The sequence below is a fragment of the Apodemus sylvaticus genome, chromosome 14, assembly GCF_947179515.1.
Source record: "Apodemus sylvaticus chromosome 14, mApoSyl1.1, whole genome shotgun sequence".
Lineage (NCBI taxonomy): Eukaryota > Metazoa > Chordata > Mammalia > Rodentia > Muridae > Apodemus > Apodemus sylvaticus.
Genome location: NC_067485.1, coordinates 78,844,586 through 78,982,345, shown reverse-complemented (window position 1 = coordinate 78,982,345; position 137,760 = coordinate 78,844,586). Strand labels below are relative to the sequence as shown.

Genomic DNA, 137,760 nt, shown 5'->3' with positions numbered 1-137,760 from the left:
TAATTTAATTTATTTACATGTTCATTTTAGATAGGGACTCAGGTATTTCTGGCTGGCCTTTAACTTACTATATTAGCTGATGATGATCTGAAACTTCTGACTCCAGTTCCCAGATATTAAATCAGATAAACTTAGATAAGTCAGAGATAAAGTCGAGGATAGCCTGGTTTATGTAGCAAATTCCAGGTCAGGAAGACTGTTACCTTCATACTAAAATCTGTAATTCAGAGTCTAAAGGCAAAATTCATTACGTTTAGAGAGCAGAAATAATTAATAAGAAAGCAGGCTTCTCAAGCTTTCTCTCAATGAGTGCCCCCGCCCCCGCCTCTTTCTCCAACAGTATAGAACTTAACTTGCTATATAAATCAGCCAGGTTTTAGAACTCTTGGCCACCTCAGCCTCTTGTGTGCTGGGATTAAAGGTATGGTTAGATAAGCAACGTGCTCAGAAATAATGGCTGCAGACCAGTGAATTTTATAAGAAACCTGCATTGCCAAAAAATTCCTACTTTGGCCCAAAACACACACACACACACACACCAGACCTGAATGTGCATATATGGAATAGGGGATAGAGTTCATAAAATGCTAGATTGAGGCACAGCCACCCTGTCAAGGAAGACTGCACTCTTGCCAGATAATGATGCTAACTCAGATTCGGAAGCAACAAGGAAGGAAAAAAGTGTATATGGAAGAAAAGAAAATTTTAAAGAAAGTCAGGGTTGATTTTGGTAGCCATGGCTACCAGTTTCCTCCTTCCTTTCAGATAATAGGTAATTCTTAGCCGATGCATGGCCACACAATTAAAACACTGTCCTCCCAGTCTCCACTACAGATAGAGATGTGTGGCTATTGACCAAGCTCCGCCCACCGCGTGATGTGAATACAAGTCACGCATGCGTCTCTCTTCTCCCCTTTCTCCCTTGCATCCCAACAGACAGATCCACAAACAGTTCTGATAAAGTAACTTCCTAAAGCAGAAGAAAAGAAAACGATCACAGATATCCGTGCAACGGTATTCGGAAAAGTGATCCCATTCGCCTTTAAGATTTGGTCCAAGTATTTTTTTTTTAAATAAAGTAAAAACATCTTTTACCCTTGAATATCATTTGAAATGTAAATGAATAAAATGATTAATTAAAAAAAATCCTTGAGCCAGATGCTATGACAATGACACAAATGTTGCCAGCATTGGTTCTGTTCTTCCCTCATAGTGGTCCTAACGCATACAAGATCATACCCATGACCTGAAGCTGTCATTTGGTTCTGAACTTTCAGATGGGACCAAGTACTTCATAATAAAGCGAGCTCTCAGTCAGAGAAGAGTGGAAAGTCATTTGGTGGCCAAGGAAAAGAGAAAGACTTATCAACTCCATAGATAACCCTACCAGCCTGCAGCTCCCAAAACGATTCTCAGATAGTCTTCCGAATAACAGCTATTAGCCTAGGTTTGTCCTTGACAAGCTTAACTCAGTAGGTCAATAGGATGGGAAAGGAAAGCACAAAAGCAACCACAGTAGCTTCATATTGAATGCCCACTAGCATAACTTTAAATAAAGGCATTGCCTGTCCATGTACAGCACACGTCCCTTATGACTAGCCAAAGGTGGACACACAGAGCACACACAGAAATTGCAGGATTTCTGGGCTGAGGGTCTATGTAGCTCAGTGGTACAGCCCTTGCCTAGCATTGGCAAACCCTTCTTCTGATCTCTCCAACACTGTAGAAAAGGGGGGTGGGGAGATCATGTTTCTGAGCTTCATCTAAGGTCACTTGATCAGAACCTGGATAACAGGAAAAAAAAATGAAGAACTGGGAACTGACATTTTAAACACAAAACTAACTCACTGGTAATACACACATAAGTTTAAGAATAGTATATATAAATTATAGGGAGCCGAGGAGTAGCTCAGTGGAAGGGCTTTAAAACCAAAAAACACAGAAAAAAAATTACACTGAATTTGTAATGTGAAAGAAAACATAGCTTGCAAAACCAGAATTCACAATCTAGTTGATCAAAATGCTTTCCCTAAAAATATTCCACTATAGCTGGTCCACTATAGCAGGGTGTGGTGGCATACATTGTTAGACCCACACTCAGGAGGTGGAGGCAGGCAGATCTCTTGAGTTTGAGGCCACCTGGTCTACACAGCTAGCTTCAGGATAGCCAGGGCTCCACAGAGAAACACAGTCTCAAAGAATCAAGAAAAAAAAATTGACTGCATACAAATAAGAGAGATGAGGATTAGCCGGGTGGTGGTGGCGCACGCCTTTAATCCCAGCACTTGGAAGGCAGAGGCAGGTGGATTTCTAAGTTCGAGGCCAGCCTGGTCTACAGAGTGAGTTCCAGGACAGCCAGGGCCACACAGAGAAACCCTGTCTGGACAAAACCAAAAAAAAAAAAAAAAAAAAACAAACAGAGAGAGAGAGAGAGAGAGAGAATTTTCAGTGGTCCCAAGGTAAAAAGCAAAATACTAAGATTCCAAAGTGTGAAGAAAGGGTCAAAGGTCTGGTCAGGCACTTCAAAGTTAAAGAGGATTTGTTTGTCTGTGGCGACAGCTGGCCTGGAATAGCACTTGCTATGTAGGACAGGATGACATTGGACTCACAGAAACCAGCCTGCCTTGGCCTTTCCAGAGCTAGGGTTAATGCCTCACAGCAAGCCTATTAGAGGGGACTGTCAACATCAATACTTGAATCAAAGATGCCGGCTTGGGGGTGGGGGTGGGGATGGGGGTGGGGGTGGGGGTGGGGGTGATGGTGGCACACATCTTTAATTCCAGGACTTAGGAGGCAGAGAAGCAGTAGGTCTCTGAGTTACACAGTGACCTGAGTTGCATAGTGAGAACCTATTTCAAACAAACAAACAAGAAACTAACTAGGAGCTGGGCAGTGGTGGCGCACACCTTTAATCCCTGCACTTGGAAGGAAGTAGCAGGCAGATTTCTGAGTTCGAGGCCAGCCTGGTCTACAAAGTGAGTTCCAGGACAGCCAGGGCTACACAGAGAAACCCTGTCTGGGGGGGGGGGGTGAAGAAAAGAAAAGAAAAAGACAAAGAAAAGAAACTAACTGGGAGCCAGAAAAATGTCTGAGTTAAAAGCGTAGTTGCTCTTGCAAAGGCCCGGGATTAGAGTTCCAGCACCCACATGCTGGCTCACAGCCATCAGCACGTCCAGATCCAGGAGGCCCAGAGCCTTCTGTGGACACCAGATGTGCACCTGGTATACATACATAATGCAGGTAAAACACTTAAAAAATAACTTGCCGGGTGGTGGTGGCGCACGCCTGTAATCCCAGCACTCTGGGAGGCAAAGGCAGGCGGATTTCTGAGTTCGAGGCCAGCCTGGTCTACTGAGTGAGCTCCAGGACAGCCAGGAGTATACAGAGAAACCCTGTCTCGAGAAAAATAAATAAATAAATAACTTAAACAAATAAGTAAATGTAACTTGGGGGGAGGGGGCGTGACAGGGTTTTTTTGTATAGTTCTGACTGTCCTGAAACTCAAATCTGTAGACCAGGCTGGCCTCGAACTCACAGAGATCTACCTGTCTCTGCCTCCCGAGTTACAGGATTAAAGGTGTATGACACTACTACCAGACCATGAAATTTTGTTTTTAAAGATGTCAACAGTTTTCTCTAATAATCTGCATTTTCTACTGCATTAGGACAAATAATGGTAGAATAACTTTATAGCATAAACCAAATACTTAAAAGTATTCTTTGAACACAAGGTTACAACACAATTCCAAAAGTGATATTCCCGTTGGCCTCTAATACGTCAAAACCTACCAACAACATGTTTGCAAGTTCAGCAGTTTTAAACAGCAATTAAAAGGAAAGGCTAGCTAGATCCAAGGGACAAGTAGCACCGCTGTAGTATATGATCATGTACCATACGCCGTCTTACAAGTGGCACAGAGATGTCATCTGTACACAAGTTGGCCCTGGAAATGTATCAACCACTCAAGAAATGAAGCTCTTAGAACGCGTCTCCTCCCACAGACCCGTCTCTGCCAAGAGCCAAATTCCCACTTCTTAATGGGAAGGGAAATAAAAGGAGAAGCTGTCCCCGAGCCAGGACCCAACAAGAAAGATGGGGAGATTGCGTGGAAATAAAGCCAGGGATGCCCAATTGTGGAGGCTAGACCCTGGTGTGACCTCGGCACCGACAATTCCCAAGCTTTCTTCCTTCTCTCTCCTCTGCTCTCCTAGGCTGCTATCCGTCTCAGGCCAAAAGCTCCCTGGAACCCAGCACCCACTTTCAAGAGCACCCCACCATAAGCCTCACAAGGAGGCTCCTCTGATCCTAGCTCTCTACCCACAGTGTCCCGCCGCATCCCCAACCTGAGGGGCGTGCACGGTCGCCTCGGGGCTCTCCCCTCACGGCTTTCCTAGGCCAGTATCCATAGACGCCCCTCTCCGTCTGGTAACTGCGCCGGAGAAGCAGAACAGCCGGGCGTAGAGCTCTCCCTGCAGCTGCCACAGTGGCCGATGCCATGGCCAATCTGGGGTCGAAGACGCAGTGGAAGAATGGAAAAACAGGAGCTGCAACCAAGCGGAGGGCGAGGGTCTGGTGCGGGAGTGGAGGGAGACCCTGGACGCACCACGTGAGTCTGAGGACCCGCCCCTGGACAACGCCCCCAGGCCTCATTGGTAGAGAGACCCGCCTCTCAGGGCCAATCAAATGCTGGAATGTGAGGCATAGCCACGCCATGTATCCAGGCTGGGTGGTTTGAGGGGCGATCCCGATCCCGGGACCAAAGGTCTCCTGGATTTGGACCCTGTGCAAGGCTGGCAACCCGAAAAATACCAGCCTACTGGTACCAAAGTAGAGCTATATGTATATCCTGAAGTCTCCCGCCTTAATATTCACCCTCTGTTGGAAGTTCCAGAGTACAACCCTGTAGTTTTCATTCCAGAAACAAGGGATGCAGAAAGAAAGAATTTGGGGGAGAGAAGAAAACTCAATTTTACCATTTTTTTAAGTTAGCCTGAAAATTGATGGGTTTCTTTACTGCACTGCATTTTCATTCACCCTTTGTTCTCTATGGTCCTCCCTCCTTACTGTCCCTCCCCTTTATCTTTCTACTATCCTCTCCTTCCCCTCCCCCATGCCCCGCCCCCGAGACAGAGTGTCTCTGTAGCCCTGGCCATCCTGGAACGTGCTCTGTAGTTCAGGATGGCCTTGAACTCAGAGGATCAAAGGCATGGGCAGTCGTCACCACCCGGCTAATCTTATATTGGCGCTGTGACTAGCCCCCACTAGCTCTTCCTTCCTCCCAAATGTGACCGCTTCCATTTTCATGGTCCTTATAATGCTCTATGTCTATGGGAGTTTTGCCTGCATGTATGTCTGTGCGCCAGATGCAAACAGTGCCTGTGGAACCACAAAGAGGGCATAAGCACCCAGGAACTCGAGTAACAGACGGTTGTTGTCACGATGTGGGCACTGGGAATCCTCAAGCCAGATCCTCTGGAAGAGCAGCCAGTACTACCCCTCCAGCCCTTGTAAGTTTATATGTATGTCTGTGTGTAATATATATGTAAATATATGTATGTAAATATATATATATATATGTATGCAAATATATGTGTATATAAAAAAACCATGAAGTGTTTTTCTTTCTGAGCCTGCCTTACTTTGCTTAACTTGATGTGGTGGTCTCCATAGGCTCATATATTTAAATGCTTGGCCAGTAGGCAGGGAAGCTACTTGACAGGGATTAGAAGATGTGGCCTTGCTGGAGGAAGTGTGTCCCTGGGGATGGACTTTAGTTCAAGTCAGGCCCAGTGTCTCTCTCCCCCTGCTGCCCGCAAATCCAGATGTGGAACTTTCAACTTCCATCTCTGCCCGCCTGCCACCATGCTCCCTACCATGATGACCATGGACTAAACTTGAGAACCTGTAAGCCAGCCCCAGTTACATGCTTTCCTTTGTAAGAATTGCGATAGTAGTGATGTCTCTTCACGGCAATAAAACACTGAGTAAGAGAAATGATGGTTTCTGTTTTCCTGCAAATGACTTGATTTCATTCTTTATGGCTGAATACTTTGTATGTGTGTGTGTGGTGTATGTGGTGTGTGTGTGTGTGTGTATGTGTGTCTGCTGTCACAGTGAACACAGGCATGCAGATATCTCTGCTATATGGTGACTTGGATATTTAAAAGCTTATACCTAGGAATGGTCTAAGTGGATCATGCAGTAGTTTAGGGTTTACTTTTGTTTTTGTTTTTTTCTTGCTTGTTTGTTTGTATAAGAATCCTTAATTACCATTGTATTGATGTGAAGAGACCGCGGACCAAGGCAATGTATAAACAAAAGCAGTTAATGTGGGGCTTGCTGGAGATTTCTGAGGTTAGCAGGTGAGTCCTACAGCAAAGGCATGGCAGCAGGCAGGCTGGCAAGATGCTAGAGTGGTAGGTAGCTGAGAGCTTATTTCCTGAGCCACAAGCATAAGGCCCAAAGAGAGACTGTGCCTGGCATGGGCTTTTGAAACCTCAGAACCCACCCTGTGGCATAACTCCTTTAAACAACGCCAAACTTCCTAAACCTACTAACACAGCCACCAGCTGGGGACAAAACATTCAACTAGATGAGGCCGTTTCCATCCAAACCATCAGAAAGCTCCGTACCCAGGAACTCATTTCCATAGCAGCTACCGTGATTCACATGCCCTCTAGCACTGTATAACGGTCCCTGTCTTTTCCATCCTAGCCAAGGCTCCTTTTCTCCTTTTCTTCTTCTTTTTTGTTCTTAGCTTTTTGAAACAGGGTCTTCCTCTGCAGCTCAAGCGTGTGTACACCTTACCCAGTCCTGAGATTACAGGTGTGCACTACCATACCTGCCTTTTTGGTATCATCTGTTTTCTTGATGATAATAGGCTAGCTATTCTGACCCAGGTCTAGCTAAAGATCTTGAGCATTTTTAAGTGTATTTATTAGCCAGCTATACCTCTTCTTTGGACATATTTAATTTAAATGCAATTTGTTGATTGGATAATGTATTGGTTTTGTGCTGTTGCAGATCACCCAGTACCTGGAAGAGGGCCAGTTGGAGTTCTTAGACAAATGGTAAACAGCCCCTTTCAATAGAAGCGGTGGGAAAGCAGGGACCCTTGCCTACGAGCTACAAGAGATGCCTCCAAGTTGTCATCCCCGGCTACCAGCTGGTTCCATTCTGGTGGCGTCTACAAGAGATGGCCATACCAAGGGTGAATGAGAGCTGCTTCTGCTATAAGTAAGTTAAAGCCAGGAGGCCAAGGCTATATAAAAGTGTACGCACTCCCTTCAGAAATACGGCATACCTACAAAATACATGGACATAAATATACGGATATGAAATGTTGGGGTTTTGTCTAAGCTCCACCCCACACCTACCTGGCACTAGCCAGGTATGCCCCGCCCCAGAGATCTGGCCCACTATAAGAGGGGCTACTGGCCCCTCCTCGCTCTCTTTGCTCTCCGCTCTCCCACATTCTCACCTCTGCCCCTGGGGCTCTTCCCCCCTCCACGTGGTCATGGCCGGCCTCCACTCTCTCTCTATTCTCTCTCTCTCTCTCTCTCTCTCTCTCTCTCTCTCTCTCTCTCTCTCTCTACCTCTCTCTACCACTAACTCCCATCCCCTACTCTGAATAAACTCTATTCTATACTATGTGTGTGTGTGTGTGGTCCCTCAGGAGCAGAGGTGCCCAGGCAAGGGCCCGCCTGGACACCTTCCTCCACGCCACCTAGCCACACTCCCTTAACCCCCTATACTCTCCCCCCTTTTAAGCCCTTTCATGAAATAGTAAAATAAGAATGACTGTTGTCTTGCTTATCTGTTAACCCGCGATTTAGAGCCTTGGAAAAAACAGGTAACTTACCTCAGAGTTTTATAAGGTAGCACATCAGACGGTTTACCTCCGGGTGTTTTGCTCAAGATCTCTCAGGGGTACACAGCAGTTGAGTAGACTCACCATTCATCTAAAGGTTAAACTAGAAGAGATCAATTTCCACATTTGTTCACATGGACACTGGGCGGACTGAGTTCTTTTTGGCTGCTGGACAGAAGACTCCCTCAGTTCCTTCATGAGCCTCTTCAAAACACATTCAAAAGCAGCATGTTCCTTTTCAGCTTTAAAAAAAAAAATGTGTTGGGTGTGGTGGTACACACCTTTAGTTCTAGCACTTGGGAAACAGATACAGGCAGATCTCTGAGTTTGGGACCATGATGGTGCCCGTGCCGCCACAGTAGGCCTGGGGGATTGACAGAAAACACAGACACAGGTCATTCAGTAAGGACAATGCCAAAGCTTTACTGAGAGACCAGCAATATATATACTAGAGGCCAGGGGAGGGAACAGGAAAAAAAAAACAATTAAGCCTTAGGTCAGGCACCTGGGAAGTCCCGACCACACCGGGCAGGAGGGAAGGCAGGAATCAAGCTAAGCCTGGTGATGTTTTGCTCTCAAGAAACCTGTGCAAACAACTCAGCTGGGGGTGTTGAGCTCTGCTCATCAGTTCCCAACAGGGCCAGCCTGGTCTACAGAGCCAGTTCCAGGATAGCCAGGGCTACACCGTGAAACACTGTCTTATAAAACCAAATATGTGTGTCTATTTTTTTTTTTAAATTCTTTGTATGTTTGTATCATGCACATGCAAGGGCAGGATCCCCAGCAGGGCAAAGGATCCACTCGGGCCGGAGTTACTGCTGGTCAGAGGTGCCAGTGTGGGTGCTGGGAACCTAATTCAAGTCTTGGGGAAAGGCAGGAAGAAGTACTCAGAACAGCTGAGCCGTCTCTCTAGCCCTCCAGCCTTTTGTTTTGAAGCCACAATCTGTATATTAGTCCTAAGATCCCACTGACACTGTGGCATCACTGAGCCATAACCACAAAAATCCAGCCTTCATTCAAGATGGAGGGCTGCAGAAGAGTTAGTAGACCAGGCCGGGACTGGCCCATTGAGGGTCACCTCAGAGGCAACCATCCCCACGTGCTATTTTTGTGAAATGTGTGAACGGTGGGCCTGCTGTGCTTCCGTGTTCTCTCTCTTCACTCCCTTGCCTTTCTCCTATTCCTGTCACTTCCGGTATGACTCTTGTAACTCCTGGTCGCTGGGTCAGAGCTCACTCCATCTGTTAGAGTGGATACTCCCACGTCTGGCCCTTTCAGTTGTGTTCTGTAAACTCATTAACCAACACAATCAAACATCACTGTCTTGGCGGGACGAGACATCACAACCACAGCCAACTCTAATACAGGAAAGCATTTAATTGGGGCTGCCTTCTAGAGTTTCAGAAGGCGGGATGGAGAGATGGCTCAGAGGGTAACAGCACTGACTGCTCTCCCAAAGGTCCTGAGTTCAAATCCCAGCAACCACATGGTGGCTCACAACCATCCATAATGAGATCTGATGTCCTCTTCTGGTGTGTCTGAAGATAGCCATAGTGTACTTACATATAATAATAAATAAATAAATCTTTGGGCCGGAGAGAGCAGGGACTGAGCGAGTAAGGTTAACCGGAGCAAGCGGACCGAGCAGGACTGACCTGAGCGAGCAGAGGTCCTAAATTCAATTCCCAGCAACCACATGAAGGCTCACAACCACCCATCCGTACAGCTACAGTATACTCATACACAAAACAATAAATGAAAATAAGTAAATCTTTTAAGACAAAAGAGTTTCAGAAGGCATATTCCATTGCTATCATAGAGGGGGTGGTTGTAGCGTGCAGGCAGACATGGTGCTAGAGAAGTAGCTGAGAGTTCTACAATCGGGTTTTTCAGCAGCAGGAAGAGAGAGACACTGGGCCTAACTTGAGCTTTTGAAACCCCAAAGCCCACCTCCAAAGATGTATTTCCTGCAACAAGACCACACCTACTCTAGGCAGGCTACACCTATTCCAGCAAGGCCATGCCTCCTAATCCCTGTCAAGTAACACCTATTTAACAAGCCCTCAAACACATAAGCCTGTAGGGGCTGTTCCCATTCAAACCGCCACAGTCGCAGTCAAAACAGTGTGAATTCCTATTGTACAAAGAAGCAAGTCCTTCTGTCCCACATTTTAGCTAGGGTTTTGTTGCTGTGAAGAGACACCATGACCTCAGCAACTCTGATAAAGGGAAGACCTACAGATTCAGAGGTTCAGTCCATTATCGTCATGGTGGGAAGCACAGCATCTTGCAGGCAGACGTGGTCCTGGAGGAACGGAGAATTCTACATCTTGATCCACAGGCAGCCAACAGACACTGTCACTGGACATAGCTTGAGCACAAGAGATCCCAAAGCCTACCCTCACAGTGACACTCTTCCTTCCAAATGACCGCACTTACCCCAACAGGCCACACCTCCTAATAATGCCACTCCCTATATGGACTTAGCATTCAAACACCTAAGTCCGTGCGAGCCATGCCTATTCAACCCCCGAATCCCCACCTCACACCAGGTCTACATCTCTTATTCCCCCCAAACACAAAATCTGAGAGGGAGGATCGTGAGTTTAATTTTCCTCCTGTACCTTTATCTAACTCATGTGCTCTAGAAAAGTCCTTCTCGTTGTAATTTCCATCACTTGGTGATTTATATCACCCACTAAACCTAGATCACAGAGCAGAACTACATTTTGAAGTTATTAAAAATCAACCCATTATATTTTCATCCAATGTGAACTGGTAGACACTATTTGATAGACCCAGTACCTACCATATGCCAACCCCGTGCTAGGAATTCCAGGATGCAGAAGGGTAAGAGCCACCCAAGGTCCCTCCTGTCAGGAGCTTCCAGTCCCGGGCAGATAGTTAAGTAATCATACAATGAATTGCTATTGTAACAGTGCCCTGAGGGACAAATGCAGGGTGAAACCAGAGGAAAGAGAGAATCTTACCTGGCATGAACTCACACCTTGAAAATAAAGAAGGGGTTAGGCAAGCAAAAACTGTAAGAATGGGGACTTTTCATCCCATCCTCAGGCTCCCGGAATAATGACTGTAAAACTCAAATATATTTACCAATACCAACAGCCGGGCTGTTTCCTAACTAGCTTCTATATTAATCATCCTGTTATTCTATTCTAAGTTCTGTCACATGGAAGATCACCTCTGTTCAGCTCCCATGCTTCTGTTCTCTTCCATGTTTGTGTATGTGTAGGCTCAGAGGCTACATGTCAATCTCTTCTAGTACTTCTCAAGAACCACTGTTTGGGAGCTAAAGAGATGGCTCAGCAGTTAAGAGCACTGACTACTCTTCTGAAGGTCCTGAGTTCAAATGCCAGCAACCACATGGTGGCTCCCAACCATCCGTAATAAGATCGGATGCCCTCTTCTGGTGTCTGAAAACGGCCACAGTGAACTTACATATAATAAATAAATAAATAAACCTTTAGTAGTAGAAGAAAAAGAAGAAGAAGAACAACAACAACAACAACCGCGGTTTGTGTTTACACAGGGTTTCCCATTAGCCTGGGTGTGCCTGCCCAGCCCTTGGATTAGAAGTGAGTGCCACAATGCCAGGCGTTTCCACATCAGTCACACGGGACCAGCCACCAGTCCTCATGCTTGCACAGGGAGCACTTTGCTGGCTGACCAGTCCTTTAACCCATCCATTCCACCTGCTTCTTCATCTTGGGTCTGCCATTTTCTAGCTGGGACCTTGGGCTGATCGATTTCTAATTTCTTTACCTTTTATGTTGCACATCAGCAGAATGGACGTAATAACAGTATCTACCAACCACAAAAGCTTAATAATTAATGCATATAAAATATAGTTCAGTAGCTGGAGTTGTAGCTCAGTGGAAGAGTACTTGCCTACCACACATGAAGCCTGGGGTTTGATCCCAGGGAACATGGCAGGGGGGGAGGGGCGCAAGGACAGGTTGAGGGAGTGGGGGGAGGAGGGGAAGGGGCGGGGCAGGAATGGGAAAATACCTGTTTGTAGAAAGTACATTCTAAATGCTGTTATTATTATATTGAGCTGTTTTAAAATAGAGAACAGATGTACAGTAATTGCCCCAAAATAAGTTCCCAAAGGGTGGTTGTGATTGTTATTAGCTTGTTATTATTGATGTTTATCTTTCAATGTGAAAACATTTATACAAAGTAACATCTATATTTAGGTGAGTCTTTCATTAAACAGGAAACAATGGATTGGCTCTTCTTACAGCCTTCGTGGGGAAATAGATTATTGTATCTACAGTGTAGTACTTTCCAGAAGAAACACATGCTAGAAATGATAACTCTGTCTTTATCTCCAGCAACTGACACAGAAAGTGAGAACATGAAATAGTCTCTTGGAAAGAACTTTTTTTCCCCAGTGATATTTCTCAATAAAACATTATCACCGATTTATGAACACAACCATTTTGCACTGCTGTTTTAAACTACTTATAGAAGCAGTGGTAGTAACGTGCTGCTAGAATCAAATTAAAGTAATACAGTTTAAAATTGTAAGTTAATTCTAAAATAAGGCACCTGAATCCTAAAGTAACAACGACTTGGCCTCTCTTTTGAGCCACCAAGTCTCTGCTCCCCGAATGGAAGATCAGAAGTTCAAGCACCACGCCAGCTAAGATGACCATTGTTGTGAAAAAAAAAATCTCATTTATACTACACTTTGGAAAGAGATATTCTTTTCAAGACTGCGAAGAGAGTGTTTAGCTCTCAGAAGGCTGCCTGCCGGAGATGGTATTGGCAAGCTGGTAATGAGCAGGATGTGGTTGCTGGGATTTGAACTCAGGACCTTCGGAAGAGCAGGCGGTGCTCTTAACCACTGAGCCACCTCTCCAGCCCCCTTGGTTACATACTTAGCCTTAGTTCAGACAGACACTGATATCGGAGCTGGACAGTCACATAGTTCCATCCCTGATTCCCAGTCACTTCTCTTGCACTCACCTTCCCTGGAGTTTGGAGTCGTTTCTTGTCTTCTTTGCGCTCTCCTCCCATCAGGCTGTGAAGCCCACACACCCCTCATCCGTTCTGCGTTTGTTTGTCCTTCCTCTTCAGCCACGTCCATGCCATGACCATCATTTTAACCCGCTCTTGCATCCCTCATGTCCTCTTCCTCTGGCATCTCTCTCCTCTACCTACCTGTCCGTCTCTTCCATAGAGATGGGCATACAAGGTCTTGCTGGTTTTCCTTCAAGCTCACGATCATAAACTTCAAGTAGCCTGGCCTGCCAGTTCTTCAAAGTGTTTCCTGTGTTCTCTCATTTCAAATTTCCCCCACTCTCGTCCCTCACTCTCCTCACAGCTGACGACGTTGCTTTAATTTTATCTCTAAAACAGAATCTCTGGCATACCTGAGGCTATGGCTTTGACCCTGAGCTACTGTGAAAAGAAAGTGGGGGTTGGGGGGAGGAGGAAAAGTTTGAGTGAATTGGGGAATCTCAGTGAGGAGCTTGCTAGGATCACAGCACCTGTGTAAAAACCTGGGGGTACCTGTAACCCCAGACCTGGGAAGCAGAGACCAAAGGGTTCCTGGGCTGGTTGTCTAGTCATTGTAGCCAAGTTGACAAGTTAGTTTTAGTGAGAGCTGTCTTTCAAAAGAAAAAAAAAGGTGAAGAGTGTTCAAAGAAGACATTTGACATCAACCTTGGGCCTGCGAGTGAGCGTTCACACACACACATTCAAATAAGAGAGGGGGAATGCCCCTCTAATTCCCTCCTAGTCTAGGAGCTTTTTACCTGTGCCTATTGTCATCTAACGTCCAAATGCCTCTGCTTCAGCTCAAGGCACTGTTTCCTCCCACACTTGTGAGTCTGTTCCTTCATGCCACCACAAGGAGTTTGCCCCTTATGGTAGCCTTTCTCACTCTTCTATACCATCAAATATTTCCCTCCCCCATTGACCGTTTCTTTTCTTCTTTTTTTTTTTCTTTTTGGTTTTTTTCGAGACAGGGTTTCTCTGTGTAGCCCTGGCTGTCCTGGAACTCACTCTGTAGACCAGGTTGGCCCGGAACTCAGAAATCCACTTACCTCTGCTTCCCAAGTGCTGGGATTAAAGGCATGTGCCACCACCACCCAGCATTGGACCGTTTTTCATTAGAAAACATATTCTACATTTCTCCCCTTTAAAAATACATCCAGGGGCTGGAGAGATAGCTCAGCGGTTAAGAGCACTGACTGCTCTTCCAGAGGTCCTGAGTTCAATTCCCAGCAACCACATGGTGGCACACAGCCATCTGTAATGGGATCCAATGCCCTCTTCTGGCATATCTAAAGAAAGTGACAGTGTACTCATATAAATACAATAAAGGAATCTTAAAAAAAAAATCCAGGAAAAGGAAAACCACAGCAGAGATACAGGGCAGCTTGTGGTAGAGCACTTCTCCAGCATGTGTGTGAGACACTGGGCCTCACCCCAACCCGGGGAGCAAGAGCAAACACATCCCAAGCTCTCTCTCTCTCTCATGGCTACATTTTCTTCCTGCTGCTCTTCATCATGAAAATCTCCCAAATATCTGTCTTGGTTTTATTCCTCCAGCTCCAACTTAATCTTCGACTCCCCTAAGAGAGACTTATCTTTTAAAATATTAAATTGCCACCTGCAAGGCCAAGATGGCCGCTGAAAGCTCGTGCAGTGGTGAGCACCTCTCATCTTTGTAGTCTTCATTCTCCCCCCTTCCCTCCCTGGAACACCCCCTCCTTTGCCTTCCGTGACAGCAGCACTCTGACTGGCTTTCCTTCTCTCACTTATATCCCATCTACAGACCTAACTTTTATATGCTAGAAGGTTCTCTGGGACTAGTCCTGAGCCTTCTGCTGCTTCATATTTTCTTTGGCCATCTTACCCATTCTTATGGTTGTTAAGAATGGTCCCCTAGGGCTGGAGAGATGGCTCAGCGGTTAAGAGCACTGACTGCTGGTCTAGAGGTCCTGAGTTCAATTCCCAGCAACCTCATGGCGGCTTACAACTATCTGTAACAGGATCCGATGCCTTCTCTGGGTGTGTCTGAAGAGAGCTACAGTGTACATAAAATAAATAAATCTTAAAAAAAAAAAAAGGTCCCCTATGTAACTACAGTTTAACTTAAGATTTTTGACTTCATGATGGTACAAAAATAAACTTAAATTTAGTAAAAACTCACATTTTGATAATTTTTTTTTTTTTTTTGCCTTAGATAGCAAACTTTGGCCTGGATGCTAGGCAGCTGCAGTTCCCAGTTAACTACATTAAGTGCTCATGAGAAATAACAGCTAACACTCTAAGCATACAGAGCTTAGGAGCTAAGATGTTTAGTAGGTTAGGTGGCTGAACTATTTTCAATTTGGGCTGAATTTAAAACAGGTGTAAAGCCGGGCACACGCCTTTAATCCCAGTACTTGGGAGGCCTAGGCAGGCGGATTTCTGAGTTCAAGGCCAACCTGGTCTTATGCCAGTGAGGTCCACCAAAAACAAACAAAAACCAACCAAACAAAACAGTTGTAAAGACAATGCAAGCCTGTTGTAAATGGAGCAGCACCTTAATGTTTAGGTAGATGGTTCATCTTTCATCTCTTGGGCAGTCTTCCCATGTTTCAACTGTTCACTTAATTGTATCTAGCTGGATAACACAGGCTTTAGAGCACTAAACATATTATGATTTCGTACTGGGGAGCACACCCAGTGTTGTTTGCATGCTAAGCAAATGCTCTATCATTGAGCAGATCCTTTTGTTTTTTTTGATCCCTGTGATTACAAGATTTCCTAATAACACCTTGTTAACAAGACAGGGGTTGACTTGTTTAGGATGAGAACTCGTTCATCAGCACAGGGGTACATCTCTTGTTTTATTCTTACTTTTTTAAAAGTTAAAACTCTGTGTGTGTGTGGATGTGCACATGTGCACTACAGATCCCAGTAGAGGGTACCAGAGCCCTTGAGTCTGGAGTTACACGGCTGGTTACCATATGGATGCTGGGAACTGAACCCAGCTATCTGCAAGAGCAGCAAGTGATTTTTAACTCCTGAGCTATATTTTAAGTTTTTAAATGGGGTCCTGAGATAGAGCCCAGGGCTTCATGCAAGATGCTGTAAGCTATAATCCCCTGGCCCAGGAAATAAATACTTTTTTTTTTTTTTTTGCTTTGAGATAGAATTTTGCTATGTGTGCCAGGCTGGCCTCTAACTTGTCACAATCCTCCTGCTCTAGCCTCCCGGTGCTGAATTACAGATGTGAACCACAACACCAGATCTGGAGCTGGGTAAGACAGACAAAATAAGAAAATGAAACCGGCGACTCGCAAGTGGTCCTCAGTTGTGTGCTATCATAGGAAAAAACTTCTCAAAATCACCTATCAGTGGTATAGAACTGCAACATTGTCTTCCCTCTCCTTTGGTACCCTTTACGTCCTATTGGTTGTTTTGAACAAGAAAAAATTTAACACAGGAAGTGCACAATTTGAAAGAGAATTTACTTGCTAATTGAAGTGGACAGGAGAAAGCACACGGGCAAAAGCTGAAAATAAAGGGGGCAGCGACATCGCAAGCATTAAGGTTGGTAGCGGAGCACTGTACGGGCTCGAACACTGATGTGTCAAGCAAGAATCCAGACTTGTTTTGCAAATTTGTTCCTTTGGCTACAGGCCAGCCAGAGCGGAACCATATGCACATCCCAACAGACCACAAAGTGAACTCGAATCGGAGGTCAGACGCACATTATATCCACTTGGGAGAACAGGTTGAGCAGCTGAGCTGATAATGCACTTCAAAGTCAATTTGGTTCAAGTTCGTAACTCTGTCCCTTTAAAAACTGGGCCATTTAATTCCACTGTGAAAGTTAAATACTTACAATAGAGGACTTTCTATAATTTCCATATGGGAAATGCCTTGCTTGCTCTCTACTCTAGCTGTTTTTCAGCTCCAACACCTTAAGCCGGTTCTGGAAACTCCCCCACCAGTCATAGTCCTACTCCGAAACTACCTCTACCTTCCTCAACAGCCATATTCTTTAGCTTCTCCAGTTTATTAGTCCAATCAACCTTTGTTTTCTTGAACCCCTTCCTCCCGTTCGCATCAGGCCACTCTTCTGAGAACTAAGTGACCAAACTTGACCTCGATAGCGCCCCGTAATTCTACTATCCCACCACTCTTCTACGCCTCCTTAGAGTTCCGCCTCGCCTCACTCCCGCTCCCCCCCCCCCCGCCGTGAATTGCCTGCGCATGCGCATCTCCAATTCAGGCGCTTTCCCTTTCCTGACGACCAATCCACTTCCCGCCTCCGGTCCTTGGAACACTCCTCCCCTCTGCTGGGGCCCTGAATGGAGGCGCTGGAAGCAGTTATTCTATTTATTGCCTGTATAAAAAAATTTACACATAGGAGGATTTCAACGAATCGCAGAAGCAGAAGCACATCCTTAAGATTAGGTATAATATTTATCACTTCAGAACCAAAATGAGGGACTGAACGCGCCGCGGGCCCCGGCGACGGGGGTCAATTTGGATTAGGCAGTAGTGCGGGCAGCCTTTTCCTTTTCCCCCTTCCTCCGCCCCGCCCCCAGCAGCCCGGCCGCGTTGGTGAGTGGCGGGCGGGAGGGCCGACGGGAGGAGGGAGGAGGGCGAGCTGAGGGAAGGCGGGCCCTCGGCTGCGAGATAGGTGGGGGGAGGGGAGGGGAGAGCCCGAGCGCTGGAGTTGGTGCTGGGAAACCCGGGGCTAATGTTGACAACAGGCACTAGGTGAGTCCCAGGGATCCTCCTTCCCCTCCGCTCCGACGGTAGGGACGAGCTGGCGCGGAGGGGGACCGGCCCGGACTCCTACTCCCCGAGGGACCCGAGAGGCGACTCCGCACTCCAGCTCTCCGGGGGCGGCGAGCAGTGGAGGGACGAGCGGGTCGGACGTCGTCCTCGTCAGACCCCTCTCCCGGAGGGTCTGCTCGGTGTGGGGGACTCTGCCGGCCCGGCCGAGGCTGGCGTGAGGGGCGACAGAAGAGGTGTCTGCCCCACATGCCTGGGCCCGGCCTCGGGGCTGGAGGCGGGGGAGCCTGCAGTGGAGGGGGAAGGTGCTCGGGGGCGTGGAAGAGTGCGAGGAGAGGCTGGGGCGAGCTCGGGAGTCCGGAGGGAAGCGTGGACGAGGGAGCGGGGAAGATGGAGAGTGACCCGACAAGCTCGAGAGGCTTCGGCGCGGAGGGAGTGTGGGTTGAGAAGTTAGGCTTGGGGCTTAGCTGTCCCCACGGAATAGGAGTTGTGGACGGGAAGTGTGTCCATGGTGGGACCCCGAGGCACAGCGGGGGTTTGTGGGAGATTTGTGGGTGATGCGTGTGCAGGGGGCGAGGCTCGGAGTGGACCTGCGGATGGTGGGGATGGGGCTGTTCGGGTCTACTTCCTTTTGATCAGGTAGGCTGGCTGATTCTTCGACTCTTCCTCAAGGCTTTCATGACTTCCCCTACAAAGTACTGTTGAACTAAAGAAGTGATCACACGGGGTTTGATCTGGTGAGCCAAGCAGAGGCTGCTTACAGGTTTGAGGGCACGCATGGTATATGTGTATGTATGTGTATGTATGTATGTATGTATGTATGTATATACATATATATATATATGGACCTTGTAAAAGAATAAACCCAGAAACCGGAAGATATCTCTGTGCTGTTCTACCTTTAGAACATTTTGAGTTCAAAACACAGACTTGAGAGGTAAACCAGCATTCTCTTACTCTGTAGCATTTTCAGAGCAGTCTGATTGTGATTTCATACATAGACCATATGGTACTTAGCAAACTTAAAGCTGTATTAGGGAAACACCTCCGTTCTCTGTCCTCTCTCCAGGACACTGCATTAGAATCTGTCTTACTAGTTAAATAGTTTTTACTTTCTTTTGGAAGTTTAGAAAGGCAAATAAAATAATACAGACCAAGTGCCCAGGGCGGTATTTTGGGAGCTAGAAAGGTGGTTTTCAATCATACTTTCCTTTTAAGGGCTGTCTGAATATACTTGTATTTAGCAGAGTAGTTTGTAAAAGTTAATCCTATTTCAATTTCAAGACCACTGACTTTTATATTCGTCATTTTAATATAATATTTCATGGGAGTTTTGGAAACACTTTAGGTGAATTATTTAGCTGTTATTAAATAAGAATCTAGTGCTTTTATTAGATTTAATTTATTAAATTTAAATTGACAGGATACAAATGCATATCATTGGATTCCTGTTTGTCTTCTAGTTTACTTGGTTTTCGAAATCCTGTGAATGTGAACATAGTGGAGGCACGCCCTGGCAGCACTGAAGCGCTTGGGTAGTCCTGGGCAGCTGGCACTGCCTTCCACACTCGGTGGAAACCTGAATTGAAGCTCAGAGTGGGTAGAGCCCCATAGTCTTAGTGCTAAAGCTCTGTCATCCTGTAATGGCCTTTTCAGTGTCAGGTCTGATAGAGAACTGACATTTAATGTCTTTCTTTATGGTGGCTACTGTTCTATAGGTTAGTAACACATTAAGATGGGTAGCAACAGCTCCAATTATTTGGCAAATAACTGGACTAAGCAGACGTTAAGTTGCCTGATTTCCGTAGCTAGTAAGTAAGGTATGGAGCTGGCATGCATGCGGAAGGCTGACTTGAACACCTGTTCTGTTTGCTGAGTGGCACTGCTGCCTATACTCTTTGTTACAAGTTTGTTAGCTAGAATTCGGTTCTGACACCAAGACTTAACAGATCTTTTTGGGAATCTGTTTTATCATCTTCAGACGCTGGACTTGTCTTAACTTGTCATTGTTACTGTTTATCAGTGTGGTAGTTATTTACACTTACTAAATAAATGAATATTGGTGAGTTGTGAGAAGTTGGGGAACCTTTTGAGCTTATAAATGATGATCTTTCATGGATTTGTCAGATAAAGAGTAAGTTTGTTGATTCTATGGAAAAATTTTAAATTTAATTTGTAGGGAACACTTTAGTTATAAATTCTGATGTTGTCTTTGTTGTCTGAGAATTATATATTCCTGTAATCTTGAAATATCTTGTTGATACTTCAAATCACAAAATTCAAATTCCATAAAATTTTGTTGCATATAATGATTAATACCCTTAAATAAGATTGCGTTGTTACCTTAAATGTTACGTTGTCTTCGTACCTTCAGCCAGAGGGTGCCAGTAAGTTAACATTATGTAGTAAGTGCTTAGCCATTATCAGAGCCTCCTGCTGAGATTCATAATTCTATGATTTGTCATAGTCGGGTGTCTGTGATCAAGTCTTCCATCTCACAGTTTGGTGCTCTCAGGGTTCTTAACTTTGGTTAAGACTGTGAATTCACATTCCAGTTCTATCACCAGCTGTGGAGACCTTGGTCAAGTTACTTGGTTAAGTCTCAGTTTACTCATTTATAAATAGGGAAAACAATACCCACCTCATAAAAATTTTAGTATTAAATGAGATAATGTACATAAAATGTTTAGTATGGTTCCTGTGACTAGATACTGGTATTATACTATTTGAAAGTTTGTTTTAGAGTGAGGTGTTTTCATATTAAAGGTGGTATATACTGGAGAAAAAGAAGGTAAGTGAGAAAAGAGGGGAGGCTGAAGGAAGTGAAGGCTGACTCCTCGGCTCTCTGTGTACCTTCAGAATTCTCCTGGTCTAGGTTGTCTTTCTGATAACAGTTAACTCTAAAGTAATACATTCCTTATTTATTTATGCTTACAAAGGTTTTAGCTATTAACCTGGGATTTCTTGCTATAATTTAAATGCTGTACTTGAAAATATTTAAGAATACTTGTATATCCTTAACTTTTTTACTAAGATATCAAGAAGTTTAAATACTTTTTTATACTATGTAAATAATACTGTGAATCTTTTTGTATATAACTTGCAGATAATTTAGAAGTTAAAACATAAAAGTAGTGTCTGCAAAATTATGTAAGATAACTAGCTCTAGGTAGAGAAATGTTTTTTAAGAAGTCCTACATTTTGGTGTGATATACAGTTTTTTTTTTCTTTCAGTATTTGTAGTTTCCAGTTAAGGATGTGAGCTTGCTTAGTGCTGTCCAAACAGCACTTTCCATGATGGTGGAAATGTTTGGTGCCTTGCTTGGAAGCCAGTAGTTGTGGGGAATTGAACACTTGAAGTATGGTGGTCCTGAGCAACTGAATTGCAGGTTTTATTTAAGTTGAATTCATGTTTTTTTTTAGTGTAGTAGTTTTTCAGCCAGTGATACTCCTTTGGCTCAGAAGCATTTACTACTATCTGGAGTAACTTGTCATTTACTACACGGGATGCACAGAGGTGCTTAGCTGCTTCAGGTATCTAGGATAACCTTTTGTTTCCACAAAGAATGAATTATCTTACAGGCTAAGGATATAGCTCAGGGGTAGAGTGCTTACTTTATTCTAAAGAGGTGTAGAGTGGGCAAAAAGCCTGAGTTTTATTTCTAGCAATGCTAAACAAACAAAAGAATAATAATAATTAAAAAAAAAACCCAAAAAACACCAGACTTGCTCAAAATGATAATAGTGCTGAGGTTTAGAAACTCCTAGACTACTGGCTACCTTACTGACAGATACAGAACAGAATCTAGAGTTCTTATTAATCATTATATTTATAAATATTGTCTAATGAGATTGAAAGCTTGCTCTAATTTGAGTAAGTTCTTTTTTCATTTTAAAACTTTGATAAGATTATACTAATGGGGTAAAATTTGTGACTATTCTCTGTTCATTGGTTAGTAGGAAGCAAGAGTCTTTGCTTTGTAACTATTCTCTTGTGTAAATATGTTTCATGAATGTTGCATACAACAGTAAACCAGGATCTCTGTCTCTTCCCTCATTTTTGGAGTTGCTGAGAATTGGGCTTCCCTCATTTTAGATAGCACTCTCTCACTGAACTCTGATCAGAACAAAAGAGTCAAGCCTGTTTGCTTCAGTCACAGTGCTGAGGATCGAATTCAGGGCCTAAGACATGCTAAGCACTTGGCCACTGAGCTGCATCTTGAATGTTTAGTTTCTTGTTCCTTTAAAAAGGTTTTTTGTTTGTTTGTTTTGTTTTGTTTTTTGTTTTTCTGAGACAGGGTTTCACTGTATAGCCCTGGCTGTCCTGGAACTCACTCTGTAGACCAGGCTGGCCTCCAACTCAGAAATCCACCTGCCTCTGTCTCCAAGTGCTGGGATTAAAGGCATGCGCCACCACCAGCTAATAAAGTTTTTTTTAAAACATTTACTTATTTAGTGCATTTGGAGGTCAGATGACAACTTGTAGGTGTTGGTTCTCATTCCATCCACCATGGAGTATTGGCGCAAGCGTCTTTACCTACTGAGCCACCTTGCCTTTCTTAAGTTAGGATTTAAGTGTGTAGCTAAAGCTGGCATGCAATTCACTGTGTAACACAGGCTGACCTTAACTCACAGCACCTCCTAATTTGGCCTGCTGAGCATTGCTCTTAACACATAAAAATCTTGGGTTGAAACTCATGATGTTTCCAGTTATAGTGATGAATTGATTTTAAGTTAGTCATGATTGGAGTGGATAATATGTGTCTAGAAGTTCTAAATGCTATACTACCACTTTTTTGAGACAGGGTTTCTCAAGCCCTGGCTGTCCTAGAACTCATAGAGGTCCACTCGCCTCTGTCTCCTAAGCGCCAGGATAAAGGCATGAACCATGATGGCCAATCCACTTTTATGCTTAAATGTTTCCTTAAAAAGTAAAAACAAAACAACACAAAAAACCCTTAGATATAGAAGTAACTCGTAGTAATAAAACATGGAATGTGACCCGTTTTTGTAATGGTGCTGGGGATAGAGGACCATGTGTGCTCCGCAAGCACTTTACCACCCATGCATCCCAGCTTCTACGGCGGCATTCTCATCACAGCATACTGCTTCATAGCATTTTAATATTTCATGGTTGCCAAGCTTCATTAATACGTTGTGTTTTAGAAATAATGCTGTTATTAAATATAAGCCCCTTTCCCCACAGCACTGACATTCTTTTACTCTTACAGGTTGTCCTGGGTCACATAATGCCAGCTGAGCGTAAAAAGTCAGCAAGTATGGAAGACAAAGAATCTTTACTAAACAACAAGGAAAAAGAGTGCAGTGAGAGGCGGCCAGTGAGCAGCAAGGAGAAACCCAAGGATGATCTCAAGGTCACTGCCAAGAAGGAGGCCAGTAAGGTCCCAGAAGACAAAAAGAAGAGACTGGAAGAGGACAAGAGAAAAAAGGAAGACAAGGAACGCAAGAAGAAAGAGGAAGAGAAGGTGAAGGCAGAGGAAGAGTTAAAGAAGAAGGAAGAGGAAGAAAAGAAGAAACAGGAAGAGGAAGAGAGGAAAAAGCAGGAGGAGCAGGCCAAGCGGCAGCAGGAGGAAGCAGCTGCTCAGCTGAAGTAAGAAACCAGGTTGGGGGTGAAGGAGCGAGTGGACTCCTGAGGACCTCCTCAGTGGGGACGGGCTGTGTCAGAGGACAGGCTGCCTGCCGCCTGAGGTCTGGGAGGGTGGCTTCCCCGACCAGGGGCGTGCATGCACAAGGTGCTTAGGGACTGCGGGCTTCAGTGTTGGATGAGGTCTAGCGTGACCTGGGCTTTGTCAAAGTGTTTTCATGGATCGTCCCTTTGGCCCTCAGTGGTAGGGAGCAAACCTAGAACCTTCTGCATCTAGGCCGGTACTCTTCAACTAAACCTTAAAACTACGCTTTACAGACCCTCCATCTATCCTTTAAAAAACCAAAAGGGTGTGTGTGTCTGTCTGTCTGTCTGTCTGTCTGTCTGTCATGTGCGCAGGTGACCCAGGAAGCCTGAGGAGAGAGAGCCTCAGATTCTCTGGAGCTGTAGTTATAGGGTGCTGTGAGTCAACTGATGTGGGTGCTAGGAACCACATGAGTCCTCTGGAAGAGCAAGTTGTCTTAACCACTGAGACATTCTCCAGTCCCAGCGCTCCCTTTAATAAGGAAGAGAGGGCTGCAAGGCAGTAGTAGTGGCCAATTTTAGAATAATCACAACCATGATTCTTCAGAATTTCTTGCTTATTTTCTCCTCCAAAATTTAAAAACATTTTTTTTTAATTGTGTGTGCGCATGTGCACTTTCATGCCTATTTGCACAGAGGCCAGAGGACTGTTGAGGAGTTGGTTTTCTCCTTCCACTTTGGGCTTTAGGGGTCAGACCCAGCTGTTAGGCTTGTGTAGTATATGTGGATCCTTCTACTAAAATTTTAATTCATAAACATACTTGGTTTCACAGCACTTTCTTTGCCCCTTCTAAGTTGTTTGTTGTTTTTCTTGAGACAAGGTCTCACTGTGTTTGTAGCTCTGGCTGTCCTGGAATTCACTGTGTAGGCCAGACTGGCCTCTAACTTGTACGAACTTGCTTGCCTCTGTCTCCCAAGTGCTTGGTTTAAAGGCATGCACTGTACAGACCCGGCTTCAGAGTGCTTTTAAAACAATTGAAAACAACCAATTTCTTTTGTTATTTTTGGCGATTTTTATTAATTTTATTATTTTGTGAATACAAATGTTCTGCCTGCATGTATGTCTGTGCAGCACATGCATGCAGTGCTGGCTGAGGCCAGAAGATGGTGTTGGAGTCTCTGGAACCAATTATGGATGGTTGTGTGCCACCAAGAGGTGCTGGAAACTGACCCCAGGTCCTCTGGAAGGGCAGCCCATGCTCTGAACTGCTGAGTCATCTCTAGCCCCACTTCCTAACCTTTTACAGGAAAAATTTCAAATATTTATGAAGATAAAATGTAATAATAAACCAGTCTTACCCCACATTCCTTTTCTGCCCTAGCCAATAATTACCTACTTTTCTAAAAATAAATTACACACACACACACACACACACACACACACACACATATTAGTGGAGTTAGCCATTGGACTTGAACCCAAAGCCTTAGAGCTTGAAAGGCAAGTATCAGCTGGACAATGGTGGCACACACCTTTGATCCCAAATCCCAGCACTTGGGAGGCAGAGACAGGCAGATTTCTGAGTTTGAGGCCAGCCTGGTCTACAGAGTTCCAGGACAGCCAGGGGTACACAGAAACCCTGTCTTGAAAAAATCAAAAAGAAAAAAAAAAGAAAAAAGAAAGAAAGAAAGGCAAGATTGTGCTGGGGACTTCTGTCCCCAAGTCCTTACCTAGAATATTTTAAAGTGCATAGGATTTTATATTTTATTTGCCCATAAAGTTTTTATACTTTAAAATGTTTTCAGTACAGGGAAAAACTGATTTGCTTAATTCAAATGCATGATGAGTTATGCTTTTGTTCTTTTCATTACAAGTCCTGTAGTTTGTGTGCCACTGAAAGATTTGTATATCCAAATGCAGCCCCTGTGTTAATACATTGTAGCTCTCAGCAAGGGGTGGGCATGGGGCCTGGAGTTAGAGTAAGGTATTTAAGAAATGATTTTTTTCTGGGAAGAGGAAAATTACTTCTTTGCAGATATATATTTTAAAACATATATTCTAATATTTTAAAATCAAATTCTCTCTTGTTTCCACCTCTGTCCCAAGTCATTACTTTTTTTTTAATGTCTAGGTGAAAAAAGTTATGTCAGCTTTTAACTGTTCTTTTAGGTTAAATTGAGTTTATTACACTCATTAAAGGATTTTAAACTCTGGTAGTTCTCCCAGAGTTCCTTCCCAGACTTCCTAAGTCATGAGTATTTCTTGTTACTGATGCTCATGGAAAAAAATTTGGATTTTTTTTTTTTATATATATGATGAGTATTTGCCAACATCCTTGTCTGGCAGAGACTTGAAGAGGGCAGCAGATCCTCTGAACCTGGACTTCAAGATCGTTGTGAGATGCCGCCTGGGTGCTGAGGCTTGAACCTGGGTTCTTTGGAAGAACAGCCTGTGTTCCTAAGTTTGAGCCATGTCTTTAGTTCAGGATCTTCTTTTGGTGTGTGTGTGTGTAGTGGGGGTGTGTGGTGAGGGGAGGTTTCTCATATAACCCAGGCTGGCCTTTGCTAATTGTTTGGTAAATGTTGAGTATGGAGAAAGTTCTTGACAGTTCAGTACATTTTATAATGGTGGTTCTTTAACCGAAGTGTTTCTTGTCTTAAGTGTTTTTCTGTTTACCCAATGCTTTTGTTTAACATTTTATATTATCCCCAGTCGTATCAATTTATATTTTACATATTGAACATTGTGTCTTAGATCAGTTGAACTTACAAATTGACAGAATGATTCACAGTTTAGATTATTGGAAATCATTCTACCCCAGTAGGTGTTATAATTTACTGTGCTGTCAGTATCTTAGGTAACTAATACAGTGCCTTTGAAAGTAATGAGAGAGGTGGTGAGTGCAGATCAGAGGCCCAGCACTCGCTCAGCGTGTACAGGTTCTGCAGGACCCCAGGCAGGCGACAAAAACACCGGAGGCTCTTCTGCTCCTTTTGTTCCTCTTGGACTCTTATACTTAGATTTTAGATTTTCATTGACTTTCAAAATGTATGTTTATTTGTGTTTTGTCTTACATAGAGAGAAAGAAGAATCTCTTCAGCTTCATCAGGAGGCTTGGGAACGCCATCAATTACGAAAGGAACTCCGTAGCAAAAACCAAAATGCTCCCGACAACCGACCAGAGGAAAATTTCTTTAGCCGCCTAGATTCAAGCTTAAAGAAAAATACTGCTTTTGTCAAGAAACTAAAAACAATTACAGAACAACAGAGAGACTCCTTGTCTCATGATTTTAATGGCCTGAATTTAAGCAAATATATTGCAGAAGCCGTAGCTTCCATTGTGGAAGCAAAATTAAAAATCTCTGACGTGAACTGTGCCGTGCACCTCTGCTCTCTCTTTCACCAGCGGTACGCTGACTTTGCACCCTCGCTGCTTCAGGTGTGGAAAAAACATTTTGAAGCAAGGAAAGAGGAGAAAACGCCTAACATTACCAAGCTAAGAACTGACTTGCGTTTCATTGCAGAATTGACAATAGTGGGAATTTTCACTGACAAGGAAGGTCTTTCCTTAATCTATGAACAGCTAAAAAGTATTATTAATGCTGATCGAGAATCCCACACTCATGTATCTGTGGTGATTAGTTTCTGTCGCCATTGTGGAGATGACATTGCTGGACTTGTACCGAGGAAAGTAAAAAGTGCTGCAGAGAAGTTTAATTTGAACTTTCCTCCTAGTGAGATAATTAGTCCAGAGAAGCAGCAGCCTTTCCAGAATCTTTTAAAAGAGTACTTTACGTCTTTGACCAAACACCTGAAGAGGGACCACAGGGAGCTTCAGAATACTGAGAGGCAAAACAGGTGATTTTCAAATGTTTCTCAGAATTGAGAATTTATTGTGGAGCTCGTACTTAAAATGTGTAACGTCTTCATGCCACTGAGAGAACTTATGGAAAAGGGCTCCTTACAGGTGATTTCTTAGCATTCCAGGAAAATTTCAATAGTATAATAGTCTTAAGTACTCATGTTTAAATGTGACTCTATAATAGATTTTATTTCTGATTTTAAAGAACCCTAGTAAGAAGGTGTTAATTTTTGCTTTGTTGATATATTTTCTTCCTGTGGTGTAAAAAAAAAAAAAAAAAAAAAAAAAAAAAAACCTCATTAATGTTGAGAAATAGATTTTCTGTTTCTGTCACTTTACCTGACCTGCTACTATTTTTCTGTGTTTCAGCTTCCTCCTAACAGGTTTGCTTTCATGGTTTTGTATTTTAAGTTGTTAATGCCACTGCTGTTACTTGCTCTTGTAAAGAAAATGAGTCATATGTTAGCTGTGGTGTTTCAGATCAGAATTCTGAGACATAGCACAAAGTTATGTCCTTGGATAGGTTTTTTTGGTTTGTTTTTTTCCCCCTTGGATAAGTTTTAAAGTGCATTGACAGGAGTGTTCTTCCTGAGGGCTCCTGGTCCCGGTTTTAAAGGAGTCGTGTATTGTTGCTCTGGTCATTGGTGAGAAGTCCCTGTTAGAAACAGATTCAGTTGTCAGAAGATACTGTAGTTCCTGCACTGAGAAGATACCAATTGGCTAGACAGTTTGTGGGCATTGAGCTAACTTTAATGAGACTGTTGATTTGTTGGAGGTCCGGGGTATACAGAAGGGAGTAATAGCAGTTCTATTCAGCTGAGTACTTTACCACTAGTTAAATTGTAGGCTTAGGAGTCTAGAACTTTGCTTGATTGGCAATTAATGAGGGAGGCAAACCTTTTTCTGTCCTCATGAGCGTGTAGTGGAGGAGGACTGGCGTAAGCAGTTATCCCTGGATGGTGATTGATTTAACCAGAAAAATAGTGAATGTGTCACTGTAGCAGCATATTGGATAGGGTCATGTTGATGCTCAGTCCTGATGACCAAAGGTCACTCAGGTTAGAATTATACTCTCTGGGCATTATAATGAAATCCAATTTCAAAGAAAAAAATTAAAATAGAAACAGAATTGCCACTCTTGTCTATGGTTCTGAATACTAATTTTCATGTATTTGAATTTTTTAAATTGTGATTTGCATAATGCCTTGTCAGTTTCATCCTCCTGTTCCTTTACAGTCTGCCAAATACATTACAACTAACCTTGTAAACAGAACACTTACTTGATGGGCTTTAAAGCCAGCCTGGTCTACAGAGAAGCCAAGGCTACCTTAGTGACACCCTGTCTCAAACAAACAAAACAAAGAGTGGTCCATTTGAGAATTAGGCTTCAGTGTAAAAAGTCCTAACAAAAAGACAGACAGCTATAGCAATTTTGGTCACAGAAGAACAAATCAGAACCAAATGTCCTAAGGATAGTGAGTGTCTGAAAAGGACTGGAAGAGTGCAGAATTGAAGAGTTATCCTGAAAAAGAAAGCATCTTGGCAGTCAGCAAATATGCAAGAGAAGTCACAGGGATCAGACAGACATGTCTCACAGCGATAATAAGTCACTGTAGCTTTTCTCTACTATGATACTATACGGCTAGAAGTAAACACATAAACTCTAAAGTAGATGATAAAGCAAACATTCCCCTTTCTCTACTGTTAATAAAATCCAAGAAGTACTATTAGTTTGACTAATGTTGAAACTTAAATATACCGATTTAAAAATAACTCAATTTTAAATTGCTTTTACCTTAATTTCCTTCAAGTGGCCTTTATCTGTTTTTTTTTTTAAAGATTTATTCATAGCTGGGCAATGGTGGCGCACGCCTTTAATCCCAGCACTTGGGAGGCAGAGACAGGTAGATTTCTGAGTTGGAGGCCAGCCTGGTCTACAGAGTGAGTTCCAGGACAGCCAGGGCTACACAGAGAAACCCTGTCTCAAAAAAACCAAAAAAAAAAACCCAAAAAAAGATTTCTTTATTTATTATGTGTAAGTACACTGTAGCTGTTTTCAGATACACCGGAAGAGGGCTTCAGATCTCATTATGTATGGTTGTGAGCCACCATGTGGTTGCTGGGATTTGAACTCAGGACTTTCAGAAGAGTGGTCAGTGCTCTTAGCTGCTGAGCCATCTCTCCAGGCTGGCTTTACCTATTCTTACAGTTTGATCAGTTGGTAATATTTACACACTATTAAGATACTGCCTCACGCCTCATGACCATGTATTCTAGGTTATATGTGCCTTGGCATTGGTGGTCAATGCCTTTAATCCCAGAATTTAGGAGGCAGAGGCAAGTGTGTCTCTGTGAGTTCCAGAGTAGCCTACAGAGCTCGTTCCAGGTGAGCCGGGGATACACAGAGAAACCCTATCATGAAAAACATAAAAAAAAAAAAAAAAAAGATATTGCCTGACTAGATTTTCTCCTTAAGCAAGCTCTCTCTAACAGTGTTACAAGAGCCAGTTCCTCTTAGTTTACCAACTCTGTTTAAAGGATTTTAACATAGTAAATGAATAAATATTTGAATAAATAGTTACATTGTACACACTGATTTCTTTTCCTAAAATAATCATAACCAAATTTAAATGAGATTGTAAGAAAATTTAATATAATTTTCTGGCTTATTTTTGTGATGATTTGACAAGGTGGGAGCAAATGGTAGGTAAAACAGTATATTTTTTTTCTTGGATATAGTCATGACCATATTTTCAAGATTTTATGTGTCTTATTTTTTGTGATGCATAAGATAAAAATTTAAAAGGATGTTTGTATATTTGCTGAGATTTTAAAAATTGAATTAATTTACTTTACATCCTGACTGCATTTTCATAGATCAAGCTTTTTATTGAAGCTTTTTATTGTTTTTTACAGTGGTTTTAGTACTTTTTTCTCATGTAAATAGCATTTTCTATCAATATAATGAATTACATGCATAATCTTACTGATGTCTTCACCATATCCCTAAAGGAAATACCTGTATTTTTAAGGTGACTAATGAAGGAATTTGAGGACTTGCCTGAGGTAATGGGAAGAGCCAGTGACAAAATCAAGGTCCTTTTCTCAGAGCTGTATTTCTCATCGCTGTGCAGTGTCCACTGCCGTCACACTCAATACAATTGCTTGCTGGAAATCTTCTGACTGGCTATCCAGTCCTTACCAACTCTAATGCAAGCTAGAGGAATCTGGGTTATATTTTGGTTAAAAAGAGAATTAAAACAATAGCACCTTGACTTTGATGGTTTGCTTTTAGTATTACATTTAAGAGTTTGTAATTCCAGTAGAATGTACAAAACAGAATTACTGAATTTTTAGAGTCAGTTATAGTCTACTTTTTAATAATGCAGACTTCAGAAGCAGGGTATTCAAGGGTTCAAACTCTAGACCTGTCATTTACTCTGTATCCTTGGGAAGCACTGGTGTGTGAGACAACTTGGGAAGTTGTCTCACACACCAGTGCTTCAGTGTTCCTAGCCTTCCAGTGGAGACAATAGTAGTGTTCTGCTTCTGATGTAAATGTGGCTCTGTCGTGATCGGATGTGTACATGCACTTTAATGGCATCTGGCACTCACTACTTTAGTGCTTTTTAAAATGCTTGTTACTTAATATAGTGCCTGTTTGATCTTTCGGAAAACCTGAGTGAGTCTTTTTTTTTTTCTTCCAGACAGGGTTTCTCATGTAGCCCTGGCTGTCCTGGAACTCACTTTGTAGACCAGGCTGGCCTTGAACTCCCGAAACCCGCCTGCCTCTGCCTCCCAAGTGCCGGGATTAAAGGCGCCCATGCCTGTCACTGCCTGGCAAGTCATTGTTTTGAAAATAGCTATGTTAAATGTTGTAAACACCAGCAGCCAGCCTTGAACTCTGATCTTCCCAGCTTTGCTTGCTTTAAAAGTTTATTTGTACGGAAATATAGAGCAAATAAGTAATCTGTATAAAATAAAAGGGAGTAACAAAAGCCAAACCATAGAAGTGAAAGACTGGGAAAGAAAAAGTATGCCTTTTGATATGCGGCACAGAGGGTGAGTGCTTGATTCAGGAATGAATACTCAGTGCCTTCTGTCAGTGTTGTAATAGTAACTTAAACCCTTCAGTGAGTGTGGTGGCCCATGCCTATAGTCCCAGCGCTCTGGAGGCTGTAGCAGTCAGCTTTGTGACTTTGAGAACGTTTAGGGTGTTTCTAGATGGTAATATCTCATATTTTTTTTTTTGAGACAAGATTTTGAAATAGTCTCATTTAATGTAACCCTGGCTGTCCCTAAACTTGTGGTGGTCTGCCCTTCTCTGCCTCCCCAGTGTTGGAATTATTGATTGGCGTGAGCAGCAAGAAATCTCTTTTACACATTTTTGTTATAGTAAGACTTGGGATTGGGTTTATTTCATTACTTTTTACATCTGTGAGAGGGTACCACTACTTTACCATTTAACAAACATTTAACAGTGATGATGAATTGTTTTGACTACTTCCAATCCTAACAAAAGATTGGCACAGTGTGGCCTACTGGCCTTTAGTGCCTAGTGTAAAAAAATGTAAAAGGCGAGGAGTGCTTTGTGGAATGCACATTGACAGCTCACTGTTCTTAGTTTTATCTTAGCATAGTAAACTCATTTCCATACTGCCTCTCCATTACTGTTTGCTACAGTTATGTTGAACAGTTTCAGAGAAGAGCCTGTGGTCTGGAAACTTAGAATATTGATTTCCTGGTTCTTTCCAGAAAAAGTTTACTGACCTCTGAAATTTCAAAAGAATCCTTTCAGTTCAGCTTTGCAAATAGATGTGTTTCTAAAAAGATTGGAGTCCTATATAATGATCATTAGTGAGTTTTGCTTATGTTTTCATTTAACATTCTCATGTACTTTATATAAGAGATTTTAGTGAGGAGTAGCGCTCAAGGTGCATTGCTTGCCTACCATGAAGCCCTGAGCTCTGTTCTCTGCAAGTGTACAAAAAAAAATGAGGTTTTCATTTTTGTCTTGTTTTGTTTTTAATTTAATCTTTAATGGAGACTGAACCCAAGGCCTTGACAAAGCTAGAGTCATAACTCCATTTCTACCCACTGCTTTTTTTTGATGACTGATTTCTGTTGCTAAAATCATAATAGTCTTAGAGTGTGCTGTAGATTCCGTGAGCTGTTTAGTAAGCATGTGTTAGATAAGTGATCAGATTAGATACCACTTTGGATTCTATTTGTAACTTGAAATTCCACTGTTGGTATCCTCTCCTATTTACTAAGTTAAGTTCTCCGTGTATGATATAGGTAGAAAACAACCCAAAATTTCAGTTTCTATTTTTTTAAGAGGTCTTTTCATGAATAGCTAGCCTAAATACATAATTTATTTAACAATTAGATAAATTAATGTTGTTAAAGAATTTTGATCATGGTCTTGGGATTGGTGGTGTATGCCTGTAATCTATAGTATTCAGGATCCAGAGGCAGGGGGATTGCTAATTATACACCATCTGGGTAGTACATTGAGTTGAAGGCCAGCCTGCACTACAAGACCCACTGGCCTCTCCTTCCCTCCATCCTCCTCTCCTTCCTTCTCCCCTTCTCCCTCCCTTCCTTCCTTCTAGACTAGGAGTTGAACTTCGGACCTCACAAGGGCTAGACAAGTGATCTATCACTGAGCCCCATCACTGAAACCCCATTTTTTTTTTAAAAAGCAAAACAGGAACAAAAAGAAATTAGATTTGAGGGAGGCCCAAGGGGTATCCTTGAAAGTTTAAAGCTTATTATTTTAAAGATATTTTTATTTTATGTGTATTATGCCTCCATATTTGTCTGTTTACCATATATATTCATGGTGCCCATAGAGGTGTTAGAGCCTCTTGCATTGTACTTACATGTTGTAAGTACTTGCTAACCACCATGTGGGTGCTGGGTCTAACTCAGCGCCTCCAGAAGAGCAGCGAGTGCCCTTAACTCTCAAGCCATCTCTCCAGTTCAGTTGTTGTTTTATTTTGTATGGATGGATGTTATGCTCCTCTGTGTGTTTTCACCACATCTGTACTTGGTTATCCCAGTTTTAAAGTTTTAATTTGGTCGAAGAGGAACTGCAGAGGAACTAGAATCTAGGTGCATTGAATTAAATTTAATTTGAATCTAGTCCTGTTTTCAGTCATCTTAAAATAGTTTTAGTGTTGTATATTTCAGTGGACTGAATTTATGCTCTTTAGATGACCAAGAAGTTAGAACTTGTAAGAGAAATACATTTTAAACTGTGTTCTAGGCTTACCCTACCTTGATTCTGTTTTGTTGTTGTCAAACACTGTAATCATGTTACATTTTAATTTTTTTAAAAGATTTATTTCATGTATGTGCATACACTGTCACTGTCTTCAGACACACCAGAAGAGGGCATCGGGTATGTGAGCCACCATGTGGTTGCTGTGATTTAAACTCAGGACCTTTGGAAGAGCAGTCAGTGCTCTTAACCGCTGAGCCATCTCTCCAGCAGCCCTCATGTTAAAGTTTTCTTTCTTAAAAGTGTATGTGTGTGCACAGGTGTTCTATGGTGTGTGTGTGTGCGCGCACGTATAGGTGGGTGGTCAGAAGACAACTTTTGGAAGTTGATTGTCTTCTTTCTCTGTGGGATTCCTAGGAACAGAACTTAGGTCATCAGGCTTTGTGGCAAGTACCTTGCGCTTTGAACCATCTTGCTGACCCCAGTGGTGTATGGTAATATTCATTAACTATACTGAAATTATTATCTCTCCTAACAGAATTGTCTATCTGTTAAGTATACAGCATTCTGCCTGCATGTATGCCTGCAGGCCAAAAGAGGGGACATCAAATCTTATTGTAGATAGTTGTGAGCCACCACGGGGTTGCTGGGAATTGAACTCAGCAAGATCTCTGGAAGAGCAGACAGTGCTCTTAACCTCTGAGCCATCTTTCTCCAGCTCCTCCCCTTCATTGTTTTGTTTCTCAAGACCGGGTTATTGTGTGTTATAACTCGCTCTGTAGACCAGACTGGTCTTGAACTCAAGGGCTCTGCTTGCCCCTTCTCTCGCGGGCTGGGATTAAAGGCGTGTACTACCGCTGTCCAGCTCAGAATTTTCTTGAGAATAAACTCTTAGTTCTTACCATCTTTGACAGTAATTTGCATGTTATTCTTATTATTTAAAATGTAAAATTTACATTTATGTATGCATTGAATGTATGTGTATATAGGTGTGTATCTATAACAGTGTATCCACTTCTCTTTAACATTGTGGGTCCCACAGATGGAAGTTGGGTTGTCAGGCATTGATGGCAACTGTATTGGCTGATCTGTTTTGATGACCCACTGAATATTTTAAAACTGGAATCATTTGGGGGACAGTATTTCTTTGAATCACTTAATGGTTTTGATGAATTTTTTTCTGATTTTTCTTAGGACTGATTAAATATCCTGATAAGTTCATAGTAATGTTAGTTTCTTTCATGAATATACACATTTTTGTTTTAAGTTTTAAAATCTATAAACTTGCTGAAAAAACCTTTGTTTGTTTATATATTTTATGCATATGGGTGTTATGTCTGCATATACATAAAAGGAAACTTTTATTTTTGCTTACACATTACTTTGAAATAAATAACAGGGAAAACTTAAGACAATAAATAGTTTTTGTCTTTATAGAGAAATACTTTTAGCCTAGGTAAACATGGCTGTACTGTTATATCAGAAGTTGCTAATATATTTTTAAGTTGTAAAATGAGTGAAAATTTTAAAAATGTTAAGCATTAGTGAATGATAGTGAATCATTTTCTTTCCTTCTCTCGATCCTCCCTCCCTCCCTTTCTTCTTTGGTGTTTCTACGATTGGAATGCAGGAGGCGCTCTTGCACTCACACCCCTGCTCACACAGTTTCCCTTTGTAAGGAGGCTACACCTCAGAGAACAAGACCGTATTTAGTTTATAAGAATGTTCAAGTGCCAAGCAATAAACTTCTGAATATTACTTTTGGAAATGTTTTAACTTAAAATTCATAGTTGTATTTTGAAAACTTATATTGAAAGTTGGGGTGGACACAGGAGGATTACTGAGTTGAAGCCTAGCCTTGGCAACAGAATGAGCTTGAGAACAGCCTGGGCTATAGGAGACCCAGTTTGAACATCTTTTACATGTATAGCATTGTTTATAAGTATCAGTTATACTACCACATAAATGTTCAGTGTTGAACGAATTGCATCCTTTTGTGTAAGTCTTAGCTGTTTATACCAGTACAGTGGGAATTTTGACTTTATACATTTTGGTTATTTTCCAGTAGTTTAACATTAGTAATCAAGAGTAACGTACAGTACTTTTTTGTGAAGTGGAAAGAATTCTATCCTTGGGTTCCCCATGAAGCTCTGCGTAAACTGTTCTCTGATCATTTCTGTTCATCCGTTGAATAACTAATACTGTAAGTTGAAAACTGACTGTATGGAGAAATGGATTTTTACAAAAGTAATCTTGATTTAAATCATAGAAGTTCATGGATGATAATTCTGGCTTTGAACCTCTTAAAACCTGTTAATATTTAGAAATTGACTTTTGTGGATTTGAGTATTTTTGGCTAATAGTAAGTCTTAGGAAAACATAGTTTAGCAAAATTATTTTACAGTAAATTGTTAAATATATTTTCTTATTAAGTCATTGTTGAGGTTTAAGGATAATTGATTCTTCTTATAACTTGTTGCTTTTGAAAACCAGTTAGTGATTTGGAGTAAATATTTTTCATTAGCTGTATGTCAAAGGGTTCTATTCTTGTAACAGAGTACTAAATCATCTTTAGTTATTTAGCAAAATTAAATATTATGGTGATTTCGAATGTATATTTTGTCATCTTTGAGTAAGCTTAATTGGGTGATTTATTGTTGTATGTATTTTAATTTTAAGGTAGATCCTGAGAACATGAGATTAAAAAAAATAAAGAGCATTATGTTAAATATCTGTGGTAAGATAAAATTTTATGGACTGCTCCCCATGGTCATGTCTGCTTTGACAATCTTATCAGATTATTTCCTCATTTATTTATAGGCGTATTCTGCATTCTAAAGGCGAGCTAAGTGAGGACAGGCACAAGCAGTATGAGGAGTTTGCAATGTCTTACCAGAAGCTGCTGGCAAACTCTCAGTCCTTAGCAGACCTTTTGGATGAAAATATGCCAGATCTTCCTCAGGACAAACCGACGCCAGAAGGTAAGGTCTAACCCAGTCCGCGTGTACGTGTGTCTGTACATCTTTGTGGAGTCAGTTCAGCTGTTCCGGTTCTTGAGATTGAATTCAGGTAATCAAACTTGGCAGCGCATCTCTGCCCACTCGGTCATCTCACCAGTGCATGATGTACTTAATCATCTTTTTTTTAAAGTCAATGTTTTGTATGAGTGAGGGTGTATTTTTGTGGTGTATGTGTACACATGTACATAAGGAATATACATGGAATATGTGCATACATATGTATGGAGTTCAGAGATAAATGTCAAGTGACTTCCTCATTTTCTACCTGTTTGTGTGTGTGTTGATTGAGGCCAGAGGCTGATGTCAGGTGTCTTCTATTTTTTTTCCTTCCTTCCTTCCTTCCTTCCTTCCTTCCTTCCTTCCTTCCTTCCTTCCTTCCTTCCCTCCCTCCCTCCCTCCCTCCCTCCCTCCCTCCCTCCCTTCTTTCCTTTCCTTCCTCTCCATGTTGTCTCTCTTTTTCTCACTGTCTTGGTTTCTCTCTCTGTCTCTTTGTCACATTCTGACAAGGCCTCTGTCAGTCTGTCTCCCTGGCTGAGGGGTCAAAGAGACGGTTCAGCAGTTAAGAACACTTGTTACTCTTGAAGAAGACCAGGATTTGGTTCCTTGCACCCACATGGTGGCTCACAACCATCCTTAACTTCAGTTCCACAGGATCCAAAGGCCTCTTCTCACCTACTTAGGCACCACACATGCACATGTTACACATACATACATGCAGGCAAAACATATACCTAAATTAAATACATATTAAAACATAGCCCTAGGAGGGCTTAGAATCATAGAAACCCACCTACTCTGCATCCCAAGCATTTAGGTTAAAAATGTGTACTGCCACATCCAGGTACCTCAAGTTTTAAAGATTGTTTCTTGCTGGATCTAGAGATTTTCTCAGACACTGGCCGGCAGGTCTCTGGGACCCAACTGTCTTTATCCCCCAAGTTTGAGGATTGTAGATGTGTACCATCATAGACTGTGGCAAGTGCTAATTGTCTTTCCAGCCCGCTCATGATTGAAAGAGAAAAGAAAGAAAAGCACTTACTTTAAAGCCTGTTAAGTTCATATTAATACAAATTTAAGCTTTATAAGTAACTTCAAATTTTTTAAAGTTAGATATTACAATCTAACAACCTTCCATCACTACCTGAAATGCACCCTTGAATAAACAAGGCTGTGTACTTAGAGAACTGCTCCTTTCTCCCTAGGAGTACCTTCAGATTCTTTTGTTAGTTTTCCTCAGACCATGTCCAATAAGGACCTGTATAAACATTTCTGAGATTAGAGAAAGATGTATTTTGTCAGATGTGTAATAAGAGAGTGAATCCAATATTGCAGTTCTGATATTTCTGTACTTTTTTGCATTTATTTACTTTGTGTGTGTGTGTGTGTGTGTGTGTGTGTGTGTAGGTTGGGGCATAGCTTCTATAATTCATTTCTCTCCTTCCCACCATATGGCTTCCAAATCCAAACTCAGATCTCCATTCTTTTTTTTTCTTTTAAATATTTTTTAATTTAATTTATTTATGTGAATAAATAAATTTATGTGATGTTTCTGTCTTCAGAAACATCAGAAGATCCCATTACAGATGGTTGTGAGCCACCATGTGGTTCCAGAGGACCTGTGGAAGAGCAGTCAATGCTCTTAACCGCTGAGCCATCTCTCCAGCTCCCAGACCACCAGTCTTGATGACAGCCACTTCTACTTACTTCTTGCTAGTCTATGTATTCTTATTTATTATTCTAAACGTTTTATTTTTAATAATGTGTGTATGGTTTTGTGCACATGCTTGCAATTCCCACAGAGGCCAGAAGTGGGTGTCAGATCTCCTGGAGCTGAAATTTCAGGCAGTTGTGAGCCACCCATGTGAGTGCTAGGACCCAAACTCTCATCACCTACAACAGCCCTACATACTCATCCGCAGCTTAATTATCTCTCCAGCCCCCAAAATGTATCTACTTTTATATAATTATTCATTTGGTGCCTTCAAAGGCTAGAGGAAGATGTTGAAGCCCTCGGAACTGGAATTATAGACAGCTGTAAACTGCTATATGGGTGCTAGGAATTGAACCAGAATCCTAGAAGAGGATTAAAGAGGATTTAAAGAGCCAGTGCTCTTTAAATTGCTGAGCCATCTATCCAGGCAAGAAGTTAAATTTTTTAAAAAATGATTTCTTTCTAGTCTAGTATTTTTATATGTGTGAAATACCTGCTCATATTTTAGGATAAAAAAAATAGGCTGGGCAGTGGTGGTGCTTCCCTTTAATCCCAGGAAGGCAGAGGCAGGTGGATCTCAAGAGTTCAAGACCAGCCAGCCTGGTCTACAGAGTGAGTTCCAGAACAACCAGAGCTACACAGAGAAACCCTGTCTCACCCACCCCACCACCAAAGGAGTTTTTGTTTTTGTTGTTGATCTTTTCTATTTATCTGCTTGGGCACTATCAGTTTTTGTTTTATATTAGTGTATAGAACTTTTTTGAAACACACACATACACTTTTGTGCATTCTCCTACAAAACATTACTGTTGCTAGATATGTGCTATTTTTCTCATACTGGCCATTTCTCTGATACAGTTTGTATATCCCCCTATCCCTCCTAGCCCCCCGCCCCCCGCCCCCCAAAGAGCCACCACCGCCGTGGCTACGATTTGTATATCTTAAAAACTTCATTTCTGATACTTCCTAGAATTAGGGTTAACTCTCACAAATGAAGAACTAGATTCTAGATGGGTTTGGTGGTGCTTGCCTTTAATCCCAGATCTTGGGGGAGAGAGGCATACAAATCTCTGTTGGTTCAAGGCCAGCCTGGTTTACATAGTGAGTTCCAGGACAGTTCCAGGGCTATGTAGAAAAACCTTGTCTCAAAATGCCCCTCCCACTAAAGGATTAGATGCCCTTTAATTTATTATTTGCAATAATTGTTCAGTAGTCCCTACCTAAGATGGCACTGCAGGTGTGGCCTCTTGTTCTATCTGTTGAGCCATAGAAAGCAGGGTTTCTGTAGGACCCTCCTGTGATTAGATCATTTACTAACATGACTAGTAGAGCTCAGGGAAATACTGTAAACTTTTCAGATTATAGTGGAAAACTCTAAAGGATACAGGTAGACAGGCAAGGACACTGTCCCTGTATAGTGGGTGAGTAATGCCCCTTCCTGTGTTGTGTGTATACAGAGAAATGCACTTTCTCCAGCCTGGAAACTCACCAGCTCTCCTACGCTGGAGAGTTTGTTTTGAAGGTAGGGTTTCGCTAGATAGGATTTCCTTGTACTTTTTGACTTTCCTATTACAGAATTTTTTAAAGCTAATCTCTGACCTGTCTATCTTAAGGAGTACTATGAGTAGTAATTTGTTTTTCCTGGTCATTGAACTTATCATAAAGCTAAGTGCTCCACTCTAACTTATCCTATTAGCAAACCTTTAAATAAGAGAAATTTTAAATAAAAAAAGCCATGTAACTCAGGAAATTGCAAGAGTTTTAGGGAGCATTGTTTAAGGAAACAGGAACAAAACCCATGTTTTACTATGTAAATACATATTACTATATGTGTGTGTGTGTGTGTATATATATATATATACACACACTGTATATATAAAATAGCATAGATTTTTTTATAAAATATATGTAAAATTACATATAATTTTATAATATAAATAGCTTTTTCTTGGTGTTATAGGTATTATCTAGTTTGTTTAAATTTCTGTTTTTGCTTATATTTTTTGCTCACTAGAACTTGTGAATCTGAGTTTTCCTTTTTGTTGTTTGGGTTATGCCCTAGTAAGGTTCTGTTAGAATGCATTATTTACAAGGAGTGCAGAGTAATTAAGGAGCCAATGTTTTGTTGTTTAGCTGTTCTTTTTTTAAAAATGACTTTTAGTGATGAACCTCTGTGGGGTTAATTTTAATTCACATGATTAATTATAGTATTTCTTACCTGTGTGCACATGTGAAGAGCTTGTCAGTGCAGTGGTGCACATGTGGAGCTCAGAGACAGCTCTGTGGAGTTGGTTTTCCCTTTGCACCTCTCCATGTGCTCTGAGGACTAGACCCACCCAGCAGCCCTTTCTTTTCCCCTGGGGTTGAGAGGTACTGAGGAGAGATCGCAAGGCCTGTGACATGCGAGGTCAGCATGCCGCCCATAAGCTCAGCCCTCCCAGGATCAGCTCTTAGAGAATGGAGACCTATGCCAGTACTTATTCTCACCTCGCCTCCTCGCTCTCCCCTGACATATAACCACAGAGTAATCTGCTCAGAATATAAAAATAAATAAATTAGCAAATTAATACAATTCCTACTCCTTAACCATGAGCCCATCCACAGGCTTTATTCTTATTGTACTTCTCTGCAAACTAAAATCATAAATGATGGGCATGTGCAGTGGGTAAAAGGACTTGTCTCACAAGCCTCGGACTGGAATTTGATCCCCACACCCACTTGGAGTGTGGAGGAGAGAACTGAATCGTGAAAAATTGTCACCTGACCTCCAACACAAAAGTTTGTAGCGTGCACACGCATACACACACACACACACACACACACACGTAATAATTATAATAATTAAAAATATGATTACTGGGTGGAGAGATGGTGTAGCAGTTAAGAGTACCACTACTCTTCCAAAGGATCCAAGTTTGGTCTAGTTAGCCACATTAGGCATCTCTAACTCCAGTTCCAGAGAATCCAATAAACTCATGCAGGCGCGCACACACACACACAAATAAATAAGAATTAGTAAAATATATCTTTAAAAAAATAGTCCAATCATGGTGACTCTAACCTTTAATTTAGCACTCAGGACACAGAGGCAGGTGGATCTCTTAAGTTCAAGACTAACTTGGTCTACAGAATCAGTTCCAGGAAAGTCAGGGCTACATAGAGAAATCTTGTCTCAAAACAAAACAAAACAAAACAGACTAAAACAAGATAGTCTCATAGTGTTAAGTGCTTGTTGATTGAGGAAAATCTAGTCACTTGAAATACGGAGATTTAATAGCCACAAGATGTGAAAATGGAAAATGTAGTGCTGTGCTTCCATTCCCTTTCTGACGTGTCCTCTGCTCATGGTTGATTGTAGAGCATGGACCTGGAATTGACATATTTACACCTGGCAAACCTGGAGAATATGACTTAGAAGGTGGCATTTGGGAAGACGAAGATGCTCGGAATTTTTATGAAAACCTCATCGATTTGAAAGCATTTGTTCCAGCCATCTTGTTTAAAGACAATGAAAAGACTCAGAACAAAGATTCTAACAAAGATGATTCCAAAGGTAAATCATTTTTCAAAAGGACGATTTGTTTGTTTGTTTGTTTATTTATTATGTGCACATTTATTGTGTGTACATTTATTGTGTGCCAGGGGTGATGGTAGTGCATGCAAGTCAGAGGCCAATTTGACAGTCAGTTTTCTTTTTCTACCTTTATTTGGGTTACAGGGATCAAATTTGGTTGTCAGGCTTGCAGGGCAAATGCTTTACCAGCTAGGCCATCTTACCTTCCAAAGATAAATTCTCAAGGAAACAGCTGACAATCGTGGGGTAGGAATGAGCTTCAGAATGGTATGTGTTTAAAACAACTGGTGTGATGAGCATTAGATTAAATGACTGAAATAATAGTGAGGATGAGAGTGTTAAAGGGCGGTGGTTGCCGTGGTGGTTGGTGTGCACGCATATGTAGCTGTACAGGCCCACCCCACATATGAAAGTCAGAGGAGGACTTTTCCTGTCCTCCTTACATTCCATGTTATTCTCTTGAGGGTCTCCCACTGAGGCTGGAGCTGAGCTGGCAGTTTGTACGACCTCCTGTCTTTGCTCCCTGTCATCATTTTGTGTCTCCTCCACACTCCCGTAGTGATGGGGCTACAGGTTTCAGTGGCCATATCTGTGCTTTCTACATGGATGCAGGGGATTAGAACTTATTCTTCTACACATGCTCCTACACACCCAGCTGTTAGCGTACATTTTGGGCTACTTCTCTCTTGCAACCCATATTCTACCCCAATCCGTTCCAACCTCCCTACAGTAGGTAGGAGAGACTGAAGGTTAGAGGGGAAAGGGGACATAGACCTCGTTTGACTGCTTCCTGCTGAGCTGCCATGTGGGTTCTGGGAACCGAACCTGTGGCCTCTGTAAGAATGGCAGGTGCCCTTAACTGCTTAGTGGTCTACAGCCTCATTACTTATTGATAGTCCTTTTTTTTTTTTCCTTTTCTGTTGTCATTCTTGTTTTGTTATTAGATTTTTTGTTTGTTTTGGACAGGGTCTTACTTTGTATTCTTGGCTTTCTTTGAACTCTCTGTATATCTGGCTGACCTTATTAAACTTGAAGAAAACTGCTTGCATCTGCCTCTGGAATGCTAGGGTTAAAGGGAGCACTGCAGTGCCCAATGACAATCTTATTTTCCTGTAAATTAAACATTTCTTAAATACAGGAGACATTTTAAGGTGTTTCTTGTTTCCCAGCATTAAGTAGCTTAGTGTAATTGTCAATGTATTTGGATTTTTGGTTAAGTACATTTGTGTCCTCTAACTAGTTTCCCGATTGGTCTCTTTTGCATTTAGTCTTTTCTTATTTATTTAGTATATTACTACTCAATTGGTTTTTATATCAAATCATATTTCAGTGTTACTGCCTGCATAATCCAGGAAAGATCATACTGAATATAAAAATAAAAGAAAGGGAACTAGAGACATACCTCAGTGGTTAAGAGCACTGACTGTTTTTCTAGAACTGTTTTCCCAGCACATAACCATTTGAAATTCCAGTTTCATGGGATCATGCCCTTTTCGGGTATCTGTAAATTCTAGGCACACAAGTGTGCATAGACATATGTTCAGGCAACACATTCATACACATAAAGTAAGGCTGAGTAGGTAGAGAAAATAAGAATGAACTTAGAGCTTCCTTATGTGAGACCACTATAATGAACTTTATTCCTTTAGCATAGACCTGATAACATGTAAGCTAGCCTGTATAGGGGTGAATTAGTTAAACAGCTTTGGGTTCTGGCAGGTTGTACCCACATTGCACCACCCAAGAGCTCTCAGGATTCATGAATGACACACACGCGCACGCGCACGCACACGCACACACACACACACACGTGCCAGCTATTAGCTGCTGGGCATTTCTAATCCTCCTTATTCCCTTCCAACTTTTCTGAGTCAACTTGTTAAGTTAACATTTCATCTCTGCTACCCCAGACCAAATCAGGGGAGTGGCCCCTAGAGCTACTGTCCCAAATGCTTACATGGCTGGGGGCTTTCTTTCTTGCAGCTCTAATGTCTAATCCCTCTGCTTTCGAGTCATGGCCAGTCTCCTCTTCTCCCTTGGTTCCTTGCCCATGCAATCTAAGAGCCCCGCCTCTTTCACCCTGCCCAGTCATTGGACATTGGCAGCTTTATTTCCCAATCAGAGCTGACTGAGGACAGGCTTCCTTTAGTGTTTGAATGTACATTTCCCATGTGATTCTGAGAGCTGAATTAAGACAAAGCATTAGAACTAATTCTCAACACGCCTGCTTCCACCCCTCCCTTGTTACCTTCTTTCATTTTTCTTCTCTCCTCTCTCCAGTGAACATATGTAGAACTCTAGAAGTTGGTTCTCAAAAAGCTCAATTTGTTTTATAAAAGTCTCAAAATTTTTAAAATTTTCATTCAGATTTTCCAGATATATATACCTAGGTATGTATGTATGTAAGTGTATGTGTGTGTGTGTGTGTGTGTGTGTGTGTGTATGTATATATATAATCCAAGTTATATAGACTTAACAATCTTTCTCTAATTTTACTTTTTGTATCAGGATTAAAAAAATTAGAGAAGTTATATAGATTTTTTTGAATCTTTAATGTTTCTGTAGGAGGATTTGCAAAGTGTTGCTTTTTTAAAATCTGTCAGTGTTTCGCCTAAATGTATGTCTGAACAACTAATGCTCTTGGAGGCCAGAAGCAATGTCAGATCGCCTGGGACTGTGTTACGGATAGTTGAGAACCACAGTGTGGGAGCTGGGGAGCAAGCTTAGGGCCTCCGGAAGGCCAGGCAGCGCCCCCAGCTGCTGAGCTGTCTTCCCAGCCCTGTAGCAGGATTTTGAACTGATCTTGAATTAAAAAATATTTTTTTGTTTTTACGTATTCTGATTATTTTTGCTACTTTGAACCCAAGGTCCCCGTATGCTAGGCAAATATTCTGCCATTATACTTTTCTTATTTTGTTTTTAAACAGAGGTAAAAGAACCAAAGGATAATAAGGAGGCATCAAGTCCTGATGATTTGGAACTTGAGTTGGAGAATTTAGAAATTAATGATGATACATTGGAGTTAGAAGGCGGAGATGAAGCCGAAGACCTTACAAAGAAACTCCTGGATGAGCAAGGTAAAGGGCTGTCCTGTCAGCTTTTATTTGTAATTTTTTTTTTATACAAACCTCTTGCCTTAAAATATGGATCTTTTTAATTCCCTGTTTTCTTAATGTTTCTATTTTATGTGTATGAGTGTTTCACTTGTATATATTATATATGTGTGTGTGAATCACTTGTGTTCCTCAGAAGAGGGTGTCAGATTCCCTGGAGTTGGAGTTAGTGATGGTTCTAAGCCATGTGGATGTGGGAGTCAAACCCTGGTCCTCTGCAAGAGTGACAAGTGTTCCTAACAACTGAGCCATCTCTCCAGTCCCAATGGGGAATCTTAAATATCTATTTTTCTGTTGTCCTTATTCAGTCACTATGTAGAATTTGATTTAGAATAGGATGTTACTTAGTATTATGTGACTTTTAGCTTTACTAATTGTAGCTGGACTTGGCTACTTTGTGGGTTCCTTTTTCCCATCCCTTAATCCCCCTCCCTCCCCTATTTTCACTCCCTCTCACTGGATTGGAGAGAAAGGAGGAGAGGGAAGGTGTGGGGGGAGACTGAGAGATCCCTAAATCTAATTTCTTTCCTTTTTGAGCATGACTACTAACAAACAGAAACCAAATCCCCTAAATGACCAATAGCCACCAACCTGCCTACTGGGCTCTAGCATTTTATCCCCTCTGAAGTTCCCAGAATTTCAAATGTCGCACAGTTGCAGAAACTATCTGCAGCTGACTAAACCATGCTTTTGCTGGCATGAGGCAAATCATAGTCAGCTACTATGGGCAGTCCAAAGCATCCCCATATCCCCACACCTGGGTTTAAAACAAAAACACATAATATTTCTGTGTTTTTTAAAAGAAACCAAAATTCCAGAATTCTTAATTCCATCACTCATATGTATTACAAATATTTTAATTATAAATATGTTAACTGTTTGAATAATTTTAATATTTTCTCAACAAATTGCTTACATTATCCTGAAATTTTTGTGTGTGTGTGTGTGTGTGTGTGTGTGTGTTGGCATGTATATGGAACTCAGGTGACAGCTGGGACTCTCAGTGCCTGCTGTTCACCTTCATTGTGACCGAGCCTTTTTTGTTCTTTGCCTCCTAGGCCAGGCTGCCTGGCCTGTGATTGTGGAGATTCTCCTGTCTTGTCCCGTAGGAACAGTGAGATGACAGATGTGTGCTACAGTCAGTGCCGGGCCTCACATAGGTTTCTGAGGAGTTAAACTCAGGCCCTCATGCTTGAATCACAAGGACTTAACCTACATTGAGTTGTCTCCCCAGCCTTGAATATTTTAAACCTCTTACTATCATTGTTATGTCACTTGCCATAAATGTGTTTGACAGCTACTTTAAAATTGTTGAGTTAGAAATGACTAGAATTAAATTGTCAGTGTTAATATTATCTGTCTTTTAAACTGAGTTATTTTCTATATAGTAATAAGAAATACATTTATTGATTCTAAATATTTTCTTTTTAGTTTATTTTTAAGATCTTATTTTTGCAGTATGAGGGAATCAAATTCAAGGCCAGGCAAGTGCTATACCAATGAGGTTACAACTCTGTAACTATTGAGTTTGTTAGGATTTTTTTTTCTTTTAAAGAATTTATTTATTTGTACATGCATATATCCATGTGGATGCATGCTATGCATATGTGCAGGTGCCTACAGGGGCCAGAAGATGGTGTTGGGTTCTCTAGGGCTGGAGTTCCAGGTAGTTGTGGGCTGTTTAGTGTGCTTCTGGAAACTGAGTCCTGCCCTCTGGAAGAGCAGCGAGTGCTAACTGCTGAGCCATCTCTCCATTCCTCGTTAGGAGTTTTAATTAGAAGGATACTTCTATTAGTATTTATTTTCTCTGTTTACTTCATTTTTTTATATAGAAAAATTTCTCTGTATCAGTAAGGAAAGGATTGGACATGGCTAGTGAATCCTCTAGACCTAAATCATTCCAGTTAATGATATTAAAAGAACAGTTTCTTTCACTGCCTGTGTATAAATGTCATAGAAGGAAGGACTTCAGTTCTATGTTCTGCTTATATAATTGGTCCAACAGATGATAGTGTGCTGTGCTTTGGTAGTGACCACCCTCAAAATTAGACAGAATGGGGAGGCTTAGTTCTTCTTTAAAGGAAAGAGTTGGTAGCGCTCTTTTTTTTTTTTTTAAATTATTATTACCAAACCCAACATTTAGGTAGTGCTCTTAATTGCAGAACATGAGGATATAAATGTCAGGCAGATAAAAACACTAGATTTTCTGTATATATTTTACGAGTAGATTTTCTTTACTTTTTATTTATTCTGTGTAGATGTTTAAGGGTAAAAGTTGTTTTTGCACGCCTTTAATCCCAGCACTTGGGAGGCAGAGGCAGGTAGATTTCTGAGTTCAAGGACAGCCAGGGCTACACAGGGAAACCCTGTCTCAAAAAAAAAAAAAGTTGCTTATAGCTAGTATCTGAAATATTATAATGATTTGGTATTACGATATTAGGCATGTCCCCAATATCCCAGGCTTTTAGAAATATCTGAGTTAGTTTGGGTTCTCTAGAGTCACAGAATATATGGGCAGTCTCTATATAGTTAGGGAATTTGTCGATGGCTTACAGTCTATAGTCCAACTCCCCAAAAATGGGCAGCATCAGCTGTGGATGGAAGTCCAAGGATCTAGCAGTTGCTCAGTCCCACGAGGCAAGCAGGCAAGGAAGAGTGAGTAAATCTTCCTTCTTCCAATGTCCTTATATATATATTTTCTGGCCTGGAGATGTGGCTCAGTGGTAAAGAGCATTTGCTGCAGAACTGTAAGGACCAGAGTTTTGATCCCAGGACTTATATAACAAGGTGAACATTGTCTTCATCAGAGATAGAAGGATCATTGGCACTAGCTGCTGTCAGCCTAGCCAAAAGACATGAGTTCCAGGTTCAGGAAGAAACTGGACACTGACTCCCCTCCACCCGCTCTGGCCTCCATGTGCATATACCACACACATATCCTCTAGGTGGTTCATTCCACAGCTCACTTCATAGTTGGATGCTTGTTCTTACAGTCTTTATTTTTTTTGTTTAACCTATCCCCTAACTGATTTCATATTAGAACAAGAAGACGAAGAAGCCAGCACTGGATCTCATCTCAAACTCATAGTAGATGCTTTCCTCCAGCAGTTGCCCAACTGTGTCAACCGAGACCTCATCGACAAGGTATTCTTTTTTCTTTTTAGTTAATTTTTTGTTAAATTTGATTTTTTTTATTAAAATTACATAATTTTCCTCCCTTTCTCCAACTCCTCTTATGTTGTCATCTCTTATGCTCTCAAGTTCCTGGCCTTCTCTTTAGTTGTTACTATTAAATATATATGTATGCATACAGAAAGTTAGGGGGCTTCTTCCTAGAGGAGGATTGCTTCTGCTCTTGGAATCCCTGAGCTGCCTAGAGCTCTTTGACAAGGTATTCTTATCCTTATATATTTTACAGAAGCACATGGACCTTGACAAGTCTTAAAGTATTGAGTATCAGGGTTTTTTTTCCAGACTGTTGCAAACCATACAGTGAACCTTTTTTTCAGAAGGAGTCTTTTGTGAGAATCCAGAGTAAATACAAATAAATTAGAGCTATTTGTACATTCTTTGTTTGGTTGGTCTTTATTCAGTGGCCTTCATGTGGTTTAGATGAGAGTTTCTTTTAGATGAGCAATATGTAGATGTCCAGTGGCACCTAAGGCAGCCTCTCTCTTTATAATATTCAAAGTGCCTGCTCTTTACTGTTTTGGTGTTTGCAAAGATGGTAGTGAGGAATGTTGCTAGCATTGTACATGAATGAGAGCATTAGCACCATTTTATGCTTTCTGTCTATGAATTATAATTTAAAAAAATGTTAACTTTCATGTAATATCCCTGTAAATTCTGAAATAATAAGTGATTTTATTGTATTTCAACTTATACATTCATATATGTATTTTTTTAAGGTTTGTTTATTTATTATATGTAAGTACACTGTAGCTATCTTCAGACACACCAGAAGAGGGCGTGAGATCTCATTACGGATGGTTGTGAGCCACCATGTGGTTGCTGGGATTTGAACTCAGGACCTTCGGAAGAGCAGCCAGTGCCCTTAACTGCTGAGCCATCTCTCCAGCCCCCGAATTTCTTTTTTTATCATTAGATTTTTATTTTGCTTTGTAAGATAGGGTCTTGGTATTTATTTAACCCAGCCTACCATGGAACTTGCTGTGTAGGCTGTGTTGTCTGGAATTTGCAGCCCATTGTATGTGGACATGTATTATTCTAATTTGCTTCTCTGTTGCTGTGATTAACACTGACCAGAAGTTACTTGGGAGGAAAAAATTCTTCTTCATCCTGAAAGCTATTAGTCATCCTTGAGGGAAGTTAAGGCAGGTACTGAAATACTGCAGGAACTTGAAGCAGAAGCCATTATTGTCTGGCTCCTGAGCTCATGCCCACCTGCCTAAGGATGATGGTGGGATCAAGAGGATGCCTCACCGTTGTGCCATAGGCCAGTCTAATGGAGGCCATGCCTCATTTGAGGCTTCTTCCGAGGTGTATCATGTGATATCTAAGAGAATCGGTCAATGTGTATATATCCTTTTAATCTGACAGAGTTGGGATTTATGTAAAGCACTCTGTCTCAAAATTGTCTCAAGGAAATTACTGGTTTGACACACTTGCAGGCTCACAAGTTGCTTTCATCGTAGACTGCCATTCTATTAGTATATCCACTTACTTAGCAGAAAGCTTTTGGAAGTTCAGAAATTACATTTGTTACTTCAAGTAAAACAGCTAAAAATATTTATTGCCAGTGATCTAAGTAGTGTTTCTAAAACTTGACAGTTCCCTAGTTCTTTTTTGAAGAACTTTTATCAGTGGTATGATTTCATGGAAGACTTCTATGATGTTAAATGGTGTAATGTAAGAATATCATGTATATATTTATAAGTTATGCGTAGCTATAAACTGTTGTTACCTGTGTACATTGCTGAGAATCATGTAAATGGCCAAGCAGTGCTGAGTGATGTAATAGCTTCCCCATGTGCTGCAGCAGCTCCATCACTCAAGATGGAGGTGGGACTGCGAGTAAAGATGGTCTGGTGCTATGTGTGTTATAATCTAGTAAAACCCTCGCTCAAAAGCAAAAAAAGGGAATTGTGATCACAGAATAATTTATTTTCCTGGTCTTAGGGTTTGAGCTCAGAGCTTTGTACATGCTAGGCAAGTACTCTACCGTGGAGCCACCTCCCTGATTGAATAGTTCTTATCTCAATCAGAAATGCTGTGTGTGTGTGTGTGTGTGTGTGTGTGTGTGTGTGTGTGATTATATGTGACTGTGTTGGTGTCCATGGAAACCAGAAGAGGGAGTCAGAGTCCCTGCATGAGGAGTTACAGGCAGTTGTTAATGGTGCAAAATGGGCCCTGGGAATGGAACATGGGTACCTGGGGTTCTCTTCCCTCTCCTCCCCTCCTCTCCCCTCCCCATCTCCTCCCCCTCCCCTTCTCTTCTTTCCCCCTGGAAGACAGGGTTCCTGTGGAGCCCTGGCTGTCTGCAACTCACTTTGTCATTTGGCTGGCCTCAAACTCACTTGTTTTGTTTTAGACATTTACTTACTGTGTATGTGTGAATGAACACCTCTGTTTCACATCTTGTTTAGGGATAAACAAGATGCTTTTCTCTTGTAGTGAGGATTCTGGGCGTTGGTGGTGAGGCTAGGTGGCAAGTGCCTTTACCCTCAGATCCACTGACCACTACATGTTATAATGAAAAAAATAAGTTTGCTCAATTGTGCCAACCATTCTAATCTTTTGCTTTAAATTTGTCTTTCTTTAAAAAATATTTACTTTTATTTTATGTGTATGGTGTTTTGTCCACATGTATATCTGTGCACCATGTGCACACCCTGGTGTCCACAGAGGCCCGAAGAGGGTGTCAAATGCCCAGAACTCTCTAACAGATACTTGTAAGTCTCCTTATGGGAATTGAACCTGGGTCTTCTGAAAGAGCAGCTAATGCACTTAATTGCTGAGCCATCTCTGTGACTTCTGTAATCTTTAAGTAATTACACATATTTGTGTTCTCTAGTTATTATTATTGTGTTACTGTCCTGAAATCTGCTGGTGGAAAAATATGCAGTCACTAGACGTGGGTTACTCATTGTCCAGTCAAATGCATCATAAGTGTCCTTGGTTCATACGTTGTCTCCTTCACAGGAGGTGATTTACTTTTGTTTATATTCACTCAGAAGCAATCCACTTTGATGCTTTAGTTTTTCTCATAGCTTATAATTATATATATAAATTTTATAATTATATAAACATATATGTAAAGTTTATCCCAAAGTACTCTCTTACGTGAGTTCTATAAGTAATGCCACTCATTTTCACCCATGAATTTGATGATCAGAAAAGTTTATCTTTGTTCAAAGTAAAACATGGTTATTGAGCTTTATTTTATTTACTCGAGCATTTGAAACAAGTTTTTAAAAAGCTGCTTAATGTGTTGTCAGGCAGCAGACACGTATGAGCAACCTTATCCTTACATGGCAGACACTGACTGGCGTGGAATTTACTCTGCTCTGTGTCTTGAGTGCACAGGTGTGTGCCACCATGCCCAGATGCTTGTTTTTTAAAAAATATTCTCAAATATATTTGTTCTGGTAGTTTTTCTACACAAGTGTTTTTATTCATTTTACCTAAACCCTGTGTGTACTATATTGATATTTTGTATTTAGCTTCAGGTATGTGGAACATTATAAAAATTTTTGTTACATTTATTAGTTGTGTGGAGGGACACACTAGAGCACTGTTGGAGGGAGTTCCGAGGATAACTCTGAGGGAGTTGGTTGTCCCAGTGTGCATTAAGTCAAGGGAATTAACTCAGGTTGTCAAGCTTACTACAAAGTGCCTTACCCTTCTGGCACATCTTGCCTGCCCCCGTGTAGAACACGTTAACACAGCCTTCTGTGTATGTCGGCTAGCCTTTGATAGTATGGTAAGTAAGAACAGTTTTATCTAGACCTTTAATCACCGTGCCTCAGGAGGCAGAGGCAGGCAGCATGCGATGCCAGCCCAGTAATAGTAAATAATTTTTGGAAAGAAACTGTCCTGAACATATATATACTTCTTGTTTAGACTATCATTATTATTTATACCTATTTATAAAGCATGCATAAATTATAAACTATTGTGTTATTGTCAGGAATCTAGAGATGACTTAAAATATATGGGAAGATATGACTAAGTTACATGAAAAAACTATGCTATTTTACATAAACAATTTGAGCACCTGTTAATTTGCATATTATGGGAGATTTCTGGAACCAGTCTCCTTGTGGATATGCAGGAACAATTGCACCAGCCAACTAATGTTTCTCTTTTCCAGGAAAAGAAGTGTAAATCTTTTCTTGTTTTTCTTGTTACGATTTTATTAGATCTAAGACTTTGATGAAATACTAGTGACATTTTTGTTCCTAAATCTGTGTTTTGGCTGTCCTTATTAGAACTAGTAGCTTTCTTTACTTAGGCTAAGGATTCCTGATGTGACCCAGGGCCTCACATGCTAAGCAAGCATTCTGCCACTGGATTGTAGCACAGATTCCTTATCCTAGCACTTACTTGTTTTAGATGTAAATTGGAGTTAAACTTGCCAAATATTCATGACAGGTTTGGAAGTTCTCTTTCTAAATTATATTATTATCTCACTGTATTAATATTCCTTCTCTCTCCACCTATTAAAATGAAAAAAATGTTTATATTAACACTGCTGACAAAGATTTTAAAGAGTGGCTGGGGGCTGGAGAGATGGCTCAGTGGGTAAGAGCACCGACTGCTCTTCCAAAGGTTATGAGTTCAAATCCCAGCACCCACATGGTGGCTCACAACCATCCTTAAAGAGATCTGATGCCCTCTTCTGGTATGTCTGAAGACAGCTACAGTGTACTTACATATAATAAATAAATCTTTAAAAAAAAAAAAAAGAGTGGCTGGAGAGAGAGCTCAGAGGTTAATAGCACTTAATTTCTTTAAGTTCTGTTCTAAACACTAGAGTTGCGTTTTTTTAAAAGTCAGAAATGTATATTTTGACTTGTAGGCTTAATGTTGTGGTTTGGGATGTGCTTATTGTTTATAATACTAGTGTCTTAAAACTGTTTTGAAGTGTTTAAGAAGAGTTAAAACATTAGCTACTTTTAGTAGCTAAGTTGAGGATTTTTTTCTTTTTTAAGAAAAAATGTTTTCTTCCCTTTAGGCAGCCATGGATTTTTGCATGAACATGAACACAAAGGCAAATAGGAAGAAGTTGGTTCGGGCACTCTTCATAGTTCCTAGGCAAAGGTCAGTATTTGGAATACTAATCTATTTGTAGTAATTAAGATTAGTATTCTTACTGAGTTGTTTCTTTAAAATGATCACTTGACTTAGTTTTATTAACTCAACGGCATTATTATTAGCATATTTTCTAGGACCTTATTGATTTTTATCTTGTTTTGTTCTGATGGAAATTTTCTTCTAGTATTTACATGCTATTTTAGGTTAAAATATTTAATAATAAAAATAACTTGTTATGTGGTGCTCCATGCTGTAATCCCCACACTCAGAGGAGGCTGATGCGGGTAGGGTAAGCAGTGAAGTCAGCCTAGGCTAACTGTGCAGTAGACTCTCACCTCAGGAAACCAAGCAGCCTGGGCTCAGTGGCGTACGCCTGTATACAGTCCGAGTATACACACTCAGGCCGAGGCACACTGACAGTTCACTCAGTCTCTATGAGCTTAAGACTAGCCTGGTCTATATAGCGAGCTCCAGACCAATCAGGGCTACACAGTGAGATCCTTTCTCAAAAAAGTGAAAATAAATGAAACAAAACAAAGCAAAGCAGGAAAGCAAGGAAAGAAAGAAAGAAAGGAAGGAAGGAAAAGAAAAGGAAAGAAAGGAAGGAAGGAAGGAAGGAAGGAAGGTAGGTAGGTAGGTAGGTAGGAAGGAAGGAAAAGAAAAGGAAAAGGCCGGGTGTGGTGAGACACATCTTTAATCTCACCCAGAGGCTGAGTCAGGCTGTGGGTCTGTGAGGAGGCAGAATCCTGGAGTTCAGTTGAAGGCCAGCTTGGTCTATGTAGTAATATCCAGGACAGCCAGGGCTATGTAGAGAGAGCCTAGCTCAACAACCAAACGAATAAAAAAATAAAGCAACAACAGAAACCCTGAAATGATAAACTTATTAATGGCTAGAAGCAATTGGTTAATTGGCTTATATTTTTCCCCTCTGAGAGAAAAATAAATTTTGTAGAGTTTTTTGGAAGAGTTTATATTTTTATATAGATATGATAGTAATTTAGTGTATGTAACTCTTAAGTTTAAATGAAATTTTTCAAATTGTTTGAGCTACAATGATAGAGAAGAGATATCCTGAATAATAGACATTTCACTCAGTAAAACTGAAAACTACATTAATGATGGTGCTGTTAGTAACTCGAGATACTCAGTTACATAACATAGAGAGAATTTTGATGTTCTGTTATTCTAATTGAAAATCTCTGCCTGTACCTTGTAGAACTATTCAGACTTTTACTTAGATCTGAAGGAAGTCCCTTTCTGTTATTGGGTTATTATTTTCTTCTTTTATGAAACAAGATCTTAAATATTGAGGCTGACCTTGGAACTCTTCATATGACCCAGTCTGCCCCAAAGTTGGGGATTTTCTGCTTTAAACTTCTCAACAGTAAGATTATGGGTGTGGCCACTGTGCCTGCTAATTCTTGTGGAATAAAAAAATTACCCAGTTTGTTGGGACTTGAGATGATTCAGGGTTATAAGGACATGTTCTCCAGAGGGGGCCCAGGTTTGATTCCTAGCACTTATATAGTAGCTTATAAATATCTGTAACTCCAGTTTCAGTGGATTTGACCTAATGCTCTGTTGTGCCATGGCATTGGTGGGCACTAGGTATACATGTGGTATGTATACATACCTGTACTCAGAATGCTCATATGTTAAATAGAATAAAATAAATGAATCTGAAAGGAAGGGAAATATGCTAACTACTATGATAGTTTACAGTATGGTTAAGATTGGTTCTTGCCACCAAAGATAAGGATTTTGAGTGATTTTTATTGAAGATTTTCTAGTCCATTGATACATAGAGTAGAGCTACTTTAGTACTGCTAAAAAATTTCTCAGTGAAACCAAATCTTTACTTAACTTTTTATCTTTAAAAAAATATTTTCTCATGCTTGTTCCAGTGTTGTAGGGGAATACCAGGACAGAGAAGTAGGAGGGGGTTGATAGGAGAATGGGTGGAGAGAAGAGGGCTTAGGGAACATATGGGGAGAGGGGAACCTGGAAAGGGAAAATCATTTTGAATATAAACAAAGAATGAAAATAAAAAAATTATTAAAAAAATATTTTCTCTTTTTTGTGGGTTCTGGGTGTTTTGATGGCATGTATATATGTACTATATGTGCATCTGCTGTCCATCTGGGCCAGAAGATGGTGTTGGATCTCCTGGAACTAGAGTTAGGTAGGCATAGTGCTGAGCTGCCTTAGATGAGTGGAGGAATTGAACCCAGGTCCTTAACCATTGCTATTAACCTCTGAGCTATCTCTCCAGCTACTCTTTAAAATCTTTCTCAGCAGTGTTAATATGAACATTTTTTTCCATTTTAATAGGTGGAAAGAGAAGGAATATTAATACAGTGAGATAATAATATAATTTAGAAACATGACTATGTTGTCTATGGCTATAACATTTGAAATCATATACTTTATCAAATCTAAGGTGTTACTGATTTATGTATACCATTATCTTATGTATAATTAAAAGAAAAATGTCAAATATTAAGGCTTTACTTGAAGTTCTGTTTTCATACAAATGAAAATAGAGATAATATATACAGCTTGAATTGATGAAAATTCAAGTTTTCCCCCAGTGTCTTGGATTGCTTTAAATATCAATACACATATATAATTTCATTTTACTGATCTATTTTGTGTTTGGGTGTACATGTATATATTCACATACTTGGTACAGTGTCCATGTATGTGGTGATCAGAAGACAACCAGAGTTGGTTTTCTCCTTCTATGTAGATCCTGGGGACTGTCACCAAGCTTGTCAGTCTTGGTGACAAATACCTTTTCCATTAAAGTAGTCATGCCAACCCACTTGAACTAATTTTTTTCAGGTAATTTTACCTTATAGAAAGGAATGCTTGTTTTTATGCTTTTTCATGTGTTTTCGTTTGAATGAAGACATGTATCAGTAGTTATGTAGACTTATTTTTATTATATAACAATAAGTCCGTATGCATGATAAAAATGTTATTTAACAGAAGAAACCATGCTGTAATGTGGCTCACCTACAAAAGACCAACTTCTTTCTCTGCACACTGGTGCCTCCACCCAAGTCTGAGAAAGAGAAAGCTTTGTATTCATGTGAGTGCTGAGGGCGAAGCTGCTGCTTGTGCAGCAGGCACGCTACCAAGTGAGGCAGCTCCCAAGTCCTTTAGAGCGAAATTTATCTGTAGAGCTCCGGGGTAGATTGTTACTGTAGTTCAGTTCTGCTAGAAACATAGACTTGAAAATAGAAAGAGTTTTTGAGTTTAGAGTAACAATCTTAACCTGTGGGTGGAAATCCCTTTAAGGGTCTGATAACCTTTTCACAGGGGTCGCCTAAGACTATCCAAAAACAGATGTTTACATTATGATTCATAGCAGTAGCAAAATTACAGTTATGAACTTGCAGTGAAAATAGTTTTATGGTTGGGGATCATCACAGCGTGAGGAACTGTATTAAAAAGTCACAGTCTGCCGGGCAGTGGTGGCGCTTGCCTTTAATCCCAGCACTTGGGAGGTAGAGGCAGGTGGATTTTTGAGTTCGAAGCCAGCCTGGTCTACAGAGTGAGTTCCAGGACAGCTAGGGCTATACAGAGAAACCCTGTCTCGAAAAAAACAAATAAAAAAAAAAACAAAAAAAAACCAAAAAAACAAATCAAAAAAAAAAAAAAAACAATCAAAAAAAAAAAGTCACAGCCTTAGGAAGGTTTAGAACCACTGGTTTAGAGGAAAGATAAAAATGTGAAAGAAAGTAAAAGGATGCACCTAAACTAGGCGTGCTGGTACAAACCTGTAATCCCAGCACCTGAGAGAAGCAAAGCCGGGAGGAACAGAGTTCAGGATCGTCCTCAGATGCTTCGAACGTTCCAGGCCTGAGATATATAAACTACTGCCTCAAAAAGTTGTTTAAAAAATTGTGTCACATCTTAAAACTCTGAGAAATGGACTTCGTAGTCTAATATTACCTTAAGTATTTAATATAATAATTTAAGTTGGTTACTTAAACATCGAAAGATGAAAGTATATTCTAAAATCTAATCATTAACTAATGGTCAACTATATGTTGTGACTATTACAGAAGGTACAATATAATAGTGAACAGATTTCATTTTTGTGTTTGTATAGAGCTCAAAATGTGTAGGGAAGATGGATGAATAATTCTTAGTTTCATTATGGAGGAGAGAAAAGCCTTTGAAATAGAGTGGAAGTGGGATTTGAAGATTTAGTCTCGGGCAACTAATAGAGAAGGCTCTACGAAACAAGAGTTGTGGAATAGGAATACCAAGGATTAGCTTCTAGCATGGGCAAGGAAGGCAAGGCTAGGGACACAGACAGCAGTCTGTGTACAGACTGGGAAGGGCGTGGCCTCAAGCCATCCATCACATAGCACAGTCCCTCTCTTGGATTCCTGCCCATGTATGGAGGATACTGTGTTGTATACTGTAAGCTGCAGGAAGGAGGCCATATTTACTATGTTATCTCTAGCACTTAACACAATCTCTGACATCAGAAGTTGATTAAATTGTGTGACATGTTTAGTTTTAATGCCCCTTTTTATGTAGTTTGTGTTTGTTTTCAGATTCAATCTTTTTGTTGTTGTCGTTTTGTTTGTTTTGTTTCTTTTCGAGACAAGGTTTCTCTGCGTAGCCCTGGCTGTCCTAGAACTCACTTTGTAGACCAGGCTGGCCTAGAACTCAGAAATCCACCTGCCTCTGCCTCCCAAGTGCTGGGATTAAAGGTATGCGCCACCATTCCCGGCTTTCAGATTCAATCTTAATTCTTAATTCCTCTTGTACAATCCTGGTATGTGTAAAGTGACTTCTGTAGAGTGATCTACTGAATGATCTGATTCCTCCACCCCTGGGAGTGGAGTTCTTTACCAGATGGGAGTCCATGGTTTTTATTGGGAACCTTGTAAGCCTTAGTACAGTAGCTGTCTTGCTGAACTGCTATTCTTACTTCCCTTTTGTAAATGTAGTACTCTGTAGAGTTCTGGCATGTCTCATGGAAGACATCAGGCTCATTGTGTTCCAGTCGTTGACTTGCTGTCTGTATTGTTATCAGACTGTAAAAACAATCAGCTTTTCAGGAGACAGGACAAGAGCTTTGAGTTTTCCACATACCTAATATTACAAAGTGGTTTTGAACTGTTCATAGCTGGGTTTTGTAGTGTATAAGCCTGGAATTTAAGAGGCTGAGACAGAAGGTTTGCTCCAAGTTTAAAGCTAACCTCAGCTATACTGTAAGTTCAAGACCACCTTGGTCACAGAGCATGATCCTGTCTCAGAATGAAAAATAAAACAAAACAAAACGCTTTTTTTTTTAAAAAAAATTTGAATTAGTTTTATATGCTATTAAAAAATAAGTTACATTCTCAAAACACGAAGTGTCAGACGTCTTTTAGTAAAAAAGTATCTCTCGTCTTCCATCTACCCACTTTCCATGTCTACTGGTGGAAAAAGCACTGTCTTGATTCTTACCTGTATCCTCAGGTTTCTTTTGCATATACAAGAAAACAAGATGTAGGTTCTTCCAACCTCTTATGTCTATCTTTCTTCTCGGTATGAAAAGCTTGCCCCTGTTCATCCTTAGAAGGCTGCAGTGTTTCTCTTTAAGAATATGCAGTATTTAACCATTTTGGGCTTTCTGTGATTACAAAGCTATATTTGTACTTCGTTTTTGTCTTCTTGATTATATTAGCTAGTAGTTTGTTTTAGTCTTTTCCTACCAAAACTCCCCTTAGCTTTTAGATCTGTCATTAATTCTATTGTCTTACTATTATAATTTTTGGCTTCTTAAACATTGCATTTCTGCCGGGGTGGAGGTGGCGCACGTCTTTAATCCCAGCACTTGGGAGGCAGAGGCAGGCGGATATCCGAGTTCGAGGCCAGCCTGGTCTACAGAGTGAGTTCCAGGACAACCAGGACTACACAAAGAAACCCTGTCTCAAAAAACCTAAATAAATAAATAAATAAATAAATAAATCATTTCTGTCTTTGAGGTTATTTCATTCTGTTATTTATGTGTTTTGGCTTTTGAGTGTAGATCTAGATATTTTGTAGTTTTGACATCTGGTGACTTAATGTTTTCTAGAAAATTTCTAGAAAGATGTACTATGATAGTTGGACAGTTTGGCTTGCCTCTGAAGAAGATGGTTTGGTTCCTGGCAATGCTAGAATTGAAAGCGATCATCTTTCTCCTGTCACTCATGGCTTGGCTTCCTAATTGCTGTTCATTTGGAAACTTTTATTATTTCTTGAATAGGAGAGGTAACTGGTACCCTTTAAAAGATGTGTGTGTGTAAGAAAGAAGAGAAGCAGAAAGGGAGAGGGAAGGAACCCAAGTGAGTAGAGTTTCGTATAGATGATTAGACGATTCTGGGCCGAGACCATATAATGTTGGCTTCAACTTAAAAGAAAAAAGCAAGAAAATTGTTTTTTATCATCTGTTTAGAATCCTAGCTTCCTTAGCCATCCATATATTTCTTTTTCTTCACTTCCTGTTCTGAAAGGCTCCTCCTTTCTGTGATATTTTGTAGAATATGATTCCAAAATGACAAAATATAATAAAGACTGGGATCATTTTCTCTGGAAACCACAACCAAGTAAGTCACTTGGTCATTCCTTATGTGGCTTGGATTCCTTTCATCTAATATAACCAGGCTAAAGGTATGGTAGTGAAACTAGAAACAAATAGGTCAGTTACTAGTTAGTTACTACTTATGAGTATATACGTCCATAGATTATATGCAGATATTGGTAGTGAGCTTTGCTGTTTTCCAGTGTGTATATACTTTGTTGAGGAAAATGTTGAACTCTTAATGACTTTCATCCTTCCTTTTCCTTTTAAATAAGAACTTTCGGGGCTGGAGAGATGGCTCAGCACTTAAGAACATTGTCTGTTCTGGAGGACCCAGATTAAATTCCCAGCACCAACATGGCAGCTCACAACTGTCTGTAATTCCAGTTCCAGAGGACCTGACACCCTCACACAGATATAGAGCAAACATCAATGCTCATGAAATAAAAGTAAATACATCATTAAAAAAATGTAAAGATATGGCTGACAAATGCCAAAACAAACAAACAAAATGTTGGTATTGGATAATTTTTAAGTAGAGTCACACAGTGCATGACCCCTTATACCTGACTTCTTGCCTGTACCATTATGTTTTCAAGATTCACCCATTTCTTAGCAGAGACCTACACTTGAATCCTTTCTGTAAAAATTTGCACATTTGCAAATATGGAGTGTTGTTGTTGAGTATTTGTAATAGCCACATACCACATTCAAGAGAAAGTAGAAATTTTTACATGAATAATCTTTAAATATGTACATGTGTCTGACACACATGTACATATTTAGCACTACATCATCCTGAAGGTCATTTACCTAAGCTAGATTTTGAGTTTAAAGTGAGAATCAGGGAAAGTATGTTAAAAATCTGTCTTCCCTTATTTTAATCACTGTTGTCTTGTGTGTTCTTTTATTGCCTTTGAATCCACATAGAGTTAGCTAGGTATTGGGAGGTAAATGTTCAGGATCTCCTTAGGGTGATGTAAACACAGCTCTCTTCACATGCATTGCACTTGGCATGGTTCCATACAGGGTCTTTCTGTAACCTTGGCTGTCCTGAAACTCGCTGTGGAGACCAGGTCCACCTACCTCTGCCTATGAGTGTTAGGGTTAAAGGCCCATCTGGCTTTTGATATTTTTGAGACTTTCAAATTGGGTTTCTATCCTTACTAAATTTAAAATGGAAAGAATCAGTTTTGTTTCTGTTTTTGATTTCTTCCGCCTTTACCTCTATTAGTAAACTGTACCACATGGTGGCGCTGTTTTATTTAGAATGCCAGCCCTATAGAACGAAAATGACCAGGTGACTTGGTTGTGGTTTCCAGAGAAAATGATCCCAGTCTTTATTATATTTTGTCACTTTGGAATCATATTCTACTTTAGTATTATTTTCTAATTGTGATTGTATACTGTGTGTATGTGTGTGTGTGTGTGTGTGTGTGTGTGTGTGTTCAGGTATAGCCCAGGTGGGCCATGCAAAGGTACAGGACAGCTTGTAAGAGCTGTTCCTCCTACCACCTGCTGGGATCAGACTTCAGTTGTCAGACATGGTGGCAACTGCTGTTTCCCACTAGGCCTTCCTGTTGCCCCTGCCGTAGTGTTTTCTGTGGTAAAATTGCTGTTGTTCTGCAGTGCTGAGAATCAGATCTGGGGCCCTATATATGCTAAGGAAATTCTCTGCAACTTGGAGCTCCTCCACCTTTCCAATGGAGCTATAACAGTATTCTTTCATATTCAGTGTTTTCCAAAGCAGTTTTGAGAAGAGATAAAATTAATAGTATTCAACAGTAAAATATTTTTTCAATTTTTTTTTTAAGATTAAAAAAAGGTAGGCTGAAACAGGTTTGTGAGTTTAACCTAGCTCCACCTACAGAATTTACAGCCAGCTCTACAGAAGGGCTCTGCCTTGGGGGAGGGGAGAAGGGGGCAGTTGGTTTAGAAGGCTAGCTCAGGAGTAGGTTAAAATGCAGGAAGGCTTTCTCCTCAGGAGCAAGCACATGTGAGTTCTTGGTCTTTGTATTTCTTAAGTTTAGTGACTGAATCTGATCATTGACTACAAGTGGTGTATGTAAGTCTGGGATTCTTAGAAGTACAGCCGAGTTGGGTGTTTTGTTTTTTGTTTTAGGAGAATTGTTTTTATGTTGTTCACTATTTACTGTTGGTTAATAAATAATTATCACTATCAAAATACTTAGAATTCAGCTTTGAGAAGAAGGGTTTTTGAGAAGAAGGATCTTAAGTTATTTCTCATTTATTTTTCAGAAAACTGAGTAGATTTTTTTTGCACTGTAAGATGCAGAAATTTACCCTTTTCCAGGCCCAGTGGCATTAGGGCTATATAATCCCACCTGTTCCAGAGATGAGTGAATCAGAAAACTCTCAGGTTCGGGGCTCCCTGGCCTTGGGAGAGTTTGGACAGTCTTAGCAACTTAGTAAGACCTTGTCTCAAAAAGCAAGACAAGAGCAGGTTATTTGCCTAGTATGAATGAGGTCCCAGATTCAAATCCCCGGCATGGAAGAAGGAGGGATGGAGAGGAGAGAGAGGAAGGAGGGGGGGTGAAAAGGGGAAATGTGCTCTGTAAATTGACTGAAATACCTCGTTTTCTATTTTAATAACTTTAAAATGGTTGATGCTTTCTACATTTTGCAGTTTAGCTCACTTAGAATTGTGTGTATTCTTAGGAAGGGTAAAAAGACAAAGCATTCTAAAGTGTTCTGTAGTGTCCCAAGGGGGATTTAGGATAGCCGTGCTTTCAGTTAAACAAATAAGTTTATTAAACAAAACTAAAGTAACTAGCAAGTAGTAGATTAAGTTATTAAACAGCAGATAATAGCACATGTCATCAGATCAGGCTGAGACAGCTGCAACAGCCTCACCCAGAAGAACCCAGTCAGTGTCATATTGGGCTTACAGACACCCAGCAGGATTCCCACAGAAGCCTCAAGGAAACAGTCAGTTCCTGATCACAAGTCTCAGATGGAGCAGAGTGTCCCCTAGGTAAGGCTTCTAAGGTAAAGAACAGCAACAGATAAGGTCATTAAACCGGACACTTAGAAACAGCCATAAAATGGGCCAGAGAAACTGGCAGTGAGCGGGAGTTTCAGATTAAATCTCTCTTCCTGGATAAATTTCCCATTGCTCAACTTATACTGCTTGTTTCCACTACAGTTTGGTTGGTTTACTTTTGTCTTGTTTTGAGATGGTGGTCTTGCTGTGTATACTCAGAGATCTGCTGCCCCCCAAGTGTCCAAGATCCAGCCAACTCCACCTCCTAAGCGCTTCCATTAAAGGCCTGCACCACCACTGCTCCTGGCATACTGCAAGCATTTTTAATAATGTGATAAATAATAGTAACATCAATTGGAATTGATACTTGTTCTACCTGTTATCAAGGCACAGTGTTTTAAGTGCCCATGCCTGCCTACTATATTTCCTCTCCCCATTATAGAGCCAAGAGGGGCAGCCTGCCTCAGGACAGAGTCTTGGAGGACACTTGAAGTAAACCTGCTTGAGTCTGGGATATGAGTCTGCTTTCAGTAAGCTTAAACAGCACATGGCATTTTACCAATATAATGCACAATTCAGAGAGCCACCACTGGCAGTGAGCTAGAGCTATTTTTCTTACTGGTCTATTCACAGTGTAAGGAACTTTATTTTGTGAAGCAACGAATGGACACAGGAGTAAAGACACAGCAGGGTAAAATTCAGTGTGAGCTCTCTATGCATTTTATGGGAGTAGAGTGCTCTGAGGAAATGGAGCAGTTCACTGCTACATGAAACAAAATGTAAGATTACTAATGACCTGAAACACTGTGAAAGACAACTATTCTTGAGTCCTTAAGCTGTTTTAAAGATCTACAACACAGCCAAAAGCACCTACTTGTGGATTATTGCTTACTTTAAGATGGGAGTGAATGCTGTCACTTTTGTTTGGGTCAGGGAAACCCTCCAGGCAGGTTCAGCTAATTGGAGAAGGAAGAACACGTACGTGCCCTGGGATGGCTGTTATGGGTGGTCAGTTTGACTGCAGCTGGAATTGAGAAGACTGAAGGCTGCTCACTCCTTTAGGGATGGTTTTCTTAATTAAACCATCTGAAGGGGGAAGATCCACTTTATCTGTGAGGTGGGATGATCCATCTTTAATACAGGTCTTTTGAGGCAGGAAGATCTACCTTTAATATGAGATAAATTCTAGACTGAGCCTTAGAAAAGTCCAGGCAGATATGTAGTAAAAGAAACATTAAAGCCTTTAATATATATAGATATACACATACACAAATATATATATATATGTATATATACAGATATATACATATATATATATACATATATATATATACATACACACTCATAAATATATACACATGTATGTGTAACATGTATATATACTTTAAGGCTTTAATGCTTTAATGCTTTTTACATATGTGCATATATATAAGTATATATGTTCGTACATGTATTATATATGTATGTGTATATATATGTGTATGTATGTGTGTGTGTATATATATATATATAATCTCATAGTTTGATATGTTTGAAATTTTAAGAGCCACAGGAAGGCTAGAAAGATGGTTCAATGGGTAAAACAGCTCCTGGTGTATACGGATAAGGCTCTGAGTTTGAATCTTATTAAAAAAAAAAGGAGAGGGATGGTACCTCTTTAATATGGTGGGATAATATACACCTTAGAGTACATGCTAACTGCATACTTGAATGAGATATGTTTATATAACATATGTGAATACAGAGTACTAGCTTTGTTCCAAGAATGCCTTTGAATGTTGGCAAACAATCTTCATACTTAACATTTCACTGGGGGAGAGATGTCAAGATAAAAAAATAACTTCAGTAAGTAAATTATATATGATGTTAAAGGTTCTTTTTGTTTGTTTTTCATTTGTGTGTATGGGTGCTTTGCCTGCATGTGTGTCTATACACCACAAAAGCCAGAGGAGGGTGTCAGATCTCCTGGAAGTGGAGTTACAGATGGCTGTGAGCCTCCATGTGGGTGCTGAGGATTGAACTCAGGTCCTCTGCAAGAGCAGCCAGTGCTCCTAACCTTGGTGCCGTCCTCCAGCCCCTTGTTTTTGTTTTTGTTTTTGTTTTTGAGACAGACTCTCATTATGTGGTCTTGCCTGGCCTGGAGCTTACTCTGTAGACCAGCCTGGCTTCAGATTCATACGCAGTCTTTGTGCTTTTTGTCTCTCAGGTAGGATTATGGGCATGTGCCACCACACTTGACTGTTAAATTCCATTTTAAAAATGATTTCAGGATAAAAGAGGTGGGGGAGAGGCAGAGAGAAAGGTAGATTTGCAAATTCACTGGGATATTCAGTGGGTTTCATTGAAGTGACTTGGATGCAATGAAGGAATATAGTGTTAGGAGTGTTGGGAAAAGTGTATTCTCAGAAGCAAGGTTTCCAGTGAGAGAGATGAGTGCCAGTGTGCAGGGAGAGAACAGAGTTGTGGGATTGTCCCTGACCTCATCCCAGGAGCACTGTTTACAGCGCCTTAACCAGGCGCTTCTAGCTTACTACTCTGTTCTGTGGCCTCGGTTCTTGAGTCAGGAGAATGGATGATTAGTTTAAATTCCCATATTTGAATTAGTTTGTTGTTTTTTGTTGTTTTTTTTTTAGATTTATGTATATGAGTAATTTTTTGCCTACCATGTATATGTTTTCACCATGTTTGTCTGGTGCCTTCAAAAATCAGAAGTGAGTGTTGGGGTCCCTAGAACCAGATGATGTGAGCCAAAGCCTGGTCCTCTGGAAGAGCAGCCAGTGCTCTTAAGCACTGAGCATCTCTCCAGCCCCCCTGGCAATTGATTGAAAAGACCATGTGCTGTTAAAATGAGTGTGGGTGGAAAACACAGAACCTAGTATTTTAGAATTTATAATATGCAGGTTAGTATAATCCATCTGGTTAATATAAGAAAATTAAGAGTTCATTTATTTCGGGTTTTTTGTTTTGTTTTTTGTTGTTGTTTTTGTTTGTTTTAATGTATATGAGTACACCATTGCTCTCTTCAGACACTCCAGAAGAGGGCGTCAGATCCCATTACAGATGGTTATGAGCCACCATGTGGTTGCTGGGAACTGAGCATCTCTCCAGCCCAGGTTTTTGTTTTTGTTTTTGTTTTTTTTAAATAAAAGTATGCATTTGTTTCAGACAGATAGATGCTTGAGTATCTTCTAAAGGTTTCTCTGTTGAAAGTTAAGTATCTGACATACAAAGTGTGTGTGTGTGGTCACGCGCACATAAATGAGCCATTGGAAGTCAGAGGGGAATTAAATCCTTTGGAACTGGAGTTACAGGTGTGTGTGGGTGTTGGGAACCAAACATGGATCCTTTGCAAGAACAGTAAGCACTCTTAACCACAGAGCCATCTATCCAGGCCTCCAGGGTTGGTTTTGTTTTTTGTTTTTTTGTTTTTTTAAACACCAGTAGCAACACCCAGGGAATCTTAAGGAATACCTTAGTATTGTAATTTTATCAAGGAATGATATGACTCAACTCTGGTCCATTTTGTATGCTCAACTTCCAACAGATAAACCTTTAAAATATTTTAAATATGTATCTAAAGTTTGATAAATGTTTATGCTCAAAACACTTTTAAGTCTTTTAAAAAATACGATTTTTAAAATTATTTAAATATGAGTAGATAGCTACTACAATCTTGTATCTGTCTTGTTATTTATGACATGGTGACTATAGTAGCCATCTCATAGAGAGGTTGTTATTAACAAGTTGAATAATATATGTGTATGTATATTAAGATTAGGACTAGCCCTACCATGTTACTTTTATTTTATTATTTGTTTGCTTTTTTTGAGACAGGGTTTCTCTGAATAGCCCTAGCTGTCCTGGAACTCACTCTGTAGACCAGGCTGGCCTCAAACTCAGAAATCCGCCTGCCTCTGCCTCCCAAGTGCTGGGATTAAAGGCGTGCACCATCACCACCCTGATACTTTTAGTTTTTAAGTTTTTTTTTTTCTAATTTAAATTACACTTATTTAAATGTGCCACAGTGTGTGTATGAATGTCAGAGCACACTTTGGAGGAACTGGTTCTTCCCACTGTGTGGGTCCTGTGGGTTGAATTTGGGTCCCTGGCTTGACAGCAACCACCTCAACTGACTGAGCTATCTCTGTGGCCTTCAAGTCTTGATTAGAATATAGTGTTTTTGATTATAACTCATTTTCCCACCTTCAGAACAGACAGCCCTCTTCCTTTTTTATAATGGCAGACATTCTGATGTTAAGGGGTACTTTATCACACATGAAAAGGTATTGTTTAAAAAGAAAATGTTAAAACTTAAATGTTTTGAAAGAAATTATAGGGGGTTAACAAAAAAGTTTCTAAGATTTTAGCCCTAAATTTACTTTTCCTTCACATAACCTCACACCCCCAGGCTTCCTTTACCTGCTTTGTCTAAGGGTCAATAATTCTGATTCCAAATCTTAGATAGTCCTTTAGTGACAATGACCTGTTTCCTACCCTAGTCAGTGGTTCCAGGGCTGTCTGGGATAGTTAGGAACTGTAGGGTTATTCTAAGGCATCCTGCTCTCATGGCTTGTACTGGTGTTGTAGTGCTCACTTCCCATCTCTGCACTGCTGCTCCTGCTGTTGTCAGTGTAGCTGCTTTTGTTTCCTCTTACTGCCTCTCAGCTCCAGCCTGTGTGTGGAATGGATGAATAATTGAGGTGTATAAGATAAGACCTATGATAGGAATGGAAATAAGTAGTAGTTTGTGTTGATTCCAATCAGCAGTGGCTGCCTGGAGTTGGATTAAGTAAGCAGGATTCTGGAACTGCATCCACATTGATGGAAAGAGTGCTCTGTCAGTGGAGTGGGTGGCAGCAGGAACCAGTGGCTACAGTGACATTGGGAATGAGGGTCTGGATGGGCTTGTGATGAACAAAGTCTGCTCAGACTTTTTGATATTATGCTAATATCATATGCACACTTGTAGTTCTTGATTACTTTCTTACTTCAGAAACTAAGATTTACAAATGCCTTAGCCTTGGATAAATAAAGGAAGCAGTATGAAAGATTTCTGATTTGCAGTATTTAAGTTGATTTTAGGTTTGTAAGAATTTTGTTACTGAGCAATTATATAATTAAAACTTTAAGTCATGTCAGAATGCATTTTCTTCAATAGTATTTCTTATATCAAAATTATACACCTAGTTGAAATACAGACTAGAAAATGCCAGGTTATTAATCCACTTTTACAAGGCTTACTGAATTTTTAGAAACTTCATAATGGCAATAAATTTGGCATATCTGAATGACAATTAGTTTTTAAGAAATTATTTACTATGTGAGTAAGTCTGAGAAAGTTTAAGTTTTAAAATGAATTATTTCTGGTATGTCTTTCTTTTTACACATATTACATATAACTTTTGCAGGTTGGATTTGCTACCATTTTATGCAAGATTGGTTGCTACATTGCATCCCTGCATGTCTGATGTAGCAGAGGATCTTTGTTCCATGCTGAGGGGGGATTTCAGATTTCATGTATGTATTTAAGCATTTATTTTGTAATAATTATATGTTCTAATAAGTTGAGTGAGGAATCTTTGAGCATAATGTTGTTGATAAGCATACTTTGAAATTGATAGTGACACAACAGCTGAGAATTTATGAAATTTGAAAATTTTAAAGTACAGGTGTGCTTAGCAAAGCTTAGAGCTGATAATGCAGCCCCAGCTGGAGGGGGTTACCGTTCCTGCCTTGTCCTCCCGCGATAGGTATTGTACTTTTTCTTGTTATAAATTAACGACCCTTCTCCAAGGTAAAGACACGGGCCTTATTGTTGATCCCAGAAGAACGAGAATTAGCCTGCAAGACAGCTGGGTGTGCTGCCCAATAAGTGCCCTTAGATGTCGAGTTCCAAATGTGGGCAGTGGAACAGCTTTCTAAAATTCCAAGACATCAGTGATTCTGCTGTTGCCTGTGTTTTATTGATAATTGCCTTAAGAATTTTTATCTTGGATAGTGTTAAGTTCTTTAAAGAACATGCTGGTATATACCAGCTCTTTTTCCAGGTAGCTTCCCATCCTTTCCAGTTTTACAACTGGACTATGTTAGTAGTTCTCCTGTCTTTCTTACCCAGTCACCTTATGGAATTAAGGTTACAAACCCTCAAATACATGGTAGTAGGTGACAATGTCACTGCCAGAGAGTGATAGTGGACATTGATAGCTTTTGGAACATCTTGAAATTCTGTTTACAAAACTTTAGAGTAAGTTGTTTAGAATGCTAGTAAAGCTATTGTTTGCTGTGTTCAGTGAACACTGGTGAACTCACCTGGACAAGCCAGCAGGGTCGCTGAGCGGCAGAGAGAGCAGATAGCTCCTGAGGCCAGGAGCCGCACAGGATAGCTCAGACAGAAGATGCAAGCCAAAAGCAAGCGGAAACGAACAAGTTATGATTGTATACTTGTATGATTGTAGACTTATTGTGGAGTGAGTGCTTTGAATTCAGAGCAAGAAAAGCTCATGAGGGGCAGAATCATCTCTAATTACTTCTTGTAATAAGTGTTTTTTACTATCTTTGTGATTGAGATTTTCCTGGGCTGTGCTTGCTTAAGTGTGTTTTAGGTTTTCATAGGCAGTAGTGAGCCAGGTAAGCTTTCTGTATCTAGCTCAGGAAAGCTTAACAGTTTGGTTTATTATAAAACTTGACAAAACTTCCTGAGGGTGATTGTGCTCTGAATGCCCTAGAGGAGTATGAATATACACCCTGTAAGAACACACTTTGATAAATGCTGCTACTTCAGGAATAGGTACGGCAGAAGTCATATTCTTGGCTATGTAACTGATCCCTTGTACCAATGAGGAGCTGTTATACCAGTGAGCATTATGAAAGTGCTATAACAATTGTATGCATTGATTTCCCAACCAGACTCCAAATTAAGCAAAACACAGATTGTTGGACTAAGTATGATTAGTACATTTGGTGAAAAACTTAAAAACTAAGAGCGTTCTATGCATGTATACCTCTCTTACCCTGCAAATCGAAGTGGAAGTTGAAGGGATTGGCATAGTTTATACTACTGCAATTTTTGGAGCCCACTGTTCTCAGAATAGTTAGTTGAGGTAATTTTTTTTTCCTATCTCTCTCAGGATCTCTCCTACCTTATTCTGCAAACCTTCTTTTCTAAGTTATTTCTGTTAGGCTTTAACTGTGTTTAATGTACAACTATATCAAATGAAAACAAAGTAGCAGCTACAAAACCCACCTATGTCTGTCTGGTTAACACAGTACACCCTACAACACTCATCTTGAGACAGGGACTCATGTATCCCAGGCTAGCCTCCAGTTCACTGTGTAGTGGAGATGACCTTGAATTTAGAGGGAAGACCTTGTACTGGGATTACAGGCATGTGTTACAATATCCTATTTTTTCCTTTTTATTGGATTTTTTTAGGATATAATTTTTTTCCCTAAAATCTTCACAGCAACACCCTTGATAGAGACCACTAATTGTCATGAGTACTCATTAGTTGATGTCCTTGTAGATTCTAAACCACTGAATTCTGCTGATTTTTTCAGAAGACATCATGCTGGCTCCACCATATTAACATTGTGACTTGGACTTAGTTACTCGGGTGCCGACAGGTCTATTTAAGGAGAATAATTTTGCTCTCCTAACCTGAATATCATTAGAATTCTTCTTCCCTGTATTCTACCTGTTTTCCTGAATTTTACTTATGTTTATTATCTTTAATCTTGTTTTTAAGTTAGGTTTGTATCCTTAGTCTTTGGCCCTACCTTTTTGTTTGTTCAAGACAGGATTCATGTAGTTCAGACCAGCTTTAAATTCATACTTGTAGTAGAGGCTGGCTGTGAACGGACCGTCTGTGGTCCACTTCCACGGGCTAGGACCCCAGGTGTGTACTGCCACCCCTCACTCAGTCCTGAGTCGCAGTGGGAGCACAGTGATGTGGCTTCAAATGATGCCTGTTTTCCCAGAAACGCTAAGTCACCAAATGTGTGTGCTAGGCTAGAGCCTCTCCAGTGCATAATGGTTTTCTTGTCCTTTTAGAAACCAATTGTCTCTACCAAACAGACTCAATATTTTCTTCTAAAAACATCCTTATATTTTACTTCACTGAATGTGCTTCTGTATTTTTCTCATAACTCAGTATATTTCTGTTTAGCTGTCACAGTCCCCTCACTCACTCTGTAAAGTTCTGCTGCTCTTCCTGTCACAGCATTCTGAAGCACTCGGTTCTAGCCACTTGCACCATGCCTGCTGCCACTGTCTTTCATAGTCCACAGCTCGAGTATGACAATAGCTCTTTAACCAGGTTTCCCTGTCTCTGTCTTCTATCTAGGTCCAATATATTGCCACAATATGATCATATTTGCCCCCTTAAGAATCTCAGCTGAGAAGTAAAGCTGATAAAACTATATGTAGTCAAAGAAATTCTAGTTAAACAATGGATTTGCTAATTTGACAGATCAATAAAGCTAATAGAAGTGAGAAATCAACATTCTTATATACTTCAATCAGGTAAGAATTTAGATAAACACTTTGGCAATATGTTTCTAGATCGTTAGAGACATTCATACATTGAACAGCTGAGAAAAAATTTTTTAAAAAAGCTTTGTTTACATTATGAACTGTACTAGGAAAAACTGATTATCCCAAAGCCCAACAATAGGTCTGTTGTTTTGTTTTTTTAAGGGGGTCTGATAATCATGGCACCAAAGTGATATATTCACCAAAAGAAATTTTTAATAAAATGTTGTCTTTAGATAGGACAACTATGAGGAATATTTTTGTTTCTAGTATTTTTTGTCCTCCAAAGTACCTCAGAGTCTGTTTCCTTAATGGAGAGGGCAGCTTTTAAGTAAATAATCTTCACTGAAATTCCAAAAAATGGTCTTTCCACACTTTTTAAATTAAAATTCTTTATCTTGGGGTATTAGCATTTCATAATTGACCAAAATACCTCACACAAACAGCTAAAGTGATGAAGGATATATTTTGTTGTTTCGGAGAGTTCAGACAATGATTGCTAGGCTCCATGTTTGGGGGGAGCATCCTGACAGCTGGAAGACGTAGTAGAGGCTTTTTATGCCATAATGGATGGGAGTCGAAAGTGAGGACGAGGGCAGGGGCCAGTTAGAGCCTGAGGAGATGAACACCCAGTGACCCACCTCTCCTGCCTAGGCTCTCCCCAGAGTTGTTCACAGTGTTCACCACATAAGCTTCTAGGAACATTCAAAGCCAAATTAAAGCAATTTGTCAAAATAAAAGGAATACAAGTATGTTTATGCAGTATGTCTGTGTTTCTTGTGTGTATGTGATTTTAAACTTACATTTGCAATTATAGCATTTTATGTACAACACAGAACATAAAAAGTTAAATGAAAACTTTGAGGCAAAGTGTGAGTAAAGGGGTTTATCCTCACCCTTCACTCCCTGTCCAGTAGGTGGACGGGAAACCTTCTCCTGAGACCAGAATTCTACCAGATGAGGGAAGACATATATACGTACATTAAAGCATATTCTTTATAAAGACTCAGAACATATTACAGGGTTAGCATAAAATAGATTTGTAGAAAAGTGTGTTGAATTATTCAGCGGATAAAATTAATGTAAAGTCAAAAGAACAAATTATAGAGGGAAAAGTATCATTTTGGACAAGTATCTATTAGCTCTTCTAGAAGGGCAGACAGTTCCTTACAGGGGAGTAGTAAATGATGGTCATGAGATTGTTGTAAAGATTTAGCTGAAGAGATCATTTGGTGATACACGCATTAACTAAATAATTAATTTAGTTTTGTCTAACTTTAAATATTGAATTGGAAGCAACATTTTTTGTTAAGGATAATTGGTAATGTAAGTAAAATCTTACAATAGTAATCACTAAAAGGTGATTTTTGTTGATCTGTATTTAGTTTTGCAGAAGTATTACTTCTTAGCCTTTTGGCTAAGATCAAGAGTTGTTTTGCATAAGTTGTTGGATATGTCTCTGATTATAAGTTTTGAAGAAATGATAGTGAAAAATACCAAGCGAGGAGTTAGTATAACTTAGTGGGGTCCTCTCCTCCAGTTACAGTCTTTTATAATGTTTTCAGCTTCTCTTCTGAACATCAGGAATGGAGATAAAAGGTCTTCATTTTAGAAGTCTCTTAGTTTTGAAGGGAAGAAAAAGTAGAAAGAATAGATCTCATAAAAATGGGGAATAAAATAGTAATTACTAGGGCTGGAGAGATGGCTCTGTGGTTAAGAGTACTGGCTCTTGCAAAGGTCCTGAGTGTGGTTGCCAACACCCACATGGCAACTTATAACCAACCATCTGTAACTCCAGTTCCAAGGGATCCAACGTGTTTTTCTGGCCTTCACAAGCACGCATGCATGCATGCATACATACATACATACACACATACACTTGCAGGCACTTGTACATACACATAAAATAAATTTTTTTTTTTTAAAAAAGTAATTACCAGCCTGGGAAGGGTGAAGGTGGGGAGAAATCCAATGAGAAAATCTAAAAGGTGTGCGGAGTGCAGTGGGGGTGACAAGAATAACTCCTGAGGTCTCATAGTACAGTAAGTTAACTCCAGTAGGTAACATGAGTAAAGTTTTCTAGTATATTTGTGATTTTGCGTTTGCTTAATATACTTTTGTTTATACTTAAGGTTAGATTTAGTAATAATGACCCCCTAGTTTGCTCTGGGGTCTTAATAAGCATATTTAAAGTCATCACTAAAGAGTCTGTGTGGTGTCACACACCTGGAATCCTCCCATGAAGGGAGGCAGAGACAGGAGGATTGGTGCAAGTTTAAAGCTCTCTGGTCTATGAAGGAAGCTTCAGGTCAGCCAGGGCTACATTGTAAGACCCTTCCTCAATCACCAAGCAAACAGAAATCACTAAAATTCTAAAAAGGCTAAATACCCGCTCTGTTTGCTATATAAAATAGAAGCCTGAAAGTCAGCAGTTTACATTGAGTCCTTAGCTGTCTGGTTCAGGAAAATAATGATCATGAAGTATAAGGCTTCTCATGAGATTAGACTTTTTTTAAAACTTGGAATTCCATCATATTATGGAAGTAAATTTTGGTTAATAGTTGGGGAATGTGAATCTTGGTATTCACTAGAGTCATTTGACACTTCTGGGAATTTGCTCCCTCTCTTCCTTTCCCCCCTTCCCCCACTACACTAGAAGAGTAACAACTGTCATTTCTTTTCCTGAATGTTATATGATAAATAGGTAATATTCTGGAAAGAACAATGAATTAATTGTAGATGCTACCATCTCATGATCATTGTTTACACAATAGATTTCTAGACTGTAATATGTATTTCTTATGAAACTATAATCCTACAGTTGAATCTAATTATATTTATCTCAATGTGTCTGTATTATACTGTTATACTTTTAATGGAATTTTACTATATTTGATTTTTTAAATATATACATCAATGTAGAACTTAAATAGGACTTAAAACTTGCAAAAGATTTGAACTTTGACATAAGATCATTTCTGATACTAAAAACAATGAATATATTGCATGTTTCATTGTAGTGAATTCTACTAAATATGTAATACAGTTGATAATGTAGAGCAACACCTGAAAATATTTTTCACTTAAATGAGCTTTTAGCATTTATATTTTTTAAAGCAGCATTTCCTAAAGTGTGTTCTTAAAATATTAATCTAATGTTCTGTTGATAGTGGTTAATATTATGTTAAAAAGGCATAGATTACTAAATAAATTTGAGAAATATTGACTTAAATTGAACAGGTTATTTTCAGAGCTTATTCAAGTTTGACAAAAATGTTTTGATTTCCCAAATGACTTGGTCACAGAGCACCTTTGCAGAGCACTTCCTAGAACTAGTGTGGACATCATGGGCAAATTTGGAGACAAAAAAATCTTACCCAGTTTATTTGAAATATTTCAAGTGAATTAAAACATATTAAAGTAGTTCTTATTACAGGTTTTCAAAGTGTTAATTATCTAAGCAATGTCTTTTAATTTACAGGTTCGAAAAAAGGACCAGATCAACATTGAAACAAAGAATAAAACTGTCCGTTTTATTGGAGAACTAACCAAGTTTAAGATGTTCACCAAAAATGATACACTGCATTGTTTAAAGGTAATTGCTGCATTGTTCTTAATAGAGAAATTTTAAATTTTGTTCATAAGTTTTAAATAAAATGAAATGACTAAATACTTGATTAATTTAAGTCAATCTTAATTTGTAAAAAGGAATATTATTAAATACATTAGCAAAATAGAAAATAAATGGTAAGGTGGGAGACACAAATGCAGGAATATTAATAATTAAATAATGGAACAAAATATTTCAAGAAAAAGCCATATAAGCACAATTATATGGCTTATTATTGGTTAATTAATTTTGTGTTCTTAGAGATACAGACAAACTAGGCTAAAATAAAAAGACAGAGAAAATACATTTGTATAAATACTAGTCACAAAAACTAGTTTCATCAAACTGTTTTCAAAATCCGTGAGGCAGAAAGCATATTAACAAGAAAGTGCTATGTATCTGACAGGCTTAAAAATACATAAAGAAATAATCACAATAATTAACAGGCAGCAGCAGTATGGACTATTAGAGTTTGATGAACAGTATACCAAACCATTATATAATTAACTTATATTTAACACCAAAATAATCTCTGGAGATGTTCGTGAATTGGTTACTGAAACAGAACACATTGTTATTTGTCCATAATGAAACTAAGTTAGAAATCAAATAGTAGCATTAATTTTATGTGGTAAAGTTAGAACAGAGTTAATAAATATGCATTTTAAATGACTGTTCTTTTTCTAAAATTCTTTTTTCCCCTAAAATAATTTTTCCACTGAAATTGTATTTATACTTTAAAAAAACTAATAGTCACTGTAAATGTTGAGAGCAGTAAGCCTTCTAAGCCTTCTCAGGAAGTCTGGAAGAGTACTCATCTGGGGAGGATGCCTCAGGCAAGCCTCAGGCAACTGTCAAGGAGTGACTGGGAGCCTTGCCACAGATCACTTAAATATGTTAATGTGAGGCTGTAAAGGTGGCTCAACAGGTAAGCTTTCCAAAAGAACCTGGGTTCAATTCCCAACACCCACATGACAGTTTGCAAGTGTCTCTAAGTTCCAGGGCATCTGACGCCCTCACACAGGCAAAACACCAATAGTAGGATAAAGAAATCACCATTTTTTTTTAATTAGCTAATTTTAGTGTCATTTTAAATTATACAAATCTATGTAGGAAATATACATGTTTCCTGGCATAGAATTATGTTTCTAAGATTCGTTTTAAGAAGACCATCATCAGTATATGCATAGATTAATCATAGCTTTTTTTTTTTTTTTTTTTTGAGTCTCTCAAAAAAAAAAAAATCTTGCTTAGGTGCTAAGATAACAGGGCATGTGCCACTAAGTCCAGCTTTCATACCATTTTCAGTTTTTGTATTTGTATATTTGTTTTCTATCAATTTTCAACAAATACTTCGTATCTGAAGGTTGACTTTTTTTAAAAGATTTATTTATTTTATATATGTGGGTACACTGTAGCTGCCTTCAGACACACCAGAAGAAGGCGTAGGATCCCATTATAGATGGTTATGAGCTACCATGTCATTGCTGGGAATTGAACTCAGGACCCTTGGAAGAGCAGTCGGTGCTCTTAACTGCTGAGCCATCTCTCCAGTCTGGCTGTTTGGTTTTTTAATGTTGGAGGTTCTTTATGGATAGTAGATTCTGCTTCCTAGTCAGGATCTCTCTTTTGCTGTATGTTGTCTATACATACTGCTGCTTGCTTCCTTACACTAAGGTCTTTGATTTATTTTGAATTGATTTTGTGTAGGATGAAAGATGGATCCTGTGATCCTGTGTGTGTGTGTAGGTGGTGTAGGCCAGGGTTCATGTTAGGTGTCTTCCTCTATCAGTCTCTATCTACCTCACTTTTTGTGACAGTCTTTTCAGCGAACCTGGCACTTCATTTGGCGAGACTGGCTAGCTAGTAAGCTATAAGGAAGCAACTTAGGCCCCGAGGTCAAGTCTCTACAGGCCCTATTCATGGTTTCTCCTTTCAGTGTTTGTTCTGGCACCATTTGAGGAGGATTTCTTTTTATAACTTATGTTCTTGACACTTAAAGATGAGGTGAGCAATATGTGGGTTAGGAGGTGTTTCTGTTAGATACTGTGTTCTAATCCATGGGCCTATGTGCTTCTTTCTGTGTTGGTGTTTCTGTAGCATAGATTGAGGTCAGACATTATGGTGCCTACTGTTCTTTCTGCTTATAATTGCTATGATTGTTTAAGGTGTTTTGTACTTCCATATGATTTTAAGATTTTTTTTTTAATCACATGAAGAACATCATTGGGATTTTGTTGTGAATTGAATTTTATCCTTAAATTGCTTTCAATTATATAATCATTTTTTTAATTTATTCATTTTATATTATATATGAATGCTTTGCATGTATGTATGTCTGTGTACTGCTTGTGTGCCAGGTTCCTTTGGGGTCAGAAAAGAGTCAAATACCCTGGAACTGAAGATACAGAGAGTTGTGAACCCACTGTGTGGGTTTTGGGAACTGAACCTGGGTCCTCTAGAAGAGCAACAAGTATTCTTTACCTATTCACTCACTCACTCACTCACTCACTCTACATTCAGTCAGTTTCCCCTCTCTTCTTCCAGAGTCTCCCTCTTACCCATTCCCTGCGTTCATCCCTCCTCCCATTCTCCTAGGAAAAGGAAAGGCTACCCAGGGATATCAACCTGCCTTGGCATATCACGTTGCAATAGGATTGAGCACATCAGACAGCCCAGTTAGGGGAAAGGGAGCCAAAGGCAGGCCTCTCGGACTCAGAGACAGCCCAGCTCCTCCCACTGTTAGGAGTCCCACATGAAGACCAAGTGGTCTTAAAAGTTCCTCATAATACAACAGCTTTCCCAGTAATGATCCAGCCAGCCCATGAGTGTGCGCGCTCTGCTCCGTCTCCCAGTGTCATCTTGACATTTCAGATTTTAGTTCTAAAAGTTATTCACCTCATTCCCCAGATTGTTGTTGTTTTGTTGTTGTTGTTGTTGTTAAGCTATTGTGAATGGGTTTTTTTACCCTGTGATTTCTTTTTCAGCAAGTGCATTTACGAAATACAGAGCCATCTTGTTGGTCTGATTTGCAGTTTTGCTGAGAATTTTTATATCTGCGTACATCAAGAAAATCGGTTTATGCAGGTTTTCGTTGTATCTTTTTCCAGTTTTAGTATCAAAATGAGACAGACTTTATAGCATGAGTGTGGTGGGTCCTTCTGTTTATGAAGTAGTTCCCTGAGCATTAGTATCGGCTCTTCTTAAACACTTGGTAAAATTTAGCAACGAAGCCATCCTGTCCTGGGCTTCTTTGTTAAGGGACCACTACTATATGAGTCTTCTTGCTTAGCTAAGGGTCTGTTTAAGTTGTTTGTGTCCTAGATTTTTATTCTGGCATATGATATATAGCTAGGAATTTGTTTCTTGTATATTTCCTAGGTTCTTTTGGAATATGAGTTTCAAAGTATTCCTTATATTTTGGATTTTATTGGAATCTCTTTTCATTTATTTTTTAATTTTTATTAATTATTTATTTATATTACTTATGAAAGTTTTGCCTGTATGTATGTGTATCACCTGGTGCCCACAGGGATCAGTGGAGTTATAGATGGCTATGAGCCATCATGTAGATGCTAGGAACCAAACCGCGGTCCTCTGAAAGACGATGAGTGCTCTTAACTGCTGAGCCATTAATCTAGCCCTTCCTGTTTCATTTCTAATATTATTAATTTGGATCTTCTTTCTCATCCTTTTCTTTAGATGTATTCTGGTTGCTGATAAATCTTAATTTAAAAAAAAAAGACAGTTCTGTTTTATTGAGTCTACACGATGTTCTTTTAGCATTCACTTCATCAACTTCTTCCCTGATCTTTATTTCTTGCTGTTTATACTTTTGGGGTTTGTCTGGTTTTTATTTTTCTTATACCTTGAGGTACATCATTAAATTATTTAAAACCTCTGACTTTTTAACAAAGATTAATGTGTGTGTATGTATACATACATGTGTGTCCCATGTGTGCTTGATATCTTTGTGTAGATGCCTGCAGAGATTAGAAGAGGGCATTAGAATCCTTGAAAGTGGAGTTACAGCTTGTTGTGAGCCACCCAGTGTGGGTGCTGGGAACTGAACTCAGGTCCCCATTAGGATCAGGAACACTTTGAGTACTGTGCCATCTCTAGCTCTGAGATCTCTGACTTTTTATTTGTAAGCACTCATACTGGTAAACTTTCCTCTTAGAACTACCATAGCTATAGTCCAAAGGTTCTGATAAGTTTGACTTCCATTTTCAATTGATTTTAGGAATTGACATTTCCTCCCTGATTTCTTCAGTAACACACTGACGATTTAAGAGTGTATAGTTTGGACTGGCCTTAGTACATGTCATTAATCCCATTATCTGGAAGGCAGAGACAGGGGGATCTTTCCAAGTTCAAGGCAGCCTGTTTTACACAGCAAACTCCAGGAGCTCCTGGACAGTCAGGACTACATGGAGAAACCTTGTGCTCCCACCCCCAAAAGCATGCGTGTACTTGATGTCTAATAGTATTTCATTATGTTTTGATAAGATATAAAAATTACTTATATTCTTTAAGACTTTATGGCTTTAAATTGCCATCTGTTTTAGAGATGGTTTAACTCTTCGGCAGTTTTTCGTTTTTTTGCCTGACTTCAAACTTAACTCTTAAATATCCTTGTTGATATTAGTTTACCTGACTTACCTAAAGTTAGGAATAGAGTTTGAAATCACCCACTATTGTATTAGAAACTGTGTCATCTTTTTTGTGTTATGAAATTGGGAACTCCCAACATTCACTGTATATTTACCCACTATTGTTAAATATTTTTGTTTTTTCATAACTTTATTCATTTTTATTGTATGAATGTTTTGCCTGTATATATGTCTTCACCATGTGTGTGCCTGGTCCCTGTGGAGGTCAGAATAGGGCATTAGATCTTCTGTGAGCCACTATATGGATGTTGGAAATCAAACTCAGGTCTGTACTTTGCAAGAACGGCTAGTGCTTTTAACTGCTAAGCCATCACTTTAGCTCTGGTTTTTGTTGTTATTACATGTATATTTGTGTGTGGCCATTGGTGTGTGTGTGTGTGTGTGTGGTCAAGGTTGAGGCCAGTTGTTTATCTCTGTTTATCTCCACTTTGTATGTTGAGACAGGGTCTCTGACTCGAAACTAGCACTCACTGATTTGACTAGGAAACTGAACTCTACACTTGATTGCACGAACTTTACTTTACGTTCTGAGCTATCTGCCTCCCTATCTCACAGCCTGTTTTGTCTTTTTTGTGAATTGTTCGCTTTGTTATTATGTAGTTGACTTCTGTCTTAGGGTTTTATTGCTGTGAACAGACACCATGACCAATGCAAATTTTATAAAAGACAACTTTTTTTTTTTTTTTTTGGATTTGGATTTTTGGAGACAGGGTTTCTCTGTATAGCCCTGGCTGTCCTGGAACTCACTCTGTAGACCAGGCTGGCCTTGAACTCAGACATCCGCCTGCCTCTGCCTCCCAGAGTGCTGGGATTACAGGCATGCGCCACCACTGCCTGGCAAAAGACAACATTTAATTGGGGTTGACTCACAGGCTCAGAGGTTCAGTCCATTATCATCAAGGCAAAAACATGGCAGCATCCAGGCAGGTATGACTCAAGAGGAACTGAGAGTTTTTCTTATCTTCATCTGAAGGCAGCTAGTATAAGACTGACTCCCTAGCAACTAGGGTGAGGGTCTGAAGCCCACAGTGACACACCTACTCCAACAAGGCCACACCTAGTAGGGTTGCTCCCCGAACTAATCATATACAAACCATCACACCTTCTTTATCTCTTTTTGACTCTTGGTTTGAAATCTACTTTATTTTAAACTACTTTGTTATCTTGACATAATCTAGAGTCACTGGGGAAGAAAGTCTCAATTAAGGAATTGCCCAGATTACCTTTGTCTGCAGGCATGTCTGTAAGAGATTGTCTTGACTGGCAATTGGTACAGCAGGACCTAGCCCACTGGACAACTCCATACCTTGGGCAAGCAGTTCTGGACTCTATAAGAAAGCTAGTTAAAACATGGACAAGCTAGCAAGCAGTATCTTTCCATGGCTTGTGCCTCCAGACCCTGCTTGAGTTCCTTCCCTGACTTCCCTCAGGTAGTGAATTATAATCTGAAAACTAAAATAAACTCTTTGCTCCCCCAAATGTGATCAGACAGTTTAATTATAACAACAGAAAGGAAATTACAATGAGATATAAGAATAGCTATGGCAACTTGTTTTCAACTTTTGTTTGGTTTATGCATTTGTTTCCATCCTTTAGCTTAGTCTGTATCTTTGTTAGTGAGATGTGTTTTTTATAGACAGCAAGTAGTTAAATGTTGCTGCTATTAGGTAGGGACCATAATAAGCTAGTCTATATTTTTTTGTATTGATGAGTCCATTTACACTTCCCTCACATATGTAAGCCATTGACATATATGCACACACATACATAAAATACATACATAGTTAAAATAAATATATAATATCTAATTAATATGGAAAAGGCTTTGATATCAGTTCCCTTTTCTGAAAGCAAAACTTGTAAATATATTCAAGGTTTGTTTTTTTTTTTTTTTTTTTTTTTTGGTTTGTTTGTTTAGCAAAAATTTGATGGTGAGCAAGATGCTTAGCAGTAAAATTTTCTAAATCAACTTTTTTTTTCATCTTACAAGTTGTTAGACACAGATGCATATATTGTTTTCTTTCTTAGAAATGATGTGTTTTCTTTGTAGTTTTTCATTGTTCTTATTATTTCAGATGCTTCTATCAGACTTTTCTCATCATCATATTGAAATGGCATGTACTCTGCTGGAGACCTGTGGACGATTTCTTTTCAGATCTCCAGAATCACACCTGAGGACCAGCGTGCTTTTGGTAAGGGCCTGTGGATCCTGGTAAAAAGTTGAGGATCTTGATTCACTTCAAGGATCAAAAGTATTAATCTGTTGGTTGTCTTCCTCTGCCACCTGACTACAAGCATTTCTGCCTAACCTAGAGCATCCTGCACAGATGAACTGCCATACTGGAGAGCCATAGGAAGTTTTTCACCTTGTCCAGGTAGTTCAAAGAACTAATGAGCTGGCAATATAGTTCACCTTTGCAAGCCTGACAACCTGAGCGTGATTCCCAGAAGTCACACAAAGGTGGAAAAAGAGAGCCGACTCCAGAAAGTTGTCCCCTGGCCCCCACACATGTACTGTGACATGCACATACTAATAATACTTTTTTTTTAATTAAAAGAATGAAATGACCCCCTAAAAACAAATTATTCAAATTAATAGTTACTCAGTACTATTATGTAGGGACCATCTCTGTTTTTGCTATGTCCCTACCAGTTTTTAATGTATATATGAAGTATAATCTAAAAATGATAAGATTAAGTTTAATAATAAAAAGTTATAATGTGGGGCTGGAAGAATGGTATAATAGTACATATTTTAGGTGACTCACAACCTCCTGTAACTCCAGCTGCAGGAGCTCTGACATCTTCCAACCTCCAAAGCCATACACGTGTGTGTGTGTGTGTGTGTGTGTGTGTGTGTGTGTGTGTGTATGCAAACCCATATACACATAATTTTAAGATAAATAGATTTTAAAGATTAGAGAAAAAATCAAAATATAATATTAAATTTTTAATTTAGCAGAGGTGGTTAGCTGATTATGATTTTGAAATGGCCATCAAGTTTATTAAGCATTGTTATATTTGTTGATGACATCTAAGCACCTGCTTGCAGACTTTGGTGTAAAGAGAGAGAGTTTGTACAGGAGGAGTTACTGAGCTAGAGAGAACCTCTGGGTACTAACTATCATTGTGCCAGTGTTGTTATTACAAATCTCCTTCTCTGGTTATTTAGAGAATATTTAGTGTGGCGGTTTAAATATGCTTGGTCCATGGAGTGGTACTATTAGGAGGTATGGCCTTGCTGGAGGAAGTGTGTCCCTATAGGGGTGGGCTTTTGAGATCCTCCTAGCTGCCTTTGGAACAAGATGTAGAACTCACCACTGCTCCAGCGCCATGCCTGCCTAGACACTGCCATGCTCCTACCTTGATGATAATTGACCTTTAAACATGTAAGCCAGTCCCAATTAAATACTGTCCCCTACAAAAGTTGCAGTCATAGTGTCTATTCACAGCAATGAAATCCTAAGACAGAAGTGGGAACCAGAAGTTGGGTATTGTTGTGATAGGCCTGACTGGGCTTTTGTTTGGAAGAATGGATCTGGGGACTTGGGATTTGGAAAGTTACAGCTTTAAGTAGGACTTAATAGACCATCCTACTAGAAATATGGAAGACATTGGTGTTGAGAGTGATTGAACTGTGGAAGCCTGCTCTAGCAATTTCAGAGGAAAAGAATTTTAGTATGTGTCTTAATGCCCTTTCTTGTGATATTTTATATCAAGCTGTTTTGAAAGCATGATATAAATTCTGTTGTGGTTATTAAAGTTCACTCTCAGGAAGAATGCTATGATGAAAAGGAACAAGCTTAGAAAGGAAAAATACAAAATGTATGATTCTAGTAATAAAAGGACACCAAGAAGTGGAATGGAACTGAATCCTGTATTCAAGAAAATAGATTAAGGGAGTGGTGACTTTGGGTCAAGAGCCCACCCAGCTAATCCTACTGTTTATGCTCTTGCAGTTGAACAAGAAAATAGTTATGTCATTTGGATTTTTAATCTGGGATGAATACAATTCAGAAATGGAGGACACAGGCTTCTGATCCAGATCTTGAGGCACAGTGGCCATGAAAAGCTTAGGCCCAGGCATGGTGGTACATGATTTTGATCCCAGGAAAAAGGGGCAAGCACGTCTCTGAGTTCAAGGCCAGCCTGGAAAAGAGCAAGTTCAGGTGTGCTGGTACATGTCTTTAATCCAGAGCCATGCAGAGCTCTAGACTCAAGGTCAGTCTACAGAGCAAGCTCTAGGACAGCCAAGCTTACCTAGTGAAGGAGTTGGAAAATCAAAAGCTGGTGATACTAGAACAAGAGGGCCATGTTCCAGTTCCAGCAAGCAGCAGAACTCAGGCAGCTTCAGCCATGTGTCTCTGGCTTTAGAGTCAAGAATAGAAGGAACTGCTGGGACAATTGATGCTGGTTAGCTGGAGCTAAGTAATTACTGGTAATTAAGAAGAGACTAGTATTGCCAGGCGGTGGTGGCGTACACCTTTGATCCCAGCGCTTGGGAGGCAGAGACAGATAGATTTCTGAGTTCGAGGCCAGCCTGGTCTACAGAGTGAGTTCCAGGACAGCCAGGGCTACATAGAGAAACCCTGTCTCAAAAAACAAACAAACAAACAAACAAAAAAGAAGAAGAAGAGACCAGCATCACTGAGATGAAATCTTCTTGCAAGTGTATTCTGAGAGCACAGAGAATCCATGATCTATAGATAGCCACGGTTGTACCTCGTGCTGCAGCTGCACTTGGTACTGTGTAAGAACCACCCAGGTGGTACTGGCTTTGAAGGCATGAAAGAGTCATGAAGAGGAGCTGAGGCTTGGCACTGTGAGAGGCCATGGACGCCTCTGGTAAAGGTGCAGTCTCAGTTGCAGTTGATGACCCAGGACTGAAGGGGTCATGCAAAGAAGTTGAGGCTTGGTACCATGAAGAGAGCCTATGAGAGGCTTTGGTGAAGCTTGGTTGCAGTGGAAGATTCCAGCAAATTGGAGAGTCCAGTACCACAGTATGATCACCAAGAACAGCAGCAGCAGTGAAGTGGAGTCAACCAGAGCCTAGAGTGCTAAGTGGCTGAAGGGCAGAGCTGAAGAAGTTGCCCAGGTCCTTAGAAGGATCCCAGACAATGGGACATGAAGCTACTGTAAAGCTGAAATTGCATTGGAAACCCTAAGATGTTAGAGAAGTCAGGGCAGTGGGATGCCTGCCAAGGAAAGCTGCTAACAGAATGGAACCAGCCAAGAGAAAGAATTCTGTTGCTGTCAACAAAGATGAAAGGATTTGGAGATCTGACGATAAAGTTATACATCAGACACAGAGCTGCAGAGTTTGAGTTTGCTCAGTTTTTGGTCTTGCTTTGGTCTTACTATGCTTTTCCTCACTATGACGTTTGGAATGGTAATATGTGTCCTGTAATATTGGAGGGACATGATTTGATTTTATAGGGGATTACAGTTAAGTGACTGGATGGATCTTAACATTGTTGAGATTGTTACATGGTTGAGATTGTTTTAGACTTATGGGGACTTTTGAATTTGGACTAAATGTGTGTTTCATTACACTATGACTAGGTGACTCGTGTTTGAACAAGCCTCCAGGGACTAGGGAGTAGGGGATGGTGGCTTAAATATGCGTGGCCCAAGGAGAGGCACTGTTAGGTATGGTATGGCTGTGTTGAAGGAAGTGTGTCACTGTGTGAGTGGGCGTTAAGACCCTCCTCCTCGCTGCCCTGTGTAGCCTTCACAACAAGCCTAGACACTGCCATGCTCCCGCCCTTATGATAGAGGATGAACCTCTGAACCTGTAAGCCAGTTCCATTTAAATACTGTCCCTTATAAAAGTTGCCTTGGTCATGGTATCTCTTCACAGCAGTGAGACACTAACTAGGTACTTAGTTAACTAGATTATGCAATCAAGCCCACTGTACATGTCTTGGTTGTGACATTTATCTGTCTTACAGTCTAGTTTTGAGGCTGAGTAATTTACTGGTGAGATTTGAAATGAAGGCACATGGATTTGTGTGATTTCTTAGCAGAAATTGTTCATGTGATGCCCATCAAATTAAGCCAAAATGCACTCATTCTAGAATTCTCTAGCTTAACTTGTGTTTTCAGTGGTAAGATTCAAGACTAAAAAGACGGGGTGAGGGGTTATTAACTTCTCGGGATGTAAAACTATTGTGCTGCTACAATTTTCAGAATGTATTAGTTTATTGCTAATTGCCTTAGGTCATACCCCATAAAATATTCAAAAAATAACTGCTACAAATGTGATTTGATGTATAACTATTCCAGCCTCTGTTAACCCTAAGGAACACAAGACTCAAATATGTAAATGAAATTAAGGAATAGTTAATGACTCCTTAGAGTTGATGCCGTCCAGTATTACACCATTTAATCAGGAATGTCTCTGCAGACGAGCTAGCTAGTAGCTCCCAAGGTCTTAGGACTTAGTGTTGCTCAGCTTCTGCACTATTGCTTTTCAGAGCAGGTGCGTGTTTTTCCTGCATTCATTGTCAAGTGTTCTGGTTAATGTAGACATTTTCTTTTAGGAGCAAATGATGAGAAAGAAACAAGCAATGCATCTTGATGCACGATATGTTACAATGGTAGAGAATGCATATTATTACTGCAACCCACCACCAGCTGAAAAGACAGTGAGAAAGAAACGCCCTCCTCTGCAGGAGTATGTCCGCAAACTTCTGTACAAGGATCTCTCTAAGGTCACCACGGAAAAGGTAAAATCTGAATCTGATCATTTAGTGATGGTCACCTTGAGGTTTGTGATGGTGCTGCCTCATGCATTCCCAGGATAGGTGGGGTGGATCTGCTTTCATTAGGAATGCTAGTGTCAAGTCATCCTAAGGAGATGTTCATGGGGTGGGTGCTACCAGAATCTCAGAGATATGTAGTTTGTATTATTCATAACTTTTTTTATCATTATACTGTTTCACTTTTAATTTTAATGGTAATGCTATATGTATTTAAAACTTATTTTTATCTTTTTTATTGTTACTCTTTTTGTGTTTTTGTTTTTTGGTGTTTGCAGGGGAGTTGGGGATAGCCTGAGCCTTGTGCATGCTAGACTGGGAACAGGTTCATGATTCCTCTGAAATTTATAATTTTTGATATCTATTTCTATTTTCTGGAAAGGATCACAACAGGTTAATTTTTCAGAAAAGGCTAAGAACCAATGGCAGAGGATGGCAAGGAATGACGGTGCACCTGTGAAAAGGGTTGTTTAAGAGTTGGTTAAAGCAGTTTTAGGGCAGGGTAAAAGTTTGGAAAGCACTGAAAGCGTCTTTAGGGGTGGAGTGATGGCAGATGGAGTGATTCCAGTGAGGGCAGTAAGGAGAGTAGGCTTAGTGCGTGAAGCAGGGACACAGGAAAGGCTGCCGGAAATAACGTTTCCTCTCTAACAGAAGGGAAGAGCCTGTCCTCAGGGCAAGCTCTGCTATCAAGTTTCTAGAAGTTGTGAAATGGTAAAGCTGACATACCAGTCACTTTTGTCTTACCATTCAGGGCAGTAAGCGCTGGACATAGCTTAACTTGTTAGATCCTCGCTGCGAAGTAGGAGAGAAATGTGAATGCTGATTATTACCCATTTTACACACAAGGAAACAGGTTGTCCTCACTCTTAAGTGACTTGAACTTGTACGTGTGTATGTGTGTGTGTGTGTGTATGTGCATACATGTATATAAAAGCCACAAGGCTAGTGTCATTCAGGTGTTTTCTCTTGCTAAACCTGGAACTCACAGATTCAGCTATCCCCACCTTTCCAGTGCTGGAATTGCAGGAGTGCATAGTCATGCCTGGCTTTTTATATGGACTTTAGGGCTATCAAACACTTCCCCAACTCGATTTTTAATCTCTTTTAAGTTACCAAATAGTGGGTGTTGTTTTGGCTTTCTCGTACATAATGTGTCATTACCCTTTCCCTCCCTCCTCTGACATCCTTCTCCTGTTGCCCTCTGCCCTCTGCTTGGCCGTCCTGTGGTTATAGCGCACCATTCCTTTACTCTCTTTAGTCAACCTCTCCCCCCTTCACTGTATCTCTCTGTGCTCAAGGTTTCTCTACTTTGTATCTTACAAACACACACACACACACACACACACACACACACACACACTTAAACTTAGAGCCCACATGAGAGAGAACATGTGATCCATATCCTAACATGACATCTTTCTTACCATAATGGTCTGTAGCTTGCTCTATTTTCCTACAAGTCTCATAATTTTATTTTTTCTTCACAGTTGAGTAATGTTCCATTGTGTACCATGTTTTCTTTATTCATCCTCTGTTGGTGGGCATCTTTATTGATTCCCATAATTTAACTATTTTTAAAAATGTACCAGTAAACCTGGATGTTCAGGACTCTGTGGGTAGTGAGTTAGAATACCCAAAGTGGAATGCTTCGTCATATTAGGTATGGCGGTTCTGTGGTTAGCTTTCTTGAAGAATACCCACTCTGACTTTCATAGTAGCTATACTGGTTGATATTCTTACCAGTTGTGATGCCGGGTTCTCTTCTTCCTCCTCTTTGTCCTCTTCTTCCTCCTCCTCTCTTCCTGTTCATTCTCTTCTCTCCACCCACCCCCTTTTTTGGAGACAGGTTCTCTCTCTGTATATAGCCCTGACTGTCCTGGAACTCACTATGTAGATTGGCTTTGAACCCACAGCTCCACCTGCTTGTGCCTCCTGAGTGCTGTGATTAAAGGGGGTGCCACCACCGGCTCTTCCCACATTGTTATCACAATTGGCTGGCATTTGATTTCTTGTTGATAGCCATTATGATTGTGGTGACATGGACTCTTGTCTTTCTTCTATGGCTTAGGAGTTTGGATATAAATAATAATAAATATTTTACATATTTATTACCATTTATATTTTTTCCTGGTAATTATTAGAAAATATTGCCAATATTTAACTAAACAACAATAATAATTCATTCCCATTCTCTGTATCTCTTCACATTTTTTTCCTGTGCAGAAGCTTTTTAATTTCTTACCAACTCCTTTGTCCATTTTTGGAATTATTTCCTAAGTCCTTTGAAGAGGCCTTTCCTGTGTTCAACATGGTTCTTCTGTTGTCCTCTGGCACTTGCAGAGTTTCATGTCTTTCCTTAAGGTCTGATCCATTTGAATTGATTTTTCTGAAGGGAGAGGAGGATTAGATCTAGTTTATTCTTTCCCTTGTGGATAGCCAGTTTCCCAGGAAGTCTTGCTGACAATGCTGTCTTCTTTGGTTTTGTTCTCCACTGGTTGTTTTTGTTAAAGATGCAGTGGCTCTGATTGTGCAGGTTGTTTCTCTCCATCTGTTCTGTGTCATTAGTCTGAATGTGGGTATGTTTGTTAGAAAAACGATTTTAAGTGAGATCATGTATGTCAAATCATAGATACTAATTTTAAGTGAGATCATGTATGTCAAATCATAGATACTAATTTTAAGTGAGATTATGTATGTCAAATCATAGATACTAATTTTAAGTGAGATCATGTATGCCAAATCATAGATACTAATTTTGGCAAGCCATGGCTTTTTTCTCCTTTCCTCGAACTTAGTCTTTGACTACCCACTGTACATTTATCTTCTAATTGCATTCTGAATGTTCTTTATGTGTATGTACCAGGTAATTACCTGCTGAACCATCTCATCAGCTTTCATTTGACTCTTTAAGGCCCAAATACTGTAGAAATTATGGAAAGGTTTGGGGAAATAGAGATAATAATTAATAAATTTCATTTTACCTCTTTATAAAGTAAGAAAACTGATAAAAGCCTACTAAGGTATTTCAGATTTTAAAATCTCCATGTCTCTGCACAATAATAGGACTAGAGTTCCTGGATTATTATACATGCTTTACTTGATGTGGATTATTATATATGCTTAACTTAATAATTGTTTAAACAATCCTTTCTTCATGTAGGTTTTGAGACAGATGCGAAAGTTGCCCTGGCAGGACCAAGAAGTGAAAGACTATGTTATTTGTTGCATGATAAACATCTGGAACGTGAAATACAATAGCATTCACTGTGTGGCCAACCTGCTGGCCGGGCTGGTGCTCTACCAGGAGGACGTTGGGATCCATGTTGTGGACGGAGTACTCGAAGATATCCGATTGGGGATGGAGGTAACTGATGCCGCAGTACTTACACCAGTTACAGTTGTGGAGGAGAGCGTGAAAGTCTTTAAATCCTACTGTTGAAAAATATTGATTTGAGCTAAGCTGTAGTGGTACACACCTTTAATCCCAGCAGTGCGGAGACAGAGAAAAGCAGATCTCTGTATATTTGAGACCAGCTTGGTCCACACAGAGAGTTCCAGAACAGCCAAGGTTATAGAGAAACTGTCTTAAAAAGCAGCAATAACAACAACCACAAAAACTCTTTCTTATATTAAATCATTTTCAACTTCTTGGGAGTTACTTATGAGTAAACTTGGATATTAAATTTTCTGCTGCAACCTCAAACAATCATTAGTACATATTTTTGTTCTTTTTCAGAAGTTGTTTTAAGTTTATTTTGTCAGATTATACTAAATTGTTATTATTTCTAGGTTATTAATTAAGACTCAACTTACAGGATAACTATGAGCTTTTATATTTATATTATAAATATTTGATAACTATAGGAATTTTCTTTAAGTACTTTCCTCTTAATAAAAATGTTATTTAATGTTTCTTGATTTATAGGTTACAAAGAAAACAGCTTAGGTGGGCTGATAGGAAGACTTACATTGTAACTATTTAGAAAAATCTCATTTAATGATAGCTTAATAGTCAACTTAATATCTAACATGTTCTTTTTGTTAAAGCATTTTTAAGATAACTGTTTCTTAGAAAATGACAGGCTATTTAGAAATAACCACATTGTTAGAAAGAAGTAAAGAAACTATCATTGTTTCTCTGACAGATGTTCTCTCAATAGTTTTATTGCTACTCTTCAGTGAAAACCTGTGGGGTGTTTTTTGTTTTGTTTTTCAGGTTAATCAACCTAAATTTAACCAGAGGCGTATCAGTAGTGCCAAGTTCTTAGGAGAACTTTATAACTACAGAATGGTCGAATCGGCTGTTATTTTCAGAACTCTTTATTCTTTTACTTCATTTGGTGTCAACCCTGATGGGTCTCCAAGTTCCCTGGACCCTCCTGAGCATCTGTTTAGAATTAGACTAGTATGCACTATTTTGGATACCTGTGGCCAGTACTTTGACAGAGGTTCCAGTAAACGAAAACTTGACTGCTTCCTTGTATATTTTCAGGTATGAGAGCACAATATACAATTTCATATCACTGAATGCATATGTAACAGAAATTTTAGCAAAGAAATTATATATTGTTTATCTATGTTCACAATTAGGTTGTACTTACTGTAGAGACCTTAAATTGTGTGATGGATTCATATATAATCTAATTTTTTGCAATTTATCATTGATAATGATAGGTTGCTAATTTTGAGAAGTATATAGATTGTGAATTTGGCACACTAACTTATAGGTTATGGTATTTGATACAGTAACTCTTTGAAGTAAAAACCTGTGGGGGTTTTTGTTTGTCACCATGTGGCCCGGGCTGGCGTTGAATTCATGACCTCCTGTTCTTTCTTCCCAAGTGCTACAGCTGCTTGTGATTTGATAACATTCTTCTCTCTTGTCTGTTTTAGTTTATGTCAAAAAATGCTTGTTTCTAAAGCATCTGAGTTATCTCGTTATTCATCTGTTTACTTACTTACCTTAGAGAAATAGCAGTTCACATAAACATTTATAATGTAGAAAGTGAATGTACTTATTATTCAACTCTTGGGTTGTGCTTTTCATATTTTTATTTATTTAATTTGTGATAATTTAGCATAAGTGTGAGGAAAATTAAATTCAGTACAAATACAAGGATAATCATACAGTTTCTATAAGGGTTGTATCACAAAGTTAACTTCTAGGTTGCTTACATATTCCTCAATCATTATTCCCTATAAATACAACATGGTAGGTACTGATTAGAAAAGGCAGCTTATCATCAAGTGCTTGAGATGCTGCTGAGTAAAATGTTGATCAATAGTATCTGATGTTACACTGCCACAGTTGTTAAACCATTTACCTCTTGAGAAAAGGGAAGTTTGGTATTACAATGTGAGGCATCAGAAATACATTCACGTAGTAGCTGGGATTGAAGTAGGAGTAAATAATGGGGAATTTTATCTTAACTTTTTCATACTTCTGTACCTACTGCCTTATCTTATAAATTAATGAACAAGAATTTATGAACTTAATCTTATAAATTAATGAACAAGAAATGAAGAAAGGAGTTTGCAGGTGTGAAGGTCAAAGTCCCTGTTATATGTAAGACTTGCTTAAACTGGAGATGTTTATACTAAATACTTGAGTTTTGCTCCAACGAATATTAATATCCAAAGTAGAATTTCTTATCTGATGCCTGTTATTGCAGCTTCAGAGAAAAGACTCTCTGGAGAAATAGCTAGGACCAAAAATCAACAAAGGTGTTTTCCAAATTAATTTGACAGAAATGTGTGGCAGAGATGGTAAATGTTTATAATTTATTTATATTTTTTTCAAAATAGTTTTATCCTCACCAGGCATGCTGGTGTGTGCCTTTAGTCCCAGCACTCAGCAGGAAGAGGCAGGGAGATCTCTGTGAGTTCCAGGACAACCAGGGCTACACAGAAAAATCTTGTCTCCAAAAAACGGGTGGGGAGGTTTCATCCTTAAATACTTTAATAGAACTTTAAAAAAAAAAAATGAAGCAGGTAGCATAGGAAAATACTGACTATTTATCAAAACTAAGGCATCAAATCTACTTTTATAAAGTTAGATGTGTCAACTCTGTGGTAATCCTAAAGTGTGTTTGACATTTTGTTTATATTTTTTCCATGTCTTCTTTTTTTTTTTTTTAACCTATGACAGCCAGAATAAAAAAAAAATCTTTAGACTAAACTTTACAACTGGTTCAAAAATTTTATAAATAGGAGAAAATAATTGGAATTAGAATCATTGCTGTTGTCCATTAATAAAAATTAAAGCTTTCTTGTTCAACCTTTAACTTAGTTATTCTAACTAGGTAATATCACAGTGCAACTTACTATTTTAAATTTTTGTTATTAATTTCTTATAGCTAAATTTATTTTTTTATTTGTTATCAGCGTTATGTTTGGTGGAAGAAAAGTTTGGAGGTTTGGACAAAAGACCATCCATTTCCTATTGATATAGATTACATGATCAGTGATACACTAGAACTGCTAAGACCAAAGATCAAACTCTGTAATTCTCTGGAAGAATCCATCAGGCAGGTACAAGACTTGGAACGAGAATTCTTAATAAAACTAGGTAAGCAATTTATTACAGAGAGAAAATGAAGGGGATTTGGTCAGATTGTCTCTAGAATCTGTTATATAATGTTTCTAGTCAGTTTTGCATTTGCATACTTTGTATCTTTGTTGACTGCATAGTAGTGTTAGGTGTGACCTGGTTGGTTTCACCAAGTGATCTCTAATTGAAATAATCGATCAAGCAGGACTTAAAGCAAGTGATAGTGAGGAAAAACTCAGTCTTGTCAACTGCTCTTACTTTTAGACTCTGGTTTCTGAGCAAACCTTTGGATGATATGTCTCATATATGTAGCATGTTTTCAGCTGGTATTATTCCTGAGAACACACAGACTTTGAAGTATAGAAGGGAGTACCTGTTGGAAATTTGGAACAACTCTACCAATTTTCAGATCTTCTTCATGAATGGAGTTGGCTCTTTCTCTGGGTCTAGAGAAAGCGTGCTGTAGGAGGGTCGGATGGACAATGCTCTTGAGCTCTCTGAAGGGTTCCGGAAGACGTAACCTTGGGAATAGAGCAGTTCACTAGTTGGGTCAACAGGTAACAAGTACAAGGTCTAGTCATACCACCTAGTTAGCCTGTTTTGTTATAGTATTTTCAAAGTCATTATCTTCTCAGAGTTGGTAAATTTATTTTATTTCTCATTAGCACTGGTGTGTCCATATGCATCCTTACCTTCAGTTACACTCAGAGTATTGCTTTGTTACATTGCTTGTCTGAAAGAACCAGTGTGAAGTGAGGGTGTAAGTGACAGTCCCCTCCCTACCCTAGGCATCCAGACTATTGATATGCTTGCCAACTCCAGGGTAAGTCCCGGTTGGAGATGATGCTTGTGTTTGCCCAATCGTTCAGATCTCTGCACTGATGGTGCAGGTACTGATGTGTCCTCCTGCTCACCTCACAAAGACAGATGGTGAGCTGGGGCTTTTCAGCCTTGACCCAGGTTGCCTGTTTCTTTTTCTTTTCAGATTTCTAATTAAATAGATCATTTCACATAAAGCATTATCATGTTCTTGTATCTTTTGAAATTGTTAAGGTGTAGGGCTCAAGTTTTCATAAATGGTACAACTGCCTATAGGGCATAAGGAAGAAGAAACAAGATTGCTTTGTCTTGTTGTAAATGAAAGGGTTAAAAGACATTGAACTATTTATGAGGAACATGAGGAAGTAAAAAATTATTCACCATTACGGCTTGAAACTATAAACATGGTGGCACTTAAAATCAGTCTCTATTTTCTTCCTCATTTTAGAAGTTAAATAAAAGGAAGAGGTTGTGTGCAGAATATGTGTTTTAAGTAAATTTCCTGTTGATAAACCATAGCATGATATAGTATTTGCCATTGTCTTCAGGCACCTGGGGACGTCTACAGCATCCAGTGCAAAGTGAAGCTAGTGCAAAAATACTAAAATTATTTTTTAATGTTTAAGATCATTTATAGTATTAGTTTAAAACCATTTATAGTATTATTATAGGTGATGTTTATGGCAGTAATTCTGAGAAATAAAAAGAAAACCACCTATATTGCAGTTAGAAAGAGTGATATGTTAATATGATTTGTGGTAGGTATTTTTTATCCAATTTGTCTTGCTTTTGCAGTTTTATAACTGGACTTTTTAAAAATCTCTGGGGTTTTTGTTTGTTTCTTTTAACAGATTATATTCCTTTGTTTGGTTGTGCCATGCTTAATTCTGTTGTTTGACTCAAATGATTTTCATACCTTTAGGCTAACAGAATATATGAGTTAAGACCTTTTTTCTTTAAACTATAAAAAAGCCAAAATGATCCAACTTTTGTTTTGGAGGTTCCAGCTAATACTGCAAAGAACAGAAATGAGAGAAGTCATCTCAGTAAATATATCCTGAAGCAAAAGAGTATATTTCTTAAATTTTAAACAAAGCCAAAAACTATTAACGGTTCAAAAGTAGTTCTAATTAAATACGAGGCAATTTAGCATATAGTGAATAAGGACTCTTAAAAATAAAGAAAACCAGTGAACCAAATGGGTTGAATATTTACTTTTTAAAAGGCTTAAAAATGATCTAGTACTTGTATTTCTAAATTTTAAGTTTGCAGAAGAATGCACTCAAAAATAACAAATCTGGTTGTTTGAAAATTTCCTATATGTGGTCTAGTGCAGACACCTGTAATCTCAGCACTTAGAAGGCAGAGGCAAAGAGTCAAAGGCCAGTATGATTATTAAGGGAGACTTTGTCTCAGAAAAACAAAACAAAAAACTTACAAAATAAACAAATACCCATAAAATATACACATTTTATACAAACTGAGATTAAAAGAAAAATGATTTCCTTGCCAGGCCATTACCACTTTTGTATGAAGTGCACAGGAGAACTGATAGAACTGTATCCTAAGGCTAGGTAAACAGCTGTGTGTAAACCAAGGATGTAGAGCTTAATTCAGTTTGATTGATTTGCCAGAGTGAGGGAGGTGTTGTTTACATGTGACAAAGTTCAGATGAAAGCGGCAGCTAATGTATAAGACAGGACAGACAGTCACATGCCCTTCTGACTTCCAAGTATGTGGAACCGTGGTCAGCTCTCCGAATCCCTGGACACAGAGGCTCTGGCCACTTCTCAAGAGCAGGAAGCAGAGTCATCCAGCAGTTTACATTGAAGGAGAATGGGCTTTATTTTGTCCCCATATGCGCTTCTAACATTTTAATGGTCTGTGCTTCGTCTATAGTTTACATTTTGTTACGCACACATCTTTCATATGTTTCATATACATTGTTTACATTGACAGTTTCCTAGGTATTCATTCATAGTTTGATCATTCTTACATAGTAAAGCAAATTGCAAAAGGCAGTGCTTATAAACTGGTTTTGAAACTTTGTTGTGGTCCAAATGAAAATATGTTAGAAATAATATTATTTTCCTGATACTTTGGAAGCATGACTATCAGAGCAGTTGCTTATGTAGTTTTCTCAGTGATACATATTGAAAGTAGAGAGGATAATGGTGTGATAATAGTATTTCATATCACATAACCTATCATTGGATTGTTATGTTATTGACTAACATTTAGGTTGTAAACTCCTGGCTTTGCATTGTTTGCCTTTGGTAATTATCAGTCAAATATTTTGTTTTTAAAATCTAGTTATAGGTCTCCAAGACAGTTCAGGTAAGGATGCTTGCCACCAAACTTGACTTGGAGTTTCGGAACCCACACAGTAGGAGAAGACTGACTCCTGCAGATTGCTTCCTGACTTCCACACTCATGCGATGGCCTGGTACACAGTCAACATACATAGACACATAGACAAGCAAATAAATATTTTAAAATCCAACTAAACATATACATGTATAAAATCTGCTCCTTTTATAGATGAAAGCCATTAAACAATAAGTAAATACTTAATAGATTAATAAGCCATAACCTGCAGCACCATCTTTCTTCAGTATCAATTTCACTTTTAAAACAGCTAGTTCTGGGCTGGAGAGATGGCTCAGCGGTTAAGAGCACTGACTGCTTTTCTGGAGGTCCTGAGTTCAAATCCCAGCAACCACATGTCTGCTGCCCTCTTCTGGTGTGTCTGAAGATAGCTACAGTGTACTTACATATAATAAATAAATCTTTGGGCCAGAGAGAGTGGGGCTGGAGTGAGAAAGGGAGAAGAAAAAAAAAACCAAAAAAACAAAACACTCCCCCACCCCCAGCTAGTTCTGAGTATCCTCCATCTGTTTTTTTTCCCCCTCAAACTGAAAATAGTTCTTTACTCTGTACTTCTGTAATTTCACCAGCTGCCTAGGCTTGGAGCACTAGAATGAATTTTTGTTGTTACAGATTTGTCTGGTTATTCTAACCCTTGACATTCAGTATTCATAAAATGAGAGGATTAGTACATATTTTCAATAAATTCTTCCTTTATTTTACTAAAATTCTGTGAATAACTAGTACTGATTTAATAAATCTACTGTATACTTACCAATTCATAGCCATTGCTAAATTTAAGTTCTTTGTCCTTAATGGTCTTACAACATTTATGAACTTATTAGAAAAGAAATAAAATGGCATAGCATGAACTGTAAAGACATGTGCTTCGGGACCAGATGGGAAGGTCAGGTGACGTCTCAAGAGACACATTCAAGGATACTCCATTGAGAAGGACATTGTATGAACAACATCTAAAGACAAGTTCTGTGTGATTTGTAGGAAAGAGATGGGAAATAGGTCAGACTATGTTATGTGTTTCTTCAAATTAGAGCGAGTAAGTTGAAATTAATCCAATGTGAGCTGTAGATGCCGTGAAGGGAAGGATTTGGGCAGGAAGAAGACCCTGTTACTGAAGAAAATCTAAACTACAGACTGTGCATTCAGATTGATAGCCAGATGTGATTTCTCCACTAAAGTCATATGATTTTTATATATTTATTTTGTGTTTTTAGAGATTGTTGACATATTTGGAGAGCATGGTACAGATCTGTTCTGTATGTGTCTGAGACTGAACTTCATACGTGGCCGACTTTGTCTTTATTCACTAAACAGGACGATCTGAGGCTGTTAGAAAAGGGAAGCAGACATTTGTGTGCATACATATTATTTTTATTTTTTATGGTCTAGTGGATAAGAAGTGTATATTTTTCCATGCTTTTCACAATTACTTTCAATTATAATCAAGTATTGTTCTTAGAAATGGCTATTAAGTTACTTCATACCTTTTAAGTGAAGTGATATAAAAACCATAGTATAGCATTTATCTTCCTAAATGTATTTCTTTCTGCTTTTGTCCTCTTTCCAAGGCCTAGTAAATGACAAAGAGTCCAAAGATTCTATGACAGAAGGGGAAAATCTTGAAGAGGATGAAGAAGAGGAAGAAGGAGGAGCTGAAACAGAGGAACAGTCTGGAAATGAAAGCGAAGTGAATGAGGCAGAAGAAGAAGTAAGTCTGTGTGAGGGAGAGGACTGTACATACACACACACCACACACACACACACCATACACACCACACACACCACACACACACACACACAGAATCAGTTTTCAGGAGTAAGTTTTCTCTTCAGGCCCTGGGGATTGTGTTTAAGTCATTAGGCTTGGTAGTAAGTGCTTTTCCATGCTGAGCCTTCTCTCCAGCCTGAATGAAGACTTTTTAATTAGTAAAGATCTTATCTTTACTTTTATTACTGAGAATGTGACTAATAGCATATTTTTATAATAACACCCCTTAGTTAAGGTTTTTATAGACACCAGAACTAGACTGATCATAATATTTTTACTTATTAGGAGTTTGAGAAGAATATTGTTTTGATATTCTATGCATGTTAATCTTATTGTTGAATATGGGTAATCTTTGGGCTTTACAATCTTAAAAACAGTTTTACTATCTAAATATTCATACACTTTGCTTTATTTTTACCAACTGTAGTATTTCTGAAATTAGAGATTCATTGTTAACATGATAATTAGTTTGCCCTTTTAGTGTTATGCTCTTAGGCCAAACTATATGAGATCTCTTCCCTGCCATTTAGGATCCAATGAAAATGGTTTTTGGGGACCTGGCGAGATAGCTTACTTTGTGATATGCTTGTATGCAAGCAGGAGGACCGCCATTCAATCCACAAAATTTAAATTAAAAAAAAACAAACCAGGCATGGTGACACTACTTTAATACCAGTACTTGGGAGGTAGAAGCATATAGATCTCTGAGAATTCAAGGCCAGCCTGGTCTAGATAGTCAGTTCCAGGACAGATAGGCCAATGTAGAGAGACCCTATCTTAAAACAAAAACTGCCAGGTAAGATGTTAATTACTTGAAGTTATAGATCTGGAGAATGGAGACGAATGGGTCCCTGGGGCTCATTGCCCAGCCAGCCCAGTCTACTTGGTTAAGTCCCTGGCTAGTGAGAGGCCCTGTCTTAAATAAACAAATAAAGGTTAGGGCCTAGTAGGAGTACATACTGCAGAGGACCTGAATTCAGTTCTCAGTAGCCACTTCAGGTGACTCAGACTCACCTATAACTCAAGCTCCATGGCTTGCTTCTGGTCTCTGTGGTCACATGCATATATCTGTATACAGAGGTATACCTACATGTAATTTAATATAAAGTAGGAGCTGGGAGCTGGAGAGATGACTCAGTGGTTAAGAGCATTGATTGTTCTTCCAGAGGTCCTGAGTTCAATTCCCAGTAACCACATGGTGGCTCACAGTCATTGTAATGGGATCTGATGCCCTCTTCTGGTATGTCTGAAGACAGAGACAGTGTACTCACATACATAAAATAAATAAATCTTTTAAAAAAAGATAAAAAGGTTCAGAAAACTCTTTCCTCGTGTAATTTACATTAATGCAGAAGTTTAATATGCTGTCTGACCTGTGATTAGTGTTTAGCTCCTGGCATATAGGAAATGCTGGTCATACTTGTCCTATCCCTCATTTCAAACAGACTCCATGAAAGGAAGCTAGGAGTAAGGAAGCCACACATCTTCGTAAGGCATGTAAGGTTCCCAGCCGAAGGGTTTGACTTGTCTGTTGATGCTCATTTCAGGAGGGTTCTGATGATGATGATGAGGGAGAGGAGGAGGAAGAGGAAAATACAGATTACCTCACAGATTCCAACAAAGAGAATGAGACTGACGAAGAGAATGCTGTATGTATGACTGTATTTTTTGTTTTTTTGTTTGTTTCAAATTCTGTAGTGGTTTTGAGTATTTGATTTTAGTCATTGAATTTTTTTTTATAGTTATAAAAATAGCTTTCTTGGGAACGCACTTTGAGGTCTCCCTTGGGTAGCAAGTTCTCTTAACCTTTACCTGTGGTTATGTTTACCATGTCATCAGACAGAAAGTCTCTGCCCTATGAAATATTACAGTGAAATGAGTTGTGGGTTTTCCTTTGTTTGATAAGGAGGTGATGATTAAGGGAGGCGGACTGAAGCATGTTCCTTGTGTAGAAGATGAGGACTTCATTCAAGCTCTGGACAAAATGATGCTAGAAAACCTTCAGGTAGGAAATATTCTTTTGAACACAAAACATTGTAACACACAAGATTCTGATTAATATGCCACCCCTGTAGCATATCTTCCTAATGTACACAGATTGTGACTGCCAGCATGTCCTGTATTCTAAGTCCTGATTAGAGTTCTTGAGAGAGAATGAGAATAAATGTAATTATTATAAGACTGGAGCGATCATTTTTAAGAGCATGCACTAACCCTGACTCAGCTTGTTTTCCAACCCCGGTGTTGGACGGCTAACAGGCACCTGTGATTCCTGTCCTGGGGTTCTGAAACCCTGATCTCCATGGGCACTTGCACTTGTGTTCATGTAACCCACATAACATATGCAGACACATATCTAAAAATAAAATAAATCTTTATGTTCGCAGCATTAATAAACTAGAGTGGGGGGCGGGGGCAGGAGCAGGAGACAGGTTCTCTCTGTGTAGCCCTGGTAGTGCTGTACTTCACACTGTAGACCAGGCTGGCCTCGAACTCAGATGTTGCCTGCCTCAGCCTCCCAAATGCTGGGATTAAATACATGTGCCACCACGTCCAACTAATAAACAAGATTTTATGTAACAAAATTCTACGAAACTGTTTTTGTTTTTGTTATGTGCTACTGGAGATTAAACCCAAGACGTTCTAGCTGAGCATTGAACTGCATCCCTAATCATCCATTTGGCATTTAGTAAAACATCACAGTAATGTGGAATGATTACATTTTTCTGTAATTGGAGAAAAAATTCCTCTGCTTATTAAATAACTGGTAACCCCTTTGATGACTTAGCATGGTTTTGTCAGAACAGAGTTGCTGAGGAGCAGGCATTAGGGTACGTTAGGTTTAAGGGAAAGAGTGAAAATACTCAATACAGATAATTATTGATGAATATTCTCTGGAAAGGGAAGGGAACTAGGGAGTAGCTAGGTAGGCCATAGAGCAAGGTGGTATCTTGTTTGGGCTTAAGATATTAAGTCATTTTGTACTGGTAGACTGGTTCTTTAGAGAAGAAATATTAGATTTTACTGTTGAAAAGTTATTGAAGGGCTCAACATACCTCCGCCTTCATCCCTCCCCAAAGCATTTATCATTTCTCCTATTGTTATTAAGTTTAGAATATTATATATATATATTATACCAATTTGCTGCTTCTTTCAGACATTAAGTATTTCTATATCCAGATATCTAATTTATATATTTGTGTGGTTTTTTTTTATTTGGTTGGCTGGTCAGTTGTTTCTTTTTTTTCTGTTAAACATATTTTTATTATTTGGGAATTTGTACAATTTACCCTGAACACACTTCTTATTCCTTCCAAGTCCCCCTTCCCACCCTCTTCCCTGCAAAAATAAATAAATAAATAAACTACCAAGTCCCATTTGTGCTGCCCATATACTCATTGGAACATGGTCATACTAACTCCCAGTGGCCAGCCCCATAAAGAAAACTGACCCCATCCCACCACTCCTTTCAACTCTGAGGAGCATGTCAACATTTTTGTCAGTTTTTAAGGACTCTTTGTAACAGCTTCCTGTCTGGACTCTTTTTTGGCGGGAGGGGACAGGTCACAGAACCTTCATTGTCTCTCTGGTTGATGGTTTGCTTTACTTTTAGGGCAAGGTCCCATTAAGTAGCTGGGGCTAGCCTGGATAATTAGCTCAGACTAGCCTCAAGTTTACAATCTTCCTGCCTCAACCTCCCGTGTTCTTAAATTACATGTGTGTGCTTCCATAACTAGCCCAAAGCCCGAGTTTATGAAGTCAGTCTTAGGTCACTTTAGAGGCATATCACATAAAGCATAATTAGTAATCTTAACTTTCTAGAAGAGAAATAAAATGGTTTTCATAAAGAAGTTTATGGAGTCAGTAACCATTTGATAATTATTGAGAAGCTATATGTGACTAACATTGTACAAAAGGGGAGGCATAAGTAGGAAATAAGACAGACTGTCTTATTATTAGAGAGGATTGGTACGTAAAGACTACCATGTATATACTCTAAATTGTGATCATTGGTAAGGATAGAATGTTTTGGTTTCTAGAAAGGGAAGATCCTTCATTAGATGGGATAGTGGAAAAGACATTTCTAATTGCACAGATTTTAAGTAGAGCTGGTCAAATAGAGCTGTTTAAATTTAGAAGTGAGCTGGTAAGAAATCTGGGTTGTTAAGAACACTGGATGCTCTCCCAGGGGACATGGGTTCAATTCTCACCACCCACATGGTAGCCACAACCATCTATAACCCCAAATCCCAGAGATCTGATGCCTCTATGGAAACAGACACACAAGTGATACAGAGATACATACATGCAAACAAATATCTACACATATAAGATTTTTAATTGGGGAAAACTGGAGAAATTTTCTGAGGTCTTAAGACTAAAAATACCTTGCCTTTGAAAACTATATCGAGGCTTAGCATCACTGAACATAATCTACAGGCAAATGGTGACAAGAACACAGAGCTGTAATGGGAGCCCTTGGAAGAGCAAGTCCTATATGAGTTAGTTCTGATAGGGGCAGGATTGCAAACGCTGAAATCTGGGTTTCAGCTATTTTGGTCATTGGCAGGTACAGATGGTGATCTGTCTAGCACAGTAACAGGAAACATGCACACAGTTCATTAGGTGTGCTTGACTAGATTGAGAGTTTGATCTTTTTTGACTGTGATGCATGCCTGAAAGAAATAGTTTAATGGAAGAAGAATTTACTTTATATCTTGGTTTCAGTCTGTTACATAGTAGCGCAGAAGCATATGAAGGAAGTGTATAGTATAGGAAGCTATCTCCCCATGAAGACAGAAGGGGGCCATGGACAAGACACATTCCTGAGACCATCCATGCTCCCAGTAATCTGCTCCTGCAGCCAGGCTTGTATAGGTTAGACCTTCTGTCACTGTGACACTCAGGGAGCAACTTCTAGGGAAGAAAGATGTCCTTTGGCTCCCAATTTCAGTCCATTACTGCTTTATGCCTGAGTAAAAGGAGGCATAGGAGTAGATGATAAAGGCTGCCTATCTCACAGAGGCTGGGGAGGGGGGAGACAGAAGGGCCAGGAACTCTTACTCCTCGGAGGATCTTTCTCCTTCAACAAGTTCCCACCTCCTAAAATTTCAAACACTTCCCAAAGGAGCACTGCAGCTGGGAACTGAACTTTTGTTTTGTTGGGATTTTTTTTTTTTTTTTTTTTTTTTTTTGAGAACACTGTGTAGTGTAGCCCAATAGTGCCTAGAACTTGCTTTGTGGACCAAACTGGCTTTGAACTCACAAGGATCTGCCTGTCTTCGCCTCTTTGGCATTGGGATTAAAGGAGTGCACTAGCACCTACCCAGCCTGGAGATTCCTTTTAATGTGAATCTATAAAGGATTTCATACTAAAGCCTTAGCAAGGTTTCACTTCCTAAGTTTGTATTACTTCTCAATGATGCCAACAGATTATGACTCCATTAGATTAATAGCCTCATGATCCAGTAATCTCTCAAGTACACTCCTAGGGCCTGTGAGATGCTTAGCAGGTGAAAGCACAACTGCCAAGCTGATGAACTGAGTTCCTCTCAGGACCCACATGGTAGAAGGAGTAAACCGGCATAGCAAGGTGTCCTCTGACCTATGCACACACTGGAGCACATCCCCACACTCATATTACTCCCCTAGGGGAAAACCATACAAAATAAGTGTAAAATAAGCTTTGGGTTGTCTGTAAATGATAAATGTTAGTTATCTATCAATGAAGATCAGATGAAGAGATATGCGTGCATTTATATCTGCTGCCCACCCCATGTGTATGTGTTCAAATAGAAAGATGCCCAAGAATAAGATTTGGAAAGAAAAACGTGTGCCATGCTTACAGTTCCCTCTACTCAGAAGACTGAAGCAGGTGGACACAAGGTTATGGCCTACATGAACTACAGAATGGTTCAAGGCTACCACAGGCAACTGAGTGAGTGTAATCCTGCCTCCAAAAAGTAAATAATAATAACCATCATCATCATCATAGGACTGGGGACACAGGTGTGCAGTAGGATGTTAGCTGGACATGTGCAGCTCTGGGCGCAATCTCTGGCACTACAAATTAACTATGTATGTTTAGTGTAGGACAGTTTGCTTGGAAATAGTTGTTTGATTATATGTATATGTTAGCATATGTAAGGGAAACTCGAGAAACAACCCATTACTGACAATGGTTGCATCTTAGGTTGAAGCAAAGAGAGAAAGAAAATAGAGGAATTAGTACAGACAGTAATAATTTTATATTTAAAAACCTTACAAAGAGATTATGTTAATTTTCTAATCATTAATAATTTAAGTCAGGCACAGTAAACTATCACAGTAACGTTTCTAAACACAAATGCAGTGCAAAGAGATCTTTCACTAAAGAATGGAACATTCCTATATAGCAATACATTTCATACTTGTAAAAAAGCCATTGCACCAGAAGGCCAACCGTCAAAAGCTAAATTTAAAAAAAAAAAAAAAAAAAGGCAGAACAAAATCCACTTTCTTATTCAGACCACTAAAGACCATGATGCAGCTAGGTGGTGCACGCCTTTAATCCCAGCACTTGGGAGGCAGAGGCAGGTGAATTTCTGAGTTCAAGGCCAGCCTGGTTGGTCTACAGAGTGAGTTCCAGGACAGCCAGGGCTATACAGAGAAACCCAGGGTGGGGGTGGGGGTGGGGGGGCAAAGAAAAAGAAAAAAATAATTTAAAAATACTTTGCAGGTCAAGATTTACCCACCATAACACTTTTCATTTTTTAAATAAAAGATCCTTATAAATCTAATAAATCTGAGACCACTTCAAGCCAATTCTGATGAATTGTAACTAGAAAACAGAAAACAAAAATGGCCGTTTTTGCTTGATAGGCAAGTCTCTTGAATATATGAAGTTTGTAACAAAAAATGATTTAAATGTTAGAAAAGCAATTTTGAGACCTCAGAGGAATCAGTCTGCTGCATTTATTAACATGTACACAGGAGTTGTTAGCATGAATGCAGAATCCCACTTAACTGCTTCATTTCAGGCCCTACTGTTGCATCTGTTCTTCCTAATTTTTTTCTGTATTCCCCAAACTGCTATTTTGCCATCTGCTTAGAAGTTACACTAAGTCTTTAATGTTCTCATAAGTCCCGTTTCTGTTCAGTCTTTCATGAAATCCCTGTACTTGCCTTCTCCTAGTTAGGCAGACTCCATACAGGTGCTGCCTCAAATGTATTATAGCTTATGTGTATATCTCATTTTAAAGTTTATGAGCTTTCTGAAGGTACCACCACCTCTGTGTGCATATGCGCATGTGTGTACACACCAAAATTGACATTGTGTGTCTTCATCTATTGCTCTTCGTATTATTTTTTGAACCTAGAGATTTGATTGCACAGCCTTGTTAGTGAACCCCTGCCTGGGATCTTCCTGTGTCTGCCCCCTGGGCTAGGTCTACAAATGCTGCCGTACCCAGCCTTGCATGTGGGTGGCAGCCTGCCAGACTTAGGTCCCATGCATGTGTAGCCTGTGCTTAACCCACTGAGCTGTCTCCCAAACCCCAAGACTAGCTCCTTTCAATCTTACTCTCTCCAAACTTAACGCAAAGTAAATCATCAGTCAGTATTCATGCAATTAAGTTTTTGGAAAAATTATTATAAATACTATAAAATCAGTTGATAGTACAACTAAGAAGTTAATGTGAATTGCTATAGATTTCTTTTGTTCTTGAGTGTTTGATGAGCACCTGTTGTTTGTACAGTGCTGCTGCGAGTACTGGGGAGAGGGTGGGAAGTGTGGAAGAGTCAGACTTCACCCATCCTGAGATTCGGGGATCCAGAGGCAGCTGTGCACCATGAGAGGGAAAGGACAGAATGATTTTAAAGAACTCAGTCTGTGGGACCACAGTGTCATGCGCCCATGGAGGCTGGGACAGTGAACAGAAGCCAAATCACAGGGTTCCCTGTAGGTCAGACTAAAGGCTTCTTCGGCAGTGAGGAGAAACAATGTTTTGTGTTTCCCAGTCTCTGGGTCTTAAGATTGCATTTTAAGAAATAGTATGTTGAATGAATTGTTTGCAGTTTATTTTTGTGTTTCTCTATGTGTGTTTCAGAATATTTATATACTTTTTAAATTTCTGTCTTGAAGCAGCGAAGTGGTGAATCTGTTAAAGTGCACCAACTTGATGTTGCTATTCCTTTGCATCTCAAAAGCCAGCTGAGGAAAGGGCCTCCACTTGGTGGTGGGGAAGGAGAGACAGAGTCTGCAGACACGATGCCATTTGTCATGTTAACAAGAAAAGGCAATAAACAGCAGGTAAGATATGTCCCCTGTGTGGTTATAGATAATTGTTGGTTATCAGGTGTGAGAATTTACTTTGTTTAATAAATTCCAAGTTACCATTTTCCTACAAAAAGAGATGGAAACTTTTATATTCAATGGTAGAGATACTATTCGTGATAGTATTTATTGATTGCTTGATTGGTTGGTTTGTTGATTGATTGATTGATGCATTGATTGGCTTTTAGACTGGATGTGTGTTAATGGAAAGGACTCTTAAGTGCTAAGTGCATGTATATATATATTTGTAAGAACATATAAATTCCTTGACTTTAAGTAGAAAACCATATAAGGAAGCTCCTTAGTCTGGGTGTGGGATAAGGGAGAGGAGGATATGGACAAACATATACCAAGAAGTACTGAGTGCCAAAGCTCAATTTTTTTCTTGAAGTCTGATATCTTCTCTTGCCTTCTTCTTGTACTCTTTCTCCCTTTGCTGTATGCTAACATGTGGTCCCTCAAAGTTGTTTCCCTACTGAACGATTACTAGAGACTCATGCTCATTTAGCAGATGTGCATCTGCTGTGCACTAGGATACTGAGCATCAGCTATGCACTAGGATGTATGTATGTGTCTAGGTCTTAGGAGCACATAGAGGTGACACAAACAATGGGTCTTATCTCCTGAGTGATAATAAATAAGACCTGGTGTACAAGGATAAAGGCCAGCTGTCAGAAACAGCTCCTGCATGCATGGATCAGTTCTGGTTTTATGCTTTATCATTTCTGATACCAGGTATATTTCTAAAGAGATTAATTCATGTTATAACTAACATTTTTGTTTTAATGATATATAAAATAATGATATTAGAATGAAATACCAATCTTTAGGAAATAAGGTAGCTGTCACAGGTAGTCAGGTCTAATTAGGTGGCTTACATGTTATTCACATGACTGTTTTGCTTATTTATTTTCATGCTGGGCCCTTTGTGTAGAGCATAAGTTAAGCAAATTCTTCTCTCTTGGAGCTTTCATTCTGGTTTAGTAAAGGAATTCATAGTGTCAGCTTGGGAAGACATAAAGCAAGTGAAAGGAGAGGACAGGCATAGATAGGGACAAGCAGGAAGGGAGGCTGTGCCTGCAGACACAGTCTTGGTCTCTCTCTCTCTTTCTTTCTTTCTCTCTCTCTCTCTCTCTCACTCACTCACACTCACACACACACAGACACACACACAGGGGAGGTTATGGGGAGGGGGACTCTAACCAGGCTTTGTAAAAAGGCCCACTCTCTACTGTCTGTAGATCAAGGCTATGCTCTCTCTGTTCGCCCAGTCTCTAAGGAGGAAAATTAGAACTGGTTTTGGTAAGCCTCTTAAATTTGGGATTGTGCCTAGATCTTTGCCAAAACTGCTTTTTGGCTACCTGGAGTTGATAATTTGCCACTGTAACCAGGATTCTCAAATCCCAATTTTAACATTTTCCCCTAGGCCTGCTTATTTCTTTAAGCTAGGCTTTTAAAGAATCTTAGTCATCATATCTTAGGTCTCCTTTATTCTCTGAGCTCTTCCTTTACACTCCTCCCTACCCATGCCAACGGCTTTTCTTGGAGAAAAATGAAAGTCTGAAAGGGTCATTTAATTCTAACGTTTTAAGGCATATGCACAGAGGCTTTACATGACACAGGGTGGGGGTAAAGACAGTATTTAGCAACTAATAAGTGTCTCCTGGTTCCCATTACTGCATAGCTACTAGTGTATTAACATGTATCTTGGATTCTGAGTTTTATTAACTAAAAGGAAGCTTAGTAATATCTTTTCTGAATAAAAACTATACAATACTAGTTTTTCTCTTTGTTATATCCAGGTTTACATAAGAATGCGTTGCCATCAACTCGTACATGCTGGTTATACAACATGTAGGCTTTGACCATAAATCAAGATGTGCCTTAGAGCCAGGCACGGCGATGCATACTTATAATTCTGAGAGGCTAAAACAGGGTCATTAATTTGAAGGCCAGTTTCAGGAAAATTGTTTAAAGAAGCATCATGGTCTGTTTTGTTTTGGTTTGTTTTTTTTCGAGACAGGGTTTCTCTGTGTAGCCCTGGCTGTCCTAGAACTCACTCTGTAGACCAGGCTGGCCTTGAACTCAGAAATCCACCTGCCTCTGCCTCCCAAGTACTGGGATTAAAGGCGTGCACCACCACCGCCCAGCTAGCTGCATCATGGTCTTTAGTGGTCTGAATAAGAAAGTGTATTTTGTTCTGTTTTGTTTTGTTTTTTTAATTTAGCTTTTGACGGTTGGCCTTCTCGTGCAATTGCTTTTCTACAAGTATGAAATGTATTGCTATATAGGAATGTTCCATTCTTTAGTGAAAGATCTCTTTGCACTGCATTTGTGTTTAGAAACTTTACTGTGACAGTCAGCAGCGGGGAAACTGGATCAGTGAAGTATGTAGGTGCAGAGAGGCAGGAAAGCCCTGGAAAGTAATGTTTACATTTACATACTTATGAATTGGAGTAATTAAGGTAAAACATTTAACATACAGCTGTTACATAATTCTGCATATTTTATTTTAAAAAATACAAAGTAGGGGTTAGAGAGATCACTCAACAGTTAAGTGTTTGTGATACAATCAGGAGGATCAGAGTTCTGTCCGAAGCACCCATATAACAAACCAGGATCCCTTGGGGCTGGAGAGATGGCTCAGCGGTTAAGAGCACTGACTGTTGGTCCAGAGGTTCTGAGTTCAATTCCCAGCAACCACATGGTGACTTACCACCATCTGTAATGAGATCTGATGATACCCTCTTCTGGTGTGTCTGAAGACAGTGACAGTGTACTCAAATAAAATAAATGAATCTTAAAAACAAAACAGGATCTGGCTCTTAGGGTTCCAGGACCCACTTCTTCCCACAAGCAAAGGTGCAAATAAAATGAATGTTTGAAAAAGGCAAAGTATTTTTAACTTAATACTGGAAGAAAAAACGTTTTATTCCAGTACTCATAAAGACTTTAACACATTTTGACTGGGATATTAGTACTTATTGTAACCTAGCCCTTTATATTCTGTATACGTACGTAGTTTTATAATGCAGCTATGTGTACAGTGCAGCTTAAAGCAGCACCTTCAGTGTCCCGATGCTCTCACACTCACACTGTGAGCCCCAGCAGCACACTGTGAGCGACTTCAGGCTTCCCATCCTATGATCTGCTGTGGAGCAGAGCCCCTCTCCCACGCTGGCTGATACTGAAGGTATCTGGTAAAGGTAGCAGACGTAGCTTTAGTCCTACATTTTAAAAATGCTCTTTTAAACACACAATACTTAAGAACTTTTCTTTTTATACAGTTTCTTAGAGGATATAAAATATGATAAAGACAATTTTAGTTTTATAAATACTAGATACATTTTGAGAACAAATTCAATGTGAAAATTTCTTTATAATGCTTCATACTGTTTTAATAGTATACTGTCAATATAATTAAGTATATCATAACTGAACTTGAGAAGAAATTTCAGGTTTTATCACGGGAATATAAAAGAAAAATGGTACTATTTTACTGAATATCTAAATTTAATAGAAAAAAGTATCTTACAAAAATTATCAAGAAATTACCTATGTATGTTTCATATTGGCTACCTTGTTCTAGTATGTTGTAAGACTGTTAGACTATTTCCTTCTGAAAAATTCCATATATTTTTAAGTGCTTGAGACCAGGAAATATAATGATTGAGAGAACTACTTCCTAACCAAGGATTAGGATGCTGATGTGTATTTACATTAAGAAATGGATTTTTTTTTAACTAAAATTTTTTAAAAATGAAATCTGTTTTTTACTTCTTTATCGTTGCCATCTCAGCCTGGGTTAGAAAATTGCCTAGTTTAACTTAGTATGTCTTATTTTGATACGTGAAATATTATCTGATGTCATATAAACAGAATATATTTGGTAGGGTGTACATGTAGTGTGTCTGACCTTATATGTGTAGTGTTCATGTTACTGCAGTCTGAGAGGGGTGCTGACTGATGTCCGTCCTAAGGAAAGTGCTGATAAAGAGCGCTTGAAGAACCAAATTTTCAAGTCAGAAGGCAGCAAATCAGCTCCTGTGCAATGCTGGACTTGAGTAGTGACTGATGGCTGAGGAGCTTGGAGGCTTGTTTCGGGCAGAGAGGTCTGTGATCTGAGCACAGCTCGAGAGCCCTGCCTTTCCACACAGTGATGCTTTTAATCCACTCGTAGGTGTGAAGCATGCACACTATCCTGCCACAGAGTCTAGGTTATGAAACTTTGTTTTATGCTTAGCTGATTATCATGGCTTCCCTAGAATTTCCCAGGGAGCCATGGGCTGTATTTATAGATTTTTATCTAGGTTTGTTTGCCATGTGCATACCTCACTAGAAATGCTGTGCTGAACACAGGCATTCTAAGCAAGGACCTGGGCCTCTGCGTCACTTATGTCATCCTCTCTCCTCCTGTCACATCTCCCTACGAGCCCAGGAGGCAGGGAGAGATGGAAGAATGTGCTCTTCATCGTGCTGCTGTTCACATAGGATGGGTCTGCAGGATGAAAGGTTGTCCTGTCTCTAGGTCATGAAGTCGGTCAAACTAAGTAGCCTTCCAGTTCCCATCCACCAATAGGCTTTGTTTCTTCTTAGAATAATACACGTTTGAAAAATCTGATTGACAGTGAAGGATAGAGAGCATTGTTTTATAAACTCATTTAATCGTCCTTGCTATTTCATCAGGCTGCTTTTGATTCCATGTTGTTTTTCCTCCAGTTTAAGATTCTCAATGTGCCCATGTCATCCCAACTTGCTGCAAATCATTGGAACCAGCAACAAGCAGAACAAGAGGAGAGGATGAGGATGAAAAAGCTCACCCTAGACATCAATGAACGACAAGAGCAAGAAGATTATCAAGGTATAAGAGACCTATAGGCTAGGAATGGTACACAGGCCACTGACCTACCTGCCGTCACTCTGCATGCAGAGGCAGGAGGGCCAGCATATGTTGAGGACAGCTTGGGCTACGTAGTAAGACTATCTCAAAAAAAGAAAGATCACATATTAGCAATGTGTAGAGGGGCTGGAAAGATCCTTGAGCAGTTAAGAGCACATACTTCTCTTCCAGAGGACCTCAGTTTAATTTCCTTCAACTACATCAGGTTACAGGCACAAACTGCCTGTAACCAACTCCTCTGGCTTTTGTCTACACTCATGTGCACATAATCCGCTCATGTACAGAATTAAAAGTAATCATAATGCTTTCCCTTTTTTTTAAGACTGGTTCTCTGTGTAAAGCTTTATAGACCAAGCTGGCCTTCAGTTTAGGAATCCACCTGCTTCCACCTCCCAAGTGCACCACAGCAACCAGATAGAAAAACAAATCTTGTCGATATGAATAAAAATAAAAATGTAGCCGGGCGGTGGTGGTGCACACCTGTAATCCCAGCACTCTGGGAGGCAGAGGCAGGTGGATTTCTGAGTTCAAGGCCAGCCTGGTCTACAGAGTGAGTTCCAGGACAGCCTGGGCTATACAGAGAAGCCCTGTCTTGAAAAGACCAAATCCAAAAAACCAAAATAAATGAATGAATGAATGAATGAATGAATGAATAAATAAATAAATAAATAAAATGTGAGAAATTGGGGCTATAATGATCAGTTTGTAAAGTGTTTGAGTTGACTTGAGTTAGATTTCCCAGCACTCACATAAAAAGCCAGGTGTTGGGAGACAGATCCCTGGGGCTTGCTGGCCAACAAAGGCCCAAGTCCCAGTGAGAGCTGCTGTTGGAAGAGGCCAGGATGGACAGTGCCTGGGAGGAATGGCACCCTAGGCTGTCCTGGAGTGCTTTCAATGGAGTGATTACAGTTGCTGCTTCCTTTGCTTTCTCATGTTCATACTACATCATCATTAGCCTATATAATGTTCTTTAAAGCGTCAGCTACCTACATGTAAGGACTAATGAACTTTATCTCCCTGGTGTTTAGTAGCGTTATAGAGGTGTATATGTACAAGAGCTAACAGCATTTTCCTCTTTGCTCCTAATCACAGAAATGTTGCAGTCTCTTGCACAGCGCCCAGCTCCAGCAAACACTAATCGTGAGCGACGGCCGCGTTACCAACATCCAAAGGGAGCACCTAATGCAGATCTAATCTTTAAGACTGGTGGGAGGTAAACAGCCCTGCATGCTTCTTCCGAACAAGTGTTTCTGTTTGTGATGCTTCTGTGACCAAATTGAGAATTTACGATTACACTCAATGATAGAGCTTAATTTTATTGAAGCCTGTTACATTGCTACTAAAAATACAAAGTAGCCTAAGAGGCAATGAAAAGTATTAGTAGCTTAAAGTGTATGCTGTAGTGTTCCTGATAATATCCATCCCTCTTATTATCATCAGAGACCAAAAATACTAGAGTATTTCTATTTTAATGTTTCCCATAATACTGACATTTCCATTTGGTACGTAACTTCTGAGGTATTTTGTCAATATTGAAGATTTTCTCTACTCAGAGTAAATGTTTTTTAATCATTTTATATATGTTGGGTTGTCAAAAAGAAGAAAACAAGTCTCATTGCCCTCAAGGCTGGAATGCAGTGGAGAAATGAACTGGCAAGGGCTTCACAGTTAACTCTGCCCTACTTGTTCTTGTTGGTTTTGGCTTTGAGTCCTTCATTGTTTTCTTGATTGTTATTGTTGTTCTTGGGGGAGGGGCTTGGAGGATGGAGAGATGCTCAAAACAGAGTTTCTCTGTGTAACGCTTGCCCTAGAACTCAGTCTAGAGACCAGACTGGCCTTGAACTCAGATCTGCCTGCCTCTGCTTGAAATTAAGGGCATACACCACCACTGCTCAGCTTAGTCATTTATTTAAAAACAACAACAACAACAACAAAAAAACGTGGGAGATTTAATATGAAGTATTTCCTAGGAAGTAGGAAACGGAAATAGCATGCGGAGAAATAGATATGACCATGTGTGTGCCTTTCTCAGTCTTCCCTAACTCTCTGTCAGCATCGTCCCGTTTCCCTTCGAGTTGCCCATAGGAAACCGGGACTGAGCTGCGCCACTGTGCTGACGCTTGCTTCGCTGGGCGCCCTCGCAGCCGTGGGTCCTCACTGAATCAGGCTCACAGCGGAAGCTTCCATTTCTGGTTTCGGAGACTTCTTTTTTTTTTTTTTACACTTTTAATTTTCTGTTTACGAGTGTTTTGCCTACATGTATGTCTGTGTGCCACATACATTCTTGGTGCCTGAGAAGGTCAGAAGAGGCCTCCCTGGATTTCCTGAACCTGAAGTTAGGACCCACCATGTGGGTGCTAGGAATCAAATCTGAGTCCTCTGAAAAAGCAACAGGTGCGTCAAACCACTGCGCCATCTCTGCAGTCCCCTACCCGCTCTCTTAGGACAGGGTTCCACCATGTAGTGGCTCTGTGGTTTTGGACTGAGAGATCAGCTTCCGTCTTCTTCCTGATTCCAAGGATTGAAGGCATATGTCACCACACCTGGCTCTCTTTTCCTGATGTACTCTTCTCTCAGTTTCTCCGACTGCTGGAGTCTGATTTTTCCTTTCTCTCCAACCCCACTTAACTCTGTGAGCACAAATAGACAGTACAGATGTCCTTGTCCCGTGGACTCAGCCCTCAGCCTTAGGCTTCTATTTTCTGTAAATAGTTCATCCCTGCCGCGCTCCATTTGCTATCAAGAACTCTTACCGATTAACTTGAACTTGAGTTTCCATGTGTCTGAGACAAACCTCACATGATGATGCCTTGACCCAACCCCGTGTCCCACTGTGTTCTACGGCTTAGTTAATGCCAGCATTGCTAGCCCTATCTGCACACTGAAAAGGAGGTTTGGGGTTTGACTCATTTCTTTCCTTCAATTCTAATTAATAATTGTCTAAATAATAAGTTAATTTCTCTGCAGTCTGCCAGCTGACCTTGTGAAGCCTCCTACCTACAGCCCTTCAGTGGCCCCTCATGCTGAGCTTATAGGATAATGTCTGAATGACACAACTTCCTTAACATTTCTGCATGTTCTTTCGCATGCAAGTCTCAGCCAAGCTGGCCTATTAATTAACTGTGTTCCTAACTCCCTCATTCTGGAGCCATATCCTACTTTTCCCCAACCCCGGGTAATTCTGTTCCTTCTCTAGGGCCTGCCTTGGTATTCTTGAGACTGGCCTCAGTAAAGATATGCTGCCATGACTCAATGTATTCTACAGAGCACTTCCTGCTTAATACCTGTTAGCTTGTCTCTTCCCACAGAAGGTTGCTGTAGAGGCAGGACTGTTCTTTCTTATATCTCCTCTGAGGATCTTACTCCCTGGCATCTCACAGAAGCCGAATAACATCTGTTGACTCACTTCTTTTTCTTCTCTGTCTCCTCCCCTCCTTGGCCTGTTTTATTGAAGACTGCAACTTAAAAAAAAAAAAAAAAGCAACTTATCCATTGGCTTACTTAGGGCTTCTATTGCTGCAACAAAACACCATGACCAAAAAGCAAGTTGGGATGGAAAGGGTATATTTATTTGCATTACACTTCCATGTTGCTGTTCATAACTAAAGGAAATCAGGGCAGGAACCTGTGGGCAGAGCTAATGCAAAGGCTTGCTTTCTTTTATTTGTTTTTTTCTCATTCTCCAATATTACATCCTGAGTACAGTTTCTCCTTCCTTACCTCCCCCTATCTCTTCCCTCAGAAAAGAACAAGCCTTCCAGGCACATCAACCAAATACAAATAACAAGCTCTATTACGACCAGACACATATTTTCACATTAAGGCTGGATGAAGCGGCAACCCAGTAGGAGGAAAAGGGTCCCAAAGACAGGCAAGAAAGACCGAGACAGCCCCTGCTCCCACTGTTAGGAGGCCCACAAGAACCCTGAGCTACACAACCATAATATATATTCAGAGGACCTAGGTCAGACCCAGACAGGCTCCATGGTCTCTGTCCATGTCTATGGGACGCTCTTGTAGTGCCCCTGATCCCTCGGCTCCTGCTGTCCTCCGTCTTCCTCAAAGGACTCTGAGCTCCGACTGGTACTTGCCTGTGGCGCTCTTCTTCAGGATGAAGTCTCTCTGGTGTCTCTAATGACAACTATGCTAGGCTTTAGTCCCAGCACATCCTGCAGGCACGACAAACGTAAGCCAGAGGGTTTGTGCTGGGTTGGTGTCCCCATCCCTCCAGGCCTTGCCTGGCTACAGAGGATGGCTAGTCTAGGCTGTGTCCCCATTCCTAGGACTCTTCATTAGTGTCACCTTCACACGGTCCGTGGAGGTTCCACCTCACTCCCAGTTATCTCTCGAAGTATTCTCTTCCTCCTTCCCCCAACGTGATCCCACCCACCCCCTGTCCACCCTCAAAAACCTGTTTACCCTTCCCAGGAAGATCCATCCATCCACTCTTAAGACCTCCTTGTTACTTAGCCTCTCTGGGCTCTGGATTGTAGCATGGTTATTGTAGCACGTCACTCAGAGCCATTTATTTATTTATTTATTTATTTATTTGGTAACAGCTAAGGAATTGTGTAAATATACCACTTTTTTTTTTTATCCATCCTTCAGTTGAGGGACATCAAGGTCATTTTCCAGTTTCTGGCTATTATGAATAAAGCTGCTATGAACATAATTTAGCAAGTGCCCTCCCTTATGGTAGGGTGGAGAATCCTTTGGGTATATGCTCAGTAACAGGCTTGTCAGCCTGCTTTCTGACAGAACCCAGGACCACCAGCCCAGGCATGGCCCCACCCACCATGGGCTGGCCTCCCTGCTGAGCACTGAGAAAATGCCTTGCAACTAGATTTTATGGAGTCATTTCTTCAACTCAGTTTCTTCCTCTCTGATGACTGTTAGCATGTGTCAGGTTGACACACAAAACTGGCCAGTACAACTGACCCCTTGTCAACTTAACACAGAAACACATCACTGTTAAACCACTTTTCCTCTTTTATTCATCCCCAAGATCTCACATTAAGGACATAAATACCTTTAAAAGATTCATAGTCATTAAAAATTTAAACACATTAAAATTTCAGTCTCTTTAAAATATTCAATCTTCCTTAGAAAATCTTCCTTCCAAAATCTCTTTTAAAAGTCAGAGTCTTTATCTGTGGATTCCCGTAAAAATTAAAATACATAATTCCAAGTATGTAATTCAACAGGGAAGAACCAGGGCACAGTCACAAAACAAAACAACTGTGTAAACAGTACTGTGTCCAGTGTCTTGATCTTCTAAACACCAAAGGGCTTGGGCCACTTCTCCAACTCTGCCCTCTGTAGCACACAGCTTGTCTTCTGGGCTCTGGAGGGCTCCAGTCCAGTGCTGTTGTGTCTTTGGTGGTCATCGTATGGTGCTGGCATCTCCAAAATTGCAGGGGTCCTCTGCTACCACTGGGCTCAGAGGCTCTCTTCATGGTGCCAGCCTCAGCCTCGTCATGACCCCTTCATTCCTAGGCCTGCACCTTCAGTAATGGCCTCTTCTAACCTCACTGTGCCAAGCCTCAGCTGTTCTCTATAACCCCTTCATGCGGTCAAAGCCAGTACCACCTGAGTGACTCTTTTTTTTTTTTTTTTTTTTTTTTTGGTTTTTTGGATTTTTTTTTTCGAGACAAGGTTTCTCTGTGTAGCCCTGGCTGTCCTTGAACTCACTCTGTAGACCAGGCTGGCCTCGAACTCAGAAATCCGCCTCTGCCTCCCAGAGTGCTGGGATTACAGGCGTGCGCCACCACTGCCCGGCTCACCTGAGTGACTCTTAATCTGCTGAGTTCTGCTGCCAACACAATGTCCAACCATGTCTGTCTCTGGAACAAAGCCTCTCTGTGCTCTCAGGAAACACTTCCTAGTAGATACCACCTCATTGATGCTGGTCTGTTAATCACCACTGATTCTCAGCACCAGCTGACCAGCATTGAGTATCCCAGCAAAACTCCACTTTAATAGCTCTGGTATCTTGTTAATCACAGCTGATTGTTCAGCCCCAGCTAACCAGAACCACAGAATCTTAAGAGCTAATGGCCCCAATGGAATCTTTAAACTTGCATCTGAAATGTCCCCTGCTTCTGTCTAGCTAAGAACTAGGATAAGTGTGTGCCATGGCTTGTCCTGTTTGAACAGTGTTGTCTTCCGAGCTCCCCTAGAGCAGCCCATCAGCCCTCAACACTGAGCGGCTTGCTAGCCCAGAGTTCCAAGGTCCTTCCACAGCCTCCAAAAACATGGCCAGGCTGTCACAGCAGTACCTCAGTACACGATGCCAGCTTGTTTTTAGGGTTATGACCAAAGGTTTGGCTTACACGTGCATATTGCTGTTGATCAATAAAGTCAGGGCAGGATCCTGGAGGCAGGAGCTGACTCAGAGGCCTGGGGGGGGGGGGTGCTGCTGACTGGCTTGCTCCTCGTAGTTTGCTCAACCTGCTTTCTTATAGAGAACTCTGGACCACCAGCCCAGGGACGGCCCCACCCACAGTGGGTCACCCCAGTCACCCACTAATCAGGAAAATGCCTTACAGCTGGATCTTTTTTTGTCGTTGTTTTTGTTTTTATTTGTTTGTTTGTTTGTTTGTCTTTCAAGACAGGGTTTCTCTGTGCAGCCCTGGCTGTTCTGGAACTCACTCTGTAGACCACGCTGGCCTCGAATTCAGAAATCTGCCTGCCTCTGCCTCCTAAGTGCTGGGATTACACGTGTGTGCCACCACTGCCCGGCAGCTGGATCTTATGGAGACATTTTCTCAGTTGAGGTTCCCTCCTTTCATAACTCTAGTTTGTGCCAAGTGACATAAGACTAGGCAGCACACTCATCATTTTTAAGAACAACCCTCTGAGCCCAGCATGGTGGCACACACTTATCCTAGTTCTTAGCTAGACAGAAGCAGGTGTTATTTTTGTGAGTTCAAGCCTGGCTTTGATTATAGCAAATTCCAAACCATCTCAAAAGGGGCAGGGCGGGCGGGCGGGGCATGTGGCTGGGAAGATGGCTCTGTGGTGACAAGCACTGCTCCTCCTGAGCACTTGCATTTCACCCAGTGGCCATTACAACCTTATGTGACTCCATTTCCAGGAGCTCCCACCCCTTCCTCTACCTTCCATGAGATCAGGGATGTACATGGTTCATAAATACATGCATGCAGGCAAAAAGTCACAAAAGTCTTTTTAAAGGCCCTTTATAAAGTCTAGTAAACACTTTAAATATATATGCGGGAATAAACATTGTAAAAGAGAAGACAAATATATAAAGTCATTTGGAGTAGCAAGTGGTCTCTGACTTTAAATTTTAAATTTTAAGTGAAGAAATATAGTTATTTGAGGAAAAAAATTACAGAATGGAATCTTCTGGTAGTTTAGGTTCTATTTATTTTCTTTGCTTTTTACTCCAAGATAGCATTGATAGAAGAATGTGGCATCATCAGGTATCTTAAGTGTGCTGTGGTAAGGGGTTTTCTCTGTGAAGGGGGGAACCTTGTGCCCATGAGGTAGACACCTGAGAAACTGCTTCCAGATCGATTCTTGAGATGGTGGATTCTTTTTAAAGCCAGTTATTAATATTCCTGACGTGGCATGGCAGTTAAGGTGAAATTTACTTCCTGGCTGATTACTGATGTAGTTGTAATATCTTTGCCTAGGGATTTGATAGACTTAATCAAGAGTTGATAAGAGGGCGTGGTGGTGCACGCCTGTAATCCCAGCACTCTGGGAGGCAGAGGCAGGTGGATTTCTGAGTTCGAGGCCAACCTGGTCTACAAAGTTGAGTTCCAGGACAGCCAGGGCTACACAAAGAAGAAAAGAAAGAATGTAAATTAAAACTTCAGTCCTTTAGAGAATTATAGGCATTTACCTTGAATGAGGTAATATGCTTTAAGTAAAACTATTTTGTAGGTTTTTTCTGTATATTTTCCTGTAGTGCAGAGCAAGTTGCAGTTCCGTCAGTATTGGAAAGCTGACACTGTGGCATCGTCAGCCAGTGCTGACACTGATGCCTGGATGCTTCTGTTTCTTGGGCATTATTGCAGTGCTCTCTGAACTTTGCAGATGTGTGCGTATCTGTTATTTACTGAGTGCATCTTGCCCCCCCTTGGTCTGAGACAGGGTGTTTGCTGTACTGCCAGGTTGACTTAGTGCTCCCTGGCCTAGTTTCCCATCTCATCTTTTTAAGCAGCTAGGAATGCTGGCTTACAATTTTCATTATATTCCCCACCCACACTGATGGGTAAATAACCCAGCTAGGTGTGTCCTCTTCCACTATGCTAAACCAGTGTAGCAGTTCATTCGCCTGCCCTGAGTGGCTTTAGCAGCAGCAGTTTGTCTTCTCAGTTTTGGAGGCAGGACATGGGAGGCAGGGCCGATTTCTTCGGAGCTATGGAGAACATGTCCAAGCATCCCAGCCTCCAGGAGCTTGCTGGAGTTCCATAGCTTAGAGACACATCACCCTGGTCTGTGTCTGTCTTAACAGAGCATTCTTCTGGCTACATGACTGAATCCATTCTTTTTTCTGTAAGAACAATATCATGTTCAGAGCTCAGCCTATCCCAGCATGACCGTGTCTTGATTGCATCTATCAACAGCTGTTTCCAAATAAGATTGTAGTCTGATGTTTTAGAGGTTGGACTTCACCATATTATTGATACACATTTTGGTGATACACAAGTCAGTGACTCACAAACCATTTCTTAGCATCTTAGAAATAGCTGTAGAGGACCAAATATGGCAGGCAGCGAGTGCATGCCTATTTATAATCTGTTGACTTGGGCACAGAGACAGGAAGATCAGGAGTTCATGATTATCCTCAGCTACCTACGTAGTAAGTACAAAGCCATGGTGGGCTATGTATGACCAAATCAGAAGTGTGGGAGAGGGAGGGGTGGGCGAGGAAATTAGCTGAAGACAAGGTATAGGAGCCGTGCCTCCAACGACGGGCATATAGATTTTCAAGACACACTGACTGCATAGCGGTTGCTGATGATTGACACTTTCCTGCCCATGTGGTAAAGTTCCTAACGCCATCCTATTTGTCCCTTAGGAGACGTTGATCCAGCAGCACGTGTCATTTCATTAGGTCCTGTATCTGATGTTGTGGATAGTGGAGTCCTCCAGCAATTGAGTGAGAGCAGCGGACACATCTCAGCATGTCGGTCTAGAGAGTTGCGAATCTAAACCTGGGACAGGCTGGGGCCATGAGGCAGAAACACCAGCCTCTGCCAACACCGGAACAAGCCGACGCTTCCAGACAAGGCAGAAAGGCCTTTTGTAATGGAAATCACGTGAGGGTTAATGTTCTCTTGAGAATGGCAGTCAAGAAATGAGAAGGTTCACTTGACTCCTGAGCAGTTTCACCAAGAAGAGCGTCCATGCGGTGACTGAGCCGGAGAAGAAACAGTTGAGATGGGAATGGTATGGGGGAAATGAACTTGAGTTTTAAACTTGATTTAAGTTACAGTGTCTCTGAATTGAACATCCCATGTTGGAAGAAGATACACTTGGGGGCTCCAGGACTACAGTAGAAAAGTATAGAGCAAGCAGTAAAATCTTCTAGTAAAAACTTACATGCAGGACAACAAAATGATGAAAGATATCCAAATGCCAGATAAGCCACCGGGAAAGGTTTTGTTAAGGAGTTTGTTTCAAGAGGAGCAAGGGATGAGGGAGAGAAACCTGTGTTAACCATCAGTCAGTGATGTAAAATTGCCTATTAGAGTGAAAGAAACTGTGAAGACTGTTAATATGCAAAGCATTAATTAATGCAGATGGTTTAGAAGGTCTGATACCAGCCTAAGAACGGGGATAGAGTTGAGCCCATTGTAAGTATCATTGAAAACAAACGGTGCCAGTGAGCATGTCACAGAAGACCGAAGGCCAACAAGAAGCGGATCAGAGTATTTTGTTGACCTTCATGGGTTTACAGCCTCTGTGTCTAAACAGATATGGAAACAAGTAGAGCTTTTACTTTGCTTTTGTTTTCGTTTCTTTTTGTTCCCCTTCCCCCAATAGAAATGAGGGTTCTTAGTCTGTTTCTGACAGTCTGTTAATTTATTAGGATAGGTATCTTTCATTTGCTTTCCAATAGGCATAGTAATTTAGTTAAAGAACACATCTGTATGCTACAACTTGATTACATCTTTTTTCTATTTTGCATCTTTCTTTTACCATGTTTCAGTTTCTGCATGTAGATTTCAGTAAGAAACAAAACTTGTAAAGTTGTAACATTTCACATGGAAATGCTGCCCAATCTTCACCAGCTTCAGAAATCTGACCTTTGCCGATGCTGCAATAAAGTGTTGTAATTTGGATTTGGAATGATTTGTTTTATTTGGTTGGTTTTTTTCAGTGGGTCAATTAGTATCATCCAGAGTTATCTTCATGCTTTATTAAAAAAATATTCTCTGCTAGATACAGTAGTACATGACTGTAATCCCAGAACTCACTACCGAGGTAGGATCACAAATTGGAGCACCTGTGCTATACTGACCTGAGCTATATAGTAAGGAAAAACAAAACAAAACACCAGAGTCTCCTATAGCCTTGGCTATATATACTTATTCTGTGGACCTTTGAAGTCACTATGAAGACCTAGAACTCTTAGAGATTTGCCTCCCTGTCTCCCAAGTGCTGGGACTAAAGGTGTGTGCCACCATGCACCAAAAATGATGTCTCTAAAAACCAAGTAGTAAAGTTCTTGCCTGATCTGACCCAGCTCCTGTGTTGCATCTCTTAGGAAGTATTAATGAAGCTGGGCGGTGGTGGCACATGCCTGTAATCCCAGCACTTGGGAAGCAGAGGTAAGTGGATTTCTGAGTTCCGGGCCAGCCTGGTCTACAGAGTGAGTTCTAGGACAGCCAGGGCTACACAGAGAAACCCTGTCTCAAAAAACCAAAATCAAAAAAAAAAAAAACAAAAAACAAAAAAAAGGGAAGTATTAATGAGACAGAGGGATGAACTTCCTTCCAGTGTTCTAAGTTAGTCTTCCCCCTTCCCCACATCTGCCAAAGATAAACAGATGATCACAAATCCCACTGTCAGACTCAGCCCTCCCTCCCTCCCTATCTCCCTCTCTCCCTCCAATGCCCTTATATACGTGGGTCATTGCAGAATTGACTGGCTTAAAACCAAGCAGCCAGCTGGTACTACATGGTGGGAAGAACAAAGAAGGGTAAGATGGTGGAGGAGGGAAAGGAAAGAAGAAAAGGAGCCCCGTATCAGAGTTGGGGGTGTCACTCAGTGGCAACCTCAGTACCATGAATAACCAAAGTTAGGGCTGCCATATCAGCCCCCTGCTCTACCAATCATACCAGCCCAACAAGCTAGTGTTACCCTAGAGAATAAAGATGAGTGTGGAGGGAAGCGTCCACTCAGCAGATGAAGCCATCCTGGGAGGCATCTTGTCACTCAGGGTTAGCAAGTGGAGTCTAATCACTCAGGGTCAGTAATCGTGGCATCTTTACTATAAACAGCAAAGAATTTCACTAAAGGGAGTAAGTGCTAGAGAGCTGAGAATACTTTACCAGTGGTAAAAGAGACACCCCTGGCTTTCTAACAACCGCAACTGTACATAAGATCTCTACCTGGAAGGAGAAACCTCAGGGCAGAAAAGAAATGAAATGTGCCCCAGGCCCCCATTGGAAGTGATTTTAAAGTGTTTGTACTCTCCGGTGGAGAGATGGCTCAGTGGTTAAGAGCATTGGCTTTTCTTTCAGAAGACCCAGATTCAAGTCTCAGCATCTACAGGGTGCTCAACAACTCTGTGACTCCAATCCCAGGGTATCTGATAAACACCAAAGCTCAAGAGAGTGCTTAATCAAAGCACTACTGGGTTGGGTCCTGACACGGAGAAGTGACCAGAGGCCACCTGTCCCTCCAGGGCTCCACCTGGCTTGTGCCGGGTCACCCCTCTCTCCTAGCCTTATTCAAAGGGGAGGTGTCTCCTTCCCCATAGGATGGGGACTCTGTGTCTGTAGATGGAAATGTTGGGAGTGGTTGGGGAAAACTGCCCCTAGGCCTATGACCGTAATGGGTAGACAACTGGTATACAGATACACATGCAAGCAAAACATCCATATGCGTAAAGTAAAAATACATTTTAAAAAAATAAAGTCTACACATTAGGGCTTAACTTTGAGCTATCTAGACTGGCGTGTTATTTCCTTAAAAGAGAATTTGAGTTTGCTTAAAGCGAAGACGATTATTATAAGGATTGTAAGGATAAAGTGATGTTCAGGAATACTTGGACATTTGACAAGTAAGTGCAGGCAGAAATAGTCTCTGCTCTTCACCACTCATGCTCGCAGTAGACTACTCTTGTTACTGTGACCGTGCAGTTTAAAGGAGTGGGTTTCTTCCAGCTCCGGAAGCTGTGTGTCCCAGCGTTGGCACAGTTGGTTTCTCTGGAGACCCGCCTTATGAGGCTGCTGCTTCACTGTGTTCTCACATGACCTTTTTATGTCCATCTCTCTCTTTCTCTCTCTGTCTCTCTCTCTCACACACACATACACACACATGCACACACACATTCATATATGCATATATATGTGTGTATAGATATAATCTTTAAGACACAGAGCCCAATCTTTCTTTGAATTTGGTAAAAAAAAAGAATGAGCCAGGCATGGTGGTGCATACCTTTAATCCCAGCACTCAAGAGGCAGAGACAGGCATATTTCTATGAGTTTGAGGCCAGCCTGGTCTACTAAGCAAGTTCCAGGACAGCCAGAGCTGTTACACAGAGAAACCTTGTCTTAAAAGTCAAATAAATAAACTAGTAGGTAGGTAGAAAGATAGATAGATAGATAGATAGATAGATAGATAGATAGATAGATAGATAGATAGATGGATGGATGGATGGATGGATGGATGGATGGATGGATGGATGGATAGATAGATAGATAGATAGATAGATAGATAGATAGATAGATAGATAGATAGATAGATAGATAGATAGATAGATAGATAGATAGAACTTCGGATCCTCCCAGGTACACGGCGTCATCATTCTGGGTTTTGGTGGCACTGGGAATTCTCATCCACTTTAGATACAAGCCCTACCAGTGAACCACCGTCCCAGTCCTGTCTTAGGCAACAGAACATCTGAGTGAGGGGTTTGTTTTGTTCTGAGACTTTGTTCTGTCCAAAGCTAGCTTTGAGCTCATGGCACCACCACAGCTAGGTGCAGACACTGGCTTAATAGACTGCAGCCAAGCAAACTATCCAAGGGACTCTGCATCTGTAATCTGATCCCTGTGATCCAGGATTCCTGTGAACTACCCAAAGAAAGAATGCTTTCTCCATTCGGCTAGTTCAAAATTTCAGATGCGAAGCTTCCCAAATAAATAGCTAGAGTCTCATTTCTAACTTTCTTTTTTCTTTTTTTCTAAAATTCCCAAATGTTTTTTGTAACAACTCTAAACAACCTTTCATTGTATCACTGGCCCTGAGGCAATCAGACTGGTGCTTTTGACTTTATGCTAATATAAAATACAGGCAATTTTTAAGTTTTGTAGACTCCGTTATGTAAGAGGTATTTATGTTCCGCTTCACATATGAATTAGGTTATGTTGTCAGGTTGATGTTAAGATTCACGGATATAAATACTGGGGACAGATGGAAAACAAGACAGCTAGTGTTTGAATCTGATCTCTAGAGCAGGCAGTGGGGATACAGAGAGTGGGGTCTAACGGTGCTCCTGCCTACCAGGGACTGAGGTGCTATCAGGGCCACAGATGACTAAGCAGGTGGAGAGACAGGAGGCTCTGTGCCGCGCTTGGGACAGCCTTCCAGCCGAAGAAGTTCACTTTGTGTCTTGCTCACTTCTGTGTGTGGCACCGCTTGCCCTGAGTATCTAAACTGCCCTCAGCCTCGCCTATCCCTACTTCCCCTCAAGGCCTGCTCTCCCAGAGCGTGGGAGGCTAAGGAAGAAGATGGAGAGTCCCAGGCCAGCGGGGTATATCCAGCAAGACGTGTCTGTCTCTCAGCTTATCGATAGGTTAAGTTCAAGTACTACCTTTTTTGTTTTGCTTTTTCTGTTGTTTTTTGAGGTGCTTCTTTGTATAGCCCTGGTTGTCCTGGAACTCTGTAGACCAAGCTGGCCTCTGCCTCCCTCCGTAGTGCTGGGATTTTGTGCCACCCACTGCCAGGCCCAGTATACCAATTCTAGAAAACCTGGCCATCCTCTCTTTTCAGTGTAAGAGGGTAGCCCGCCCGCTCGCCCGCCCAGCCTCCCCAGCTATGGCGGAGACACAGCACAGCCCTAGTGTAGGGAGAGACACAAGCTGCCTGCAATGCTCTCCCTCCTAGACTCTGGCTTTTGAGGAAATGTGCTCAATCCCTAAGAGCAGGGACGCCATGCCCACTTGCTGCTGTCCTCCTTGGTTTGAGAGGGTGGTCTGGCCAGGCAGTGGTGGCGCACACCTATAATCCCAGCACTTGGGAGGCAGAGGCAGGCGGATTTCTGAGTTCGAGGCCAGCCTGGTCTACAGAGTGAGTTCCAGGACAGCCAGGGTTATACAGAGAAACCCTGTCTCGAAAAAACCAAATCCCCCCCCCCCAAAAAAAAGAAAGAAAGGGTGGCCTGGCCAGGCAGTGGTGGCACATGCCTTTAACCACACACACACACACACACACACACACAAAGAGGAAGAGACAGGGGAGAAGGAGAAGAAGAAAGGGTGGTCTTCCCAGTTCCTAGGTTCCTCGAGCTTCCTGTCCAGTTTACCTTGACTAGTTGAGTTCAAAAATTTGGAAAATAGAAGCCAAGTGCACGGGTCTGTCTCTCCAGTTCACACTAATTCTGGATGGTGGCGTGGCCATGATGACGTACAGTCTGTGGGCATCAGTGCTGGCAGAAGCATCTTCATAGGCGGCGAGCAGCATTCTGTTGCCGTGAACTGTGACAGTCAGGCCTCAGAGCTACTCTGACTAGAACTTCAGGGAAGCCCACAGGCAAGAGAAATGATTTCTACGTTCAGGGGAGCAAAGGAAGAAGCAGGTAGCCAAGGCTGCTCTAGGTATGGACTGAGTATCAGCTCCAACGCTGGCCTCATAACTTTGGAGTTACTGGCCTCCAACCTTCAGGTGTCTCATCTCTAAACTGGGGATGACTTGGGATTACGTAAGAACGTTAATAGGGCAATGAGCTTGGGGTTCAGCACAGAGTCTGAGAGCCGTCAGTGTGAGCAGGTGTACCATTTCCTCTGTGTCTGTGTGCCTCATAGCACTCGTGCAGAGTGGGCGGAGCAAGCTGCGCGTCCTTCAGGGTCTCATAAACCAAATATGCATATTCAACCTTAGGTTTAGACCTGGCAGCCAGAGCCAACCAGCAACTATTGGTTGTAGTTCATGGAAAAGTATGCAAGTAGCAATATGTATCCTTTGGATGAAGCTAGGCTGGGCCAAGTTGTGACTCCTTGTCAACTGAAGAAACAATGTTCCCATTTCCTCAGAGATTGGCGGACACAAACCTTTTATTCCCTACCTCCTACCCCCCACCCCCTACATCTCTGCTACCCAATAACAGAGGCTGATAGTTACATGAATATCATGGAGAAAAATGTGGTGTGTCCAGTCTATGATTTCCATATCCACAAAGGTACTGGCACTTTTTTTTCCTGAGCCCTCCAAAGTACCAGGCAAGAACAGTCTGTTATAGGGATAGAAAGCTCAACAGGTAAAGGCATTTGCTGCAGAGCCCAACTGATAACCAGAATTCACGCCCTGGGACCCAGACGGTAGAAGGAAAGGGACCCAGATAGTAGAAGGAAAGAACCTATTTCTGGAAATCTTCCTACCTCCATACATGCATTGTGATGTAGCCCCCCCCCATCCCCCACAATAAGAAATAAATAAATAAATATAATAATCTAATCATAAAAGAAAATTAAAAATGGGACTATTAGTCCAAACCACTTTGGGAGGGTTTTCTGAGAGTCAGAACTGGCATGATCCAAGACATATCTTTATTATTTTTTTTAAGATGTATTTATTATAGCTGGGCAGTGGTGGCACACGCCTGTAATCCCAGCACTCTGGGAGACAGAGGCAAAGGCAGAGGCAGGTGGATTTCTGAGTTCGAGGCCAGCCTGGTCTACAGAGTGAGTTCCAGGACAGCCAGGGCTATACAGAGAAACCCTGTCTCAAAAAAACCAAATCCAAAAAACCAAAAAAAAAAAAAAAAAAAAAAAAAAAAGTATTTATTATATGTGAGTACACTGTAGCTGTCTTCAGACACCCCAGAAGAGGGCAGCAGATCTCATTACAGATGGTTGTGGTTGTGAGCCACCATGTGGTCACTGGGATTTGAATTTTGGACCTTTGGAAGAGCAGTCAGTGCTCGCAACTGCTGAGCCATCTTTCCAGCCCCCAAGCTATATCTTAAAAAGCTGGAGATCCCTGAAACCCCACAGGCTGGAGGCCTTTTCTTTCAGTAGATAGTGGGCCAGTAAAATGCTAAGACATCTAGAAATTGTAAAGATAGGGCTTTACCAGGCTTCCTTGAGAAGGGTTGGCAAATAATTAGAAATAAAGAGGGGAAAAAAAGAGCACAGTTTTGTCCTCTCATGTCTCCAGCACTCAAAGGTCTCCATTAGCGAGGCCATGCGCACGACAGTCTCTGTCTGGGGGACATTGTGTTAACAATGGAGTCTGTGACGATGATCTGATCAGCACATCCAGAATATTCACCATCTTTTTGTCTTTTTTCTTTCTTTTTTTTTTTTTTTGGTTTTTTTTTTTTTTTTTTGGTTTTTTTTGAATTTGTTTTTTTCGAAACAGGGTTTCTCTATGTAGCCCTGGCTGTCCTGGAACTCACTCTGTAGACCAGGCTGGCCTCGAACTCAGAAATCTGCCTGCCTCTGCCTCCCAGAGTGCTGGGATTACAAGTGTGCGCCACCCCAGCACCTTCATCTTTTTTAATTTACTTATTCACTTTACAACCCAGTATCAGCCCTTCCTCTCCTCCCAGTACACCCTCGCACAAATCCTCCCCCCATTCCACTTCCCCTTCTCTTTTGAGAAAGAGAATCCCCCTCTGGGTGTCACTCCTCCCCCTCGCTAACACAACACCCCACCCACCCCTGCACATCCCTTCCCAGCCAAGGCGGTCCGTTTAGGGTCCGCCCACAGGCAGGCAAGCAGGCGGGCTCAGGGACAGCCCCTGCTCCAGTTGTCAGAGGACCCACGTGAAGGCCAAGCTGCTCATCTGCTACATACATGCAGGGGGCCGAGGTCCAGCCTGTGCTCACTGAGGTCCAGCCTGTGCTCACTGTTAACCTTCATCTTTGAACATAGGACCGACATTGTAATTGTCCTCCTCCCATCATTCCTGTGTAGGCAAGGGATGCAGGCCGTGGCGTTAAATGAGGATGCATTGGAATGTGGATCCTTACCACTTCCTGAATAAGGTCTGTAAGCGGAGCCTCTTTCAAGTCATTTATGCAACAGGAGAGAGAGCTAACAGGGAAACGCGCAAGCAGCCTTCCCAAGGCATTATGAAAACTGAATACCGTGTTCAGTGCTTCCTGTATGCTGACTTCGCATGACATGCAGGGTAGAGAAAGCCTTGATTCTGTGGAACTTCTGTTAGAAGACAGAGCAACCCGTGGGCAAGCGTGAAAGCCATCAAACAGGAAAGCTAGGGTGGACACCGCCTTTGTGTGAGCCCAGCCGCCTTTGTGTGAGCCCAGCCGTCTTTGTGTAAGCAGTTGTTTTGAGTGCTACTAGGAGTGCATTTGGTAGGCAGCGTTTGGCTGACAGCCCTAGGGATGGTCTCAGCTGCTCTTGGCCAGGGGTGAGCTGGGAAAGGGTCCATCCCTACAAAGGCAGATCAGTGCAGGCTGACAAGGGTGTGGCCATCTGAGGCCCAAGTCAAAGCAACTCTGAAAGGCCAATCTGCTGGCCTGGCCGGTCAGAGAGTGTGCAGTGGGGGTTCAGTGGCAGGAGTCTACCGAGAGACACGCAGTTAGCCCTCGGGCGGGGCGTTCGCCCTTGGCGAATTGAGCAGAGAAAGAGACAAGAGTGGCCGTCTGAGGAGCCAGGAAGAAAGGAGAAGGGGAGAGATAACGAAGAGAAGACCCAGTAGGACCTCGTAAGCCAGAGCAAGAACTTCACACTTCTTTAAAAAAAAGAAAAAGATTTATTTATTTATTTAATGTGAATACACTGTAGCTGTCTTCAGACACACCAGAAGAGGTGTCAGATCTCTTTATGGATGGTTGTGAGCCCCCATGTGGTTGTTGGGATTTGAACTCAGGACCTTCGGAAGAGCAGTCAGTGCTCTTAACCGCTGAGCCATCTCTCCAGGCCAACTTTACACTTCTGAGCTAGGGGATCGCAAACAAAATTAGAGAAGCAGGAAAGTTTCTAGAGAAACTCTAGACAAGAGACCCCCACCATGAGTGTGGGTGGACTGAAGAAGCAGAGAGTCAGTGTACGTCTTGTGAGAAGTTCTCACTGGGCCTGGTGGCAGATTTGGCAAAGGAGGTTCCTGAACTGAACTGGTGTGAAAGGCGTGTGTGTGTGTGTGTGTGTGTGTGTGTGTGTGTGTGTACCAGTGAGTGACCAGTTGTATCACTCACTGAAGGGTCAGAGTGTCACACTGCTGTTCATGTAGTCTGTGGAACCTGCCGCCATGCCTAGTATTTCCAGCGAAAATGACCATCACGAAAGAGATCTGGTTTCTGGAGACTTCCAAACCTTCAACTGGGCAGGCCGAGTCTTCCAGAGATAGAGACTGTGTTGCTCTGGGACATCGCACAGCAGGCCCTGTGGTGGGTGAGGTTCCTCTCAGGACTGCTGCTGAACAGTGAGGCGCACCAGAGCTCTGCCTGTCCTCTTGGGCCCCAGAGTTCTGGGCGTGGGTCTTGAGGGGGTGATGAGAATGCCCTCTGTAGGGACAGGAGCTTCGTGAGAAAGGGGCTGGCTGTAAGCCGCCTCTGTCCCTGCTGCCTGACCCGGGCTTGCCTTGCTTTGGATTTGACTAGTATTTGTTTGCTCAGTATGTGTTTTGCATTGTTTCTGAGGGAGGCTCGTGAGACAGAAGCCAAGTGGTCTGTGGTGACAGTGTCTGTGCGTGCTGTACACCTGGGTCAAGCCAGACTCTCAGCCACAGCCTACTGTTGTCCCTCCTAGACACCTGAGCCTCCCTTAGCAACCACTGTTGCCCACCCTTGCCTGGTGCGGCAATGTTTTTATTCTCACAGTCTTTGACACTGCATCACAACTCCGTCTCTCCCTACCCCTATCTCCGAGGCTCTGCTTCTTCTGAGTTTTATATTTTGCCTTCTGTATCTAAGTGATCTAACAAGTTAGTCTTTTGTTTGAGCTGTGAGATTTAGGTCTCTGTGTCACCCACCTCTCCATGCCTCCCTTGCTCTAAGGATCAAACCCAGAGCAGGCCAGGCAGTCTCTGTCTGAGGAAGCCGCATGCATCCTAGGCTAGAGTTCCTTTGGGCCAGGAATAGCTCATTCCTGCAGTATTATTTGAAAAGCCGTCTTCTCTTCTCACTGAAGAGATTCTGTACCTTTGTTGGTCTTTTGAATGTAGCTCTGTGGGTTTATTATTCTGCTCCTTTGATCTCAGGGCTTCCTTCCACAAACCCCAGGCAGCCTTGATGACTGGAGCTAAACAGTAGGTAGGCCTTTGGGTGGAGTGGCTCTTCCGCCTCACTCTTTGTTAAGACTGTGCCAGCTAATCTCGGTCCTGCCAAACAAACATTCAGACAGGTGGTCTTAGCCAGGCGGTGGTGGTGCACTCCTGTAATCCCAGCACTTGGGAGGCAGAGGCAGGTGGATCTCTGAGTTCGAGGCCAGCCTGGTCTACAGAGTGAGTTCCAGGACAGCCAGGGCCACACAGAGAAACCCTGTTTCGAAAAAAAAAAACCAAATCCAAAAAAAAAAAGAAAAGAAAAAAAGAAAAAAGACAGGTGGTCTAGGCCTGTTAACTACCTTGCTGGAGTTTTGATAGGAATTATGCTAGTATTTTAGACTAGGAGAAGCGGGACTATTTTCTCGACTCCATTTCCAGGTTGTTCATTGCTGCTATGTGGAAATGTAGCTGATACTTTAACTAACCTGTGTATCCTATAACATGGTCGGACTCTTTAGCGCTGGTCATTGTTTCCTGGATTCTTTGAGAAGGTCTTCATTCAGGATTGTGTCGTGATTTCCAACCCAGACGTCTTCTATTTGCTTTTCTTGTTTGATTGCACTGTCTAGAATCTTCACTAGAGTGATCAGTATGAAGTAGATCTGTGCTTACCTTGGTCCTGATCGTGGGGGAAAAGCATTCCCCTCTCACCCTGCGATGGAAACAAAGAAAACTGTACCATGAAGCTCCTCCTCGAGGGGGAAAGCTGGATGAGAGCTGCTTGGGGGGCGGGGCACTGAAGGGCAGGAGGTCCACTTGCTGATGAACTGGCCCCAGGAGAAGGTGGACTGGGTGGTCTCACTATGTCTTCCGGTGGAGAAGCTCTTTATCATGCCTTGGGGGGGGAGGGACTGTAGCTGGACTTGTGGCTACTTGTGTGTTCCTTTCTCTACCACTCCGTCTCCACCCTTCCAGTCCCTCAACACTAGGCAGGAGAGAAAGAAGGCTAAGGGGATCACACACAGGGGCCTAGGCAAGCTCTTCCCCGGAAGAGAGAGGTTAAAAACCCACGGCAAGAGGATCAAGAGACTGAAGCCATCTTGGACTGCATGATAAGAGCCTGCTAAACAGACAGACAGGCAGACAGACACAGACGAATGAACGAATGAATGAACGAACAAACTGCCCAGAGTAAATTTGCTTGGGGATGCAGCCCTTGAAAGGCCACCCAGGCTCCAGTCCTACAGGTCCTACACCAGTGCACACTCAGGCAGCATTACATGTGTTAGAATTCTGCCTAAGCTCCACCCCACGGTTACCTGGCAACAGCCAGGCATGCCCCACCCCACGGTTACCTGGCAACAGCCAGGTATGCCCCACCCCACGGTTACCTAGCAACAGCCCACTCTAAAAGGGACAGCTTGCCTCTCTTCTCTCTCAGTCTCTTGCTCTCTCTTCTCTTTCCCCTTCTCTTGCCCTCTTGGACTCTTCCTTCCCCCCCACCCCCTACCCCACCCCCACCATGTGGTCATGGCGGCCTCTCCTTCTCTACTCTCTCCTCCTCTCTGCCTCCTCCTTTCTCGGCCTCTATTGCCCCCTTAACCCCTCTCCCCAAGCCCTGAATAAACCCTATACTATAGCATCGGGTGTCTGGTCCCTCAAGGGGAAGCGATGCCTCGGCATGGGCCCACTGAGGCGCCCCTTCCCCATGCGCCCATAGAACATATTCTCACGCAGTTTTCTCCTTTTTATGATCACAACAAAGTGGACTCAAGGGATTTAAAAAAGAATTTAAAAAGCACATGCTGATGGAAGGGGAAGGAATGCTGGGGTTAGGAGAGGGTGATGGGGTGCACTGTAGCTGCCCAGCAGCCATGGATGAGCTGGGTTACCCCAAGGGGGGGGGGGCTAGAAATGAAAAAGGAATGGTGTGCGAGAAGGATGAAGCCAAGACAGAAAGTTTCTGATCAAGGCTCCCAGTCAGCACTGCGTTTATGTAGGGAGAGCTGCAGACCTGCATCCTGCATCCTTTGTTTCAGCTGCATTGAGTTGCAAAGCAAGCTCAGCAGGCAGTCAGTCCGCTCCGGTGGAAATTGACACCACCTGAGTCTTTAAAGTCCAACTGTGGCAAACACTTAAGGTCTATTCAGCCTGCTCAAGGCTAGGGGAAGGGCACAGTGCACTTCATCCAAACACACAGCATAGGCATGGATGCTTGGATGGAATTCTCAGCATAAAGAGAGCGGTTGTGGCTCATGCCTTTGATCCCAGCACTTGGGAGGCAGAGGCAGGTGGATTTCTGAGTTTGAGGCCAGCCTGGTCTACAGAGTGAGTTCCAGGACAGCCAGGGCTACACAGAGAAACCCTGTCTCCAAACACCAAAAAAAAAAAAAAAAAAAAAAAAAAAAAAAAGACTGATATAAAGTGTGTGTGTGTGTGTCTGTCTGTCTGTCTGTCTGTCTGTAGTGTATGCCAGTATGTGCATTGTGTGTATGTATATGGAGACCAGAGGTTGGCATTAGGTGTTATCTTAGGGTTTCCGTTGCTGTGAAGAGACACTGTGACCAACTCTTATAAAGGACAACATTTAATTGAGGCTGGCTTACAGTTTCAAAGGTTCAGGCCATTATCATCAAGGCAGGAAGCAGGGCAGCATCCAGGCAGGCACAGTGCTGGAGGAGCTGAGAGTTCTACATCTTCTTCTGAAGGTAGCCAGGAGGAGACTCTTTCTTCTGCACTGGGAGGAGTTGAGCGCTAGGAGTCCTCAAAACCCGCCTACACAGTGACACACTTCCTCCAACAAGGCCACACCTATTCTAACAGGGCCAAACCTCCTAATATCGTCGGTTTTCCATGGACCAAGCATATTCAAACCACCACATTGTCCATCTTATTGGGTTTTTTTAATTTTTATTTATTTTGTGTATATGAGTACTTTGTTGCTTTTTCAGACACACCAGAAGAGGGCATCTGATCTCATTACAGATGGTTGTGAGCCACCCCGTGGGTGCTGGGAATTGAACTCGAGTCCTCTGGAAGAATAGTCAGAGCTCTTAACCACTGAGCCATCTCTCCAGCCCCTCCATCTTATTGTTGAAGGTAAGAACTCTCACTAAACCTGGAGCTTGCACATCAGTTACACTAACCAGAAAACTCCACGTACTCCTGACTCCACCTTCCTAGCGTTGAGACGACGGGGAGCACACTGCCGCGTAGTAGGTGCTAGGTATTGAACTCAGGTCTTCACACTTGCAAGGCCAACACTTCGCCCACTGAGCTTCCTCTGGCAGATGATTGACAAGACTTTGGGGACACCCTCCAGCAGTGATGCTCTATGTGACCATCTCTCTCTCTCTCTCTCTCTCCCTCTCTCCATCTTTTGAAAACACAGTTGCTTCCTGGGTCAGGGTTTGGTTCGGCATTTCTGAGAAGCAAAGATGACCCTGTAGATCCGAGGTCACGGTATGAAGAGCTGCTTGGTAGAGAACGCCTGATATGGACAGGCTGGGGAATCCTGACAGAGAAGAACTGGGAAAGGGGTAGAGGCCCGATCTAAGCTGAGGAGTTTGAACTGTGTTTGGCAAGCAATGTGAGTTCTGAAGGTATTTGGGTCATGGAGTGAGCCAACTTTGGAAGATCAGCTTGGAAATCACTCGCAGACTACAGCAAGGATAACTCAGAAACGTGCCATCCATCCGCTCACCTTATCTACACACCTCCATGCCATCCCTTCCCACTATTAGCGTATTCTTGGGGAAAGACAAGAGGGCCCAAGGCTTTTCCTTAAGGGATGCCAGGGTCTGGATCAGCGAACCACATGATGTGAGCAGGGTCACACCCACCCCGCAGCACTGCGGACTGTGGAACAAAGGCGGCACAAGTCGAGTGCCAAGAACATTCCAAGAAGAAAACAGGTGGTGGGAAAGGGCCTCAGGAGGAGGAGACTTGGAAGCCTGTCTTGGGGACGGTTCTAAGAACACTGGGATGTACTTTGGTTACAAAGTTGAAACATCTTGAGCAAAGGCTCCGGGGAGAGGCAGACAGTGGAGAAAAGAGTGCATTGTAGAGCTTAGGGTTGATCTAGCTGGAGAAGTAGACTGGTCGGGTGCCTGTCTACAAAAAACAAAACTGGTTCCCCCGATGCTGGTAGCTCACAATGCGTTGGTAAACCATCTTAAGCTGGTGTTCAAGGTCCTACCCAGTTCTGCAAGATGGAAGGTAGAATCAGCTGTCTTAGAGTTATTATTGTTGTGATAAAATACAATGGTCAAAAACAAGTTGGGGAGAAAATGGTCTGTTTTTGCTTATGTGTCCACATAGCTCTGATCATCATTGTAGGAAAGATAGGACAAGAGCTCAAAATAGACAGAGAAACCTGGAATCAGGAGCTGATGCAGAGGCCATGGGGGAGGGGTGATTACTGGCTTGCTCCTCATGGCTTGCTCAGCCTGCTTTCTTATAGAAACCAGGACCGCCAGCCCAGGGACGGCCCCACCCACGATGGGCTGGGACCTCCTCCATCAATCCTTAATTAAGAGAATGCCTTACAGCTGGATCTTATGGAGAAGCATTTTCTCAACTGAGGTTCCTTTCCTCTTTGATGACTCTAGCTTGTGTCAAGTTGACATAAAACTAGCCAGCACGTCTGTGAGGATGAGCTGTCCACCATCAGAGGCAGTAACAATACCTGCCGGGGAACTGGGCCATTTCCACATCCCTGGATCTGTGCAGATTGCTTCATACAAAGCATCCTGTGGGTTGCTCCCCGTGACACAAGGAGTGTTGTCCCTACCTTTATGACGAGGAAAACTGGACTTAAGTCGGGTGGCTTGCCCGAGGTGACCCAGTTACCAGGCACTGGAGCTTTAAGCAGAGCTGTCTATTGGAACAAAGACCTGGAGAATGGCCTAGGAAGAGTCAGACTCAGGCTACAGAGACTTTGGGCAGGGCTGGGCCCATGTCCAAGAGAGTCAAGGAGCTGGGAAGATGCAGCGTGGTCACCCAGGCTCTGATACTGATGTGACAGCTGTGTCCTCCATCACTCACGAGAGGCAGGAGCTAGCAGGGAGAGGCCATACACTGAAGGAACTAGGTAGAAAAGCAGTACAGTGGCAGGGAGATGAGAATGCTACCTGTGCTCTGGAAACACCCGAGTCTTGGGATGTGGAATCAGGAGGGATGTCAGAGTGCCAGCAAGAGGGCTGGAGCCAGGAGACATGCACGAGAGCACAGAAGTCAGGACTCGACACTTTGTATCAGAGCTGGAGGCTGCACACAGAGGACGCTCTAGCGTGTGATATGGGCCAGACGGTAAACCCAGAAACGTCTGGAGGAATCCCGAAAAGAGAAAGAGTGCTTAGCGCAGATGATAATGAGGAACATGGGGACAGAGCAGGGGAGCCACGGCCAGAAGGAGCCCGCAGAGGGGGCAGCTCACTGGACCAGTGCCCAGTGGCCCATCCGGTGTAGCAGTAGGTGATGACACTACTCAAGATCACCTGTGGCCCCAGTGTTCTGGATTCTCGGATGAAAGACACATCCTCGCAGCCTATTTTAATATGCCTTAAGCAGGGGCCACTCCAAACCTCCACGCAGCTAGCACACTCTCCCCTCTGGTATTCCTGAATTACTACTTACTAAGACCTCTATCCTGGCCGCCCCGGACCCAGGCCTGCAGCCCTCCCGGGCCACAATCCCCGACTCTTACATGTTGGGTGTCTCTCTGTCCTGCCATTCTCAGGCCTGGTCATTCTGTTTTCCCGGGATGGCGGTCCTTCTTCCCTCGAGCTTCTTGCCCGTGAATCCTAAAGTCCCTCCTCTGTCTCTCTGCCCAACCACTGGCTGCTGGCAACTTGATTTACCAATGGAAACCAACTGGGGTGAGGGTGGGGAGACCCTCAGTGTCTTCCTTGTAGGATTCTCTTGTAATTTTGGGAACCCAATTATTATAACATAAGCACTAAACCAACCCCACAGCAATCCAGTACAAACATCTCAGTATACGCACACTCTTTCTGTCTTCCTGTCCATCTGCGGTGGTTTCTGTGCGTCTTCCATACATGCTGGGATCTTAGGTCCTCCACAGGTGTCCCATTGAGAGGTGTTGAGAGGTGAGACCTCCCTCATGGGATTAGGCTTGATTCTCTGCAGAGCCGATCAGTAACCAGCAAAAGCAAGTTTGTGTAAGGCTGTTTTCCTTTTAATTTATACCATGGTAATGGGACTTCCTAGACTCCAGTGCTATGATCCTAAATATATTTTCCTTACAGATTACTCAGTTTCGGGCATTCTGCTAGAGCAACAGCAAAACTAAAGAAAACCAGGCACGGTGGTGATTACTAGTAGCCCTAGTCATCGGGGAGCCGAGACAAGGGGATCGCTTGCCCCAAAAGTCTAAGCCTAGCCTGGGTAACACAGCAGAACTGTGTCTCTAAAAGGGTAGGGGAGACCAGGGCTGGGAACATAGCTCAGCTGGTAGGATGTCTGCTATACAAGCATGAGGACCTGAGTTCAGATCCCTAGTGCCTACACAAAAGGTGTTTACAAACTCTTAGCACGAGAGGTGGGGGCGTGGGGGGGCGGAGATAGGCAGTTCCCCACAGCTCACTGGGGAGCCTGGCTAGCCAATCTGCAAACTTCAGGCTCAGCGAGAAATTCTCTGGAGAAAGATCAAGGAAGCAGCAGAAGTCTTCCTCTGACCTCTTTGCGTGCCCGTGTGCACACACGCACGCGCACGCCCCACTCCCCATACACAGTTTGAGTAGAGAGGTGTTTGTGGAAGAAGAGATTGGGATAATGGGTAGGACCGGAAAAGAGCGATGAATGATCTGTAAAAGCAGAAACTAGGTGTCAAAGGTGACACCAGAAACGGGAGCCTTAGCTGACAGACTCTGAGAAGGCTGGGCGGGAGTGTGCGCGGAGCCCTCCCAGAGCTCACACCATTGCTAAACTCAAAGGTGAGAATGGACAGCAGCTGAGGAGGAATTATGGGAGTGAACTAGTGAGTGGCAAGGCCGCTCTAACCCAGGACCACACGCTGAGGGGTTTGAGCCACAAGCTCCTTCCTCACAGCTCTGAAAGCGCTCAGGCCAAGACCCAGGTGCTGGCAGGCCGGGCAATAGCTGCCCTGCAGACGGCTGCCCCGTCTCTGAATCCTCCCAGCCTGGGGCAAGAGGGGAGGCCTCTAGTGTAGCTTCTTCTTCCTTTTTAATTTA

General features: G+C 41.1%; 2 protein-coding genes across 6 annotated transcripts in view; one reads left to right on the top strand and one right to left on the bottom strand.

Moving 5' to 3' along the window:
- Dhtkd1 (dehydrogenase E1 and transketolase domain containing 1) overlaps positions 1 to 4,596 on the bottom strand; it is a 44,965-nt gene extending 40,369 nt beyond the window's left edge. The window contains exon 1 of one of the 2 annotated variants that reach the window (XM_052157742.1): positions 4,345 to 4,596. In XM_052157742.1, coding sequence (XP_052013702.1) covers positions 4,345 to 4,498 — 154 coding nt within the window. In that variant the 5' untranslated portion in view covers positions 4,499 to 4,596. The remainder of the gene's footprint in view (positions 1 to 4,344) is intronic. The other variant, XM_052157741.1, reaches the window with a different exon arrangement.
- A 12,937-nt stretch (positions 4,597 to 17,533) lies between these two features.
- Upf2 (UPF2 regulator of nonsense mediated mRNA decay) lies at positions 17,534 to 121,272 on the top strand. 4 transcript variants are annotated; one of them, XM_052157737.1, is made up of 22 exons: positions 17,534 to 17,624; positions 22,874 to 23,253; positions 26,351 to 27,130; positions 36,181 to 36,341; positions 41,450 to 41,644; positions 44,593 to 44,742; positions 47,819 to 47,922; positions 52,976 to 53,061; positions 68,042 to 68,150; positions 74,645 to 74,758; positions 81,522 to 81,638; positions 85,989 to 86,174; positions 89,368 to 89,571; positions 90,424 to 90,699; positions 92,592 to 92,775; positions 97,533 to 97,672; positions 99,280 to 99,381; positions 99,639 to 99,737; positions 105,855 to 106,022; positions 110,766 to 110,907; positions 112,039 to 112,159; positions 119,999 to 121,272. In XM_052157737.1, exons 2-22 carry the CDS (start codon positions 22,892 to 22,894, stop codon positions 120,006 to 120,008), a joined length of 3,810 nt encoding a protein of 1,269 aa, XP_052013697.1. In that variant the 5' UTR covers positions 17,534 to 17,624; positions 22,874 to 22,891; the 3' UTR covers positions 120,009 to 121,272. The 4 variants fall into 4 exon arrangements, with proteins under 4 accessions (XP_052013697.1, XP_052013698.1, XP_052013700.1 ...); XM_052157738.1 differs by lacking the exon at positions 17,534 to 17,624 and having other exon boundaries at positions 105,858 to 106,022; XM_052157740.1 differs by lacking the exons at positions 17,534 to 17,624; positions 119,999 to 121,272 and having other exon boundaries at positions 105,858 to 106,022; positions 112,039 to 112,163.
- Positions 121,273 to 137,760: the final 16,488 nt, after the last annotated feature.

Excerpts from the sequence above, each read along its gene's own strand:
- Upf2 (XM_052157737.1), top strand. The coding sequence starts at position 22,892 with ATGCCAGCTGAGCGTAAAAAGTCAGCAAGTATGGAAGACAAAGAATCT. Across the intron at positions 41,645-44,592 it reads TAACAAAGATGATTCCAAAG|AGGTAAAAGAACCAAAGGAT; the intron begins GTAAATCATTTT and ends GTTTTTAAACAG. Across the intron at positions 47,923-52,975 it reads ACCGAGACCTCATCGACAAG|GCAGCCATGGATTTTTGCAT; the intron begins GTATTCTTTTTT and ends TCTTCCCTTTAG.